Consider the following 144,179-nt stretch of genomic DNA (forward strand, 5'->3'; position numbering starts at 1 on the left):
ACAAGTAATTTTAGAGCATCTCCTGTGCACACAGAGTTAGAGATCTCTGTTGGTGGGGTCCCCTTCACAGGCTCTAAGTCCCCATGGGGAGAGCACCTCCTCCGGCTTCTGTGGCACCCACTGCACTGTGGCCCTGAGTGGACCCAGAGTGTGGGAGGCACACAGATGTCAGCCCCCAGCCAGGGCCCTGAGGAAAGATCACACAGGTGCACCATCATGACTAAATCTTCAGGCTGGGCGGAAGTCCCCCCTACTGGCGGGGTGGCACCAGAGGAAGCCGACTTCCGAAGCCCCAGAGAAACAGAGCACAGAGGGGCTGCGAAGCTTCTCCAGAGAGACGTCTTGAGCAGAGAGCACTTTTATTGGGATGGTTTTGTTCTAAGAAAAGGGAAAGGGACAAGGCCAAGAGACAGACTGCTAACCGATACCTGGAGGTGGCTGGACGTTTCTGCCCCATGCTGTGCAGAGCGGGGGGGGGGGGGGGGGGGACCCCCGCCCGCATGCCCATGCCACTCACTCCCCGAGACCGAGGTCTGCCCCAGCTTCAGTGCACCTTCTTGAAGACTTGCTTGCAGACCACACCCTCCACTCTCATCTCCTGAAACAGAAACAGATGCTTGTCATTGGCCAGACGAAGGCCACACGAGGGGTCAGTACTTCTAGGGCCAGCAACTTAGGAAATACTCAGTGGCTGCTGTTCTTCCCAAGAGTTGGGTTGAACTAACCAGTTCCTTGGAGAGTTGGTTGAACTGAATCAGTGCAGATGCGGCTACAGTCTGTGAAGAGAGCTGGTCGAGAAACTGATGTGGCTCAGAGCTGACCAACAAGACCGACCCTCTGATGCTCCCACTGCCTCCCTAATGGGCCCAAAGACTCTCCGAACCTCAGGCCTAAAACCAGGACAGAGTCTGTGCCCAGCCTTGGAAGAAATCAGGTCCAGACACAAGACTCAACCCCTCAAAGGGCTCAATAAGTTGCCACAGACTCGGGTGGCAAACTAGCATGCTGCTTCCAAGCTTCACTGGCATGCTGGAGTTAGCTGGGGAGCTTGAAAAATGCCTGGGCCCAGGCTAGGCCAGTTCTATCAGCATCTCAGTGGGTGGGGTACTGAAATTGCTATTATTAAACACTCCCAGGTAGTACTAAAACATGGCCAAGAAAGCCCTGCCCTGCCTGCAGGCAGCCCTGCTGATTGCTGCTGGGGGGAATGGCAGCACAGTGTTGCCACCCCTTCCAAGGGTTTTTTTTTGTTTTTTTTTGAAGGCTAGAAATCAAAATATTCATGTGACATTTCCTGTTAAATTGTTAGCTGAAGAAGTTTGAAGCCCATTGATGGCCAAATAAAAGAGGCCTGTGGCCCCCAGTTTGCACCCTCTGTCACGGAGCCACAGAACCATTGAGCGGAAAGGCCGGTGGAGATCACACAGCTACCCTCTCTCGTGCAGCTGAGGAAGGAAGGCCCAGGGAGGAGATGCACTGCAGCCTGGCTCTCTGTATCGTCCTAAGCCGCCTTCGAAAATACTGCCCTCATGTCTCTTCGCCCGTACACGTCCCAAAGCTCTTGCAGGCCCTGATCTTTGCAGAACCCCTATGTGGTAGGAGGGCATTTTGCAGATGAGGCTGAAGGAAGGAAGGTACCTACTCAAAGGCACCCAGTGAGTCAGGACTAGAACCCAGGTCACCCGGACCAGGCTCCTTTCTTAGAAGGAAGATGGTAGGGAAGTCCAAGGGCACAGAAGTGATGAGAGGTCTCCTCTCCGAGGAGATGTTTAGCCCTCCGGATGCTAAGGTCCCTTCTCTGGATTTGTGGGTGCTTTTTCCAGGCAACACATGGGGCAGAAGTGGCTTTGACCAGAGGTCCCAGGCTGGAGGGCAGGGTGAGTGGGGCCCACAGCTGAGCTGAGAAAGGCTTTGCCTCCCCGACCTGGATTGTTGAGATCATGTCTTGCTTAGAGAATTGTCCTGGGTACTTGCCTGCCACAGTTGGCATGGTGAAAAGAGACATTACTTGGGAGTAAATTTAGTTCTGCCACTTTCTAGCTGTGTGACTTGGATGTGAGTCTCTATGCCCTCATCTTGAAAATAGGAACCACTGCAGGACCGGTCCCACCCTCGCCCCAGGAACCTACCAGGTGCAGCTCGTCACCCTCAATCCACTGGGTCCAGCCGCGTCCTTCCTTCTCACCCTTCTGCACACACTGGAGCTTGTCCCCGTCCCAGCTCACTGTGGTCTGCCAAGCAAAAAACCAGTTTATGTCAGTCTTGAGCTAGCACCCACCCTGAGGGCTGGAGGAAGGGCAGCCCCAATTGATCATTCAGTCAATTTCACAGAAAGTTTGCAGCCTAATACTCCCCGTCCATCGCGTGCTCTTACGAAAATATACAAATCAGCCCTAGCCAGTCTGGTTCAGTGGATAGAGCACTGGCCTGAGGACTGAGGGGTCTTGGGTTTGATTTCCAGTCAAGGACAGGTACCTCAGTTGCAGACTTGATCTCTGGCTCCTGGTCTGGGCGTGTGCAGGAGGCAACAGATTGATGTGTCTCTCTCACATTGATGTTTCTCTCTCTGTGTCTCTCCCCGTCCCTTCCACTCTCTCTAAAAATCAATGGAAAAATAACCTTGGGTAAGAATTAACAACAACAACAAATTAAATTAAAATATGCAAATCAGTTTAAAAATTACATCAACCTTAACAAATTTCATTTAAAAGGGTAATTAGGAGAGAAATGTCATTGAGTTGGGGCAGCTGAGAATGGGGCTGGAAGGGAGGAGGGGCTTCCAGGGCTGAGTGCACACTGGGTGTGTGTGGGGGGCTGGGGGGACGGTGAGGGCGGCTGTCCTGCATCTTGCTGGTGAAAAGCAGACTTCACAGACTTCTCTGCCCATCCCCAGAATTCACTCATTCATTCATTCATTCACTTGGGACACCAATAAGACCACACCCCTACCCTCAAAGAGCTGTTCATCTTCCGGAGAACAGCCCAGATACAAATGCCAACTACAGGTAGGAGTGGCAGCTCCTGCACGCACTCCCCGTGCGTCTCTAGATCCTCCTGACTGTCCATGTGGAACACAGATTAGCATCTCCGTTTTACAGATCCGGCTCAGAGACTTGCCAAGTTCATCCAGATGGTCAGTGGTAGTGCCAGGTTGGAACACAGACCTGCGGGGCCCTGAAGTCCTCCTCCGCACTGACCTTCACAGCTTCCCTAGTGGCCCAGGGTCACCAGTTACAGACCAAGGCGGCGGGAATCCAGATGAGAGTCAGGGAAGGTGAGGCTCTGGGAGGGGGAGGCACCAGGGCTGGGCCTTGAGCGACAGAAGAATGGAGCTGAAGCAGAGGAAGGGAGAGTGGGGAGCAGGCTGTTGAGAGACCACCATGAGACGAAGGCCCAGAGACGAGACCTCGCAGACGTGCTCAGGAAGCTCCTCGGGATGGTGGGGAGAGAGAAGGAGGTCCCCTGTCCTGTCGGTGCTCGCTACCCATCCGCACCCACCACCTTGAGCCCTCACATCTTCTCTGGGTGCCCTGCCAGGCGCTGGGTGTGCGGAAGGGAAGACAGATCGCAAGAGGCCCAGCCTGTGCCGATGGGAGACATCACGGTCTTACTGGAGCGGCAAAGGGCCCGCCCAGAAATACGGGGCTCAGAGTGTTTGAATTTAGAGGTGAGACAATCCAGGAGCTCGTGGTCTAGGCTGGGGCCTGTGCACAGGTGCAGTGGGCATCTCTCCTACCTGCAGCCACCTGCCTCCCGCTGAACAGCCCTTCTACATGGGGCCTGCTTCCTCACTAAAGCAGTTAGAACTCCTCTGCCCCTGGTTCCCTGTGTGACTCTGAGCAAGTCCCTTCTCTGGGCCCCAGTGTTCCATCTGTCATGCCAGGGGGCCAGAGGCCCCGCCTTACAGAGGAAAGGTTCTAGGGTTCTTGTGCTCCTGCCCTGGCTCCGCTGAGTCAGGACACTCACCAACAGCCTGATAAGCATTCAGGAGACAAGGAGAAGTCTGGGAATGGGTGTGGGGTGAGTGTGGCCACTCCCTATAGGAGGACCCCGTGCTCCTGGCTGGTAACCCATCTCTTTCCTGGGCTTGCTGATCACTACTGCCCTCTGCTGTTGGGATGATGCCACAAGGAGACACATGCACAAGGGTGACAGGTGGAGCTAGCTGTTCCCCCACCTTTGTTTGCACAGGAATAAATCAGACTTCTGCCCCTGGAGCATGTCCCCTGGAGGTGATGGGGCACAGGAGGACTTGGGGTGGGGGTGGTTCTTCCCCTGCAGAGTTCACTCGGGGCACATGGCCAGCCCTAAGCCTGAGAGAAGATCCCACCTCCAAGTCAGAACATAATGAAGTTCATGTCTGATGAGGGTTGACATGGGCCATGACCATTAATGACCTCAAGTCACAAGACAAGATGCCCATTCACTGGCCGCCTTGTCCATCCCCGGCCTGTGAAGGGGAGAGGGGACTGAGAAATCAGGCAGCTCTGGACTTCAAGGAGCTGCTAAGAATACCTGAACAGCTACTCTTCTCGTGCTAATCCAGAGTCTACTCTGCATACTGAGGGCTCCAGACTCATCAGAGGCCAAGAGAGACTCACTGGGTCTCGGCTACGATATACATACTTCTGCCTCTACCGGAAACAGGAGCGTCAATGAGCATATTCATACCCTCTGGACTGGAAAACACAAGAAATGCTCTAAAAAGAACATAGTCATGCAAAGAATGTGTGGGATCTTGCTTCTTCAGAGATAATTACCGTAACATCTAGACTTCTGTCTAGTCTGATTTTCTATTGATACACATATACATATTTCTGTTTTTTAAAAATTAGGGCTGGCATATGAGGCAGAGCTCAGATATGAATGGGATTTGCTTGCTGAAGTTGGACAATAACTAGTCTTTCGTGAAGACCGATGGGCATGCTATTTGTCACGACTAAATGTTTCAGAAGCTCCTTCCCTTCCCAGAGACGTGGCTCCAACAGGAGGCCCTGCCGCCTGCTGAGCTGGGTGCCAAGGAGCACGGCTATGTCCGCTTGCTGTAAAATTGAATGAGTCTTTGTTTAGGCAGAAGATGTGTTTGGAGCTTTCCCACAGATAGCTGTGATGAGTCCAAAAGCATGACTTAGTTCTCTTGCCTCTACTCCACAGTCACTTGTGGTGGGAGGGAGTTCCTTTTAAGCTTTGTTTCCTGTGGGAATAAACTATCCATTGCCTAGAGGATCAGATTTATCCTAAGAACAGAAAAGCAGGGGGGGTGGGGGGGGGGGGGAGCCAGGGAAGAGATGATCACCTACAAACAATGGAAAGGAAAGAAGGCTATGTTGCAAGGGGAGTGGGTAACAGACAATGGTCCCTTGTTCCCTTATGACACAAAAGAGATCTTCTGATAACCACCTTCCCGGGACCCAGGAAGAGGCCATTCTGTGGCCACCTTTGCTAGACCCGGAGCAGTGAGGTCTGGGACAGGGGCTCAGCTTGGCCTGGGCTCAGCTTGTCCCAGATCTCATTCAGTCTAGTTTGGACCCTCACCCTGCAGAGTCCATTTAATCGGGGTCTCATGGGGGAAATTTCAGCCAAAAGGATGTTCCTAATGCTTCTCAAGCGGCAGATGCTCTGGGGCAAGCATGTCAAGCTCGCGGCCTGCGGGTCGCATGTGACCTACAATGAATATTTTTGTGGCCCAGCCAATTTAACATATGTAAGAAATGTTTTAATAAAAATTTCATAACTTAATTTTTACAATATCCTGTTATACATAATTATTAATAATGAACTACAATGTTCGCTAATTGACTGATTACTATAATCCTGTTGCATTCATTTCCCTTATGCGCCTTATGCGCAGGTGCACCGTTTCTCTTCACTAATACTAGCAGCGAATATTTTAGCAGCCAATTGCTACATCATTAGTCTTGGACTGACTTGTTTGGTGTGCATAACAGGAAATATTTCGCTTTCGGAGAACAAGAAAAACAGGTTTATTTGCGTTACACTTATTAATTTGTGCAGTTATTCAGAGTCTGGTAAGGTAATGTTCAAGAAAAAATATTAATTTTTATTAAAATGTTCTATTATTTGATGTTAATGATTACTCATTTATTTCAGCCCTTTGTATTCAGCATGTCTCTATCGAAATAAACCCACGTAAGTTTCTATGAAAATTGAAGCTTTCGTTTTTTTGTGGCCCACATAAACTCAAACCTTGCTTATTTGGCTCGTGTTAGCCTTTGTGTTTGACATGTTTGCTCTGGGGGCTGAGGTGGACATGGTACAAAACATGGGCAAACAAATCCAAGGACAAGGGGGGGGAAGTATGGCTACTCTCAGCTCCCCTTTCAACAGTAATTCTCATCGCATAGTCCACCTAAAAGTCGGCCAATGGGCTGGAGCCCAGAGCAGCTGGTTGTAAAGCAAAGCCAGTCTAACTTTTCTATTAAAAATGAATAACCTCCAATACTTTGGCCTTGTCAGCAGCTTTCCCAAAAAGACATGCACCAACAGATGAATGCAGACAGCTTTGCATCACTCTGACAAGGGACTGTCACCTTAAAAGCCATTGTCTAGCTCCCCTGACCACTTAGCAAGCCCCGCTGGCACAGCTGCACGGGGGACAGTGACAGAAAACCTGACTCCTGCAGGCGGCCCGAGGAAGGATGTCCCAGGGAAGTCTCGAGCCTCCTGGCCCCATGCAAGTGACCTGTACTAGCAGTGACAGGCCATTCCCATTAAATGGATTCATCTGTGGTAGTGACCTGGCATGAACCACCACTAGTGGGATTCAAGTTGGCCGCCAAGAATTTGTGACATTCGTTACGGTTCCCACATGTCCAAACTCCCACTCCTGCGAGCGGGGCAGGGGGACGATCAATCACTCATCCCTTCACTCTCACCCGCCCAGCTCCAGGAGGCCCTCTGCTTACGGACCTCCCAGAGGCTGGGAGTGGATCTTGTTTTCTGTGGTTGTAGATAAAAACACAGCTTAGTTAAGTCACCAGCCCAAGCCACCTCGGGGTTAGGAGTCCAGCCATCACTGAAACCCACTTCTCTCTGGCTGAGGAGTGCCCTCGCTGCCGTGAGGCCCGGCTGCTGCTGAGTGGCTGGGCTGGCTCCACTCCCTCTGATCCACTCCTAGGGGGCTGGCAATTATCTAAAATCAGCACATGCGATGGGAAAGCCAATTCGCTCTAAAAGCAGATTAAAACTAAATTAATAAGGCCTTAAAATGTGAACAAGTAATTAGGGACATAAACGCTGTTAAAAGCAACTACTACAAACCAATGAAGCCACAAAAAGGCCTTTGTGGGCATGAAGAATGCAATTCCAATACCACAAAGAAGCTTATAGCAAATGATAACTAATTCTCAGGACAAACACAATGATAAAATGTTAAGACTCTGTTGTCTCCACTCAAAAAAATAAAAACCAAACAACAACAACAAAAACCACCAAAAAATGTTAAGACTCTTCTTGACATGTTATTTTTAAAACCTCCTTAAACATGTAAGAAAGTACCCAGAGTCAATTTTAAACAAAAAACTGTCAGAGATCCAGAGGCCCCAGGAGGCCACGGCTCTGGGTGGGGAGGAGGGCTATGGGGCTGGAGATGGTCCTGTAGAACTGCACGCAGTCCTAGGGGACCAGCACTGAGGGAGGCCCTGAGGCTGGGCTCAGCCTGCAGGGAAGGCAGACGTGTACACGTCTGGGATGGTGGGAAGGCTTCCTGGTGGAAGAGGGTCACTGTCACCATCATCATCCTAACAACACACACTGGACACTCACTACGTGCTGGGCAGGACATTAAACAGAACATGGGTCGCAGCAAGTTGATTCCTTAAACCACCTGGAGCAATTATGCTTCTCCCCATTTTACAGATGTGGAGACTGAGGCTTCCAGGTCATGCACCCAGGAAGTGGGCAGATGAGATTGCCCTCTAGTAGCACTCTTGGCTACTGTGCTCTGTCGTGCCCTGATCTGACCCTTGAATGAGCAGTAGGCTTTTGCAGCGCGGTTCTGTGCAAGGAAACAACATTTAGCCATTGTGGGTTCCACGCCTGCACACCAGCGTCAGGTGCAGGAAATAGAGGCAGGTCACACACTACTGGAAAAGAAGACAAGCAGACAGAGGATTCCAGCAGAACGGGAAGTGCTGGTTAAAGGCAGGTGCCGGCATGTAGCTATGCAAGGGGGAAGCCTCCTCATCAGCCTCTGATGTGGGGACAGAGGTCCAGCAGGGAAGGGTTCCTGGAAGAGGTAATATTGGAGGTCATGCTGGAATTGACACCAAAAACTTCATAAAGTCTGGGTTATAAAGTAAAAATTGAAAAAGGAGCCCAAGAGACTCCCAGACAGAGGGCACAGCCTGGACAGATGCAGGCTGTGCAGGGGCGACATGAGGGGCATTGCCTTGCTGGACTCTCTTGGCATAACCCTCCCATGGAGCCTGAGCCTGCACCTCCCACCCCTGAATTTACTGGGGAGACCACTCACGGCCTCTCTTCTTCCTCAGCCTCACATCTCTGTGGCTCCACCAACCAAGCCTGGTGCAGTGGAGAATCCAGATGTTTGCTTCTCGGGCAGGCAGAGCCGGCTCTGCTACTCTGCCACTGCAAGGATTATCAGGTCCATTGGAAGTGGGAGGGGCATAAAGGGACGCCGTCCTGCCAAAAAGGCTCAGAAGGGCTCTGAAAGGCAGAGTCCACCTCTATTTTTTTTAATCTTTCAAGGAGAACAGAAACAAACAGCTCCCAGAAGATAAGAGATGCCGGCTCGGTGACTGGGGAAGAGGGAGCAGGTCATGGGTCTGGATCCTTTTAGTCCCAGAAGGATGTCAGCTCCCACCTTAGAATCTCTGGCAGAGAAAAGGCACATCACCATTGCTGAATGAATAGGGATACTCCAGTTATTTTTCAGGCCATGAACACCCATTTTTAAAAGGCAAGATAGCCCAGGCAATGTGGCTATTCATTCTTCCTTAGGTCAGCCTTATAAAATGGGGTTAGCCCAGCCGTGGGCAAATACGGCCCGCGGGCCGGATCCGGCCCGTTTGAAATGAATAAAACTAAAAAAAAAAGACCATACCCTTTTATGTAATGATGTTTACTTTGAATTTATATTAGTTCACACAAACACTCCATCCATGTTTTTGTTCTGGCCCTCCGGTCCAGTTTAAGAACCCATTGTGGCCCTCGAGTCAAAAAGTTTGCCCACCCCTGGGTTAGCCCCTGGTGTGACAGGGCCCCGACTTTCTCAGGCCCGGAGCACTTGGTCATCATGCAGGGCCACACAGCCAGCGAGAGCATCAGCCATGGTGTAACCCCCTTCTGCCCAACTCTGAACATGCGCTGCCCCCTGTGCCCACAGGACTATCGTGCTGCCATGGATGCCGTCACCGGGAAATAGCACCTACTGCAGGCTGTGGGCCTGAGTCTGGGCCAGCCACCAGACAGCAGTTCTCCTGCTGGAGCTGGGCACTCAGGAGAGACCCAATGAGAGCCTTGGGTAGGACAGAGGCAGGCCTGAGCTCCAACCCATGCCCACCTCCTTCTAGCTGGGTGACCTCGAGCCATTTACTCCACATTGGAGCCTCCATTTCTTCATCTGCAAAATGGGTTTGCCACGGAACGGAGCCACAGGAGGAAATAAAACAAGGGGCTGCAAGGACCAGTTTCAGTGCCGGGCACATACAATACTTGGTAAGCAGTGGTTCCCCTCTGCCCTTGCCCAGCCTGTGTCTGTGGGCCTACCTCTGCTCATGGGACCCTGTTAGCTTTTCTCTGGACAGCCAGGTGTCCCTTCACACATTACAGGCCCCAGAATTTGTCTTTTGATGGACATGGTTTACAAGGTTCGAGAATTAATAACTCATATCATTAGGGCAGTTGCGTGCAGGCTTTCCTGCATCTACTCCTCCCCAGGGAGTAGGTATCCCTCACTGTATAATTATCCCCACTTCACGGACAAGTAAAGGCACAGAGAGGCGAAGTAACTTGCTTAAGGGCAATAGGTTATAAGTGGCAGAGATGAGATTTCTAAGATGACAGTCTGGCTCCAGAGCTAAACTGGTTACAAATCAGCCAGACTGTCTCAGAGGGAGCTGGGCTGTGGACAAGCAAGAGCTTGAAGGAGGGCCAGGAGCAGCTGCCCTCAGCCCTTGAAGATGGGTTGTTGGCCTGCAAAGTAGCCTCCACTATCGGGGATGGTAAAGCAGACGTCACTCCTCTGCACCCGACGAGTCCATTCCCTGATACGACCGCTTAGCAGAGGGACACCGCATTTCAGATTTCAAGAGCTTCACAGAGGGATTAATCCAGAGCTTTGACCCCCTTAGCATAACAACGATGTCATCTCTCTCTAGTGACAATCTAGAATCAGACCAGCAGGAGCCAAGCCCTGCTCTGCCAGCTACCTGATCTCAGAAAAGACACCTGTTCTGCCTTTCATTTTCTCCATGGATAATACAGGAAGAATTCTGGCATTTTCATCAGGGAATTGTGAGGATTAAAGAACGAATGCGTGGAAAGTGCTTAGAATTCCTAGCACGTGGGAAATACGGACACGCTTTAGCTATTATTAAATGGCAAGTGGATCTTGCAGTGATAGGATCGATGGCTACCATTTATATTGTTTGAGGGCCTGCTATTTGTACTTAACACTCATTTGACAAACACATTGGAGCCCCTTGTGCTAGGCACTGGGGATACAAAGGAGTAGGCTCCACTGTCTGGAATCTCAGATGCATTAAGAGGTGTCACAATTACCTGGGTAGCAGCACCTGCAGAGAGAAGCAGTAAGGAGAAGGCAAGAATGAGGATGGAGAGTCAGGACAAGACTGATGGAGCAGTTAAGCCTGGGCTGGTCTTGACCAATGAGAACTTATCTTCCTGGAGGAGGAGATGGGGGCCTTATCCCAGGGAAGTGAGCAGAGAAATGCAAAAAGGGGATGGCAAGTGAAGGCTCCTGCAAAGGGTGAGGAGGGGGAGAGGGGCAAAGTATATGGTGTGAGGTAGGGAATGGGGCTAAAGAGGCAGGTGTGGCCTGGCTTTGCCTGTCAGCCCTGGGGAGCCTCTGGCAGTGTTGAGTTTCGAGTAGCATGATCAGATTCCCTTTTTAGAATGGGAAGGTTGGGCTGCAGTGTTGAAGGCAGCGGGAGGAGGACCAATGCAGTCATTAAATAAAACAATCTACGGAACACAGCCTGGCACACAGTAAGCACAAGAGATGTTGCTATCATTACTACAGGCAAGAAGTCGGCAGAACTGTGGGGATGGGGAACGGGGAAAGAGACGCTAAGCTGCAGAATCTGTGGAACTTGTTGACTGATTGCCCATAAACGCTTTTCATTTATCTTCACGGGGATCATTTACATGGCTACGCGGTGCTCTATGGAATTAAAATGCCAGTCACTCTAACCACGGTGGTCACCTGGCACCTAGAAACACCAGCAGGAGGCAGCCTGTTCTGTAAACCACACAAAGCAGGAGTCTCCGAGATCTGAAGGCGAGACACCAGTAGTGTGATGGGGGCAGGCCCCTCAGGTCTGTCTGTGAAATGGGAGAGCAGCATTCCCTCTAGGATCGCTGGAGGCAGGGCCTGGCACGGAGTAGGAGTAGGAGCCCTCACATGGGGTGGGTCGTTGAGGATTATTACCACACAGCTACAGAAACCTTCCTACCAATAGTTTGTTTTTTTCTTTTGAATGATTTTCCTGGACTATAATCTCATAAGGAGGATCTCTAAGGTGACTCTTCTGACTCTTTGCACATTGTAAGATGGGGTTTCTCCCCTCGTTTTCTGAGGGCGGAGCCAGTCTGTTGCAAGGCTGACAAAGGTGGGTGCTGCAGCCTGGGCTCCCCTGCACCCTTACCCCCTGCCTTCAGGCCCATCTTCTTTATACAGTTCTTCCCCAGAGTGCTCCCATCTGACCTAGGATCCTCAGCCAGGAAAGAAGGGGGAAGGCAGGCAGGAAGGAGAGCATTGACACCCAGGTATTAGAGCAGCGGTTCTCAACCTGTGGGTCGTGAACCTTTTGGGGGTCGAACGACCCTTTCACAGGGGTCGCCTAAGACCATCAGAAAAAAACATATATGATTACATATTGTTTTTGTGATTAATCACTATGCTTTAATTATGTTCAATTTGTAACAATGAAAATACATCCTGCATATCAGATATTTACATTACGATTCATAACAGTAGCAAAATTACAGTTATGAAGTAGCAACGAAAATAATTTTTGGTTGGGGGTCACCACAACATGAGGAACTGTATTCAAGGGTCGCGGCATTAGGAAGGTTGAGAACCACTATATTAGAGGCAGCTAGCTAGCACTCTGAGGTATTTACATATTAAAGGAACACAGAAAGAAGTCTTTTGATAGTTAACCAAAATTAATGTGCTCTGATGGAGGCATTTCAGGCAGCAGGACAGGGACCTGGGGTTCCCCTTTGGAGGACAAGGGTGTGTGTGTGTGTGTGTGTGTGTGTATGCATGCACGCGCTCTAGTACAGCTCAATTTATATAACAGAGACAGCAACAAAAATAACAAAAATGCTTCCCAGGGAGGAAGCTATTGTGAACCAGGCATGGTCCTTGCTCTCTGAGATTCCCATCAGCTCCAAGTCAAATATGAATAAATCCCAATCACATGTGAAATGTCTGCAATAGGACCCGGGCTGGAGGGGTTGGTTTCCAGAGACTTCCATGGGGGAAATGGGGCCCTAAGGGCAGTGATCAAGTTACAGACTCCGGATGCCTGCAGGGGAGAGTGGAGGGGTCTCTTGACCCACCCACCTCTCTGCTTCCAGGCCACCTGGAGCCAGGGCCTGGGTTGACTGTGAGGGGCTGGATATCCTCAGAGACTGGGGTGGTAAACCTTCAGTCTAGGGCATCAGAGGCCTCTGGCCCTATGTTGCACACAGCATTGTGGCTTCACAAGGCACAGTCCCCTGAACTATCTCTATGGTCCTCAGAAAGTGCCTTGTAAGCAGTGGTCATGATGCCCATTTTGCAGATGTGAAAACAGAGGCATTGTGTGAATCCTTTAAGGTCACTCTTCTCCACATCGTCACGCCTTGTCAATACTGACTACCTCCAGGTTGTGATGGGGCTCACAGTAAGTGCCAGCCCTCAGCAGAGCTCCATGGGAGGCTTTGTAACAGAGACTATCTAGTTAGAATCCCTCCTCGGCCACCAGCTGGTTCTTAACCTCTGTCAGCCTCAGATTCTCATCTGTAAAGTGGGTATAATGATACTTTCAGAATAGCAGTTGTGAGGACCAAAAGAGGAAAATTGCTAAAATCATTTGGTACAGGCATGGCACTTAGTAAGAACTGAGTACATGCTAGTTTCCTTTGTTGCAGCCTAACAAAAAACAAAACCTAACAAACCAGTGGGATTTTTGAAAGCTACTTTGTGAATTTTATTTGGGTTGCTTTAATTCTCCCTTTAGTAATCCTCAAAAGCATGCTGCTGACACGATTTCAAAGGTCGGAGAACTTCAGCTAAGAATGAAAGAAACCCCGTGTTCCCACCTGGGAAAGGCACCAGCCGAATGCTGGGGGCCTGATCAGGGCAGAGGAGGCTCCCACAGGCTGCCAAATCCGACGGCATTCTCAGCTCTGCAGCCCAGGGAGTTACTTCTGCCATTGGCATTGTGTTTAAAAAAAATAAGAACCAAAAAAATCTCTTTAATCATTAAAGCAGTGGTTCTCAACCTTCCTAATGCTGCAACCCTTTAATACAGTTCCTCATGTTATGGTGACCCCCAACCATAAAATGATTTTCGTTGCTACTTCATAACTGTAATGTTGCTACTGTTATGAATCGTAACGTAAATATCTGATATTCAGGATGTATTTTCATTGTTACAAATTGAACATAATTAAAGCATAGTGATCAATCATAAAAACAATATGTAATTATATATGTGTTTTCCGATGGTCTTAGGTGACCCCTGTGAAAGGGTCATTCGACCCCCAAAGGGGTCGAGACCCACAGGCTGAGAACCGCTGCTTTAATGAGTCAAGAAGAGGATCAGAAAGCTGGCAACAGTTTATACCCAAGTGTTAACAGCAGTTTGGTGGATTTCATGTATACCACATATAAGTAGATGGACGGATGAATGGATGATGGACAGATGGAAGCAAGAAAGTCAGGGAGGGAAGGGAAGGAAACATAGATGGTTAAAAGGGACAGAATTCAGAAAATCTGTAAGTGGTAATATAGAAAGATGCCTAGGAAATATCACTGAGTGAAAAACCAATATACAGCACTGGCCAGTAGCTCAGTTGGCTAGAGCAGCAGTCGCCAACCGGTGGTCTGTGGACCACTGGTGGTCTGTGAGGTCCGAAAGGTTGGCAACCACTGGGCTAGAGCATTTTCTTGATACAACCAAAGTTGTCAGTTCAATCCCCGGTCAGAGCACATACAAGAATCAAGCAATGAGCACATAAATAAGTGGAACAACAAATCGATGTTTCTCTTTCACCAATTAAAAAAACACCACCAATATTTGAAGTGGGCCTTTCTTCCTTCCTTTTTGGCTTTAGAGATATTGACTAATTAACTGATTAATAGATGGAGGAAGATTTCCAGACAGACCCACCAGAAACAGGAACAGGAATAACCTCTGGGAGTGGGAATCAGGCCAAGAGAGGGAAGGGGTCCTTTCCATTTCAGTCGACTGACTCTCTACTCTGCTATTTGAATTTTTTTCCTTTTACAATCAAAACAAAGGACTGCACAGGAGGGCGGAGGCTGGAAGTGGAAGGCAGGCTCTGTGGAAGGGGTCATCCTGAGTTCAGAGCTGAATATGAAGGCGAGGCCTCAGCTAAAGGAACAGGCGCCAGGCTCCTGCGTGAACAAAGCCACCCCCTCCGGGGAAAACCTGACCCGGTGTCCATGGTGGGATGACAAACGGCCCTTCTGCCACCACCACGCAGAGCAGGCTGGCTGTGGTTCCTGGGAACCAGCTGCTCGTGCTAGCGGGGGCTGGGAACAAAGAACCCCGTCATCCCTCATTCCCAGGGGTTCCCTGGCCCCAGAGTGGGGGACACTATTTGAAGTTGAGGAGCACCTTCCTTTTTCAAGGTCCCCCACCCTGCCACAGCCTACAACTGCTCGATTCAATAAATGATAATGGTTCAATAAATGATAATGGTTTCAAACTGGGCTGGAGATTTCATCCAGATGGATAAAGGCGTGCAGGAGGCAGGGGAGAAAATTTGGGTCTCGTCTATACATTTTCACCAAAATGACAGCCTCTGCTGCTTGCGGGGCGTGTCAGAGCTGAACAGAACAGACTGAAAACGTTGTGAGTGACTCTGGCTACACGGATCTGAATCCCTGCATGCCTCAGCCTAGGGAGAGACCGTGAGCCATGTCTGTGACTCTGGGCATGGATGGCAATATCTACAGGGGTCAGATGATGGACAAAACCGGCCAGCGGCACATGGCTCCCTACACCTGGTTTAGAGAGGTGCAGGCACAAAGGTGTTTCTTTACTCCAAAGCAGTGGATCAAAAGCTTTAGCTGCATCAGAACCACCTGGTGGGCACAATGAAACCCAGATTGCAGTTTCTGATTCGCAGGCCAGGGGCATGGCTGGAGAACCTGTTTCTAACATTGTTGTGATGCTGCTGCTGCTGCTGCTGCTGCTGGCTTGCCCTTAGGGAGCCATCGCTTAGCGAGCTGCTCAGGAACCCAAGGCACAGCGATGAGGATGGGCCAGCTGATCCTTGAGTTCAGGGAACAGGGTGGGGTGAGCGGACTTCGTAAACTGGAGACTGTTCCATCTAAGGGGGCAGCTGTGACAGTGTCTCAGGGAGCCACATGGCACAGACATAATCAGGCACCCAGTGTTTTTAGCATCTTGATTTTTTTTTTTTTTTGGTAAGAACAGCTAGAAATATGGATTTTTTTCTATGAAATATTACAATCTTTGGCAATTATTGGCAACTGGCTTTGAAATTTTTCAAACATTGCACAGGCCAAACAAAACATATCTGCAGGCCAGATTTCACCCTCTGGCTAGGAAAATTATCTTGTTCCCATGGAAGAGAGGCAGGGTCAGAGATCTCTGAGCCAGGGAACCTCGGAGAGGAATGTCAGCCTGACCTCTCCCAGCAGGCTGACCACGCCTCTTCCAGCAGGCTGACCACGCCTCTCCCAGCAGGCTGACCACGCCTCTTCCAGCAGGATGGCCACGCCTCTCCCAGCAGGATGGCCACGCCTCTCCCAGCAGGCTGACCACGCCTCTTCCAGCAGGATGGCCACGCCTCTCCCAGCAGGCTGACCACGCCTCTTCCAGCAGGATGGCCACGCCTCTTCCAGCAGGCTGACCACGCCTCTTCCAGCAGGCTGACCACGCCTCTCCCAGCAGGCTGACCACGCCTCTTCCAGCGGCCTGACCACGCCTCTTCCAGCAGTCTAACCACGCCTCTCCCAGCAGGCTGACCACGCCTCTTCCAGCAGCCTGACCACGCCTCTTCCAGCAGTCTAACCACGCCTCTCCCAGCAGCCTGACCACGCCTCTTCCAGCAGTCTAACCACGCCTCTCCCAGCAGCCTGACCACGCCTCTTCCAGCAGCCTGACCACGCCTCTTCCAGCAGTCTAACCACGCCTCTCCCAGCAGCCTGACCACGCCTCTTCCAGCAGTCTAACCACGCCTCTCCCAGCAGCCTGACCACGCCTCTTCCAGCAGTCTAACCACGCCTCTCCCAGCAGGCTGACCACGCCTCTCCCAGCAGTCTAACCACTCCTCTCCCAGCAGGCTGACCACGCCTCTCCCAGCAGTCTAACCACTCCTCTCCCAGCAGGCTGACCATGCCTCTTCCAGCAGGCTGACCACGCCTTTCCCAGCAGCCTGACCACTACTCTCCCAGCAGCCTGACCACACCCCTCCAGCAGGTTTACGACTCCTCTCCCAGCAGGTTGACCATACCTCTCCCAGCTGGCTGACCACTCCTCTCTCAGCAAGCTGACCACTCTCTCTCAGCAAGGGCTCCCTGAGGCTGTGGGCTCCTTAAGTCCTCATCACTCTTCTCTCCTTTGGCCACATTTTGCACGCCAGCCACACTGAAGTCTTCCAGACTGCACCTCTCTCACCTGAAACCTCCTCCCAACCAGGCCTTTTCTGACCTCTGGGCCTTTGTGCATATGGTTCCCTCTGCCTGGAATGCTTTATCCTTTCTCCAAGACAGCCCTAATTCTTACTTGTCCTTCAAGGCCTCACTCAGTTGTGACCTCCTCCAGGGAGCCTTCCATGACCACTGCCCCCCAAACCCCAGTTCTATGCTCCTCAGCCCACTGTGCTTCCATCTCAACACTGGGCTACAATGGCCTGAAGATGCATCTGTCTCCTCCACTGGCCTGGGGGCTCCAGGAGGCAGTGCTACCTCCGTGACCCCACACTGAGTCCAGGACCTGGTGTGGGATAGGTCCGAAATAGCACTTACCAAGTGCTGCTCTCTTGGCCTTGGCCTTCCTCTCATCCTCTTCCTGTTTGCCTGGCGACTTCCTGTCTATCCTTCAAGCCACAGCTTAGACTCCACTTCCTTGGGAACTTCTCCTGACCTCCCAGAGCCAGGAGGAGGTACTTCTCTGCCTCTCCTCCCTGCATGGCACACATCACAGTATGACTGGCTGCTGTGGCCTGTCTCCCCCACTGCCCTGAACTCCGTGAGGACAGGACTCTCATATGATTCATCTCAGTAACAAAGGGCTACAAAGACAGAGCCAGCACCTCGAAATACTTGTAGGACAGAGAGAGCAATGAACACACCTGAATGAATGATCCCAGGTGAGAAATGACAGCTTTGTAATGTGCTGGGAAGAACACGTTAGAATGAAGCCACCTGATGCTGAGAACAAACTGGCTTCCTCCCAGCTGCTGGACTGGCTGGTGGGTGCAGAGCATGTGGAGCAGAAAGGGCCACCACCTTGCTCAGGCCCCTGAGGGCCCAGAGACCGCAGCCAGCATGGCATCTTGGCATGCAGCTCCCCTCCATTCACAAGCCTCAGGCTGGCAGTTCCTGTAATTCAGTTCTAACCCTCCCACAGCACGCTCTTCACTATGGCCCGCCACTCAGCTGGGCAGTCAGGAGAGAAAGGCGAGGCGGGGGCCAAGGGCAGGCCTGGGCAGAGGGGCCTTCCCTCCCCAAAGGGCAACAGCAAAGTAAAGAGTGGCCATCTAGTGAGTCCTGGGACAGCAGAAGGGACCATGAATCTTGCCCGATGTCATCCGGTTTGCCCAGCCGCTGGGCTCCCTGATCTGCTCACCTACCACTGTCCTACTGCTGGGTTAAGAAAAGAAGGTGGCCATGTGTCCCTTCCCTTGTGTCCAAAACCCTCCCTTCCTCCTCTTCTTTTATAATCAAGTACAGAAGTGCCCCTCTCCAGAACGCTCTGGATCCCTCCTCTGCGTGCTTCCCTTTGTCACCACTGATCTCACAGCGTACGGGACTGTGTGTCTCCGCCACAAAGACTATGAGTTCCCGCACATCAGGGATTGTGCGTGCTGGGCTATGTCCCGGCCCCTGGAGCAGTGACTACTAGCACGTCAGGAAAGCGTTGGGTACAGTGCAATGGTTAAGGGCAGGCACTCTGGTGCTGACGGACCAAATTCAAATCCTCCCTCTGCCATTTACTTTGCTTCCCAGAGACCACACAACAAGCCCTGCCTCGGTCTTCTTATCTGTAAAAATGTTGTGAAGACCGAATTAAAATAAAATGTGAACAGGTACACAGTAAGCCCTTGAGTATTAGCTAGTATTCCTGGGTGATCAATGGATGTTTTCCGCATTCATGGAGGCAATAAAAGAGCAAAGATAATTAGCCAGGTTCAAGCCAACACATTCCAGAGGTTGTGGGTGACCCAAAATAAACAGATGTTTTTTGCGCTCTGTGAGTTCCCCAGGAGTGAGCTGGGGACGACTGTTCTTACAGTGCAATTCCATGCAGGGGGCGGATCATGGGCAGAGGTCTGAAAGGCAGGGCAGGGCCCCCACCTCACCATGGCAGACCTTTCCCACAGGGCCTCTGGGCAGATTAGAGGCCTTGGGTCTTTACAGACACAATAGTGTTTTCTCCCACTACTGGCCTCTCCAAGGACACTCCAGGGCGGCTACCCCCTCTTCCGCTATCATTCGGAACAGCAGGCTCACACTCACTCCTGACTGCCTTCAGATGAATCAACAACAGAGGAGAGTCCTCCAGGCCTGGGGCTCCTCAATCCGACACCAGCACTCCTCAACCACTGTCCTAAGGAGTCTCAGCCGTCTGGTTTCTGCACAGGCTACCAGTAGAGAGGAACCTGGCCGAGAGCCGGAGCGTGGGCTTCAAAGTCCAAAGACCTAGGCTTCAGATCCCAACTCTCACCAGTCCCTTCTCCTGGGGAGCCTGCTATTGCATAATATGGGGGACTAACCCCTCCCTCACTGGGCTGTGCGCAGTGCAGGGCAAACAGCAGACCCCCGTAATAACGGAAGGGGGCGGGGGAGGACAAGAGGGTGGGCCTCATCGATAAGCAGAAACCAGCTCTGGACCCAAGACTGTGAAAGGGAGACCCGAGTACCCTGACCTCCCAGTGACCAGAGAATGTTGATGGAGGCCTGGGGCTGCCCTTCCGGAGTTTGCTGTGGCAGCACTAATTGGGGTCTCCTGGTCACCAGCTTCCCCCGCTTGGGGGCGGGTCTCCACCTCCTCCCCCCATTGCTGCAGCCTCTGGCTGGAGCTGCAGAGGAGCTGACCTTTCCAGTAGGTGTTGGCTGCAAGGTTCAAAGGAAGCTCCTCTGCGCAGAGTGGAAGACAGGTGGGGACGGGGATGGATCACAGAGCAGAAGACAGGTGGGGACGGGGATGGATGGTCAGGAGCCAAATCCCAGTTTGGGGACAGAAAGGGGCAGGTCAGAAGGCTTCTGGCAAGGATCACGGTGGCCCCTGCTTCCTAGAGTGGCTTCGTGCTCGGTCATATGGGAAGTTTACACTTCAAGAGGGTTTCCTGTGTTTCTTCTTTATTTCCTCCCTTCCTGCTCTCTCTCCTTCCTCCACCACCCAGAGTGCAGCCAGAGAACAGTCAACAGACATGCCTGGAATTCCAGCCCACCCCTCCCTCACGGTGCTGCTCCAGGCATGTTACTTCATCTCTTGGAGACAGTTTTCTCATCTGTTAAATGGGTGTACTCATACCTCCCTCAAAGGTTGTTGGGAGGATTAGGCGGAGTTAAGTGTAGAAAGCACATGTCGGGACACAGAAGAAACTAAAGAAGCTGAAATGTTTATAACTATAACCATCCGGTTTGCACGGAGGAGGATGCTGGATGAGGGTGCTGCCTGCTTGGGGCACCAGGCCAAGATCCCTGGTCCCTAAGAATACAAGGGCCCTTGCTCCCCTCTCAAATGAATGAGCCCAGCCCTTGGTTAGCCCCCGCTTGGGCAGGAGATCCTCACCATGCACTTGCGGTCATCTATGCCCGTCAGATCCTCCTCAAACTCCTTCCCAACCTGGAAGTCCATGATGTAGTTTCTAAAAGTGCTCAGCGTGCGGATGATCATATGGTCGCCGTCCTGCACGATCTCTTTGTCTGGCTTCAGCAAGTTGGCGATTTTGCGCAAGGCCACATTGACATCTGCAGGGGGCCGGGCAGAGAGGGGCAGAGAGTGGGCCGGAAAACTCAGAGAACTGCTCCTAAGGCAGAGGGGCCCGAGGAGCCCGCTCCCCGGGAGAACAGCTGGGGTTCCCTCTCGCTTGCACTCCGTGCGCAGCCCATTTGCGCCTTTTTCTTTATTTTGTTCTTTGCAACAAAGTTTTCCTTCCTTATGCTAATCCTTAAAAAACAACAACTAGGAAACCAAGCCCAGCATTCCTAGTAAAATTAGCCACGTCTAGGGCCAACTCTCAGATATTTACCACCAATGAACCCTGACCACCCCCACCCTCCAGTTCAAGCCTGCTGGCCACCCCGCGGGCCGGCGGCCGCCCTTTCGCGCAGGCTCTAGGGAGGAGCGCCTCGGAGGGGCTCGCGGGGCGCCCGGGCCAAGCTCGGCGAGCAGTGGCTTACCGAGCGCGCGCAGGTACTCCTCGAAATTCTCGTTGGCCAGCATCTTCCAGTACCCGGTGAAGTCGACGGGCATTGCGGGAGGCGATTGGGGCCGGACGGCCGCGGAGCGGGCGGGGGCGGCTCTTGGCTCTGCCGGAGCAGCGGCTACCGAAGCGACCCGGCCGGTGGGCAGCCCGGAAATGTGCGCCCTCAAGTGGGGCGGTGACAGCTGGATTCCAAGCTCGCACAAAGCCCGCGGGAGGATCCATTGTAGCCGTCGCTCCTCCTTCCTTAGCGGGGGCGGGGGCGGGGGCGGGAGGTTGGAGGGCTAGGTTTGTCCCTGGCCCGCGGCCACCTTCCATCAGACCTTCAGTTCGATCATCTATGAGGGAAGAAACGGGGGCGCGGGCGGGGGTCATGTTGCTTCATTGGCCCCAACTCTTCGGTTCCTGCAGGATTCCTTCAAAAACCACGAACGTCTCACATTCGGCGGCCATTGACGGTTGGGAAACAGTCCCTCTCTCTGGGTTGCTGGAGCCATTAAGGAAAGAGGCCACTTTATAGGCCTTTGTCTAAAGCGCTGCGCCGGTGGCCAGGCCGGTGGGCGCCCAGTCAGGGTCGGGAAAGCTGGGCAGTTCTACTCTGGGAGAGAAAAGCGGGCCACTCTCCACCTTCCCTCCCGGCCCCCTCTTCCCCCCCTGAAAGGAAGGTTGGTGTTGTTTGAAGCGTAGCTAAAAAGGCCCTCTGGGAGGTTCCGATGCACAAGTTTGAGACCCACTGCTTTATGCAAATGTAAGCAATTATTAATACACTGCTGGTCTTATTCCTCCCCTGCCACCCAATGGCAGCGCAGCACACCAGAGTTCTGCACGCTTTTTTATATTCTGCTTTATATATTCTGGAGACATTTCCATATCTGTACATACAGTGTCCTCCTTCTTCTGCAGGATAGTCCACTGTATCCAGCTTGTCCCCATCCATGGGCATTTATGTTGTTTCTCATCCTTTGCAATGAAGATCTTTGATCACACCTCATTTCCCACCTGGAGTGCTTGGCACAGTGCTTCCAAGCCTCTCTCTTTGCCAACAAGGAGGTGACATCATCATGTGGGCTGACTTTTTGACCCTCTATTAAAGACTAAATATCTCTTTGAAATTGCTTTGTGCACAAATCATAGCCTAGGTGACAGCAGATACATTCTCTTTTCCTGACAGTGGCTCCCTCCCAACTGCCTACACCCCCCCGCCCCCCACACACACACCATTTAGTCTCCACATGCATCAGGCTGCATTAGGAAAGGATGCCTCCTCTTGAGGGCAGGGTCACTTCATCCGAGGGAGCAGCCTGGAGTTCAGCCCCTTTCCCGCCTTATTCTGCATCAGGGTGTCAACCTTGGCACTGTTGCCATCTTGGGCCACATCATTCTTTCTTGGGGCGGGGGTTGTATTGGGGGATGTTTAGCAGCATCCCTAGCTAGATCCCAGTGGCACCTCCCACAAAGATGTCTCCTGACAGTGTGAAATGCCCCCGGGGGGAGGGGGGTGCGGGGGTGTGTGTGTGCAGGGCGGGGGGTGGGGGGTGGGTAGAGATCACCCCTGGTTGAGACCCACTGTTCTGACAGCTGTACCCTCCTCAGGCCAGTCTCCCCCTCCTCAGGCCAGTCTCCCCTCTCTTCTCACCTGGCTCTGGGATGCTCAGGCCACCAGTGGTTCCCACAGGCCCTGGCTCCATATCCTTCCCTAGCCAGCCCAGAGCTCATCTCTGGGGGACAGCCAGGTGATGGGACAGCCAATCCTGGCCCTGCCCAGCCTAAATGTGCAAGAAGAAACCCCTTCAGCTCAGGGAGGTGGTTGGGTGGGTCCTGGCTTGGCCTAGGTTCTATAGGGCCTCTAACCAGGGCTAGCTGGGCTTCCCTGTTGGCTTGACTCACTGGGATGGAGGTGCAGCCAAAGGCTTAAACAGTGAACTGGTCATTCCTTAGTCACCTCCAACTAGTCCAAACTCCTTTCCCTGTTCCCCTGTACCATCCACTCAGCCGACTGGACTCCTCCCCCTCTCCCTCCCCAACCTTCTCCCTTTGTGCTGAGTCTCCTGAAATGGTTCATGCCAAATGCCCAGCACAGTGCCTGGCACACAGCGGGGCTCTGCCAGTGCCAGCCCTCTGCCATGCCCAGAGCAGTCCCTTCATGCTCTAGGCTGAAGCCTGCCTCTCCTCACCATCCCCATCCTCCCAGGTCCATCCCAAAGAACCAAGATCTGGCCGCTCTTCCCTCCTCTGGCCGGTTGGGACCTCTCCTACTCACCTGACCTCACTGTGCCCAACTGGCCAGCTGGCACATGGCACTTAATCAGGGGGGTTTTGCCCGTTCCTGTCTGCCTTTGTTTAGTCCCCCGAAAGGTCAGTATACTCCTGACATTCACGTCTCCTCCCAGGAAGGCTCTCTTGGGTGCTGGCTGTGCTGCTTCTTGCAGCTGGGGCTGGTTGTGAGGGTAGGCATTAGAGGCAGGATGCTTGGTTGGAAGTTGTTTGTCACTGTCTACCTGAGTGACCCTGGGTAAGTTGGTTATCCCTCTGTGCCTCAGTTCCCCCATCTGTAAAATGGGGACACTCCGAGAAGCAAAGGAGAAAGGGATATAAAGGGCATGGCACAGAGTCCTGCTCCAGAAGCAGTGCTATTTGAGGAGCCTTAGAAGTGAGGGAAGAGGCAAGGAGAGAAAGGTACTGGCCTGTGCCCCCTTCTGGGGCCTTGAGATCGTTCCAATGAATTGAAATGGGAGTGCCCTGCGGAAGGGTGGAAGCGTTAGGTATCACTATTGTTATCCTTGCTCAGCCACTCCGTCATGCTCAGGTTAATCCATTAAGCAGTAGTTTTTGGAGCTGCTTTCTGTCTGGGTGATCACCTGGGATGTGTTAAGTAAAGAGAGCAACCGAGGACAGTGTGTAAAGAGGAGAGAGGGGATCTGTGTGGGGTGGCAATTAGTGAGGCGGTGAGCACAGCCAGGATCAGAGAAGTCAGGAGGGAGGACAGGTCAGGGGAGGGGAGAGATAGGTGAACAAAGCAATACAGAGGTGGGGGCAGAGCTGTTAATGATTGGGGGGGGGGGAGAGAGAGAGAGAGAAGAAGAGAGAGAATAGAGAGAGAAGAGAAGAGAAGAGAGAAAGAGAGAGAGAGATATCCTAGGACAGTGGTCAGCAAACCGCGGCTTGCGAGCCACATGCGGCTCTTTGGCCCCTTGAGTGTGGCTCTTCCACAAAATACCACGTGCAGGCACACACGTACAGTGAGATTGAAACTTCGTGGCCCATGCGCAGAAGTCGGTTTTTGGCCTGGGCGAGTCTATTTTGAAGAAGTAGCGTTAGAAGAAGCGGGGGGGGGGGGGGGGGGGGGGGGGGGTGTCGGTTGGTAGGGCTACGGGAGACGCTGCGCAGGCGGGCCGCGGGATACGCAGCGCGATTCATGCACAGAGTTGAGGATGGGAGAGTTGGAAGGGGTTGACCTCAGCGAACGTACCTCAATCAGATTGAGGACGTTTTTAGCAAAGGCCAGCTTAGGAGTGCCCTAATTAAGTTAATAACAATGTACCTACCTATATAGTTTAAGTTTAAAAAATTTGGCTCTCAAAAGAAATTTCAATCGTTGTACTGTTGATATTTGGCTCTGTTGACTAATGAGTTTGCCAACCACTGTTCTAGGACATCCTAATGGGCTCTTTCCTTTAAAAAGAGCAGCAGAGATATGAGATCCAGGATTAGTACCAAGGCCCTACCAAGACCACAAGGAAGGGATCCAGCCAGTGGGAACCTACCCTGGGGGTGCTGAGAGGCACAAAGAACAATTCTGGGTTGTGGGGAGGGAAGGCAGGACAAAGCCAAGGACCCCCAGGGGGCTTCTGGGGGACAACTCAGAGGAGCAGGGAGGCAATGTGCTGGCTCTTTATTTAGCAGATCCATGGGGATAAATTAGAGCTGAGGGGACCACCTCCATGAAATCCCAAGATTGGATTGGCCCTGATCTTACAGGCTCCTTGTGAGGTGGGTGGTCCTACCTACATTGTTGAGAGGTTGAGCAGCTTGTCCAGGGTCCCAGCGGCTGGGCCTGCAGGAACTTCCCCAGGCCAATGGGGCTGCAACAGAGAACCCAGAGGCAGACCCTGAGGCTCCAACCTCCCCAACCCCTGCAACCCCCTCCCCCTCAAAAATGCTCCTCACAAAATGCTGGGGCAGGAGTCTCATCCCCGCCCTCTTTGTTGGCCTCCCACACCCAGAGACCCCTAGCAGGAGACAGGTGGCCTTGTGCTCTTGGTTTGTGCTTATGAAGAAAACCTTCATCTGGTACCACATCCTTGCTTCTCTTCTCAAGGGCTCATTTATTTTGGAGACCTGTAAAATCTCCTTTCCTGTGTGCAAACATGACTCTGGGGAGCGGCCCTGCTCCAGTCCCCGAGTTGTCACGGCGCCACCTGTGAGGTTAATGACTAAAAGGACACGTGTGACCCAACAAGCTTCCTTACTGTGTCCGCCATGTCAGGGAGGGGGAGGGCTGGTCAACAGACCACAGGGAATGAGGGGCACCAAGGTCTACTGAGGACACTCGCCTTTGATGATGCAAATGTGCAAATGACACACTATGTCCACAAGCCCCAGAATCTTAAATCCACTTTGGTGTGTGTGTGTGTGGGGGGGGGGGGGGGGGCAGGGAGGAGTGGGGGGTTGGATGTGGCCTGGGGATTTTTTCTGTCTAGAAAATGTACCTCAGTCACCTGCCATCCATACATGGCAATTGTTTCTACAAATTGTGGCACACTGCTTGGGAAGGGTTTCCTTTTTATTCTTTTCTTTCCTTCCCTCCTATCCTTTCTTCTCTCACTTTTTTTTTTAAAGATTTTAAACAATTGATTTTTAGAGAGATGGGAGAGGAAGAGAGAGAGAAACATTGATGTGAGAGTGAGACATCAATTGTCGGCTGCCTCCTGCACACCGCCTCGCTCACTCTTTTTTGCTTCCTTAACTATTTCATTATGGAAAAATTTAAACCTATGTAAACAGAATTATACATTGAAGTTCCATGGCTTCATCACCAGCTTCAACAATTATTAATCCATGGCCAATCTTGTTTCCTCTATTTTCCCATCCGTTCCCATTTCCAAAATTATTGTGAGGCAAATACCAGACATTGTATCATTTCATCTGGAAACATTTCAAGAAGTATCTCTAAAAGATAAAGGCTCATTAAAAAAATTATCCAACACCACCATTATCAATTTTGTGTTTTCACTTCGATGAGACTCTTGAAATATATTTTTGGCCAGTAATAATAAATTTAAAAATATGAATTATATATATTCACAACTTTCCCACATTTCAAGGAAGATTGTGGTCCAGCCAGTGTGGCTCTGTGGTTGAGTGTCGACCTATGAACCAGGAGGCCACTGTTCAATTCCTGATCAGGGCATATGCCTGGGTTGTGGGCTTGATCCCCAGTGTGGGATGTGCAGAAGGCAGACGATCAATGATTTTCTCTCATCATTGGTGTTTCTATCTCTCTCTTCCTTTCTCTCTGAAACGAATAAAAATATATGTTTTTTAAAAAAGATTGTGTCTCCTGTACGTTATCCTAGGACGACTTGGCTAATCAGAAGTGCTGGGAGGCAGGGAGGTTTGGAGGTGGCCCTGAACACTGACTTAGTGGACAGGGAGAGAGCAGGCAGCTACCCTCAGGAGAGGAGGGAGAGTGGAAAAGGCTGAGGGATGAAGGAGCGCAGTGAGGAGGCAAGAGCCTGAGCATAGAGTTAAGAACTTTTCAGAAGTAATGTTTTGACCACATATGAGCTTTGTGCTGATTATAGAATCTTGGGTAAGATATGATTCCGTAGGGTCTTCATCTTCGGAAAAGAATGTGGTTTAAAGAGGTCACATAGATGGAGTGTGCCGGGCTGGGGACTGAATTTGTGTCTGGCTCTGTCTGACCCTAAAGTCCAAGGTCTTAACCACCAGTTGTCTCCTGAAGAAGGCAAAGATCTATGGGGATCTTGCATGCTGGATCTGATAAATAAGCCCACAGAAGAAAATCCCAGAGAGAAAATAAGTCTCCTAAGTCATCATCAATATGGAAGCAGAGCTCGAATCCCCAGGTGAAAAGAAAGCATAGGGCATATATTCTAAGCAGAAAAATCTATAAACAGTTAAAGATTAATGTACCTTAGTGAGGCTCCAGCCAGCTTTAAAAAGAACAAATCTTGCCCGAGCAATGTTTTGGCATTCTTGGGGCAGAACTACACAATGAAGAGATGAAAGGGAAGCAGCTGGTCAAACACATTGATTTCCAGGAAGCACGTGGCCCAGCCCTCTGAGGACTTCCTGAGACCTGAGAGTGAATGCAGATCAGGGCTCATGTTGTCCCCTGAGGAGGGGAGGTGGCCTCAGAGGGAGGATTGCAGGGGTAGGGTGGGCCAAGAGCCCCTGTGCAGGCCTGGCCTCAAGGCTTCAGTCCATGTCTCCTTAGAAGCAGTCCAGAGTGAACATGCTTTTGCGGGGGCGGGGAGGGGGGGGGTGGGGGGGGGTGGGGGGGTGGGGGGGGGGGAGGTTGTGCTTCCAAAAAGGGAGAAAATAGGCCAGGAGCTCATGGATTCATTGACAGAGAACACACTCCAACTAGCATTAGAATCATCTTTGTAAAGACCTTATTCATCTGTGACCTTCCTTCCTCCTCCTCCCTACCCTCTGGATTGATAGAGCCCAGTGATTTACACACAGCTGGGTTACAGAGTCAGACTGGTTTTGAACCTCAGGCCTACCATCTCCTGGCTGTGTGATTTGGAGTAAGTCACTTAATGTCTCTAAGCCATCATCTCGTAGGGTAGTTTCAAGGGGTCTGGCACACACATCCTTAATAAATTCTAGTTTCTTTCTCTTCCTTGTCATTTGAGGCCCTTGACCATCTGATCTCAACATCTGTTCCCAGCTCTATGCTCCTTTCCCTTTCAGTCACCCTCCCATGCTGGTGGCTTGGTCTTCTATGCCCTCTTAGCCAAGCTCTTGTAGATACGGGGCCCAGGTATCCTGCCCCTTCTCCTCTTCACCCATCACAGCCTCATGTTCCATCTTCACCATGATCTCTGCTGAGTTCCGAGAGCCATGAACTCCCCAATCATGCTGTGTTGCTCACACCACGTGGGGTGTACTGAGCTCTTTCTGGGTATGTGTGCTCGTGCATGCCTGCTTCCCCCCCTCAACAAGACTGTGGATGCTTTGTGGCCAGTGACTGTGCTTTAGATTCCTTCCATATTTCTCACGGCCCCTGCTCATGAGCTGGACACACAGTAATAAGAGCTCCATGGACACTCACCAAGAGAACTGGGGGAAATGTCAAAGCTGTGAGTTTACGGCTCCTTTCAGCAAACAGTAAGCACCTTGTAGGGTGGTGGTTGGAGCTGGGCTTGATGCTGAGGGTACTGCCATGAGTGAGACAGATCCTCAGGAAGTTAAGTCTAGTGGGAGACAGAAGTGTAGCAAGTGGAGGTTTGTGCTTCAAGGACAAGGTGGTGGTTGAGCACAGGGACAAGGTTTAGAAGGATGAGTAGGCGCTCGCCTGGCTGAGGGTGGAGGGGGTGCTCCCAAGAGGGAATAGCACAAGCAAGAGCAGGGAGGAGTAGGAAAGGCTGTGGGATAATCAGGGAAAGTAGGATAATCCAATGAGGCTATAGCATTGGATTATCTGAGGGGACCAGTGGGGGGCAGGGACCAGGAAGGATGGCATGTTCTGACACAGTGGGAGAAAATGTTGGGGAGATGAGTGTGTCCAGGCCATGGGCAGCCTGATATGCTATAACTAGCTGCCTGGACTCTATCCTGTCGGAAATGAGGGACTGCTGAAAGGTTGAAGTACAGGAGTGTCACCAAAGGAGGGAAGGAGAGACATGCAGTCCTGTCTTGGGGATGAGCGTCTGTGCAAGAGCCCAGAGGGACAGAGCCTAGCGTGGGGGTGCAGTGGGCAGCAAGGTGGCTCATTCCGCTGCCAGCAGATTGCAAGGGCTGTACGATGATGAGCACAACTGTCTTGTTCTTATGCCACCACAGCCCTGGGCTCTAGCGACGAGAGGAGGATGTGAAAGTTATCTGCCCACCCATTCACAAATCCACCTCCATCTAAACGATCTCCTTGTATCCACCTATCTAACGCATCGTCACAGAATGCACCCTACCGCCTACCCATCACCCATCTGCCCACTCTCATGCACAGCACTGCCCACCCAACCAGCCATCCTTCGGATCATCCTTCCAACCATCCAGCCATCTTTATTTTAAACAAGTTTTCACTTCAAGGCATAACTAGGAACAGAGGGATGCAGAGAAATTCCTGAGGCCTGTGGCAGACGGCCAAAGTGGCTATCTCATCATCATGAGACGGGGATATTTGCCACCCCCAAGACTGCGGGCTGGCCTCATGACTTGCTCTGACAAGCATAATTTGTGGTGGAAGTAATGTTGCACCAGTTCTGAGCGAGGCCTCCAGAAGCCTTTGCAGCTTTTGCTCTTTGTGCTCTTGGGACCCTGCCACCTACACCAAGTGAGTAAGTGTGGGCTGGTCTAATGAATAAAAGATACATGGCCCAGTCACACCTGTGGCCCCAGCCAAGAACCAACAGTCAGCCACCAGACATGAAATGCACCCAGCTGAGATCAGCCCATACTGGCCCAGAAGCTTCTCGCTAATTGCTAGACCAGTGGTTCTCAACCTTCTGGCCCTTTAAATATAGTTCCTCATGTTGTGTCCCAACCATAAAATTATTTTCGTTGCTACTTCATAACTATAATGTTGCTACTGTTATGAATCGTAATGTAAATATCTGATATGCAGGATGGTCTTAGGCGACCCCTGTGAAAGGGTCGTTTGACCGCCAAAGGGGTCGCGACCCACAGGTTGAGAACCGCTGTGCTAGACTCATGAGGACACATACATGGTTCTTGTTTTAAGGCACAAAGGTTTGGGGGTGATTTGTTTCACAGCAAAAGTTAACAGATACAAGTCCTCAAAGTCCTGCCTGTCTCCACGTGGGCTCCAGGGCCCAAGGCCCCTGCCTTTATTTTCTTTGGCAGACAGGTAAGTGGATGTGGAGTGGCCGCAGACAAGACGCGGTAGAGTTAGAACAGGTAGGAGAACAACACCCAGCCTGATGAAGATGATGATGAAGACGATCCCAGCCATTGTTTGAGTGTTCATTGGACAAACATGTTGAATACATTATCTAATTTAACCTTTAAACCACATTGTGGGGTAGTGTTCTTATCACTTTTTAATGGATAAAAACAATGAAGTTTGGAGAGATTAAGTAACTGGCTCAAGGTCACATAGTTTTAAGTTAAAAAACCCATGATTCTAAACCCATTCAGGGAGACAGCCATGGAAACAGGGCAACCAGGGGGGCTGGGCTGTGGTAGGACACGCTGGGCTGTGGGAGCACAGAGGAGAGGCTGTCCCCAGCTCTGACTGCAGGGGTGGGTGAAGGTTAGGAAAGAGACACCTTGAGATGAGAGGGAAATCCACATCTTACAAACATGCATTTGTACAAACTTGCCATCCTTCTCCCGAGAAACCAGGTGAGTTTTGGCCAAGTTAGGGCTCCCAGAGAGGTTGTGAGTCGAGGCAAAGCTGTGGAGGATTGGGACCCCACGCCTGGCTCAACACCCCATGTCCTGTGCTTGATGTAGCTTCCCGGAAGGAAGACCCTGGCTTCTCTGCAGGTTCAGGCTGAGAGTGACCAGCTCACCAGTCCAGCTGCAGTCCATTCACTCTGCCTCCTCCATGCAGTCAGGCTCCCCCAGACCCATGCTCACTTAAGCACATGCCTGTAACGTTGTAACGTTGCCTGTGGGCCCAGCCTTCCCTGGGCCCAGGCCTGTCTGCCCACAGTGGAGGGAGGAACAGAGAAGGAGGTGCCATCCTGCCCATCTGTCCCTTTCTCCCTCTAAGGGCATGCTTTTCCCATCACTGTACCACCTCCTACACAAAACAGGAGCAGGAGCGGTAGACACACTGCTGGGTTGCTCCTGGTTTTGTGGGCACTTGCTAGAGCAGTGATGGTGAACTCATTTTTTTGGTTGATTTTTCTTTGTTAAATGGCATTTAAATATATAAAATAAATATCAAAAATATAAGTCTTTGTTTTACTATGGTTGCAAATATCAAAAAATTTCTATATGTGACACAGCACCAGAGTTAAGTTAGGGTTTTTCAAAATGCTGACATGCGGAGCTCAAAAGGTTCGCCATCACTGTGCTAGGGCAAGCATGTCAAACTTGCAGCCCGCGGGCCGCATGCGGCCCACAATGAGTATTTTTGTGGCCCAGCCAATATAACGGTATGTAAGAAAACATTAATTTTATCATTGCTCTTGTTCTATTTTACACTATACTTTTCGAAATAAACCTACGTTTCTATGAAAATTGAAGCTTGTGTTTTTTTGTGGCCCAAATAAACTTAAACCTTGTTTATTTGGCCCGTGTTAGCCTTTGAGTTTGACATGCTTGTGCTACAGTATTGTTAGTGCCCATCACATCCTTCCTGTCTGCCCTTGCAGACATGTTGCTACCACATGGACCAGGGCGTGGGTCTCTCCCTGGGAATCTGGAACTGTGACACTGCAATAGGGGGTGTGGTGGGAGGTCACAGGGGCACTAGATGATGAGCAGTGGCGAAGGAGCATAGAAGCCAGTCCGGGGACAGGGGGCAGGGAGGGTGGGAGAGAGAGGGAGAGAGGAAAAAGAGGAGGACGAGGATGAAGAGGAGAGAGAGGGGAAGGGGGAGGGAATTCAGTCTTTTTTCTTTCCAGCTTCTTGTGAACCCTGTAAATGTGTCCTGTCCTTGGGCCCTTCCCATTGCTGACATCCTGGGACACCTGGTGCCCCCATCTCTCTTAGTTAGGCTAGTTTGAGGAGCTCCTGTTTATCAAAATGAGAAAGAAAAAAAGGCCTTGAAGGTGGCCAGCAAACATCAGGAAAAATGTTTGCTTACAAATTGCTATGTCTCTCTATGGCAAGAGAAATTCATCACAAATTATCTACTAAAATAAAGAGATCGTTTTGGCTTGCATGAAAGATAATGAAAGTGACATTCTGAAAAAGAATAGGAAATGAGAATTTCAGCACCTCTATGAGATTCCCCTACTTTTTTTTCCCCCCCACACACAAAAAAAATCAATTTACTTAAAAAAAAAAATCTAGAGGCTACAATCTGGTAACATCATTTAGAATGAAAAATACACATACCATTTGACCCAGCAATGCACTCCTGGGAGTCTTCCCCACAAAAGCACTGGTTTGTTAGGGCTGATGTTTAAGGGTGTTTATTGTAGCATTGTTTGTAGCAGCAAAAAAGGAAAATCTTTAGATGAGAACTTCCTAAACTCTCTTGAGTACTGTGTTCCACATATTATTAAGTGTATGCGTATAAAAAGGATTCTGTGTATAAACAGACCGTATTTTTCTGTGTATTAGACACTATTTTTTTCTAAATCATTAGACTTAAAATCGAGAGGTGTCGTATACACGGAAGTCAGCCGAGGAGGGAGCCACGCAGGTGCGTCACTGCCCATACTTTGTCACACAGGCTTCCTCCAATCACAAGCCTTATTGTTATGACGTCAGCTGATGCCGTAATTGCAGGTAGAGGTGGAGAGTACGTAGATGCGACAGGGACCTGAGCGTTCTGAGCCCATAAAGATGTTAAAAAATAAAAAGATAAATACCGGTAGGTGATTGTCTTACTCTGCAAATTCAAACAATGCAATCAGCTATGCAAAAGAGCATGGAAATAGAGCTGCAGAAAGACAATTTGGACCTCTTCCCACTGAGTGTATGATCAGGCAGTGGGGAAAACAGGAAGAACAACTCCTTAAGGTGCCAAAAAAGAAGAAGGCCTTAAGAGGAAAACCAGCAAAATGTTTAAAATATTGATTTCTTAATTTTGGGTTGGAAAAGTGGGGGGCGTCTTATACATGGGGGCATCTTATACACGGAAAAAGTGAAGCAGGCGCGTTTATCATGGGCTTCTCAGCACTATTAAGATGCTTATTCAGATATTATTTCATGAAGTATTTATTGAGCTAGAAATTGTATTGGGGGAAGAGAACAATGATCAAGACGAATTCTTGCTTTCAGGGAACTTTGAATCACCGCTGAATCAATAATTTCAAGAGTGATGAAATTCCCTTCCAAGAGAAGGGCAGGGAGCTAGGAGAGGCGTGGGCAGGTCTGACTTACTCAGGACTCCCACAGGGCTTCCGGGGCGCAGGGGGCGGAGGGGGGGGAGCGACTTGAGGTGGAAAATTGAAGAAGCTGTGGGAATAAGCCCAAAGAAGGGAGAGAACCATATGCAAAAGTGCCAATGAGAAAGAGAAGGTTGAATGTGAGAAACGGATAAAAGCAGGTGTGGCTGGAGCAGAGAGAGCAAGAGCTGTGCGGGTGGGAGGGTGGAGGGGGGTAGGCTCGAGGGTGGGAGGATTGGGGGTGTGTGGAGCAGGCCACCCCAGGAGGAGTCAAGTCTTCACTCCAAGGGCAAGCAAAGGAAGCGCCAGAGGATTTCACACACACACACACACACACACACACACACACACACACCCCCCTCTGTTGAGGTATAATTAAATACCACATCATTTATCTATTTTTGTTCATAGTTTGATGAGCTTCAGCAAATGTATACAGTCGTGCAACCATCAGCACAATCTAGTCAGAACATTCCTGTCACCTCTGCAAGGTCCCTGTGCCCACTTGCAGTCAATCCTCACTCCCACCCCAGCCACCACCGGCCTGCTTTCGGCCTCTATAGTTTTGCCTTGTCTAGAAATTTCATATAAGTGGAATGATACACTATGCCGTCTTGTATGTCTGGCTTCTTTCACTCCGCATATTTTTGAGATCCACTCATATTGGGGCAGGTGCCTATTGCTAGGTTCCTCTTTTAGTATTCCATTGTGCGGATGAATCTGTTTTTCCATTTACCCGTTGATGGACATCTGCATGGCCCCAGGTTCTGGCTACAGTGAATAATGATGCTATAAACACTCACACACATGTCTGAGTGGACATTTTTGCATCTCTTTTGGGTGGGTACCAAGAAGCAGAATTGCTGGGTTGCTTTTAACCATTCCAGTGGGTCCGAAGTAGCGTCTCACTGTGGTTCTCTCAAGACTGACAGTGGCGAGCATCGCTTCGTGTGCTTCTGTCCTTCATGTATCTTCTTTGGTGAAGTGTCTGGCTTCTGGGATTTCACATTTGATCACTCACTTGAAGGGCTCAGAAGCAATTATTTATGCCTATGGTAATGGGTTATCACAGCAAAAGGATACACAGCAGGACTAGCCTGGGGAGAAGACATGGCAGATGGAGTCTGGAGGAGCCCAGGCCAAGGCTTCCCAAGTTCTCCCTCCTGGGGTGGGGGCCACACAGAGCACACTTTCCCGTCCAGCACTGAAATGTAGCATCAGCATGATTGTTTCTGCCTAGGGTTCGATTCCTGGTCAAGGACATGTACCTGGGTTGCAGGTTTGATCTCTGGCCCGTCAGGGCACATGTGGGAGACATCCAATCAATGTGTCTCTCTTCTCTTCCTCTTCCTCTTCCTCTTCCTCTTCCTCTTTCTCTTTCTCTTTCTCTTTCTCTCCTCTCCTCTCCTCTCCTCTCCTCTCCTCTCCTCTCCTCTCCTCTCCTCTCCTCTTCTCTCTCTCTCTCTCTCTCTCTCCATCCCTTCCACACTCTCTCTAAAAATTAATGGAAAAAATATTCTCAAGCAAGGATGAACAACAACAAAAAAACAAAACAATAAAACAAAACAAAAACTCTAACAATTCCCCCCTGAAAGAAGACTAAAACCCAATTACGAATGATCCAAATATTTGCCTGGACCTGTGCGGGGTTTTTATCATGGGTTGGTGATGAGGGCACTTTGCCTGCACGACCAGCCATGACCACCAAAATTCCGGGCTCCTAGAAGGAAAGCAGGTGTTCATTATAAATCACGTTTGCACAGTCGAGGCAAGCTGGTACAGGATTCAGTGCCCTGGGCAGGTTTCTTATCACTCAGACATGTAGGCAGTGCTCCAAAAGCCAGTTTCTCCGGTGCCAGCCAAGGGTCACCCCATGAGCGGGTCCTCCCAAAGAGCAACACCGGGCCTGCTGCACACGCCCAGTCAAATCTTTGGATCATTATTAAATTAGATTTTAGTCTTCCTTTTTTTGGGAAATTTTTAGAGTTCTATTCTTGTTGTTGTTAATCCTTACTTGAGGATTTTTTTTTCCATTGATTTTTAGAGAGAGTGGAAGGGAGGGAGGGGGAGAGAAAGAGAGGTGGAGGGAGAGAGAGAGGCAAACATCGATGTGAGAGGCACACATAGATTGGATGCCTCCCACATGGGCCCTGACAGGAGGAAGCGATGGCTCCCCCAACTTATCCACAGAACACAATATTGTCATTGTTTCTCATAGTGAAACTCCCATGACTTTGTGGGATTTTAGAATTTTGATCATTTGGGGAAGTTGGGACCAGATGAATTCCCTTCTGGTTTCAGGTCTATGGTGCCATGAACCTGTCCCTTTGGGGTTATTTGAATAATTCTAAAAATTTTTCTGGGGTGTGCCTAGGTGCATTATTACAGATTGTTTATTAGTTACACACGTGTGTCTATAATGCTGAGTTCTGGCCCAAGAAAATAACTTCATGACTGAAATGGAACGCAGTCTATGCAGGGAGACCTTTGCAAAAAGTGAAGGCAGAAACACTCAGCATAGGAAGTGCGAGGATGGGGATAAGGACATTCATAGTCATGTATTAACCCAATTACCAAACGCACCTTGCAAATCCGGCGCGCTGTCCGTTTAAAATGGAATTTCACATCCTTCTGTCCCAAATGACACAGAAAGCATTATAAATGAAAATGTCTTTCCTGAGGCTGAGACACAGCTCCTCTCCCTCGGCAGCACACGCTATCACAGGAGAACCTTTATTTAAGGCTGGAAATTCTATTTACCCAGGAGCCCAAGCCACTGTTTTTCTATTCGTGCAAAATAAACAAAACCAGATGCAAACCAGATGCAAACCAGATGCAAAGAAGGCCCGAGGGAATGGAAAGGAATGTGAAATCAGGTGTGCTGGTCAGAGTCCAGGCAGCAATCAGGAGCTCAGCGGTGATACACATTTTCTCTCCTCTGATACTAACAAAGGCGGGGGGGGGGGGGGGGGTATGGACATCAGTGGGACAAAGTGAGAGTAGAGAAATATATATGTGAGTGTGGGTATGTGGGTTTGTATGTGTGTTGTTTTATTTTATTTTTTGATTAAATATATTTTTATTGATTTCAGAGGGGAGGGGAGAGGGAGATAGAAACATCAGTGATGAGAATCATTGATCAGGTGCCTCCTGTACGCCCCCTACTGGGGATCGAGCCCGCAACCCAGGCATGTGCCCTTGATGGGACTCAAACCTGGGACCCTTCAGTCTGCAGGCCGACGCTCTATCCACTGAGCCAAACCAGCTAGGGCTGTTGTTTCGTTTTAGAAGAGGACAATGTAAAGGCTCAGAAGTGAATGTTTTGCTTGGTGGGAGTCCCATGATACAATCATGAATCAGAGAGATGGAGGCATCTCCTCCCAGTCTTGTTGGGCCTGGTGCTCTGAGCCTGTAGAAAGGCTGGACAGGGAGATGGTGGCATGTGAGGATACCGCTCTCGGGTGCATACTGTAATAATAAACCCCTTCTGAAGGGGGTGATAATAAATCAAGCTCATCATGCTGCTTGTTTTGCCCTTTCCTGCCTCAGGGCCTTTGCACATGAGGCTCATTCTGAAAGCCAGTGGTCTTGACCCGTCCCCCAAGTCTTGTGAATTCATCTTTCAGGTTTCAAATCCATCTTCTCTTCCCTGCCATGGGGGGTGAATCCCTGATGTTTTTTTAGGGTCTAAACTCTGTATAGTTTTGAAGGCCCCTTTTCAGAATAAGAATAAAAATTATGATGTGAAAGTCACACCCCTCCAAGGGTGTTGGAAAGTGAAAGGCTAGCACTTATGCTTCTCGGTGAACCTGCTGCCTCTTGGTGTCAGAGCACACAGTGTATTTACTCTCAGAGCCCTCATCACAGTTCATAACCATGTCTAGTCCTGTGGGTATTTGATTCCTGTCCACCTCCCCAGTGGACCACAAGCTTTTAGCGGGGAGAGACTGTGTCTGTTTTGCTCATTCTTGTACCCCTGGGGTTTAGTCCAGTGCCTGGCACATGAGAGGTCCTCAATAAATAGGATTTGAATAAATCAATCCTGACTTTTGAATCATAATAATCAAAATCATACAACTACTAACTTCCACCCATTGACAGTCACCTCTTGCCAGGCCCTGGATGGAAGTTCTGAAGGTACAGGTACGTTGGAAGCCTCAACCAGTGAAAACGGGACCCACAAGGGCCCTGGGAAGTGAAGGGAGACTGAAACCGAGGTGCCCCTGATTCCTACTGTCAAGGGCATCGTGACCCCCAGAATAAACACGACTTCATGAGTGGTAGGGACTGCTCCCCAACTGTTTTTTTGTTTTGTTTTAAGAGGAGACTCTTCTGAAGCTGCTTCTTCCTGATTTTCCCTCTTGGGAAACAGAACCCCTCCTCCTATACATACCCCTGCAGCCACGTTCTTAAGCCAGTGGGTCTCAGCTAGGATGATTATATTGCACCCCAGGAGGAATATGGTAATGTCCGGGGGCATTTTTGTTGTTACAGCAGGACGTGGGGGGATGTTACTATCAGCATCTAACGGATGGAGGCCAGGGATGCTGCTAAGCATCCTGCAATGCACAGGGCAGCCCCTCACAGCAAAGAATGATCTCAATATAGCCCAAGCTGAGAAACCCTGCTTCCAACCCAAAGGCTCCCTCTCCACCCCTTTTCCTGAACAGCACAGCTGTTTGCAGGGTGTGTGTGTGTGTGCGTGTGTGTGTGTGTGTGTGTGTGTGCGTGTATGTTTTCTTCCTTTGCCTTCTATACTCCACACAGAACAGTGGGGCAACACTGCTCAGAGAGCAAGGAGGAAGATATTCAGCAGAGTAAATGTGATGTAATTTCAGTTATACATTCAGCTTGTTAAAAGAAAACTAACATTATTGTAACAGGCCCTATCCTAGGCCAGTACATCGGGTGGCCTGGGAATCTTGTAAAAATGCAGATTCAGAATCAGGAGCCTGAGAGCATGCATTGCTAACCAGGCCCCCGGGGATGTCTGTGCTGGGGCCCGGCACCACACTTGGAGCAGCAGGTTTCTAGGTACGTAGGACAGATCAACAAACAAAACCAAGACCCCCCTGCCCTTGGAGAGCTCCTAGTCGGGCTAGAAATATATTGGACCCAAAGAAAGGTCAGAGGCACTCGGAGACGTAGAAAATCAGAGCTGGAAGAGAACTTAGAAGATGTCTGTTCCTATTTTAGAGGCTGGGAAACTGACGCTCACAGTGGGAAGGGAGCTAGTCAAAGTCACATCCTTTGCTGTGGCAGCTTTTGGACAAGGCTGTTGGTTTCCTATTCCCTTGCATTATCAGGGTCCTTAGGGACCCCTTTAGGGTAGCAGTCAATCATGGTGGTGGGGCGGGGGAGGAATGGTCAGCAGCTTCAGAGGTTGCAGGAGTACAGATCTGGGGGACCCCCACAGGAGGCCCCCACTGCTCTGGACCCAGGAAATCAATTTCAGTCATCCCCCTAATGACATATGCCACACTGGGATATACTTTGGGAGATTTTAGGTTTCTTCGACTGACCCTCTGTTTTTCTGCATGACTAAATTGTAGCAAGGATGAGCCAGGAGAAAAGGATGGAGAAGTAACCTGAATGCATTCAGGCATTTGGTTGGCAAGTGTAAAGAGTAAACTCAAAGCAGAATTAGGCCAATCAAAACCTCTTCCTATTAGGAATGGAAGGATAAATCCTGAACCCACGCCAGGCTCCTGTTCCCATCTTCCAGGGCCCAGATGAACAAGGCCACCTACCCAGAGTTTCAGATTGGAGAACCGTTCGCATGGTGTTGAAAAGCAACTGCCTCCTCCACTGCTAGGAACATAAACTTTTAAATTCAGGCCAGTTGTAGCAAATTTCATGGAGTAGCTAAAAAGAAGAGCAACATCTGGCACACTGGGCATTAATAATACAACAAAGGAAGAAAAAGAGAAACTTTTCATTAGTAGTTTTTGATGTCAATTTATTATTTATCCCTTTGTCAATATTCAAACAGGCAGGCCATCATTAAACATTCAGAAAGATCCTCTAACAGAGTCGAGGCATCTGTCTTACCTCAGTTTCTTCTTAGAAACCTGGACATCAAGAGCTCAGGCATTTATAGAATAGCTGTGTTAAAAATATCTGCTGTATCAAAATTGTTTGAGGATCACTACTTAGAAATATTTTAGTTGAAATTTTATCAATGGCCAGTAAGCAGGCAGATCCTGGTTCTTAAAGGAAGATCTGGTGTAAATCAGCAAAAGTGTGGCTTCTAAACTTTTAAGTCCTCAGTTGGTATTATTTTGTTTGAAACCTGGTGTTGACAAAGCCCACTGTTTGTTAATTAGCATCCTGTCAAATCTCTCCAATCAAGACCACGCTGCACCTGGTCCTAGTTAAAAAGTGCATTGTGGGCAATTCTGATGTGACCCACAGGGGACCCTGCCATGCGCAGAACCACCTTCAAAGTGCATGTCACAAGTACCCCTTACGAAATGAGAAGGCCTCTTCACCCAAAGGTGCTGAGAGCTTTGCCTACTCCTAATGGCCTGTCACGCCATGTTAACTTCTTTGATAAATGTTCATCCTCGAGACACCTGCTCTTCCCGAAAGAAGGTATCCCTTCCTGGGACAGAAGACTCCTCAGAAGTAAAATCATTCTTGAAAGAAAACAAATGAAAAATGGAAAAAAAGAAAAAGAAAAACAAAGATGAATGCTCTTTCCTCAGGAGGAGCTCAGTGAAGAAGAGGCTGGCTTCCCTAGCTTGTCTCTCCTTCGCTGTTCTGGGTGCTGTTGCCTTTCCAAGAACTGCCCGTGGAATAGAGGTTGTGGTCCTTGATGTAGGCGATGACGGCGTCCGGGAGCAGGTACTTCACGCTCTGCCCGTGGCCCAAGGCCCTCCTGATGTAAGTGGCGCTGATGTCGTTCTGCACTGGCTCCCTGACCAGGAGGATGTTGTGCTGGCACCTCTGCAGGATGGGAGAGTCCGAGATGTACCCCTTCAGGTCGTGGCCAGCCCGGCCCACGCATACCAAGCCGAACTTCTCCACTATTTCCTGGATGTGCTCGTCTTTCCAGAGGTTGGGGGTCTGGAAGGTCTTCAGGATGTCTGCCCCGCAGAGCAGCTTCAGCTCAGGCACGGCTGGAAAGACAAGGGCAGATCCCAGCAAAGTTACAGGAAGGGTCACGGCCGGGAAAGATAACGTATTCCATTTGCAATGTACATAAACGCTCCTTGGAATGTATTGGAAACTCAATGTCTCCATGCTCATGACTTAAAAAGAAAAAGCATGAATCTGAAGCCACTTCAGGGACACACAGTTACAGGTAATAATTCAATCAATAAATCTTTGTTTGCTATTGGTGAAGTGCCAAGTGACACAAAATAGTTTTTATTTTTAGTGGTTGCTGGATCCCACGCAGAGTGGTCCAAAGGTGGCTGTGCTGTACCCAGAACCCCATCTTCTGACAGAGGAATCCTTCTTTAAGCCTGAGGACTAACAAGCTGTGGGTCTCAGACAAGTTACTGCCCTTCTCAAAACCCATTTCAGCTCTAACACGTGTGCTTCTCTAAGTAAGCCCTCATCATAAAGGTTAATTGTAAAGGATAACCAAAAGGTCTCTAAGGCCCCAGCTGATGACCTTGTCATCTGTGTTCAATGAAACAAGCTCTAGTCTAGAACAACTGATCAATGTGGATAATCCTTTGACATTTGTTCTAACAGAATGGTGATAGTGCTGATAAAAGAGTACTTAACATTTATCGGGTGCTTACTATGAGCACTACTGGTTGCTAAGCGCCTTTTGTGTATAATCTCATTTGAGCCTCAGAACAACTTTATGAGGCAGGTATTACTGTTGCGCCCATTTTGCAGAGGGAGAAAGGAAGGCACAGAGAGGCAAGTGACTTGCCTGAGGTCACTCCCTCATCCAGGCAGTTAGTATTCAAACTTGACAGCCAGCCGCTAGGTGGGGCATTTGTAACTGGTAGGCTCTGCTGCCGCCTGCTGGCAGGAATTGTACATGCATCAGAACCGAGAAGCCCTTCCCGGATTGTACAGGAAAAATCAAGTCCATGGGAGAAGCAACTGGCAGGATCTCTGGCCCTTCTGGAAGGGGATTCTAGCTTTGGTAAACAGCACAGCGCTGGCATCTCTCAGTCACCAGGAAACCTCAGTTGGGAGGGGCTTCAGGGATACCATCTGCTGGGGAAAACCTGATGTAAGTGCTCAGTATAGCCTCCTCTACTGTGGAACCTTGAAAGGAATCTGGACCTGGACCAGAGAAAGGAAGTAAAAGAGGAGCACTAGGCCAGCTGTGGAATGGAAAGTGAGAAACCGAGTGTCACAGGAAGGTCTGAGTTCCAGCCCCAGTTGGGCACAGGCTTCTGTGGGGCTAGAGCAAAGTCCTCCCTTCTCTGGGCCTCGGTTTCCCACCTATGAAATGGTGGGCACTGGACTTGTTTACTCAGAAGATGTAATTAGAGAAACACACTTTTCAAACACACTAGCAGGATAATATTGGTATAAGGGAATGACATTTAAACATATATTAATCCATGATGCACGAATTCTCCATGGTTAAGAACAGGATTCTAGACACCTTAGATTCTAATCCTGTCATTTAACAGTGTGACCTCAACTTTAAAATGAGGATATTAATAGTACTTATCAACTAGGATTATTTTAGAATCAAACCAGCTTATAAATGTAAAGTACTTAGAATAGTAATTGGAACAGAATAAGTGTGGTATGTGTTACCTGCATCCATCAGTCCGTCTGTCCATCCATCCACCCACTTATCCACCAATTCATTCATTGACACATCCATTGAACACTTACGGGGTATCCCATGGCCTTTTATAATCAATGAAACTGCATTTAAAATTTTTCCAATAACTCACACTTTTCACTAATTTGGGCTGGTCCCATTGCTCCAACTTATGTGTGGGTTTGAATTATTCTGCACCTGTGAGGTTTTTACTCATTTCTTATTTATTCAATCATTGTACTACAGCCTAACACCAGAGTTTGTCCTTTCAAACAGTTGGGTGGTTTTTATATGGCCTTCCTCTGGGGGAGGTTAAGTGATGTACATTTAATTCCAGGGTCTCTGGAGGCCTAGGGCACACACCCCTGTTCCTATAGGTCAGAGAACAAAGACACTCCCTTCTCCTCCCAGTAGATATTTGTGGAATGATTTCCACATATCGGCTTCAATATTAGATGCCGCTTGACTCATTAACAATGACAGTAGGAGCATGATTCACTCTGAGCCCCTGCTCACCCTTTCTCTGGTCCTCAAGTCAAAGTTATGTCTTCTTCTGGCAACAGGTGCTCAGACCCCAACTCTGGGCAGTCCTGTCATCAGGCCTCACAGAAGTGTTCCCATATCCCTTTCAAATCCACTCACATCACTGCTACACAATCTTCAGATCAAGTGGGTCTCACCATCCTAGTCCACAGTACATAGTCTGAGGTGTTGAGTAAAGGCTACCATTGGACTTGTCTCAACAGTGATGCAGTGACACAAACAGGAGGTGCGCTGGCATTTTCAGGCAGGGTGCTCTCTCTGAATTGCCACCTGCTTTGAAAAGCAGAGATTCACATGGAATGTGAGGGAAGTGCCCCCAGGACCTTTTCCTTTGAATGTCCAGCTGCCTTAACGCCTTTTAAAATGTTTTTAATTGATTTTGAGAGAGAGAGGAGAGGGAGAGAGAGAGAAACATTGGTGAGAGAGAAACATCATCGATCGATTCCTTCCTGCATGCCCCCTACTGGAGAATCAAGCCTACAACCCAGGCATGTGCCCTGATTGGAAGTTGAACCAATGACTGTGCGAGCTGCCCTCTTTGACATTAAAGGGCACCAACCCTGAGGTCAGTCAGCCCTGGGTTCGAATTTCAGACCTGCTGGGACTCTGGGACAGTTGTAGCAGACAAGCCTGCTTCCTCAGTTGTAAAATGGGGATGATAAAACCTCCTGTGGAAGTTATGGAAATCGAGTGAGGGAGGGAATGCTATGTGCATGTCCTGCCTAGTGCAGGATATGCACACGGCCACGTGGGCCGCAGGGACACACACAGGAGCGTGGGACTTCTGGGCCTACACAGGAGGACACCAAAGATGAAGCCAGATACTGGCGTCTGTAGGGCAGCACCCAGCTAACCAGACAAGTCAGTGTGAAATGGAATCAGATGAAGTGCCTGCTCGGGTTATACGGAAAGGGAGTCCTCTGAAGGTCACTGGGCTGTGCTCAGCCCCATCAGCCCAGGATGGGGACCAACTTCACAAAAGACAGACACAGTTGGCTGTTAAAGGACCCAGGTATCCTCCATCCCAGCGTGACACCCATGTAGCCCAGGACGCAGCAAGCAATCCACATGACTGGTGAGGCCAAGGAGGACTGCAAATCACAGGAGTGATGGGCAAAGCAGGGTTCTGGCAGCCAGAAAATGCTGAGCTCAGCCTATAATTTGCAATCCCAGAGTAGAACAGCACACAATAAAATACACAGCACACAAACAGTCCTTTAGAAATATGTCACTAGTAACATACAAGCCACCTCATCAAAAGCCAGACTTATGCTGAGAAAAACTCCATCTTTCTCTTTTAATTGCTCTACAGTTTTTTTTCCTGATTACAAACATAACTGTGTCAATTATGGAATATATAGAAGATATGTGTTAAAAGCAGGAAATAATAATAATCCTATATAATACAAGCCTAATATGCTAAGTGTCTAGTCGTCTGTTCAACCAATCAAAGCGTTAATATGCTAATGCCGCTCAACCGCTTCCTATGTTGTGCACTGACCACCAGGCGGAAGACAGTTGACCAGTTGCTATGATGTGCACTGACCACCAGGAGGCAGACACTCCAATCGGTAGGTTAGCTTGCTGCTGGGGTCCGGCCGATTGGGACTGAGTGAGAGGGGCCGGACATGCCCTGGAGCCCTCCTGCAGTCCCTCCCCAGCTGGCCAACCTCTCGTGTCCCTCCCTGGCCCAGCAATCATGCACCGGTGGGGTCCCTCAGCCTGGCCTGCGCCCTCTCGCAATCCGGGACTGCTCGGGGGATGTTGGAGAGACCGTTTTGGCCCGATCCTGCTCAACACAGGAGCTGCTCCCTGGTGGTCAGTGCGCTCCCACAGGGAAGCAGGCCTAAGCCATCAGCCAGACATCCCCTGAGGGCTCCCGGACTGTGAGAGGGTGCAGGCCGGGCTGAGGGACGCCCCCACCCGAGTGCACGAATTTCGTGCACCAGGCCCCCCCCCCCCTCTCTCTCTCTCTCTCTCTCTATATATATATATATAAAAGCCTAAGTGACCGAACAACCAAATGACCAAACAATCAGTCGCTATGACACGCACTGATGACCAGGGGGCAGATGCTCAACACAGGAGCTGTCCCCTGGTGGTCAGTGCGCTCCCACAGTGGGAGCGCTGCTTAGCTGACTGACAGGCTCCAGATGCCGGGTTCATAGCTGGCAAGTGCAGCTGCAGCGGCAAGAGCTTCTCCCGCCTCTGCCTTAGTGCTACTGAGTGGTGGTGGTGGCAGGCGTAGGAGGGCTGGGAAGAGCGGGAGTGGCTCGGGCTCCTCCCTGGCCACTTGCTGCTTCGTGGGACTGCCGGTTAGGGCCTGATCCCTCGAGGGTTCCCGGATTGCGAGAGGGCGCAGGCCAGGCTGAAGGATCCCACCAGTGTAGGAATCTGTGCACCAGGCCTCTAGTAATAATAATAGTAATAATAATTCTGCTTTCTACAGATCATCAATAGTTTGGTATATTTTAAAATATTTATATTTTTCTATATGCTTAAGATTATATATATAGGACTGTATCCTGTTTTTTTCCCACTTACCTCATAAGCATTTTTCCAAACCAAGAAAACCTTTTGTGTAGATTCTTCATCCAGGTATACAGTATAATTTACTTATACATGCCCTTATATTTAAACACCGAGGTTGCTTTTATTTTCTGCCATTATAAAAACTGTGTGACAAACATCTTTCTGCATAAATCTTTGTCCTGATTTCTAATTATTTCCTCAGCTAGATTCCTGAGAAGGTGGGGTGGGAACTATATCAAGCAAGAGGCATGAACATTTTTCCCTCCTCCTTTTAAAAAAAAAATATTTTTATTGATTTTTAGAGTGTGTGGAAAAGGAGAGGGAGAAACATCGATGAGAGACAACATCGACCAGCTGTCTCCTGCATGTCCCATGAGCACCTGCAACCCAACTCAACCCCACCCAGGCATGTGCCCTGCGAGAATCAAACCAGTGGCTTCTTGGTGCACGGTCGACACTCAACCACTGAGCCACACTGGTCGGGGAGGGGCATGGACATTTTAAAGCCCCTGATACATTCTGCTCAACTGAAAGCCCACTTTTCATTCAATCTAAACTTCCTTTTTTTAATAGTTACTTTAAATGAGAACAAGATGAGTAGCATTTAGGGCAGTGATGGCGAACTTTTTGAGCTCGGCGTGTCAGCATTTTGAAAAACCCTAACTTAACTCTGGTGCCGTGTCACATATAGAAATTTTTTGATATTTTCAAGCATAGTATAAAAAAGATTTATATCTTTGATATTTATTTTATATATTTAAATGCCATTTAACAAAGAAAAATCAACCAAAAAATGAGTTTGCGTGCCACCTCTGACACGCGTGTCATAGGTTCGCCATCAATGATTTAGGGTTTGAACAGAAAGAAGGGGATACGAGACAAACCCCAATGTTACAGGGCCAAGCAGAATGGGCTAGGAACCCCTAGAAAAATAAATCCCAAAAGAGAGTGCTGTGAGCTTTGGCAGAGGGAGTGAGGAGTCCACCTCAATGAAAGCAAATGGGATTGTTTTCACGGGGAAGGTAAGTTCCAAACTGTGCCTCAAGGTCAGACAGGTTTCGACAGGGGAGCTGAGATGGGAAGGGGAGGAGGGGCAGGCCAGGTAAAGAGCCAAGACGGGGATTCTGGAAGCATGTGCAGAGGTGACGTGCGAGAAGATGGGAGCCTCAGGGGGGCATGCCTCCCATATCACGGGGGGCTCCCGGCCTCTCACTGGAGGCTCCAGCATTCCCCAGAGTCACGGAGTGCCCAGCACCTATGCTGTTTTCTGCCTTTGTGCCTTGCTCAGCTGCCCTTCTGCACAGAAATGCCCCCAACTCCAGATAACCTACTGATCCTATGAGTCTCGATGCAGGTGTCTCCTCTTCCAGGCAGCCTTCCTATTCCATGCCTGGACTCATCACCATTCACAGCCTGTCTCCAGCTCAGGTCTAGGGTGGGGGCAGGCTATCTTTGTTCTCAGCCCGAGCCCAGAGCCTGGTCCAGGGCAGTGCTGAGTGAACATCTCTAGACCCCTATTCGGAGTGACTGAGCCAGAGATGATTCAGAAAGGAGGCAAAGGCTGAGAATGATCACTCCTGTGCTCATGACTGGGGCAGGGGGAAGAGCCCATGCAGTCAGGGGGAGAGGCAGAGAGCAGAAGAATATAATAAACACTGTATAAGCTGGTTACACAGGACACTCTATAACTCCTTCCTTCTTAGATTCCTGCTCCAGTACACAGTTCCCCAAACAAGCCGTAAAGCCTGTCCCCAGAGTGACCGTGAAACACCCAGATTCCCAGGTGCTATTCCTACTTGGGCGGTCTGGGGTGTGGTCTGGGAATTTGTGTTTTTAACAAGCCTCACAGGTGATTCTGCTGCGAGGGATCCTTTGACCGGCATTTGGGGACTACCGCATGAAACCTTTGGGGCTGGTGGCATTTTCAAGTCCTTTTAGAAGGTTGTTTCCCAGTCTGTGTTCTGGGGAGCACTAGTTGTGAGAATTACTAACATGCACCAAAAAGAGTTCCATGACTAAAACATGACAATGGCTGCTATTTCCTTTCCTGTGGGGTCACAATGCTCATGAACATAATAAAGGCTCTGAAAAGGCCTGCAGTAAAGAAACCATTTTAGGTTTGTTAACCATGACATTCCCAAGCCCGACTGATCTGGAGATAGTGTCCCACCAACCAAAGTTGGGAGAGCTGCAGATGGGCTGCTGGAATTTCAGCCCAGTGGGAAAGTAATTAATTCGTCTTGTGTCAAGTCCTGCCCTCCCATCACCTGGTGTTCCTGTTTGTTTGCAAGAGGGGGCCCTGCATTTGACTCCCACCCCAGTACCATAGCTGCCATTAGAGAAAGAAGGTACTTTGAAATCATAGCTGACAAGGTTCGATCATACACCAAGAGGTGACAACAGGGTAGAAACCCAGGGTTACAAACTAAAAGGACAATCCAAATCAACTTTAAATTCCCTTAAGAACAGGTCTTCTTTCCTGAGTAAACCACTGAGTTACACTGTTGTATTCGTTTCTCAGTTTAAGGGTTATAATGGCACATTTTGTATTCAACAAGAAAAAAACAAACACGCACCCTAAAAAAAAAACAAAAAGAACAAAACAACAAAACAGAAAGGCTAAGGCTTTTAAAACAACCCCAGCACCACTCACCCATTTATCCCTGTGTAGCCCTGACTGTAATCCATGTCACAAGCATAAGTCACAGGGTAGGTAAATACCTCTGGGGCAGGAAATCCCAAGTTAGCATAATGATTTACAAGGGGTGGTGGCAGACTGATTAATCTGACCATTCAGCCTGGGAAGCATCACCCCAACCAGGCAGACCCCAGAGGTTCTCCCTCCCACAGAGGAGGGGGTCAGTACCCACCTGCGGGTGCTGGGGAGACAGCTCTGCCTTGGCCCCGACCTTCCTCCTGGGGCAGATATCTGAGTAGTTCGCTGTGATGATGCCTGTGTTGTAAACATAAGGCTCAGGGTGTGTCTATGCGGCCTACTGTCCCCCAAAGCCACCCAGGGGCTCCAGATGTTAAGTCTCAGCCTGCTTCTGTCCATTTTAGGTAGCACATTCCACAATTATTTGCTGAGGACCTACTATGTGCCAGGCCCTGTGCCAGGTGCTAGACAGAAAGCAGACACTGTAGGGTCGTCCAGAGAGGCCTATTCAAGACAGTTTGTGACCTTCTGTGAGCCCAGCATGAAAGGGGAGGAAATTAGCATATTCCTACTCTTTTCACATTTTCTTTCAATATCTCACTTTTTAAAAAGAATGAGTAGGGGTTAAGGACATGGCTATTAGAATCAGACAGATCTGAGTTCAAAACACAAATTTTCATTTGTAAAGCGGGTCTAAAAACACAAATTTTCATTTGTAAAGTGGGTCTAAAAACCCACTTTTTAGACCAGTGATGGCGAACCTATGACACGTGAACTCATTTTTTTGGTTGATTTTTCTTTGTTAAATTACATTTAAATATATAAAATAAATATCAAAAATATAAGTCTTTGTTTTACTATGGTTGCAAATATCAAAAAATTTGTATATGTGACACGGCACCAGAGTTAAGTTAGGGTTTTTCAAAATGCTGACACGCTGAGCTCAAAAGGTTCGCCATCACTGGTTTAGACTTTTGTGAAGGTAAATGAGCAGAAGGCACTGGCCCACAGCTCAATCCCAAAAAAGATGCTCACTCTTATCGTAAGTTACTTCCTTAGAACTAGAGAGAGTGATGGCTAAGAGTCTGGCTCCAAGCCAGGCTGCTTGGGTTGGATCCCAGTTCCCCACCAGGCCTGCTGTGAATCCCTGAGCGAGGGTTTCAGGTCTCTGTGTGAAGGTTCAGCATCTGCGTGATGAGGAATAATGACAGTGCCTGCCTCCAACGGGTGGTTATGGCCATTAAAAGAGCTGTACATGCAAAGTGCACTGAACAGTGTGCACACAGAGCAAATCTCGTTACACGTTAGCATTTCAAATATGGTTAGCCTCACCAATTTGGCATGTGTGGCTCTTTTAGCATTCTGTCTTCTGCAAATCAAGAGAGTTCTTTTTTTTTTTTAAAAAAAAAATCAGACACAGGTAATCACTATGTCATATCAATTTGATCTTCCATCTCCTACCTACTGTACTATGCATTAACTAGAGCTGTATTTGAGAGGGAGCAGTGCCTGGTGGTAAAAGCATATGCTTTGCAGCCAGGGCAGGTGGGTTCAAGGTTAGGTTCTCCTACATGTCTGATCCTGGAAGGGTAACTAACACCCTTGGAGCCTCACTGATCTTGTCTGTTAATTGGTCATGAAAGTTCATGCTGGCCTCATCTCCGCTGAGTATCCCAAGAACACGAAGTGCTGGGGAAGAGGCTCAATGCTGATGATTACTGGGGGTGGGCTCAGTGTAAAGATGAAGTTCTAGCATTAGACTGCCTGGGCTGGAACTCTGGCTCCAGCTTGTAGCTGTGCAATCTTGCTGGGTTTCTTATGCGATCTGCCTCCAGTTTCCTCATCTGTAGGATGGGGTATAATGACAGCCCCATCCCAGAGAGCTGCTGAGAGGATTAACTGAAGAGCTTAGCACCGGCCCATACACAGCAAGTGCCCAATAAATGTTAGGTGTTATTATTATTGTTGTCAGCCTATCTTCCCCATAAGATTGTGAACAGGGAGCGCATCTAATTCATCCTTATAGCTTAGTACTCAGGAATTGCTCACCCAGAGTCAGCTAAATTCAGGAATGATGGAAGGAGTGGATAAAGAATACATTTAATTCTGGTCCAAAGTCCTTCCTGATAATCTCAGAGACTCAGCTAAATTTTCTTAAGTCCTAGCTGTGCTCCCATATTGCCTTTCTGCTTTGGTTTTAGTAAGCTTCATCTCTACAGTTTCACTCCTGGCTTAGTCTGAAATCTCACATCAGATTGAAGTAGGTTTGGGTCTCACTTCCGCTTGCTTACTGCAGGACTTTGAGTATGTCCCTGACCCTTTCAGAACCTCCATTTCGTTATTGGTAAAATGGGGCTAAACCCACCTAGTTCTCAGAGTTGCTGAGCTGATTAAATGTTATATACATGCAAGCACCTAGTACACACAGTAGGTGATCAATAAAAGTACTGATTGTCATTTAGTTTACTTACCTTGAAGCTTCTAGTTCAAGTTAACCTATTTTGAGTATTAGCTAGATCTCTAGACTCTGGTGTGCAAATGATTACTTACAGTGTGAATGCCTCTTCCTCAGAGATCTCCACTCTGCCTCTGTGGGAAGTGGCCATCACTTCCTCTTGTTGCCTGCCTGAGTGGTACCCTGGTGTGCCTCGCCCTAAGCCTGAGGACTGACCCTAGGAGCACATTCTCTATGTCCTAAGAAGCCCCAATAGTCTCTGGGGACACCTGATCTAAGGGTCACTGTGGCAGGAGCAAAGTCAGCCACATGGTATTCCCACCTGCAGATCCCTGGTTTTGAAGATGGCCATGAGCCTGGCTTCAGAGTCCAACAGACTGGGGCTCCATCATTTGCCTCCTTGTTGTGTGACTATGATAAAGTTAGCTTCTCTAAACCTCAGTTTTTTCATCTGTAAAGTGAGGACAACAAAAGATCATGTTTGCGAAGGGGTACATGAGATGATGATGGACCACATCAAGTCACGTGACCAGGGTTCTCCTCCCACAACATGGGGAAAAGGTGAGTGAGATATAAGTTATCAGATGCCCTAAAAACATGAAAGCTGGCCTAGACTTAAAAATAAGCAACCTGATAAGGAGAAAAAGAATCCTCAATAAGCCCTACAGTGAGTTTACTTCACAGTGATATTTGTCACTGTTACTATGATGGAAATACACTGTTGACTCTATCAGGAAGATATTAAATGGAGCAAAGGATGGGGTAGATTTATCATGCCTTCTAGAAATCACCTAAATTTACAATTAACCAGATTTTCAACCTTAAAAAAAATGAGCTTCTGGTAGTTTTAGATAAACATTAGTAATCAAACAAATTTTCTAATGCAATGAATCAACGCGGAGATGAAGCTCACTCCAAATATTGAAAACATATCTGATAATCAGCTACCTAATAAAATGGTGTTGACTATCTGTATCAGGGACTTCTCAACCTTGACTGCACAAAATAAATCATTTGGGTAGCTTTTAAAAATTACCCGTCTGCCCTAACCGGTTTGGCTCAGTGGATAGAGCGTCAGCCTGTGGACTCAAGGGTCCCAGTTTCGATTCCGGTCAAGGGCATGTACCTTGGTTGCGGGCACATCCCCATTAGGGGGTGTGCAGGAGGCAGCTGATCGATGTTTCTCTCTTATCGATGTTTCTAACTCTCTATCCCTCTCCCTTCCTCTCTGTAAAAAAATCAATAAAAAATATATTTTAAAAAAAATTACCCGTGCCTATACCCCAACCCAGACGTATCATAATCGTGTGTGTGTGTGTGTGGGGGGGGGGGGGGGGGGGGGGGCGGTGCGGGGGGTGTTTAGAATTTTTTTAAAAAAGCTTCCCAGGTGATTCCTACAGCAGGGTTGAGACCACTGATTTGGACAGATCTCTATATTAATGAAAAGCCTGAAAAATCTGGCCACAGGTTAAGATCACCAGGGAACTCTTAAAAATCCTGGGGTAAGACTCAGGCACTGATACTTTCGAAAGCTCCTAGGTGATTCAATGTGCAGTCAAGGTCCTTAAAAAAATGTGTTTGGTAAAATTTAGCAAACACCTGCATTTTTCAGCAGAAGCACTAGTAATATGATGTAGTATTGTGGTCAGTTCCTATTTATCCAAGAATGGCTTCTCTGTTTTGAGGATAAATTACAGGCCAGTGTTAGGGATGCAGGGAAGGTAGCAAACATTAAGCATCTACCAGAAACTAATGTTTCTTCCTATACTATCTCATTTACTTCACACTGTACCCCAGTGAGGTAGGTGGTGTCACCCCCATATTATTAGGTGAGCAACTGAGGCTCAGAGAGGCTGACTCACTTCCATCAAGTCACTTAGCTAGTAAACTGGGCTCCAAAAGCTGGGCCCTAGGCCACACTCCACAGCATCTATCTGTTTCTGCTTACGTCTCAAGCTAAATGATCTGTTGGGTTGTCTATTGTTTTGTTTCCATTTCCTTGTTATCCTAGATGAATGAGAGCTGACTATAGGGCTAATTCTGAATGATGATCTAGGCGGAAATTCATTCCTTCTGTTAAAAAAAGAGAGCGCACATGTCCTAAAAATTATTTCATATTTGCTCTCCTTTTAACTTGGCAGCAGGTTCTGAAGCAGCACTGGAACTGCTGAATGCTTTAGCTGGTTCCTTCCCCCCTAGAAGGTAAATAATAAGCACCAGGGTATGTAGCTAAATGTTTACTCCAACTTTTTCTCCCAAGTGACTTTGAAAATAAGTAAAAAATGAAAAGCTTCCTGCTTCTCTAGCAAACTCTCAGTGACGTTTCCCAGACATAAGCCTAACCCATCATCCTAACGTGCAGGGCTTGCCAGGGCTTTTACACAACAAATTACTTACCCTGAATACTAACAGCAACTCCAAAGGAAAAAAAAAGTCATGTAACTAGTTCTAGATTCATAGGCCCTCTCACCCCGCCCCCCCCCGCCCCCCCCCCCATTCTAAAGTCTGGATTTATAGAACCCAGGACTTGTATAATTAGAAAAGATAGCTATTATGTACCCACAGTTTTCAACCTACTCAATGCTGACAATAATGAAAGGTCCCACTTACTGAATATTCTTATGTGGTTCTGGGTCAGAAAAGTTATTTCCATCTTTAAAATCCTAATTAGGATTTATTGTCCCCATTTTGCAAATGAGAAATGTGTCTCAGAGAAGTTAGGTCACGTGCCTAAAGTCACTGAGCCTAAAGCTACGCAGTGGTGGCACTGGAGCATGATGGTACATACAACCTGCTGAAACAAGACTGGGAGTTTCCAGAAAGCCCATCCCAAAGGGCAGTGGTTTGTGATTTTTCTCATTCAGGACCTCTCTGAGATCCTGGGCCTGTTGGTCTCTCTCTCCCTCTAGGGCAGCGGTTCTCAACTTGTGGGTCGCGACCCCTTTGGTGGTCGAACGACCCTTTCACAGGAGTCACCTAAGACCATCCTGCATATCAGATATTTACATTATGATTCATAACAGTAGCAACATTACAGTTATGAAGTAGCAACGAAAATAATTTTATGGTTGGGTCACAACATGAGGAACTGTATTTAAAGGGCCACAGGTTGAGAACCACTGCTCTAGGGTGAAGCACTTCTTGGATTTTGGCTGTGAAGGCCTGGCTGAAGCCCCACTCAACACTCCATCCCTACTTTTCACCCCCCGGGCCCTGCAGACATGTCCCATGGCCCCGGGTTATCTCAGGAAAGCATGCCCACTGTTACCTCAGCACCTTCACCGTCTCCGTCCACTGCGCCTGCTCACTCTCCCAGGGGTCCACCCGGATCCAGTCGGACGTCTGCAGGGCCAGCCGGACCATGGCCACTCGGTGGTGGGCAGCTGCAAGGTCTTTTTTCCTGTAGTTGTCACTGACAGGAGAGATGATACCCCCGATCACCTGGTACGTTCCTAGGCAAAGTAGAACAGTGGTGTTGCTCGCCACCTGCCTGAATTCAGGCAGGTGCTCAAAATCTCCGTGCCTCATCCTGGCATTCTCTCCTGAGTGGCCAGCTCCCTTAGGCATATTCTTATTTTAAGGATATGTTACTGCCTATGTATTTATTACTCTTACACACCTTTATGTGAATTGAGCATCTTTAACTCTAACAATACTTCTTGACTTAAAGTCGTTATGTCTGATATTAATGTAGCCTCAACAGCTTTATATATGCACTAGAGGCCCGTTGCATGAAGAGATGCGTGCAATAGGCCTTCCCTTCCCCTGGCTGCCGGCACTGGTTTTCCTCCGGCACCCGGGACCCAGGCCTTCGCTCCTCCAGCCGGAGCCTTCAGTCTTTGCTGCTCTGGCCCGAGCTTTCAGTCTTCACTCTGCCACTTCGCGCCTACTTATGCAAATTAGCCGCCATCTTTGTTGGGTTAATTTGCATACTCCCCTGATTGGCTGGTGAGCGTAGCGGAGGGATGGTCAATTTACATGCTTGTCTATTATTAGGTAAGATGGTATTTTTTAATAACCTTTCTCTTTCAACCTACCGATGCTTATGTTTCAAACATGTCTTTTGTAAATAGCTGAATTTAAAAATATTTTGGTCAAGTTTGACAATTACTGATTTGTTACTGGAACATTAAATTTACCAATATTTAATGTAAATGTTGACATATTTAAGTTTCAAGCTACCATCTTTTATGTCAAGTTTTTTTTTTTTTGTCACAAGCTTTATGTTTTTTTTCCTTTTCTGCCTGTCTTTGGACTTCATTTCATTTTTTTCCTCTCAGACTAAAACTTACATATGCAGTCTTATATCCAAAGTAAATTAAGACCTTTACCCTCTTACTCAACAACACAAGGACTTCAGAAGTCTGTAACTCCATTTAATATCTCCTTACATGTTATTGTTGTAGATATTTTAAGTCTATTTATCCCCCTAACCTTAATAGACCATATTATTGTTTTATACACCGATCACATTTAAATGAAAAAACCTTTTTATTTATTTTAGAGAGAAAAGGAGAGGGAGAGGAAGAAACATCAATGATGAGAGGGAATCATTGATTGGCTGCCTTCTGCACGCCCCACACTGGGGATCGAACCCACAACCCAGGCATGTGCCCTGGCCGGGAATCAAACTGTGACCTCCTGGTTCATAGGTCAACACTCAACCCTGAGCCATGCCAGCCAGGCTGTTTTTATTGATTTTAGAGAGAGAGGAAAGGAGAAAAAGAAGGAGAAATATCAATGTGAGAAACATTGATCAGTTGCCTCCTATATGCTCCCCACCTGGGGATGGAACCTGAAACCTGGGCATGTACCTTGACCAGAAATCAAACCCATGACCCTTTGTTGCCACAGACGATGTTCCAACTGAGCCACCCGGCCAGGGTGAAAGCATAACTTTTAAAATCTGTACATGACCAATGCCAATTTCAAAGTCTGTACAGGATGTTTTTGTGGCCTGTTGTTTCTTATTTATATTGTTTCATTTTTATTTATATTGTTTCATTTGTGCCTATTTTTGACTGCTTGCTGGTCAATGTCTCTAACTAGTTACTTGTAGAGGCTCCCCAGGCCCAAGATACATATATTTTCTTCCAAAAAGGCTTCATGTTTGCTTTTGACAGGCACCTGGAGTATAAGTCACAGATGACCTTAAATCAAGCTCTTGGTTTGAGCTTCTTTGGCCAAACCAGGCAAAAAGTTGCAAATCTGAGCAAAGGCTGATGTGTGACCATTTATTTCTGGCAATGTTTTATCCTTTTGTTTTCTTTTCTACTTGCCTTAGTACCGAGGCAACAAGGCTTCTGTTAAGTCCTCTAGGGTTGGGGAAAGGAGGTGGGTTAAGATGCAGTTCACCCTGGCTCCTTAGGGGTCCAGCTTAATGTGTGGGAAGTCACCCATAAGGCTCCCCAGCTTGGCAGGCTCCAGCCTTTGAACAGTTTCCCTCTTGGCCTCAATGGCCACTGAATCAATGCTAAGTGAGCAGTAGGGCACCTGTGGGAAGTGTCTGTAAGACACCAGTGGTTCTGGAGTTCTAGTAACCTACTGATCTCCATGGCTACAGGTGTTTTTCTCTCAGCTGGTCAAAGACATCCGCACTTTTCAGCTTTAAAAGTGAGGTTTGCAAATGTTCTATCCACCATTTATTGTTGTTTTAGTGGGAGATGATCCAAAGTGCAGCCTGCCCCTGGAAGCTGGAGGTTCTTTGAGGCATTTTCCCAGCCCTGGTAACCTGGTTGCCTAGGGCCCTCCTTCAAGAGGCTGCAGCAATTTGACCCTGTGATCCCACTTCTAGGAATATATCCCAAGAAACCAGAAACACCAATCAGAAAGGATATGTGCACCCATATGTTCAAAGCAGCACAATTCACCATAGCTAAGATCTGGAAACAGCCTAAGTGCCCATCAGTAGATGAATGGATTAGAAAACTGTGGTACATCTACACGATGGAATACTATGCTGCTGTAAAAAAGAAGGAACTCTTACCATTTGCAACAGCATGGATGGAACTGGAGAGCATTATGCTAAGTGAAATAAGCCAGCCAATGAAGGAAAAATACCACATGATCTCACTCACTCATGGATAATAAAGACCATTACAAACTTTTGAACAATAATAGATACAGAGGCAGAGCTGCCTCAAACTGATTGTCAAACTGCAGCGGGAAGGCCAGAGAGGGTTGGGGGGCAGAAGGGAGGGGAGTAAGAGATCAACCGAAGGACTTGTATGCATGCATATAAGCATAACTAATGGACATAAGACACTGGGGGGTAAGGGAGGGCAGGGGATTGTCAAGGGCGGGAGGTGGGGGAAGGACACATATGTAATACCCTTTGTAATACTTATATAATATATTTTTTAAAAGAATAAAAAAAAAAAAAAAGAGGCTGCAGCATTCACTGCTCCAGGGGGATGGCAGAACCAGGGGAGAATAGAAAGGGGACATCCAGCTTCTGAATTCCAGCACTGGCTGCTAAAACTCATGTTCAGAGGAACACTTGTGAAGGCTAAAGTTTTCATTTGTAAGAGTCAGACTTTGTTGAGAGAGAAATATTTAAGTTCCAAAAGTTACCCTTAAAAAAACAAACAAAAAAAACAAAACGAACAAAAAACAAGAACCAGAGCCCAGGGAGTCAGAGCACACAGTTTTACTAAAGTAGTAAAAGAAGGAGAGACTATGAAAATGGAAAAGAAAGGCCCTTTCTGGGCTGAGGATGGGGGAGTGAGCTGCAGGCATAGAGAAGAGCCTAGTAGAAAAGCTTGTGGTGACAGAGTTTAGACACAAGTGGAGGCCTGCTCCTTACACCCTCTTATCCTTCAGAGACAAAACCTGGTGCATGGTGGGTGGGGGAGGGCCTGGTTAAGAGGCCCAATTAGGTTGGGAACTGCAGATCTGGTGGCTTGTATTTTGCTTCCCACTTGGAATTGGAGGAGACCATCTTGCACTGCCCTGTGCCAATACAGCGCCAACACAGCAGCAATGGTGGTGTGGCACGCATGGGCAGAGAGGGCTTCAGAAAACGCCCCCTCCTCTGCCCTCCAAGTCCCTCTCAGCTGCAGCAGGGCATGGCAGAGATCCATAAAAACTCCCCAGGCTTCTTGAGAGGAGTAGTGAAGGAGGCTGAGGAGAGTCAGCAGGGTTACTTGCGGGGAGATAGGGTACAGGGCACCGAGTGTGCAGCAAAAGGCAGGAACCATGGTGTTGGGAGTACCAGGGAGGGCCCAGGCAGCAGCGGTAGTTAGTGCTGAGCCACGGGACGCTGAGGAGGCTTCCATTGTGGAGGCACAGAGGACAGAAGCCAGTGGCGAGGTTGAGGGCAGCCCCCTTGGCTAGAGGGCATTCAGGGCCAGATGCCCCTTTTGCCAGGATGATATGCTCCTATGAAGCTTAACTCAATCTTGGGGAAGTAGGCAGGAAGAGATTAACTTGATTAAACACTGACCTGTAAGAGTAAGCCTAATATCTGAAAATAGTTATCTTGAAGTAGCATTTTTTTTTTCTTACTATTCATGGAAATGGTGGCTTAAGAGCAAGTTGAGTGTTGTAGAAAGCAAAGAAAGTTATATTTCTACACATCTGAGTCCCATGTTATACATGGAACTGGTTAAGTTCTTTCTCTTTCCCTTTTAGAAGAGAACTAGATTCTGCTAGGTGCTAACTCTCTTGGGCAATTTACATACATTTAACCTTCACATTTGTCTTTGTTTTACTGAAGAAAACAGGGTGTGAGGCACCAGGGTCCCTCCCAGGTGGTTCTGCTAGGCACTTGGATACTCAGGTGCCACCTGTGATGGTTTAGCTCGTCTTGACAGGGCAGGTCGTATGCTGAGAAATCACTGCTGTGATACAGCACTCAGGGGAGGAGAGTCAATAAAAATAACAGTTTGGGCTAAAACTCCTCCTTGCCCTTTGAATGGTCATGAGTTCAAGCCTTTTTCCTCTTCCACAATCCCAGTTTTTCCTCTTTTGTGATCCCCCCTCTTCCAATTGTTAGATGCAGGTACTTCTCGGGTGACCCCACTGCTACCCAGACACACCTCCATTACGGCGCTTGTATGATAATGATCTGTTTGCCTTTGTCTTTCCCATGAGACTGATGGCTCCCTAAGGGCTCGTAATTGTCTTCATTATGGTAACATGCCCAGAACATTGCTTAGTATGAAGTTATACTGTCCTTACCTTGAGGTTACCATAGTAATACATGGCTGTGAGTTTAATAAGGTGGACAGAGCTCCTTGTTTATCTCCACCCCCTGTGGAAAATCTAATACAATAAAGGAATAAAGGAATAAAAGAAGTATGAAATCACAAGGGCAAAGTGAGTGAGAAAGGAGACAACAATGGATGGAAAGGTGAACAAAATTTTGGAAGCTAGAAAGCTGATGAATAATGGTGACAGCAAGCAGAGTCTGCAGGCAGGGAAGGTGGTAAGAGGGAAGGTGCCCTGCTAGGCAGAGCCCAGAGCAGCTCAGGAACTGCAGGAGCCAGCAACCTCTCTGGGTGGGGCGCCCGAGGGCTGGAACTAGTCGAGAGTTTGCCTAAGGAGCCCTTAGATCTAATCACCTACCTTTTTCTCCCATCCTGGCTGAAGGCCATAGGTCTGCTTTCTGCTGAGGTTGGACCAGAAAGATTCTTTTTTTTTATTGATTTCAGAGAGGAAGGGAGAGGGAGAGAAACATCAATGATGAGAGAGAATCATTGATTGGTTGCCCCTGCATGCCCCAAACTGGGGATGGAGCCTGCAATCCAGGCATGTGTCTGACTAGGAATTGAACCATGACCTTCTGGTTCATAGGTCGACACTCAACCACTGAGCCACATTGGCCGGGCCATAAAGACTCTTGACTCCCAGATACAGACACAGTTGAGAGGAGGACTAAGTTTGGCTCCCACTATAACAGACTGGAGATGTCTCTCTGGGAAATAGGTCTACCCAAGAGAAGACAGCTACAGATACTCACACTTGGGGGTCTTAGACCTAGGACCTGGTCCTATGGCCATGAGCCCCACCAGCTTCACCCAAACACTCAGAGCCTCCAGCCAGCATTTGCAGCCTGACCTGAAAATATGAGTGGAGAGCCTAAGAAGAGACACATTTTAGAAAGGTGCTGATCACGAGTGGCAGAGACCAAAACCACCACCAGGAGAAAAGGAACTCGGACACAAAAGCAATGCAGAGAGCAACAAGACATTTCAAAAAATCTCCAAATAATCTCAGAGAGATAAGAGATGACATCCCCATCCATGAAACAAGAATGGGATGCTTTATAAAGAAATAATCAGAAATATTATACTCACTGAAATATAGGAGGTAGGAAATCAAATAGATGTTTTTCTTCACATACTTAAGTGACTGTCCCATTTCCTTTTATTAAATAATCTGCCCCCCCCACTGACTTTGTTTTTCCCTTAGCATATATTCTTTTTTGAGAGATTTTATGTTTCATTATGCTGTCTAGAGTCAGAATCACATTCATTTAATCACTTAAAAAAATTACAAATTACATTTTAATGTCTGAGAGAGCTTTATGAGTACCTGGTTAGTTTTCCAGGAGAATCTTGGGATACTTGATCAAGTTAAATAAAGAAAAATAGCCAGGGGTATTTTCACTGGAAAGCCAATCGATAAACAACGGTGCCAGTGAGGAGCTGGTTATATTTCCACTTAGTCGGGTCTCTAAGCAGAGGAACAGAGCTGCTGCCCTCAGCGCCCTTCATGTTTCTGGCTGAGGTTAGCCCTGGGGACTTGTGTCCTTGGCTGTTTCTCTTGTGAATGGATCTTTTTTTCTCAGTTCTTATTATATATACACTAGAGGCCTGGTGCACAGATTTGTGCACTGGTGGGGTCCCTTGGCCTGGCCTGCGGCGATCGGGCCGAAACCAGCTCTCTGACATCCCCTGAGGGGTCCTGGATTTCGAGAGGGCACAGGCCAGACTGAGGGACTCCACCAGTGCATGATTGGGGCTGGAGAGGGACCACGGGAGGGCTCCAGGGCATGTCCGGCCTGTCTCACTCAGTTCCAATCGGCTAGGCCCCAACAGCAAGCTAACCTACCGGAGTATCTGCCCCCTTGTGGTCAGTGCGCGTCATAGTGACTGGTCGAAGGGTCAAACAAGTGGTGGGACACTTAGCAGGCTTTTATTATACAGGATATTTTTTCATCACATTATATTAAAACTGTTACTTAGAAAACTCTACCTTTTAAAAATTATAGTTGACATATCTATAATAATAAAAGCGTGATATGCTAATTAGACTGGATGTCCTTCCAGATGTTCTTCTGGGCGAAGCTGGGGCTGCAAGGGAAACCCGGGTCCTGGGTACCTGCCAGCGGCTGGAGGGAAGCCCGGGTCCTGGGTGCCAGAGGGAAGCCGGTACCAGCAGCTGGGGGAAGGAAGGCCTACTCTTGCCAGAATTTTGTGCATCGGGCCTCTAGTAATATATTAGATCAGGTATATAGCACAGTGATTCAACAGTTGTATTCCTTACGATGTGATCACTCTGTACTTTGGTTTGTTTAGTTTGAATCTGGGCCACCTTACTGAACTGATTAGTTCTAATAGGTTTTCAAACTCTTCTCTTGGATCTTTTTTTTTTTTTTTTTTTTTTTAGGAACACGGTAACATCACCTGAAAATAATAAAAACAGAGTATCCTTTCTATAACCATATTTCTTACTTTTGACTGATGCCGTGGAAAATAATAGTGGTGAGTAGGCATCCTTTTCATTTCCTTGCTTCTGTGGGAATGCTTCTGAAGTGTTAGGCCACTATTTATCATGCCAGATAAGCATCCTTATAGTTCTAATTTAAAAAGAGCTTAAAAAATACCACCCAAGCAGGTGTTGGGATTTTATTGAATGACTTTTAAGTGTGTATTGAGATGATGATTTAGGTTTCATAAAACTATACTGTCTTAGTAATGCGATATATTAATAGATATCTTTATGGTATACTGTCCTTGAATACCTAGGATAAATGCTACCTGGTCATACTGAATTATTCTTTCATTAGCAATTTCATAACCTACTATTTTATATGGGTGTTTTGCATCCAAGATTATACTGTTAAACACTAGCTATAATGTCACAATATCCTTATCCAATTTTCTTTGTTCTAGAAAATGGCTATGGTAGATTGAACTATTGGTCCTAATCCTCTGTCTGCCATGATGAGATTACACACCCACACCTCTGCCATGACCTCACGAGGCAGAGTCCCCACCCCTTGACTTTGTACTTGGCCATGAGACTTCCCTTGGCCATTGGGATATTAGCAGATGTGACACAAACAGAAACTTAATGACTTGCTTTCTTGTTGGCCATCCTGCGCTTGTGCCATCTGAGAGAATATATGAGGTAGCCACTACCCCGTCTATTCTCCTGGATCACAGCATTATTTAAATACTATACTTTAAACTAATGAGAATTAGATAACATATGGACAGCTGTGGCACTTAGCTGGTGCTCAGCAATTGTTCCTTCCTCCACTCCCCAGCCTGGTGAGTCAGCAGAGGAGAGAGCTGTGGTAGACTGCATTTCCAAAGATGGCCAGAACATTTACCTCCCAGCCTGCATGCTCCTCTAGAACCTGGCCACTCCTCCACCAAGAGGTGAAGTGTGTGCCCCTCTCCTTGGACCAGGGTGGGCACTGCTAAGTGCTTTACCCAGTGGCAGAAAGTGATACTGTGTCACTTCAGAGACTGTGTCATAAAAATGCATGTACTTCCACTTTGTGATGTGGGGAGACTTGGTCTCAGAGCCTGGCTACCAGACCGTGAAAGCCCAAACTAGCCTATGCTGAGAGACCCCACAGCGCAGTCACATGGACATGTTACGGTCAATGTTAACACCCCATCTGATACCCAGCATCAACTGCCAGAGTGAAGAAGTCTCCAGATGCTTCCTGCTCCCAGCCGAGTTCCCAAACATCCTGGAGCAGAGACAAGCCATCCCACTGTGCTCTGTCCAAATTCCTGATCCACTGAATCTCTGAGCGTAACAAAACGGTCAATTTACACCACTAAGTTTGGGGTGGTTGTTATGCAGTAATAATAACTGGAACAGGAATGGAGATTCAGAAAGGTTATGTGACTTTCCCATGGAAACACCACCAGAAAATGGCAGAGTTGGGATTTAAACCCAGGTCTGCCTGTACTTTCTCTATTGCCCTGTACTGATGACTGACCCTGAGGTTTTGAGAACCCTAGGTCAGCCAGGTCTAAGAAGGGTGCCACTAGGTATCTCCGCCTCTGTCTATGCAGAGCCCCACACCAGGTCACTGTGGTGCGTGACAGAGATTCCGCCCCCTCTAGAGCTGACCTGAACAATGAGACCATCTCCCCTTGCAAGACTGGGCTGCAATAAAATGTTACTGCTGCTTAAAATGCTAGCAGCCTCACAAACCATGAAGTAAGACTTAATAGCATTTCAAAGTGTAAAGACTTCATTATTTCCACAGAGAATGCTTCGGCACATTTATCAGCATTTTATTAAGAACGGGCATACATATTTCAAACAAAGCTACACTTGTCAAAACAACTGAGAAAAGTGTTGGGTAATGCTTGGCCTTGCCTGCCCTGTCCCACAAGTTCTGGGCTTTTGCTCAGAAAGCTCAGTGTCCCTGTGGGCACAGGCTCAGCCAGGCCTTACCCACTTCATGGACCCTTCTGTCCATTTTCTTCTTTCTGTGGTTGTGCTGGCTGGAAAACAAAGCCTTGAAATGCAAAATAACAATAATAATAATAAATAAATAAATAAAGGAAGAAAGAAAGAAAGAAAGAACGAACGAACTATCAGGAGCAGTCCAAGGAAAAGGAGCCAGAGTGATGATAAGCAGGTTGGGGAAAAAAAAAAGACCAGAACCCCAGTTACTAAATGGATCTGCATGCTTTTTAAAAAAAAGGTTATTTTGACTAAACTTGGCCTCCAAGCTAAGCCTGGAGAACATGACCTGGCTGAGGCTATTAAAGCTTTGCAGCCATTCTGGCACCCTTTTATTTTCTTCATCAGATTTCAAACTTATTTAACAAGTTTCTCTCTCTCTTTTTTTTTCTTGTTTTGTTTCTTCAGCCAGATTGCTCTTTGCTCTTTTGGCCCAAATGGACTTGAGACTGCCTCTTTATTGCTCTGCTCTGTGCGCTGCTGGCCAGAAGCACCCATCAGTGTCATAGGCCACGGTGTGCCTGGATCACAGACATCCGGAGGAGGGAAAAGAATACATCCAGGTATTCCCATCACCCCAAAGTAGACTGGTGGCCCTCTGGAACCACAGCTGGGACGGTGGTGGCCATTGCCGGAAGTGTAACCATCCTTCTCCCTCTTCAGTGCCCTCAGCGTGTGCAGCTGTCTGCCCTTCATTTCCCTCTTTCTGTGCCAAGGCTCTCTCAACCAGCAAACTCTTCCTGCGTGCGACCAAGCACTGGTCTCCAGATCTTTCAGTGCCTGAGCTTGTCAGTGTGAGGTTCTCTGCCTTTCACTTCCAAATGTCCTGCTTTCTTTGTGTGCAACTTCCTAAAAACTTGGCCAAGTAAACAACAAAGCAGCAATATTTCCTGGAGTTTAAACTTCCCTTCTTCATCTGGATAGAAAGGACTGCTTTGTTGTCTCTCTCTACTGCCCTGTTTGCTACAGTCATTTCTCTGAGTCTCAGGTACTTAGTGTTGGTCAGCTGGGAGTGCCTTCTGTTTACCTGAGTACTGACAAAGCCTCCCATGGGGTGGCTGGCGCCTTGGGGTCCTACGTGCTTTCAGGGTATTATAATGTTTTTCTTTTGCGTGTCTCTGTTTTCCATCATTTAATTTCTGGCTGTGTCTCTCTGTCTGCTGAATAGAATGAATGTCCTTGCAGAGTTGGTATGTTTTAAAAAGAACTCACCGGAACTCCAAAATGCGAAGGTATTGGCTCCTCAGAAACTTCTCTTTGGGGGCCTTAGATCTGGCAGGAACTCCACAAAGAAAGAAAGGCAGTGGGGGGCAGGTTGTAATCAGACAATTCTGGCTTGGTATAAAGTCCACTGAAGGAGTCATGGGAAAGCAGCTCGAAATACTGCCTTGGGCAACCTCTCTGTGTGGAAGCTATGCAAAGCAGCCTCATTTCCTATAAGGAACAAGGAGTCCCTGGCAATCTGTCATTTCAGTTGTCCTCTCAAGATAGGCTTTTTAGTGGCAGGAATGTGAAGGCAAGCAGACAGAGGCACATCTGAGCGAGAGAATCAGCCCTGCTGCTTATGAGCTGTGTGACTTGAGGCAAATTGCTTAACCTCTCTGTTCCACAATCTCTTCACTTGATTCAAATGAGCTAATAATATAGGAGACAGAGACCAGTTCAGGCAAACACCTGGTTGAAGGGCACACTAGAAACATCAGTTGAATATATCCCTGCCTCTCTTGTTTTCACCACAAACACCATTGCTCTTCTTAAGGCAAGAGGGGACCACATTCATTTACTTAGCATGTGTTTTAAGGCAGGCAGTGCGCCAGCATGTGAATTCTGAAATAAAGTGGGAGCCCTGCCCTCAAGGGGGTTTCAGTCTTGGGAGAGACAGACAATCACCATGAGGTGGTCAATGCAGGCAAAGGTACATGGGGAGCCCCAAAGAGGCTCTGAACAGGTGGAGCAGATTTTTTGGAGGAGGAGGGGGCATCTAAATTGAGTCACATTACAATGCAGAAGGCAGCGGGTGGCCTAAGAAAGGTGAAATCTTGTTAATCAAATCAATTCTTTCCACTTTAACTGTATTGAAAAGAGACTTTCTTTCTTTTTTTAAAATCTGCAGAACAACTGAAGCTTGATGACTCCTTGATTCTGCACTAATATCCTTGCCCATTTCTTGATACTTTTTCAATTTTCCTTCATGGTAATTTACACCCAAGGAAACTGTCCAAGATCTGCTAAGAGATTCAATAAAATAGGTCATGGAGTTAAATGCTGCGGTGAAACACAAGGCTTAATTTTATGGATAAAATTTAAACTGCTTAGCTGCCTTTTTGCATTATTCGTGTTAAGACTAATGATGACTCAGGAACGGGAAGGGATCACTGTAGGAATCAGGAAGCCATTTTCCTAATTCTATAAGCTCATCTGGGGGCGGGGGGGGGTGGGGGGGGGGGCGGGCGGGCTTGTGGTGTTTGCCCTTGAGGTTAACAGACATGGCATTTGGGGAAGAGACCTGACCAGCCCGCTAGCCCATTTCCACCACCAGGGCTGCTCCTGGCCCTGCTGCAGGAACAGGGAGCCTGAAACTGAAATTCTTCCTCAGATTGACATTGGGAGAAATGAGAAAGAGGAGGACAATGTTTCAATGTCAGTACTTCCTGGTATCTCTCCGAGTGAGGTCCACATTGATGTCATCGTTAACAATTCTTGGCAGTGAGGCCGTAAGAACTGTAATTTCCCCCAGCCATCCCAGGGCAATGGAATTCTTATGCATCAGTGGAGAACCATGGGTCAGCACTAACTCTGGAGGGACCACTTCCTTTCTATTATCCAAGGTTCTTTTATTAATCGAGCACTGGGCTGTAAACAAGACCTCTTTTCTATAATGACCACAGTACCAATTTTATGAGAATGGAATAAAAGAATATATCTCAGTCAAGTATCTCTCAGTAAAAATATTTTTAGAAAAAAAAGGATATGGGTTTCTTAGGTTGTAAATACTTTATGGAGTTTAATGCAATTTCATTTTTGTGGTTTGTTTCTAACAATACCTTAAATTTACATGTCTAATGTATTCAATGGTCAATTCTGATTATGTAAATGATAGATGATCTTTCCATTTGCAATATAAGATATAATTTAGAGTTGAAAACTACCTTAAAGCTAACCATTCTCCCCAAGCACTAAAAAAGTAGTCCAGGTGGGAACATTTTTCTTAAAAGTTTTTCTTTTTCTTTTAATTTCAAGTGTTGTTTAGATTAGTTTTTCTGTAGCTGTTCTGTGTAATAGTAAATGGGCACCTACCAGCCCCAACAAAGAAAAAGGGTTCTGTGATCCAATGGTAACATCTTGCATTATTATACTAGAGGCCTGGTGCATGAAATTCGTACACTCGGTGAGGGGCGGCGGTCCCTGAGCCCAGCCTGCACCCTCTTGCAGTCCAGGAGCCCTCGCAGTCAGACATCCTTAATGCTGAGCGGTGCTCCCCCTGTGGGAGCGCACTGACCACTAGGAGGCAGCTCCTGCGTTGAATGTCTGCCCCCTGGTGGTCAGTGCGTGTCATAGTGACCGGTCGTTCTGCAGTTGAGTCTATTTGCATATTAGCCTTTTATTATATAAGATCATACAACCAGGATACTGAGATTCATATAATCTACCAATCTTGTTCAGATTTCACCAGTTTTACATGCACTCATTTGCGTGTGTGTGTGTGTGTGTGTGTATGCGTGTGTGTGTATGTGTATTCATCCATCTGGAGGTTTCATGTATTCACACCACAATAGACATACCTAACAGTTCCCTTACCACAAAGACCCTCAGGTTGCCCTTTTATAACCATGCCCACTTCCCTCCTGTCCTCCTACCCCCAACCCTAACCCCTGGCAACCACTAATCTGTTCTCATTTATTTAATTTGATCTTTGCAAGAATGTTATATAGATGGAGTCATACAATATGGAAACTTTAGGACTGACTTTTTCACTCAGCATTACTTCCTGGAGACTCATCAAAGTTGTCACGTGTAGCTTCTTTTTATTACTGAGTCAGGTTCCACGGTATGGGAGAATCATAGTTTAACTACTCAGCCCTTGGAGGACATCTGGATTGTTTTCAGTTTTTAGTCATTATAACTGAAGCTGTAATGAACATTGTGTACAGGTTTCTGTGTGAACGTAAGTTTTCATTTCTCTGGGATAAATGCCCAGGAGTGCAATTGCTGGGTCGAAGGTAGTTTTGTTTTACATATTTACTTTTCCAAGGAACTGCCAACCTTTCCAGAGTGGTTGTGCCATTTTACGTTCCCACCAGCAATTCTGAGCAGCCCAGTTTCTCTGCATCCTTTCTAGCATCTAGTGTTGTCATTCGTTTTCATTGTAGTCATTTTAATAGGTATATAGTAATACCTTCTTGTGGTTTTAAAATTGCATTTCCCTAATGGCAAATGTTAAATGTCTTTTCATGTGCTTCTTTGCCATCTGTATATCCTCTTCAGTGAAATGTCTCTTGGTGTCTTCTTCCCATTTCCCAATTGGACTGTTTGTGTTTTAAGTTCTGAGACTGCTTTATATACTGTAGGTACTAGTTCTTGGTTGGATACATCGTTTGCAACTTCAACTCTTTTTGAGGAATAGCACAAAGTAGAACAAAATAATAAAAAAGTTAAATAAATAATTATTGATTTGTTTTCTTTTTATCTTCAGCTAGAGGGAAGGAGAAAAGGATGAGAAAACAGGGAAAGAGGTGGGAGGCATCTTATAGTTTCTGGGGACATGAGTAACGGTTCCCATTTTTTCATAGCATTGTATATATGAGCAGTAGTGTGTAGAATGAAAACCAGAATGCAGGATTCATTTGTCTGAGAGCCTCAATGTAAAGGTCACTCATCGGTTAAGTGCTGTTTACCTCTAACCTGGCGTAGTCAAGTCTAGTGCAAGAATAATGTCATAGAAACTGCCCCCTCAGAGACCTGTCTAGAGTCTACTTCATTTAAGCCACATCCCAAGGTAGACATATAAGGATAAGAAAAATGATAATTTGTTATTAAGAGCACCTTTTGAAAGGATTTGAATGTTAACACATGTGTAGCCACAAACCCTTGAAACCTCATAGGATAAGGAAAAACTTATTTTGGTCCAAACAATTGCTGGAATAATCCAACACCCCCAGAAAAAAAAAGTTTTATATTAGAAATGTGAAATGAACAATGTTTCAGACCAGGCTGGAGAACTGTGCATGAATATATATTAAAATCACTCTACTTCATTAATAAACATCATCTGTGAGCCCAAGATTAAAGTAACATGCTGGGATTATTGAAAATTTACTCAGGCTCTCATGGTATCTCCTAAAGCTCAGAAGACCCAGAACTGGAGCAGTCACTGCCTTAAATAGAATTATTACAGCTTAATTTCCCCCCTTATCTCAGATTATGCAGTACTACCTGATCATGATGCATTTAATTCTCTTTATACTCACTCTATATTAGAGAGTCAAAATTAAATCACAGGGGTAGCAACAGTCATGTGCAATACACTGGACACTGATCAAGTGTTTTTATTTAACACAGAAAACCGCTGATGATCAATAAATATGCTTCCATTTAAAATGCAAGTCACTGAGAGGAAAATCTGGGAGCCATAAAATATCTTACCCCTCCTCCAGGTTGTCCAAAAGGAGAAAAAGAACAAAGCTTTTGACTGGTTATCTTTACGATGCAGTTTAATCCGGGATGCCACGCACATGTGGGGCAAGATCATGAGGAAATAACATAAAGTATCAAGAAAGGGATAAAGGAAACAGGAGAAGCTGTGTTGTGGTTTCCTCACTTCCATGCATAGATGTGAGATTATTATGTGAACCTGTCCGCTCATGGTCATAGGAACAGGAGCCGCTTTAAGCCAGCTCTGGGCTGGGGCCTGAGCTGGATGTAGTGGAGAGGCCAAACATGTGTTGGATATATCACGCGGGCTGGATACTTTATGTACATCATCTCATTTAGGCCTTACAATAAATAATCTTGTAGGGTTAGGAGATTTTATCTCCATGTCGCAGCTGAGGAAACACAGTTTGGTGGGTGAAGGGCATTGCTCAAGATCATGAACTAGTGAGTGGGTTTAACAACCAGGTTAACTTCAAAACCAGTGCTCTTTCTGTGACCCCCATAGTCACAGGGAGGGGCGTTTGTCTCCTCTGTGGTTCACTATTCTGCAATCCTTTCTTTTATGGGTTGTGGCAACCAAGAGAGAGCAGAAATAGAGAATCCAAGACCCAAGAGCAACGAAGTCAGAGCTGAGTGGCTGGGTGGGGTCTGCGTGCTGGCAGGCTGCCAGACATAGGCCTCCTGGATCCTGCCTAGGCCGGAACAAAGATTTGACGGAGAGCAGATCTGTGGCCACTTTCTCTCCATGAGTCTAGAAAACCAGTGTTCTCTTTCTGGAGGAATCTGTTGAGCTGACTATAGAAAAAGCAAAAAGGATAAATTCTTGACTACAGTTTGAGACCCTGAATTCAAACCACAGCAAAATCAGGAACAGGGTCTGAAACTGATAATTTCTAAGCACTTAGAAAGAAAAAGTGATGACTGCTCAGAGCTAGCAAGAGTTCACAGAGAATAAGTCATTTCCCTATTTGGGAGAGTTTCCACATGAGCAGGCAAGTAACAGCAATGAAGGCAAAACCTTATCCAGGCATCAGACAAGATTTTACAAGATCACCTTAGCAATGAAGTGGGAAATGCATACTGGGCCAATTGCAGGCAAAAGCTGTCTGGGGCTGTGCACCTGCTCCGAAAGCTGTGTCCAGTTTGCTCTGGTGAAGGGGGCCTGAACCAAGCATGTCAAACTCAAAGGCTAACACGGGCCAAATAAACAAGGTTTAAGTTTATGTGGGCCGCAAAAAACCAAAAGCTTCAATTTTCACAGAAACATAGGTTTATTTCCATAGAGATCTGCTGAATACAAAAGGCAGAAATAAGTGAGTCATTGTTAACATAAAATAATAGAAAATTTTAATAAAAATTAGTATTTTTTCTTGACCATTAACTTACCAGACACTGAATAACTGCACAAATTAATAAGCATAACGCAAATAAACCTATTTTTCTTGTTCTTTGAAAGCAGAATATTTCCTGTTGTGCACACCAAACAAGTCAGTCCAAGACTAATGACGTGGCAACTGGCTGCTAAAATATTCGCTGCTAGTATTAATGGAGAGAAATGGTGTGCCTGCGTTTTTAAGGCATATAAGGGAAATGAATGCAACACGATTATGGTAATCAGTCATTAGCGAACGTTGTAGGTCATTATTAATAATTATGTATAACAGGATAATGTAAAAATTAAGTTACAAAATTTTTATTAAAACATTTCTTACATACCATTATATTGGCTGGGCTGCAAAAATATTCATTGTGGGGTGCATGCGGCCCAAGGGCCGTGAGTTTGACATGCTTGGCCTGAACTCTCAAGTCAGCAATCCAGGCGCTGGATGGGGATCTGGGCTATCCAGGTATAGGTTGCTAAGAGTATTCTAGCAATGGTTTTCCAGAGGTTCTCTGAAGATTCATGTGTCAAGATCTCACCTGGTGGCCACTTGGTTAAAGACTTCCATAGAGTCCCTTTCACCTAAAGTCCACATTCCTTACTTGGCATTTCAGACTCCAAGATCTAGCCTCCACCACTTCTCTGTGTTCTGCCAGTCCACCCCGACTCTCTGCCACACATCTGTCGTCTTTGGGACTTACACATTCAGAAGGCCTCACAGAAGCCTGCTGCTGCATCTCTGCAGGGGGGGCAGTGGGAAGAACACTGGCGTTTGGGTAACGGCCTGGGTTCACACCCAATTCCCCCATGATTAGCTGTTTAAGTGACAACCTCTTCAAGCCTGTTTCCCTATCAATAAAGGTAGGGAGAAAATGGTCTCCTGACCATTGAACACTTTCTTTTTTTGTTAATTCTCACCTGATGATATTTTTCTATTGATTTTTAGAGAGAATGAAAGGAAGGTACAGAGACACAGAGAGAGAAACATCTATGTGAGAGAGACACATCTTTTGGTTGGCTCCCGCACATGCCCCAATCAAGGCCAGGGATGGAGCCTGCAACTGAGGTAGGTGCTCTTGACTAGAATCAAACCTAGGACCCTTCAGTCCACAGGACTATGCTCTATCCACTGAGCCACACCAGCTAGGGCAACTGAACACTTTCTATGTTCTAGTCCTTGTACTTAAACAACCTTCTTTAACCATTATAGCTTATGTGGCATTCTCTTGCACATGGTTGTTATTCTTGTGCTTAAAGTATTCCTTCTCATCTCAGACTTTCCCCTTGTCCCATTTGATTCACAAGTTCTCAAGAGTAGGACTAGAAGTACCTTCATTTTTATAAAATCCTTCTATGCTTTGAGATTTGCACATTAGAAGGTTCTTATGTTCTACCCTTTGGTAACTTGCCCGAGGTCACACAGGGACCACTTTTGCTCCCCTATTATGCCTGCATGTTGCATAGTTCCCAGTTCAACAAGTAATTTGTTGAATAAATGGAGGAAGCATGGGTTGGTGGTTATGAGCACAGATTCTCTGGGGAAAACTGTCTCTACTAGGTGTGTGACCTTGGAAAACTTACTCAATCTCTCCGAGCCTCAGCTTCTCCATCTGAAAAATAGGGAGAGTAACAGTACCCACTTCGTAGGTTGCTATGAAAGTTAAATGAGTTCCTGTAATGCTGTTAGAACACTACCTGACAAACAGTAAGGACTATATGAGTTTGTTAGACACAAAACAACAGGTGCTACAAAGTCATTAATGACCAAGTATTAAACTCACAGAAAGTTTGATTTAAAAAAACAAAATACAAGTGGACTGTTGTTGAAATATAGGCCAATGCTCAAATTAAGTTGATTAGAAATAATAAACGTTGAAATAACAGAACACAGAATTCAAATTGAATTCAATCTCCTTTAGTAAATTTGTGACTACATGTTGGGAAAACAACTGCTTACAACTGGGAATACATCCAACATCTTAAGAGAAATTCAGTCTTGAATCCTTAATATATTCAAAGAAATGCTTTAGGTATGTCTGATGCTATTGACTAGTCCAGTGATGGCAAACCTTTTGAGCTCGGTGTGTCAGCATTTTGAAAAATCCTAACTTAACTCTGGTGCCGTGTCACATATAGAAATTTTTTGATATTTGCAACCATAGTAAAACAAAGACTTATATTTTTGATATTTATTTTATATATTTAGATGCCATTTAACAAAGAAAAATCAACCAAAAAAATGAGTTCGCGTGTCACCTCTGACACGTGTGTCAGAGGTTCGCCATCACTGGACTAGTCATATGTTGGGTTGAATCGTTTCTGTCAAAAATCAGCAAATGAACTTCTTCAAAACCACCCATACCTACTATACATCTTCATCCATCAAGCCTTTGAGAATCCTCTCTGTGAGTGTTGTACAGCATGCAGTGCAAGGCAAGGAAGTGCCTCTGGTTAAAGGACAGTACTACAAATACAGAAAATCCGGACACCACACATTCCTATAAGCCTGTATCTTATTCCCAAACAGTCTTTCAAGTAAAGGAGAGTAAAAAAATAGCTGGTTCAACATTTTATCCTGTATGACTTTGTTTTACTACTTTATTAATGAAAACCTACAGATACAAGTTTTCACAGGACTAAAGACAGTTAAAAGTTTTGATATGTTATAGGGCCTCTGTCAGTTTTTAAGGTTTCCTGTTGTTTCAGGAGGAAAAGGAAGCAGTAAACAAAGGAAGGAAAGGACAACTGCAGTTTGAAGAAAGGATGCTTATGAAAGGAGAAAAAGTTCAAAATTTGAGCTACTGCAGCAAACTAGGAAGACACTGTTAATTTCTATTTAAAGGTACTAAACAAATTGCTTTAGCTTGTTTAATTCAGTTTATATGCATGCAACAGCAAATGAAAATTGTGAGTTGTTTTAGTAAAAATACACCAACTGAAGGAAGATTTCGTTTTCAAGAAAAAAGAAGGTCATCTGTGGGGCCAGGTTTTCATCCACCCTTAGCCGTGAGCTGATTCTGATTGAGAGAAAGGCTCTGTTTAAATATTTGCTCCTGGAGAGGTAGTGGGTTGGATTATGCCTCCATGCACAGATGTGCTGGCTGGGGAGGCTGCAGTCAGTGGCTGGGACTGTGGGTCAGGGAAGATGATGCCCGACTATACAGCGAAGGGACATTCACACCATATACCCCTCATGGTGGCAAAAAGGTCCCCTTTTCATGATCTGGTCCTCCCTACCTTCAGCCTCGTCTCTCTCTCCCATGTGCTGGAATGCGGTCTTTTCCACCTCCATGTCTACCCATGCTGCTTTCTCTTCCCATAATGCCCCTAAACTGTGCCTGCCTAAGTCTTTCACATTCTGCAAGCTTTAGGTGTCACCTCCTTCAAGAAGCTTCACTCAACTGCCAGGCGGGAGACATCCCGCCTTTGCACCTAGTGCCACAATCACCTGCTACTGTGCACCTCTGGCCACCTACACCGTGCACTATTTGGGGCAGGGGAGAAAATTTAATCAACTGCATTTCCAACCACAGTGCCTGGCCTGGGGGACATGCAGTAAATACCTGTGGGATGTTGAAAGGTGTCAACTCGATGTATAACATTCAAAGACATGGGCAGGAGAATTCATTCTGGACTTAAAACTGATCAAGTTCTTCCATAGAGAAATGACTGAGAATAAAGGCAAAGAAGGTACTGGAGGTCATTTGTGACCAAGGATCCTTTACCTATTAGTACCCCAAGTGATAGAAATCATATATAATATAATGTGTCCATGCATTCTGTAATTACTGTGACTTTTGGGGACCAGGAATACTGTCTGACACTCACAGGGTCATGCCAGAGTCTTACCATGTGGCTAAAGCAGAGTCTGCAAGTACATTAAGTATCTGAAGTCCCCAATATAGCTGTCTGTGAAGCAGCACATTCTAGAAAACAGATTACAGGCCCTGCCCTGATAAACCTCACAGCAAAGATAATGGCCACAAAGCCAGGGGCATTTCTGATGAGTCAAAGTTGACAGGAAAAGCCACTCAGTGGCTAAGAGTCAAGCAGATATTTATAGCAAGCCAAGTAGAAGCTATATACCCTGAAAGAACATTATTCCACACACTATTTTAAAATATATAGGGAGTATATTCCTTCTTTCCCCAAAATAGAAATATTCTCCCCACCCCCAACATACTTGCTTTATAAGAAATTGTGGAAAGTGGAATTGCTGCACCAAGGGTATATACTTTTTTCCTAAGAGAAAAGGACACTTTTTTTTTTTAAATTTTAAAACAACAGCAATTATTGACCTTAAAATTTAAACAATAATTTTTTAACACCATCTAATATCTAGTCAGTGTTAAGATTTCCCCAACTCATGAATATCATTTTACAGTTGATTTGAATCAGGATTCAAATAAGGTCCATACATGATATTTGGTTTCTATGTCTTCAAACCTCCATTGAATCATAGTTTCCTATTCCTCTTTCTTGCATGCTGCTTATTTGTTAAACAAATTTGGTCACTTGTCCTACAGAATTTATCCCATTTAATATATGACCGAAGCAACCTTGTGGAGTCTTTTTTTTTTAAGTTTGATATTTCTGTTATCAAGGTATAATTTGCACTTATATGCTTATATACATAGCCCATGGACACAAACAATAGGGTGGTGAAGACCTGATTTGGTGGTGGGTAGGGGCTGAATGGAGAGGAGTAAAGAAGGGGGGATGAGAGACATCTGTAAATACTGTCAACAATTAAAATAAATAAATAAAATAAAAAAGGTATAATTGGCATACAGTAAGTCACATATATTTAAAAGATATAATTTGGCAAGTTTTGACATATGTATACACCTGTGAAATCAACACCACCATTGAGATAACGAATATATCCATCATCCCCCAAACTTGGGCCACTTTGTAGTCCTTCCCTCCTGCCCCAGGTTGCTCCCCAACCCCTCAACTACTAATCTGTTTGCCGTCACTGTAGTTTCCAATTTCTAGAAATTTATATAAATGAAACTCATATAGTATATACTCTCTTTTGGTCTGGCTTCTTCTATTCAGCATAATTGAGATTCATCTGTGTTTTTGGTTCATTCTTTTTTATTGCTGAGTACTACTCCGCTGTATGGATACAACACCATCTGTTTTATTTATTCACGTCTTGGTGTGCGCTTGCATTGTTGCCAGTTTGGTGTTATCATAATTAAAGCTGCTCTGAACATTCGTGCACAAGTCTGCATGAGCATATGCTTTCATTTTTTGGGGAGGGGGGTAAATAGGTATGGAGCAGCTGAATCTCATGGTAGGTAAATATTTAACTTGTAAGAAATTGCCAAGCTGTTTCCCACAGCCGTTGCACCATTCACTTTCCTACCAATAGTATATGAGAATTCCATACAGCTAAGTTTTGGGGGAGTCAGAAATTATGTGTGGATTTTTGACTGTGTTTATGTGTGTTTGTGGGGGGAGGATCAGAGTGCCACATAATCCCTTTATTGTTCAGTGGTCAACTGCAGAATGTTTGCTTACCCACTGAGGAATAGCAGAGGTTCTCAAGGGCACATGCTACCCCTTCATCTGGCTGTGTAGGTAAATGCTTTCTGGGAGCACCTGGAAGGGTGCCCTGTCGAAGACACAGGTTCTATAAAGTATTCGGTGTCTTTAGCATTTATGGGCAACATGAGATGGGCAGGGGTATTGGGGGACTCTGAGAAGGATTCCACTATATGGCCAGGGATATGTCACACGGCGAAGGAGTGTTAACCCTTGGAATATGATGGAAGAAATGTAAGCCACCAGCTATGCTGTGAATGAACAAACCAAGCAGTTTTAATAATGGTGATGATGACAGCAGCCAGCAAAGCCCCAGGAGGCCCAACCCACCAGTATTGGTGTAGGCCCCTGACTGACCTGTTTGGTGCAGGTGGTCTCTGGCCACCTCAAACAAGCGCAGGTGCATGTTGGTGATGGGGTTGAAGGAGCCACAGGCCAGGAGCACCACGGGTATCCGGCTCTTCATCTTGTCAGGCACATCCGCATCTGCTGCAGTGGCCACCCTGCCTAATGGGGACAAAAACTCATGTTAGGGAGTTCACGTGAAGATCAATCAGTCTCTAAACCACACACAGCACATTAGTTCTCACTTATTAGATGACTGAGGAGGCAATAACAATAATAATAACATTTATGGAGGACTCCCCATGGGCCAGGGACTGTGCTAAACACTACATCAAAGTATATCCCTCATCTCACCAAATCCTTTCAACAACCCCCAATGGTTACTCATATGGCACAGGAACCTGAGAAGCCACAGGGCCAGGACTGAAACCCAGAAAGACTGACCTCAGAGACCATGTTCTGCTCATAAGTTCCATACCCTCCCTGGCCTCTGATGGGTCTCCCTGTGGTCAAAAGGAGGTATGTAATGTCATCTTTGATAGTCCAAGTAGAACTCAGGTCCCAGAGTAGACCAGCACTTTTAAAAAAACGTATTTTAAAATAATTTCCAACTTACAAGAAAAGTTGCAAAACTTATGCAAAGAATTCCCATATACCCTTTACTAAGATTCCCCAAATATTAACATCTTACCACATTTGCTTTATCATTCATTCTCTCTTTCTACACACACACACACACACACACACACACACAGACATACACATATGCATACATATATCTACCTACAAAAAATTTTTTTCTGAAATGATGGAGAGTAAAGTCTAGACATAATACCTCTTTATTTCTAAATACTTTAACAGCACTTGCCAACTGGTGGTCTGCAGACCACTGGTGGTCCGTGAATTGCAAAAGGTTAGAGACCGCTGCTTTAGTATATGTTTTCTATGAACAAAGACATTTTCTTATATAACTACAGAGCAATGATTAAAATCAGAAAATGAATATTGTTGCAGGACTATGATTTATTTTACAGATTTTTTTCATTTTACCTATCATTCATCTAGGCCCAAGCATTTTGAGAGGGCCTAGCCCACCCTCTTGTCTCTGCATGCTATGGCTTTCAGCACTGGTGAGGTTAGAGGAAAGCAGAAAACAGCCTGGGCTCCAGGGCAGGCTGGCAGACGTGGCTCTCCTACCTCTGAGATGCTGCCTCCTGGAGAGACAGTGAAGAGCTCCACTGGGGTTAGCCTTGGTTTGACTCCTACTTCTACCTCTTACTGGCTGTGTGATGTAGGGTAAATCACAGTTCCTCTCTGAGCTTCAGTTTACTAAAATTCAAGATGGGGATAAAATTACTTACCTTTATATAGTGGTTGTGAGGATAAATGAACTATATATGTTATGTGTCTGGTACCTAAGAAGTGTTTAATAGATAATTACTGTGGCTGTGGTGATGATAATGACAATGACAAAACAGATGTTGCTGCATGACAGGGGGGAAGCGAAGGAGAAAGGAGGTGGCAGTGGGCTTGTGGGTGGCAGCTGCCAAATGGCTCCCAGTGATCCTCACCTGTCAGTGTTCACCTGTACTCCCCTCACCATGAGTGTGGGCTGGACTTGTAACTTGCTTTTTTTTAAAAAATATATTTTATTGATTTTTTACAGAGAGGAAGGGAGAGAGATAGAGGGCTAGAAACATCAATCCGCTGCCTCCTGCACATCTCCCACTGGGGATGTGCCCGCAACCCAGGTACATGCCCTTGACCGGAATCGAGCCTGGGACCTTTCAGTCCGCAGGCCAATGCTCTATCCACTGAGCCAAACTGGTTTTGGCATGTAACTTGCTTTTAATGAGCAGAATGCAGCAAAGGAGTGGAATTCTACTTCTGAAAGAAGTTACAAAGAACGCAGACTTCCCTCTTCTGCTTTTTCACTTGCTCACTTGATAAAGTCAGCTGTCCTGTTGTGAGTTGCCTCATGGAGAGACCCATGAGGCAAGCAGCTGAAGGAGACTTCTGATGCCAACAGCAGATAAGGAACTGAATCCTGCCAATAACCATGTGAGTGAATGTGCAAGTGGATCCTTCCCCAGCTGAGTCTTCAGATGAGACTGCAGCCCTGTGTCTTATAAGAGACTCTGAGTCAGAAGACAGAGTTAAGCCACATCTATATTTCTGACATATAGAAATGATGAGATCCTAAGTGTGTGTTGTTTTAACCTGCTAAGTTCTGGGGTAACTTGTTATGCAGCAACAGCTAACTAATACAGTGGCCAACAGGAGGAATGCATTCACTTCCTTTCTCACTCCTCTTGCTATGGTGGCCTTGGCTGTAATTCTGCAATTTCAGGGGTAACATGGACAGTTATGTCACTGGAGCCTGGGACCCTCTTTGTATCTAAGAACATTGTTTTAATCTGGCCCCTACTGTCTGCTTCTCCAGGCTTGCATCCAACCACCGCCTGCCTCTTTATATTCAAGGAACAATGAATTACTTGTGAGTGGTTCCTTTGTGAGCTCCTCATGGCTTCCTGCTTCAAGCTTCTGTTCATGCTATTTCAGTTTCCTCCAACTGAAATAACCCAGCACACCCCAATCTGTTAAGACTCAACTCAGGTGATCGATCACATTATTTATGGCTTTAATCACAATTTCTTGACTGCCTGCTAGGTGCCTGTTATCAGTTAGGAATGCATTTGGTTGCAAATTTTAGAAGCCTAACCTCAGTGGCTTAAACAAATAGAGGTTATTTGTTTCTCACATGATGAAAAATCTAGAAGTTGTCAGCTGCTGGCATTGGATCACTGGTTCTCCAATCCCTGCAATTCTCTCAGCTTTTCCTTCAGATTACAAGATGGCTGCTATAGCTACAGCATCATGGGTACAATCAAAGCAAGAAGAAGCCTCAAGGTGCTATACTAGTTTGATTGTCCCCCTTAGTGAAGAACACAAGAGCTTTTTCAGAACCTCCCTCCGCCACTATAGTTTTGCTTCTGTCTCACTGGCCAGAACTAGGCCACATGGCCACTCTATAAGGGAGGCTGGAAAAGCAAGTATTTAGCTTTGTAACCTCTCCAGTGAGAATCAGCAAGGTAAAGGGAGCTGGGAATAGGATGTCCACAGTGTCCGCCACAGAGTTGGAGATATAATTGTCAGGGAGCTCTCCTGACACTTAGCTTGGGCTAGCTACTCTCTACCTTCAGCAAATCATATACCACATCAATTGCAGAAACCTGCTCTGTGTCCTTCCTCCTCACTGGACAGTAAGCTCTGTAAGAGCAGGGGCCGTGTTTTCTCTACCTCAGAAGCTCAGTCAGCTTCAAGCACAGAGCTGGGCTCCCTGGAAACTGAAAAGGGCACTGGCCAGCTGGAGAGCAGACCTGCACCCTGGTGGTGGGAAGGCCCAATGCACCTCCTAGTGTACAGAAGCTGTTCTGGATGTATTCCGAGTTACCGCATGAAGATAAAAAAGTCTCAACTTAGGTGGGCTCCTTTTGAGGCAGCAGAAACACCCTCTACAGTATAAGAAAAAGGAGTCTGCAAGCTGCTGCTGCTAGCTCTTCACAGGGAGGTTGGATGATTTAATGAGATACTATTTGCAGAGAGTGCTGAACTATTCACAAGAGCAGCCTTGTGATGAGTGTTATCTGGAGAGGCTGGCTGTTTTTCACAACGACTATAAAGCCTTTCAAAATTCTATTTCATTTTGACAAAATATAATTTCCTAGGGCCATTAAAACATGTAACTGCCCCATTTCAGGTAACCTGGGGTTTGGATCCACTTTTCCAAAAGTTCCCAGAAACTGTAAATTAGGACATTTATTTGAATGGTGGCAATGAAGTGTGATGTTGGGAAAAAGAATAAATGATATTTAATAAGTGACTTTCTTTTCTCTCCTTGCTGTGAGCGCACTGAGCCACACTGCTGGAACAGTGACTTATGCTGCCTGGGCAGCACCTCAGGCAGGAGGCGGCAGTGAGCACACAGTCCCAGGCTCAGGAACGAGGTCAGTGCACCTGCGTCATTGTATGCTCTAACTTGCTTCAACTACACACCCTCCCAAACCCAAGCCTAGAGAAATACAATGGTAGGGTTGAAAGGAACTCACTCCTGCAGTCAACCAGGAGAATAAACCAGACTCCGATTTGAGTGTAAGTCTCATCAGACACAAGGCCAGAAGCATCCTATAAAAGTGACTTGTCTGCCCTATCATGTAATAATACCTTGGGAGATGAAGCAAGTGTGGGCGACTTGCTATTGGGAAAGGCTTATCATCAATGAGCATTTAATGGAAGTCCACACATGAGCAATAATTGCTGTGGAAGGATTTAACAAGTTGAGAAGGCAGCATGCAGCCTTCTTGGAATTCATCATTAAATAGGAGACAGGGCAAACAGATTCCACTTCTGGCCCCAGCCCCCTCTCCAGTGTACTGCTTCCCCCTCTACAGTCACCCAGACAGCATTTCATCTCGCTCGTCAAATACAACGTGCAGATTCCTTTCTCCTTGCTTCTGCAAGTGCTGTTCAAGCACCTGAACCACCATCCTCACTCCTGCCATCAAGGTTTCTCCTTGGAGCCCCTACCCAATACCCCTCTACCCCATCCCACCCCCATACCCGCACTGTGCTAATGTATTTGTTACACATTTGATCACTTCCTTCCTTCATCAATCACCGAACCATCATTGCTTTGTTTCCATGTCACTCTTCACCAAGTAGATGAATTCCTACTGGGTGGTTTCTTATTCATCTAGGTCCCCTCAACTCCTGCACTGTGCCTAGCACACGGGGGCGGCGGGGGAAGGCCCTCAGAAATGTGTGGAATGAATGAGAGAATGACTGACTATCTCCAACCATGCGTAGTCCCTTTCAGATGACCACCTTCCCTCTCTGGTTTTGTCACAATCACTAGACAGGGTCTTCCAGAGATATAATCTCACCTTTCTGGCTTCCTAGAGGAACTTAAGACCATGCTCCAAGACCCCACTCCACCAGACCAGACTGAAATCAAATAAAGCATTCCTGCCCTGTTGTGCCATCTTCAATGCCAGGATCCCACCAACAGGAACATGCCAGTCTCCTGCACATGGACACCAAGGTCATCCCTCTGTCCTGGACAACGGAGTGTTGCAACAGGCTGCCACTCTGCCAAGCAACGGGACTTTGCAGCTGTGATTAAAGTAAGCGTCTTGAAATGAGAGGTTATCCTGGATTAGCAAGGTGGCCCAATTTTATCAAGAGGGATGATGAGGGAGAGTTTGATAAAGACGTAAGGACCAGAAAGGAGAGAAGATGTTGTGCTGCTGGCTTTGAAGATGGAGGAGGGGCCCTGAACCAAGCAGTGCACGTGGCCTCTAGTTACTGGAACCGGCAAGGAAACGCTTTCTCCCCTAGAGCCTCAGCAGGAGCCCGGCCCTGCTGACACCTTCAGTGCAGACCTCTGAAAGCACAGAACTGTAAAACTGTGTTGTTTTAAGCCAACAATTGATGGCAATTTGCTACAGCAGCCATAGGAAAGTAACACCTCACCTACTTAGGGGCTGGTTCTCTGAAGTGGCCTCTGCGCTGGGGCAGGAAAGGATCAGGAGTTGAGCTGATAAGACGGATATTAAAGGGTGTGTTGGGCACAGGGACCAGCACTGCCAAAGTCCAGAAACCACTACCTAAGGTGGGTCATGAACTAAAAAAGCATGTCAATGTGGTCGTGTGTCGGTGTGAGCTCATGTGTGGGTGGCCCGAGATGAGGCTGCAGAGGGTGTAAGGATCATGCAGGCCCCCAAGGGTGCTGTGCAGGATTTTATCCTATAGACAATGAGAAGCCTCTGAAGGATTTTAAACAGAGGTGTGACTTACTCATATTTCTGCTTCTGAAGGAGATCTCAAGTACTCCCAGGATGGTGCATCAGGAGGCTCCAGGATGGCTAATCCCAGCACCCCTCACCGGGTGAAGGTCCCCGGCTTCCCAGAGAATGGCCTTCCCTGCTGCCCACATTTCACCTCAATCACCAGGTGATGCGATGCTGGCGGATGCCCCACATGTACTAAATTCTAACTAAGCATGTGCCCCTCGGCCCATTTGTCACAGGCCGTCGCAGAGACACCGTGAAGAAAGGCGAGCTGGGAAGGTTAAGTGCCCGTCGCTGCTGATGTAATGTGCTAATGCGCATCGCCTGGGAGGCAGTCAATTTACCTTTCCTCGCCATGAGTGCCTCTAACACGACCCAGACCGGGAGAGTGGCTGCAAACATCCTTGTTTATTATAGACATAAAGCAGATGGCTTCGGGCAGAATGGAAATGGATTCTATAAACATCTTTCATTACACGGACCTCTTGACCGAACTCCTCATCTTAAAGAAAACAAGAGACATGGTATGTGCAGGGTTGGGCAAAAGTAGGTTTACAGTTGTGAATACGCAAAAACAGTTTATTCTTGTATGATTGTTTATTAATTACAGTAATATTTTTCCATACAAACAACTGTAAACCTGCTTTCGCCCCATCCTGTATTTGTGGGGTCGATGAGCACATTTTTCAGGACCCAGTAAAACCATTTCCATCTGTGGGAGTGTGTCAACTTCTCCAGGGCAATCCACCTCCACATGAACTCTGGGCGCTTTTTCTTTTCAACTTTGTTGGATGCACTCGCTGTTGCTATGGGCACACAGTGCTGCTAAGAACAAAAGCAAAGCGGGCCTTCTTTGTCAGTGTGAGGATCCTCTGCCAGCCAACCCTTGGAGGAAACAAACATGCCAATTAAGCCCTCGTCCCAATTATGAGACTCCCAGGAAAGCAGGCAGCCTGGCTCTTCCGTTTTGAGAACTTTCAAAAGATTTGAAGGAGCCCAGGAATGGAACGAGGTCTCTTGCAACCCTATCCTCAGGAGTTGAGACTAATTTCGATAGCTGCAGGAAGGTGGAACTGAGTGACAGCTACCAGCTTTACTGAGTGACAGGCGGGGCACTGTGCTAAAAACTACACACATCAACGCTGATGCTTTCAACACACCCAGAGGGGAAGGGTTTGTGCTTGCATTCTGGTGAAGAGTCCCAGCCTCAGTGAGCCACATGGGAAACGGAGATAAATCCCCCGCATCCTAGGTCTATTATGGGGTGATTGAAACTGACCCATGTACCTGGCCCATAGGGGGTTCTCCAGAAATATTAGCTCCTTTATCTTTCCTTTCATTATGTTTAAAACAGAATTCACCATTCCCACATCTGCTGCTATATGCTGTTCACTTTGTTCAAAATAGGCCCCACACTTTTTATATTCACCCACAATCAAAACCTAGCAGCCCTTAGGAAGCGGTCAGCAACCCCCACTTTGTTAGGCAGCTCATTCAGACCAGCTGGGCCTGGGAGGTGGACCACAGAGGAGTGCTCCCGAGGAAGGCCACTTCCATCGCCCTGCTGTAGTCATCCGTCTAGCTCCAACCAAATGAACTCAGCTCTAAGCATCGCTGAGACTGAGTTAAGAGTCAATACTGAGGAACAGAGGAATGAGTATTTTGATGTCATTCTGGTAGAAATAACGTCTTCTGATAATGAAGAACAAAGATGCCCCACATCACAACGGACTTGCTAGCTTGGAACAAAGAAGGTATAGAAGAGCAGGTAGAAGGTGACAAGTGCCTGGGATCTGCTGTGAGGAGTGCAAACTAACAGATAATTAAAATAAAAGAACCACCAGACACTCTGCTAGTGCCTTAGGGACAGGGGCAAGGAAAACCTGGTGCCTGTCCTTAGGATTATAATTTAGCAGGAAGAACAAATATTTAGAACCTGTAGGGCAGAGGTTGCTGGTCACTTCCCAGTATCCATTTCCCCTTCCTTTTTAGGCACAGAGCCCCTGTCTTTAGCTGGCACATTGCTATATTCCCCATCTCTGCAGGAGGGTGAGGCCAGGTGCCTCAGGTTTGGCCAGTAATCTATAAACAGAAGTGTTGGGTGACACTTCCAGGAACTCTCTTCAAAAGAAAAAGGCATGACTTTCTCCTCTTCTCACCCCTGCTTTCTAGAATGTGATGGCTGGAGTGCGGCAGCTCTCTCGCATCCGGAGGAGGACTAACTGCAGGTTTGACAGAGAATAAGCCAAGAGAAAGGCAGGACCGTGAGGAACCTGACGCTGCCATACCAGGCCCAGACTACCTACCTCTGGATGTCCTTGACCCGCGAGGGAAACAATCTAAGCCACCATTATTTTCTATTTTCTGTTATAGCAGCTAAGCCTAATTTTAACTGATATACTGACACATAATGCATGTTCACTGAATTAGTATGTAAAGAAATAAAAAAGTGTGTAAATTTTTAGAAGTTTCTCTTGCCCCAGTTAGAAGTATTTTTTATATGCAGAAACTCAAATGGATATTGTTTGAAAGGGAAAATACACCTAAGGAAAAAAAATCTACCATAACTTAATTTTTCATATGAATTTTTCATGGGAGGAAAAATCCTTACTCAGGACTCTAGGAAGCTGAAATGTGCAGCAGCAAATCTGCTTTTCTGTAGATCACAAAAACCAGACTCTGTCCTATCTCCTTGCCCAAAAAAACAGATTCATTATGGCGCACTGTCGCACTCTGCTTCGAGTGGGCATTTGCCATATGGCTTGGCAGTTTAATGGTTTTCTGATACTTGACAAAAATAAAGCACAATCATTTTGCAAGGAGTTTGAGTTCCTAGATGGGTCTTTTCCAAATAACAGCTGTGCCTCAAAATTGAGTTACTCAATTTGCAATTTGTGGACACAATACTCAAACATTTACAAGTGAGCAAAACCGCAAATCACTTGGGCTATTTCCATCCTTCAGAGTTTATGAAGTTTTTAGCAATGTTATGAGTGTGCAGCTGTCAACAAGCTCAAGCCATTGTCTCTGAACCACCAGACCCAGCAGGCAGCAGTGATGTCCTACTTAGCAGCAGGCCATGTAGAGCCAACCACAAACCCTCCGGAGAAAAAGAATGTGAGGGAGAGAAATCAACTTCACTGCAAAGCCCACAGATTACATTCCTATGCCACTCTCTCCACTCCCTACCACATTTGTGTAGGTGACACCTAACTCTACAGCTCTAGTCCTGACCTTGCTTATGGGCCCCTACAAGTCCATGGGTGGCCACCTGGCACTAGCTTAATCATAAGCCAGACAGATGTGGATTCAAAGCCAACTGGCACTTCCTCAGCGATCCTGACTGAATATATCAGCCAGAAGAAGCCAGGCAAGGTGCATTCACAAATGACTCCCCAAATATCAGTAGCTTAAACCAATAAAGGTTTACTTAATGTTCTTGTTACACACACATTCTGTTCGGGGCTCTGCTCTATGTTACCTTTGTCCCATAATCCAGAACTCAAGCCGATGGTGCAGTAACTACTTATAATGACTAACTACAGTCAGTCACTGTAGCAATGAAAAAAGAGGGACCTCCCCCACCAGGAGTATCTGCTTGGCCTTAAACTGGCACATCTTACTTCCAACAACCCACCCAACCTCAGTGAGTTAGAAAAGACAATTATACTCTGGGTCCCAAAGGTGGAGAGCCAGAAATATTTGATGAATAGCCCTGAGCCCACTACAGTGAATTAATTGAGCCTCAGTGACCCACATGGAAAATGAAGATACATTAAGTCTTCACGTAACACTGTGGATAGGTTCTGCAACTTTAAGCTAAACTAGGCATAACGAAACCAATTTTACCATAGTCTAATTGACATAAATAAGAGTTAAGTCCCTATGGCATCTCATCAACATTACAACAAGATGACGTTATTCAAGGACCTGCTATAATTACACGTTTCTCCTGAGACTGTCATGAAGGGTATTGAAGTTGACCCACTTAGAACAGCAGCTGACCCATAGGAGGTTCTCCAAAAATATTAGCTCCTTTCCTTTCCTTGTGTTCAACACAGAATTCACCATCTCCCACACTTGCTTCCTGCTGCCCATATCCCTTTTCTGATAAAAATTCCACTTCTCCTAATCACCCGTCATCAAAACCTGCCAGTTATCTATGACATCTTTTCATCCTTCATCATATTCTCCCAATATAGTTAGCCTCCAAGTGTGGCCTATGTTCCCTACAGAAGGTCTTCACATTCTGCCACTAGTGAGACCCACCCCACTATAGCATTTCATCACCTTCTCGTATCAATTAGGGCTTTTAAAATTGTTGGAGAAAGGAGTTCTGGTTATCTTGGTGCTTCTCCACACCAAAGGCAAGGCAGTGAAGAAGCATGGGATTATCAGAAGGCTACCAGGCCATTACAGAGACTAAAGGAAGAGCTGAACATGAGAGATCTCAGGGCAGACAAGGGATAGGGCAAGTGCCCTGGTCTCAGCCTGGACAGGGTCCCATGGTACAGACATGGTCACCAGTGTCCAACGCTGTTCCCAGAGAAGGGAAATGGATGTGGGCTGGACAGCTCCCCACCCCATGCCTAGGGATGGCTTCCACAATGATAAGGAGAGAAACTCTAGAATCACCTCCCCGCACTGACCTGGCCCCAATCTGCTAAACTAGATCAACCAATTTGAAAGTGTGGATTCAGTCACTCAAACTAATGTGATAAACTACTGAGTGTTTACCATGCGCCAAGCACTGCATAAAATCTGGGCCTTTGTGCCAAGCCAATGACAAAGTTCTCAGTAATTTGTTCTCCACTGGCATTGATTTGCTAGGCCACGTCCTTCATCTGGCATCAGGGAGATTTTGGCCTCATTCTACCACTCCTAATTATCTCCTGACCACCCTCTCTTCCCTACATGTGCTCCATATCCTCACCAAGCGCAAACCATCTGCCATTCTGATGTGTCCTCTCCATCTTCCTGCTCCTTGGGCCTCCGTGTATGCCATTTCCAGGAGCTAGAATGGTCTCTTCCAGGACAACCCTTCATAGAGCTTCCCCTGGTGGCCCATCTGGAAGTCAGTGCCCCCTCCTCTGACCTCTTAGAGGTGACACTGTCTATATCGTTGCACCCCCACACCGAGGGCAGGGATCCCTATGGGATCCAATGCAGAGTGGAAGGTGAATAAGGAATAATCACCATATTCACTGGGGAACAAAGTAAAAGTGAAAATAAAGTAAGAGCCAGAGAGTACCGGCCACTGCCCAGTATGGTCTTGGCTGAGCCACTGGGGAGGAAATATTCCCCAAATCACAATGGCAGAGCCCCAGGTTTATCTACCATTCCATCCCCTTCTTCCAACACTTCCTGGTCTTCCCAGTTTGCTTACCCATCTAAGTTTCTAGCTCCCAATCTGGGGTGTCAGCTCCCTTTTGGACTAGAATTTTGCTCTTGCACCATAAATTGTGTCTGCTGCCTTGGCTAGACCTCATCCTGGGATCCTGATTTCTGATTCTCACCTCCGAGGCACCTTTTGACTCTTATGTCCTTTCCCTGTTTCTGTCCAAGCCTTATCCAGGGCCCATGCCCAGGGCCCCACTCCAGTTCAGCAGTGGGCAATGAGCCCCATTTAGTATTGGGAAGGCAGTCCCACACCCTCGACAGCTCCGTGGACTTCCCTGTATGGCAGCAAAATGCAGAACAGTTCATAATGATAACAGGGGATGGCACAATGACCCATCTAGTGCCCAAATCACAAAACTGGCAGCCATCTGGGCTCTTCCCTCTCCCTGGCCTTGACAGCCTGTCCGCTCCACCTCTGCAATATCTTTATTATCCATCTCTCTCCCTCTCAAACTCCACAGTCATTGCCTTGAACTGGGGCTCATTATTTCTCAATTGGACCTGAGTGCACTCTTCACCTGTCTCCTATCTCACCTCCTCTGATCCATCCTCTGCTCAGCTGCTCAAGGGGATCTTTAACATGCACATCTGATTCCTGCTTAGTCCCCTGCCACCCAATCACGTTCTGGATAATGTTGAAACTCAGCACGGCATCCACGGCCCCTTATAATCTGGTCCTGACCTGTTTCACAAGCCTCATCACTTACTTTCCAACCTCCTCCCTATGTCTGCTCCATCAAATTGCTTTCCATCTATTCTAATCTCCTTGGACTGAATTTTAGGACCAGCCCTAAAAGCAAATAAAAAATTCTAACAAAGAAGGCAATTTTGTTTAGCTTGCCTGTTCATTCTTCACTAAGAAAGAAAATGCGCTGCCACTGCCATCAAGCTCCTCAAGACAACGGGGGGGCGGGGGGGGGGGGGGCGGGTGACAGGAAGATCCCAAAATAACTGGAAAGGTGGGAAGCTGGCCAGGCTCTCCATGAAGGCAGAATAGACCAGTGGAGACCCAGGGAACCACAGCAGGGAAGAGGCAGGCAAGAGATTTGCTGCTCAAGGAGAGGTGTTCATTTGAGAATTTCACTGGGCACAACATAACCAAGTCTGGAGAAATCCTTTCCCACTTCATGTCATATAATTTCCTCCAGAAATTATAAGCCAAGCAGCCAATCTTCCCTTCTTTATTGAGCTATAAGAAGACTACCATGGTCATGAGCAGATAACTGCAAATCTGGGCAGTGATCTATGAATTCAGAGCAGACCTGAGCCAGGTTTGGGGCAATGATTAATTAAAATTTTTAACCAAGTTCATCTAACATATATTTCATGGTGTGTATAATTGCTATTGTGTTGGCCAGAAATTACATCCAAATCATGGGCAGTTTATAGAAACAATTGCAGTCTCTATGATTCTTAAAGAGACAAAACTTATTTTGTTTCTCCCCTCAGCTACTGCTTTAGAATCCACTTGTAGGACTGGCAGAATATCCCCCCCTAAACACATGCATAGGCTAACATTTCTCATGTGTGGAGGATACATGCACTCAAACAGTGGAGGGCAAGGGGGCACTTCTGACCTTGAACTGAGGTTGCCTGTGCTTGCACTTGGGGCACTTCTGTAATGGAAAAAGCTTGGCATTTACAAGCTCTATAACCTTGAGTAAGCCCTCTAGTCCTCCATAAAGTGAGGATAACGCGATACTCATTCATGGGGGTGCCATGAAGATAAACTAAAGAAACACATTAGGACTATACCTCCTACTTCAGTTTAAGAGGAAGAGGAAGCTTTTCATCACAGAGTTAGGAAATAGGATTCACGTGTGCCAACTTTGTGTTAAGATACCACTGTCCCTGACAGAGTCTACCCGTTCCTGAAAGAGCAGGTCAAATGAAGCCACTATTGGTCTGAGGGCATCCAGCCCTGCACAGTATAGATGAGGGATACAATGAGACAGTGTTCCAGCTCACTCGGGCCTGGGCTGGGGCAGTCCAGGAAGCCCAACATATCTACGAGCAGGTCATACACAACACTCCAGCTGACTATACCAGGCTACCCCCCCAGGACTTGTTGACTTTCTTTACTATGCATGAGTTTAAAAACCAGCAAAGAGGTTAATTTGCTTCTATGATTTCTGTAGAACTAATGTATTTACCTGTACACTTTGGCTGATGGCTCTTTTTACAGGCCATTAAAAATTATTTTTTAATCCTCGCCCAAAGATATGTTTTTATTGATTTGAGAAAGAGAAAGAGAGAGAGAGAGAGAGAGAGAGAGAGATAGGAGGAGAAAAGTGTGTGTGTGTGGGGGGGGGGAGAGAAACACCAATCAGTTGTCTCCTGTACTCGCTCTGACTAGGGATCAAACCCCACACACAACGTTGGCATGTACCTTGACCATGAATCAAACCCACCACTTTTTTGGTGTATGGGATGATGCTCCAACCAACTGATCCATACCGGCCAGGGCTACAGGCCATTTTAATACATGGTGGTTGGTGAGTGTGCATGTCACAAACACAGGGCTTCCAGGAGCTGGAGCAAGGAAGCCCTAACACATCAGCACACTCATCTCCAGTGAGTCCAGTGTGCAAAGTAGGTACTTTCTGCAGAGGCTCAGGCAAGGAGTGTCCTGGCTCCAGGGGAACAGGCAGATCCTGGGGCCTCAATAAGCAGAGCTAGAATCCAGTAAGGTCAGAAGAACTAAAGAGCAGCTCCTGCCCAGAGGTTGGGATAAAGACAGATGCAGACATCTGGAAGTATGAGTACCAAAATGAAGACAGTGAGACTTCATCCCATAGGCATCTAGCTCATGTGAATTCTCTCTCCTGCATGTACTGGCCTCACGAAATCAATAAAATAAAAATTTAAGTGTAAAAGAAAATGCAGCCAAAATGCAATTATTTAAGCTCACGGTCTTTCTCAAGTGATGGTCCAGGAGTGTGGCTGAGAATCTGCTGCTCTTTCCTGTGGCTCAGTGGTTCCCTTCTCCTTGCTAACAGACCCAGGTTTTGTTCAGCTTCATGAACAAGGGACCCAGATCCATCTAGGAACCATAGCACCACACCCCTTTGCCATGATTGGGCAGGGATAAGCATGTGACCCAGTGCTAGCCAATGAGATATAAGAGAAAGGGCCTGAAGGCCTCTGGGAAAGATTTTCCTACCTGATGAAAGAGCAATGATGAGAAGGTCCTTTTTTTTTGCCCTGGACACTGTGATGTATGGGTGTGACAGGAGCCCTCTGTCTCCATGAAGAGAAGGCCTAAAAACTGCAGAGATGAAGGGCAACCCAAAGGCTTGGTCTCATTAAGTCACTGCATTAACCTAATACTACCACTCTCTAGACTTTATTATGTGAGCTGTTAAAATATCTTTATTGCTATAGCTACTGCTGGTCAGGTATTCAGTTACTTTGGCCCAAAGTATCAAAACAGATATACCTCAGGAAGCCATGGTTCTTGCCTTCCCCCAACAGTGTGTGCACAAGTGAGTGTCCAGTGTGCAAAGTAGGTACTTTCTGCATAACGTGGTCCCTCAAGTCCAGGCATCTATTTTGTCTGGGTTGCACCTGAAGAGAGACTGTGCCTGGGATTGAGGAAATCCCACTGTGTGGGATCTGGGGAGGCTTGGTGTGTTGAATCCTAATGTGGAACTGTACTGGGAGTTTTGCAGGGACTATTTTGAATAAGCATGATTTTTGGTTGAGCTCAGAACCTAATCTCAGAGGAAGCTGCCTTTTGAGCCTCTTACAGACCCCACTCAACTGCATTCACTGTCCCCTTAGGCACCACAGGGACCTTTCTGAGGGCAGCTCTGTATTTGGTGGGATTGTCTTCACACCCTATGCTTCCCAGGAGACATCCTCCTTGCTCTAGCTCACCACAGGCAAGGACAGCTGTGCCTCTTCTGCTTCAGTGCTGACTGCTTGCCTATCTGTGCCTTTCGCCCAACACAGCCTCGTGACTCAAGGAAGCCCTAACACATCAGTACAATCATCTCCATGCCTTTGGCTCCCAATGGTTCCTTTGCTTAGAATGCCGTTTCTACCTATTTCTACCTATTAAACTTTGTTCCTCTAGCACTCAGAACATATTAGGCCAACATAAAAGGTCTTAACAACAAAAACAAATTACTCGATTAAAAAATAGACAAAGGACTTGAATGGACATTTCTCCAAAGAAGATATACAAATGGCCTAAGTACATGAAAAGAGGCTCAACATCACTAATCATTAGAGAAATGCAAATCAAAATGACCATAAGATGCCACTTCACACCCATTAGGATATCTACTATAAAAAATACAGGAAACAAGTGCTGGAGAAACTGGAGCCCTTGTGCACTGTTGGTGGGAATGTAAAATGGTACAGTAATTATGGAAAACAGTATGGCAGTTCCTTAAAAAATTAAAAATAGAATTATCATATGACCTAGCAATTCCACTTCTGGGTATATACCTAAAAGTACTGAAGGCAGGTCTTAAAGAGATATTTGTACACCTATGACCATAGTAGCATTATTCACAATAGCTAAAATGTAGAAGCAACCTAAGTACCCATTAATGGATGAATGGATAAACAAAATGTGGTATATACATACAGTGGACTATTATTTAACTCTCAAAAGGAAGGATATTCTGATACATACTACAACATGGATGAACCTTGAGGACATTATGCTAAGTGAAATAAGATAGTCAGAAAAAGGCAAATACTATATGATTCCACTTATATAAGGTACCTAAAACAATCAAGTTCAAAGAGACAGAAAGTTGAATGGTATTGCCAGGGGCTGGATGGAAGAGGAAATGGAGACTGGTTGTATAGTGGGTATAGTTTTGGTGTTGCAAGATGAAAGAGTTTTGGAGATGGTGTGTAACAATGTGAATGTACTTAACATTACTGATTTGTATACTAAAAAATGGTCGAAAGTAAATTTTATGTTATATGTATTTTACCACAATTAAAATCTATATCTACAAAAGCCTAAGCGACCGTTCAACCGGTAGCTATAACACGCACTGACCACTAGGGGGCAGACGTTTAATGTACAGGCATGGAAACATGGAACAGACTGATGAATCTCAGAGGGAAGGGGGAAGAGGGGAGAGTGGGAAGAGATTAACCAAAGATCTTATATGCATGCTAGAGGCCTAGTGCACAGATTCGTGCACTGATGGGGTCCCTCGGCCTGGCCTGCGGGGATTGTGCTGAAACCGGCAATCCAACATCCCTTGAGGGGTCCCGGATTGCGAGAGGCCGCAGGCCAGGCTGAGGGACCCCACTGGTGCACGAATCCATGCACCGGGCCTCTAGTTTGGTAAGCCTTCTCTGATGCTAGGCTCCAAATGCACTCTACTGCTCACCAACCTCTAATTTGACTTCTTAGTTTCTGTGCTTTCAGGATTGTTTTGAGACTTACGCAATTGTCCAAACCAAGAGAATCACAGAGAAATAGAATCAGAGCCCTGATTGAACTGTTCTCAAAGTCAATCCCACCTGGAACATTTCAATGACCATGAACCAATAAATCGCCTTTTTAACATTAAGCTAGTTTGAATTGGCATTCTCTTACTTGCAAACAAAATCAACCTAATTGATAATACACTTTATCTGAAATACTAGAACACTAAGAATAAAGAAAAGATGCTAAAGACTTCTAGGGAATAAGAAAAAGAAAGTTCATAGACAAAGGAATAAAACTAAGACTAGCATCTCACCTCTCATTTACAACATAGATGCAAGCCTAATTGATAATACACTTTATCTGAAATACTAGAACACTAAGAATAAAGAAAAGATGCTAAAGACTTCTAGGGAATAAGAAAAAGAAAGTTCATAGACAAAGGAATAAAACTAAGACTAGCATCTCACCTCTCATTTACAACATAGATGCAAGAGATAATGAGCAATGCCTGCAACATTTCCAAGAGAAGATGACTATGAATCTGGAATTCTCTATCTGGCTAGACCCATGGTCGGCAAACTGTGGCTCATGAGCCACATGCGGCTCTTTGGCCCCTTGAGTGTGGCTCTTCCACAAAATACCACGTGTGGGCGCGCACGTACAGTGCGATTGAAACTTCGTGGCCCATGTGCAGAAGTTGATATTTTGTGGAAGAGCCACACTCAAGGGGCCAAAGAGCCGCATGTGGCTCGCGAGCCACAGTTTGCCGACCACTGGGCGAGACTATCATTTAAGTATGGGGATAGAATATATTTTTAGATATAAATGGACTCAAAGTTTATCTCTCAGGCACTTTTCTTAAGAAGTTCTTTGAGGATGTGTTCCACCAAAACAAGGAAGAAAAAACAATAAAGTAGAAGACAAGAGATACAACCTAGGCTGAGATTTGCACAGGCTGCAGAGCAATAGCCCAGAGCAGAATAGGAAAAGGTGGGCCTCTTAGAAAAAGGTGAATGCTGAGAGGTTGGGTAAACTGAGGTTACAGTGAAAACTTCTCTTCAAACTCTAACCAAAGTGTGTGTGTATATATATATATATATATATACACACACACATACATACATATATATATATATTCTGATAAAAATATAAATTAAAATGTGACTTTATTTTAAGCCCTTGATGGAATAAGAGAAAAGAAAACTCATTTGACCTTGATATTAGGAATTTCCCTTTGGGTGGTCCAGGGCTACTTGACCCCAGAGTGAACATTTATGTGATAAAAATGATTTAAATGCTATTTAATGATATTAAACTTTTACAGTCAATCTAGTAAAAGGCATAGAATGCTTAACTGTGAAGACAGAATTTTAAAAAAAGGCAATTTAAGAATATAGCTACCAGAAAAGAAGTAGTTGGAAAAAGAATGAAGAGTCTAAATACTCATGAAGAGTCTAAATACTGATTCCAGTTTATGAACAGGAAAGAAATTTGATTATGATATATATGGGGAAAATAGTACATTAAAGATGGGGCATTAACTTTTCTCATATAAAATGAAGCTGGAAGGTAGGCAGCTCAGGGATAGTGCAGAAGCACTGATATAATCAATGCTGAAGAACCCCTCTAGATTTTTCTGTCATTCTTAGAATGTGCCTTTCACCTACCCTCAAGGTTCTCTCATGGTCACATGATGGCTGCGGCAGCTCCAGGCATTTTATCTGTGCTCCAGGTAAGAAGGTACAAGAGGGGAGAAGGGCAAGAGAGTCCTTCTTGCTGAATCAGCCCCTTTATAAAAGAGTCTTCCTGAAGCTCCACCCAACAACTTCTGCTTACATCTCATTGACCAGAACATGGTGACATGATTGTCTCTGTTGTAAGGAAAACTAAAAAGTGCAGTTTTTTTAGATGACACATTGCTGCTTCCAACAAAAGTGGGTTTGTTTGTAAGGAAGAAGGGGGAATGGATATTGAATACGCAATTCACCATTTGTGATTCAAGAAACAGAAGTGTATTATTTAAAGTAAAAAGGTAACCCATAAAAGAATAAAAAATAATAGAACCATCAAAAATGAGAGGAAGGAGGAAGGGTAGAGTGCAGAGTATAAATGAGTTAAACCAGTTTTTCATAATGGGACTCAATGGCTATCTTATCAGAATACAATTTAGAGTTGTGTATTTAACCTCCAAATTAGTAAAACTAAAGAGGCTACTTTTGGGAGGTAGGCAAAGGGGTAGGAATGGATCTGTAACTTTTTATTAAAAGCCCTCCTGAATTAGTTGAATTTTTAAAAACCATGTGCGCTCATTATTTTAATTACATAAGTAACAGTCTTGTCTATTATATTGGGAAGCAAAGCATCACTATTTCATTTACTCTTGGCAACTTTGCTAAGTGTTGGGTATGTTTTTAACTCCCCCCACTGGCTTAGGAAGTGACAAAAACCAGCCATAACCAGGGCTTTCTTTACTTTACTTCTTTCAAGTGGCTTTTTTTTTTTTTTTAACTCTAGCTATTCACATTCAAGACCCTTTATGAGAAGACAGACTGGCAGGCACATCACCTCTTCTGTTTCTGGTGGGTCAGGTCCCCCTATGCCTCACCCTTTGTCTTAAGGAGAAGCCAACCTCTCCTTGTGCTCATTACCCAGCTGCTCCCATCTGCCTTCTGTGCAGGGGAGTATGTCTCTACCTGGCTGGTCTGCACTCTCAAATCGCTGTCCTAATGTCTCTATAATATGTTAACAGGCAGTGGCCAAAGGGAGTTCTGCTGAAATAGTCAGTAGTTTAGGCCATTCTGGACTAAATCCTAGAATGCACACAATAGTGCTGAGCGATGCAGTTTAATTTATGAGCATGCAGGTCTGCTGTGAAATTGGGAAATGGAAGTAGAAGACATTAGCATTCACATGGCAAGGGCAGGGCCACGTCCAAAACTGTAATAGGCCTTTCACAGGGGGGACTCTCCTTCGGACACACTCTGCCAGTTAAATGTGTGCTCACGAACCTCATCCTTCTATTTTGATGCCGCCGACCACCTGCGAGGTAGGTAGGTGTTTCTCTTGTCCTTACGCCCTTAATGTTGCCCAACACCCTCCATTGTTTTTAACAGTAGAACAATTGTATCCACATCTAAAAAGAATTTCATGGTTTGGATGTGGTTTGATCTTCAGGAGGGAAGGTAGAACAGATGGCTTCTCAACTTCCTTCTAGCTAGGCATGCAAACGATTAAACAGCTAAGTATTTCCAAGTTAAAAAGGGAAGACAGACACGTTTGTAATTTAACTCATAGCAGTTGTACACGTGGTTCATGCCATGTAGTCTCCAGTTTAAGAAGTTCGTCAGCCAGAGATTTTTGTCTGACCCTGACCTTTGAGTCCATTTTTGATGCACAGAGTAAAAGAACATCTACTTCTGCCTTCCTTATGAATGAAAATACATTCTTCCAAAGAGTTCAATGCAAATATTAAGTGCGCCCCAGCAGTAAGTTAAAGTATATTGGAAAAGAGGTTGGAGAATAATGTTCCCCAAATATATCAGGTTCTAATTCCTGGAACTGTAGATGTTACCTTATATGGAAAAAGGATCTTCACAGATGTGACTCAGTTAAGAATCTTGAGATGAGATTATCCTGGATTACCAGAGGGCCGTAAAAGCAATCACGTGTATCCTTACAGGAGGAAGGGAAAGGAAGATTACACACACACACTCACACACATACACACACGAATGATGGAACAGAGAGAAATTTGGAAACACTGTCCTTAAAGATTGGGGTGATGTGGCCACAAACCAAGGAATGCCAGCAGCTACCAGAAGCTGGAGGAGGCAAAGAACAAATCCTTCCCAGAGCCTCCAAAGAGACTTTGGTTCAATGAGACTCATTTCAGTCTTTCGGCCTCGAGAATTCGAGAGAATACATTTCTGTTGTTTTAAATGACCACCAGGTTTGTGGTAATTTGTTATAACAGCCTGGGAAACTAGTACACCCACAGAGGTACTGGAGGGTAGGATTTGTTTGTACAAAATTCATCCCTAACAAACTAGAGTTCTTTTGATGGCATTTAGCAGAATTCAACTTTCTGCCTCCAGGAGGTGGGACACGAGAGGGTTGAACGCAGGACGGTCAGGCCCATGAAGCACAGGTTAAGAAAGGCAGGCTGCCGCACTCCTGGGTCCTTGGGAACAGCTCTGAGCAACAACCCCTCCTGAAGTGCATGAAGTAAAACATGGCTGGTTCTTAAAGCAAATATCTGAATAGATAAGAAACTTTGCATAAATTAACCTCATAGCTCAGATGGAGCTGAACAGGTTTGTGTGTGTGTTGGGAGAACACGTCTTTAAACAAATGCAGTGTAATTATTAATAAATATAGTCAGATGCCTGCAAGCATATGGTACCAGGCTGTTCTCTGAAGGTTTATCTATAATAGTGAAAAATTTAGAGACCCAAAATGTCTAGTGCCAACAGGGGAATGGTTAAATCCTATATAATACTATGCAGCTAATAAAAAGCTACGTATTGCTTCATGTACTGACATCAGAGATTATTAATGAGTGAATGTTAAGTGTCTCTCCTATAGGCGTGAGAGTTAAAAAAAGCAAGTTGCAGACAGTATTATAGTTATTATCTCATTTTGGTTAAAAATTCTATATATGTTGTCCTATAAAGAAATAATATATAACATATGCACCTATATACCATATGTGCATACATCTATTGGATGGGTACACATTGCACAGTCAGGCATTACCTCTAAGGAAAGGGGAGGGCTGTTGGGGGGACAGACTCGAACTTTTTACTTTATACAAATACATTTTTCCCCCTAAGTGTGGACTCTTTTTGTACAAAAGAGAATATGCAGTGAAGACACACTATCAGAACCTTGTCCAGTGAGGTGTCTGGTAAGCGGTGGAGACCCTCATCACTGTGTGCCTGACGAAGCTGTGCAGCAGGTGGTTACTTCAGAAAGTGGCTGTGGCCTCCTGAGCTTGCCTGGGAGCCAGCTCATGTCGCAGGGCTACAGGCAACAACCCTGGCTTTTACACCAACCTCCCTAATGGTGTTGCCATTTTTAAAAAAAATAAAATAAAAAGAAAGAGAAAAGCAGCCAGCAGACCAAAGTCCCAGGCAAGTGTGTCCTGTCTCTCCTATAGGCATGGGGCACCAACTCAGCGATTCACGTGGAAGCCAAGAGGAATCTTTCTTTTGAACGCTTTCTGCTGAGAAATTCTACATGAGAATGTTTATAAAAATTATCTGCCCCGTGGAAGGGTAGTTTTCTCACCAGATGAGAGACAGTTCCTGTGCTCAGGACTGAACACAGCCCTCCCTATGTTGGTGAGCTGCCCAGCAGGATGGGAGGCTCTGTGCCTTGGAAAAGGACCCTCCTAGGCTCCCTCTTTGGAGTACACCCCAAGTACACCCCAACTATGCTCCAGCACATATGAAAGCAGAGCTCTTGGATGAAAAGAGTCCCCCAGTTACTAGCCTAGTGGAAATGCTGTTTTGGATTCATGTACAGCCAGGCTGATCAATTGTCTACCAAAAAGGTGTTATTACAGCTGCGGAAATATGCATTGAACTCACACTGTTCAATTCAGAGGCGCTGAAAGATGAATGAGAGTGTGGCTCAGGACCCGAAAGCAAAGATGAGATTTCTGGACAAGAAACTACGAGCACAATTTCCTTTTGGATAAAAGCAGGGGTGTGCATCGCTCCCATCTCAAACACACGCTACATGAGTGCATTGCTCTGAAGGCGACAGGTCTCTCCAAACACTTCTTAAGTGATGGCTCTTAGTGAAATTACTGCTTTTTGCAGAATGAAAGGAACCAATTCTCTCTCTCACCTATATAATCTGAAGTGCTTCTTTTTAAAAGTACATTTCTCCAAGACTTGCTGCAAATCTTTAAAAGTCATGACATTTTATGATTCCTTAATACAAATTTCAGGAAAGACTTTCATCTCCTGTATTTTAAAGAAATTGTCACAAAAAACAAAGGTTGGGAGCTGGATTTTTCCTTAAGCTGGGACTGCTATATATAGAAGGCTTGTGTTTAATCAAAGCATTGAACCCTGCTGGTCTGCTGCTCTCATTTGCAGAATGTTCATATCTAGTCCAAATCCCCCATTCTACAGTTGAGGAAACTGAGAACCAGGGAGGTGAAGTTGGTTACCCAAGGTCACACAGGAAGGTACAGCTAGAATAAAAACTCAGACTGAGACTTCTATCACACCGTGACAACGCCTTAAAAACCAAGCTCTTTGGTTATGGAAGATTTTTAAGTTTTACCCAAGGAATGCATCATGACCCAACCCTTGTCCTCAGGCCTAATGAGACCGGCACAAATGCAGAAGACCCCTTTTGTGCAGGTAATAAATTCAGAGAAACATAAAGTTAGGAAGGACCTAGAGAGATTCTCTACTCCGCCTCCTTTCCTTGAGGCAGAAGTCACTGACATCATGCTATGGGAGGTGTAGTTATCTTATTTCTAAAACCCTGCAGGGAAGATTTCATAACTTCACTTACAAAAAGGAATGCCTGATTTCTTCTCAACAGTAGGATCCAAGAAATAACCATAAAAAACCATCGCATTGTCTTTCACCTAAAATCACAAGGTTTTCCTCATCCCAATACCTCAGAAGTGATTCCTTAAAATCACCTCCTAACTTAGTCCAACATAGACATTTCTACTGGAAAAGGAAAACATTTTGGAAAATAAGAGTATGAAGTTGTCATGAAAGCTTAATTATGATTTTTGTAAGAATCTGTTAAGAATGTGGAAGACTCATTCAGGCCTGTTTATATGAAGAACTTTGACAGAAATGATATTTCGAGACATAAAACATTTGTAAGATGAAAACTCCCAAGTTATAAACTATACAATGGCTCCTGCCGGATGGTTTTCATCTCTAAGTTTTATAAAAAGTCCTTTTTTTTTTTTTTTTTTGCAAAGCAGTTTTTGTAGTAGGTCTTAGCTAGAGAAACTACATTTCTAAGTAATCTAAAGGGGGAAATAAAAAAACAAAATAGATTAAAAACTCCACCCATGATTCCACACATATTCATGCCAAGTGATTCAAAGGCCAGAGGTAGTTCTGAGAGGAGGAAGTCTAACATCCGTGATATTAAGAGAGGGGAAGCTAATAACATGCAGCACTTTATCTGAAGATGATACTGCTGACCCACTGCCAATGGCTTGGAACTGCTTTTCCATCTCTGATGAGATTAAAGGCCCCTGAGAATCAAGGGCTGCTTCCCAGCGGCAGCCGCTAGAGTTGGGATGGCCCACATCTGTGGCACAGTGCAGGCTGCCTGTGTGAGGAGCTGACAGGTCTGAGGACAGGGTGGACACCAGAGTCTTGGCCTCAGGGTCCTTGGGCAAGGGTATAAAATGGCCTCTTTAATTTCGTCCCCCCCAACCCCCGCCCAACCCTCCATTTAAGAGCTTCTGCAGCCATGATTCAGTGCTTCTGTTCCAGCCATTTCTCCTCTGCTGTTCCAGGCAAGGGTTTCTCTGAATGCCCCCACCGCCTTCCCCCAATGTTCAGGAATCTTCCAAGCACTGACTGATGGTATATCTGGGGCCCACTCCTTGATCAGTGTCCAGCCTTCATCTTCAGGCCTGAAGGGAAAGGTCTATCTCAGTCCTCACCTAGAACCCAGAAAGCCCAGGCTGGAGGTGATGCTGGGAGGGCACTGTGTCCGGGAAGACTGTTGCACCCTGGGGTCTGCCCTGAGCCAGCTGTGATGAGGCCAGGTGTGGGTCCCAAAGGAGGTTCAGTAGCATCTCAGCCTGGAGACAGCTCACAGCTGGTGGGAGAGCCAGATGAGTCATAGCCATAATCCAATTTAGTGTGGGTACCCAGGAAATGCAAGGTGCCCAAAAATGAGGTCACATGGCTCTGAGCACAGGAGGCGAGGATAAGCGGTAGAGTTAGCATGTAAGAGGTATAATATCATTACTAACCATTTGTGAGACACTGCAGCTATTTCATATTATTTTGATTAGATGTTATTATTCCCCTTTTGCAAATGAAGACACTGGGGCTGAGAGAAGTGAACTAATTTGTTCAAGGTTACATAGGAGTGAGCTCAGTTTGACTCCACACTCCTGGCTTCCTCTCAAGCTGTCTCCCAACACTTGGGCATGAACAAGGCAACAACAGCGGTTCTCAGTTCTGCATGGACCTGTGAGCACGTGCTTGGGGGACTTTGCAGCCAGGTTTCCCAGGTCCCCAATAGAAAATTGTTTAAGTGGAACTGCAAAATTCTCAAAACTAAATTAAATTCACTTTAATTTTGAGAGCAAAGCAAACAGATGCCCTGCAGCTTTTTTCCTAAGAGAGGGGATAGAGATCCAATAAATTGCCTTCAATTCCCTCCCTTGAGAAAGGCTGGTGATCACTGTAGAACCAAATGCGGCTCTGTGCTCAGAGAGCAAACAGCTTTAGCTGAAACTTAAGAAGTTAAAAAGTAAATGCAAAAAAAAAAAAAAAAAGAAAAAGAAAAACCTGAGCTTGAACCAGGGAAATGCACATTCACTCAAGAGAGGATTTAAAAAACGCTTGAAATACAAAATGGGTTTCATGATAAGCATCTTACCCCTACTTTATTGAAACAATGGGAATTAAAATGTTAAGGGAACAAACAGATACAGGGAGAAAAAACTGCCAGACATTACAGTTTAAGGAATCAGTGCTTCATAAATGTCACCTTATTGCATCATTTTCTGTGTCTACTTAATTTTATAAATATACTTATACTTAGATAAAAAGGTTCCTAAGAGGTCATCCTGAAAATAAAATGAGGCTCAGAGATATTTTTTCTTTAATCCTCACCTAAGGATACATTGATTTTTTTTTTTTATGAGAGAGAGAGAGGGAGAGAGAGAAAAAAAACAACAACAACATATCGATCAGTTGCCTCCCTTATGCACCCTGACTATGGATTGAACCCACAACCTAGGTACATGCCCTGACCAGGAATCGAACTTACAACCCTTATGTGTATGGGACAATGGTCTAACCAACTGAGCTACACTGGCCAGGGCTCAGAGACTTTTTTGAAAATCCAATGCAAAAAACCTCACAATGTGTCATTGAATAACACCAATGATAAGTGATATTAAATCCTCATAATTTAAAAAATCTTTAATTAGAAAATAATAAACTATAAAATGCTCAAACTATAAAATGCTTTTTGAGTTGAAGCTATTATTTTCTGAGCAATCAAACAGATCATTTAGCAGTAGCTTCTCAGTTATTGTTTCTCTATGTTATAATCCTGTGTGCAGTAAGAAAAGCCTGCATTTGAGACCCCAAACCCTTTTTCCTTCCATGTCCACACCGCTGTGAGTCTTCCTTTTGGCCTGAACTCTCCCTCCACTCCCTTCCTGGCCCCCACTTCCTAAGGGGAGTTTCTGGCCTCTGTCTAGGGCCTAGCATGCTGGCCCCAACATGCTTATTCTTAGATTCCTGGCCCTCAACCTGGTCCACAGAAGGTGCTTAATAACGGCTTGCTAAATAAACGACGCAGGCATCTGGCCAGGAGCTACTTGCCTCCTTTCTTTCTTTGGGGTTCTTTTCTCCATGTGGAATGCCCCATTCCCCCAGTTTATTCATACCACCTGCTCCAATTTTTCATAAACGAGCAGCACCACAATCCAATCAGTGGTGTGGGAGTGATCTGGCCCCCTTTCTCCCCCCCTCCCCAATTCATCCATCACCGAATCCTGTAAACTCCACCTCCTAAGTCTCTCCTTGAACGCCCTTCCTCTCTACCCCCTCTTTAACACTGGCTTTCCTCACATCTCTGGGGCCACTGCTTGGCCTGCTCCCCACTCCCCTTCCAGCTTCTCCTGAACTCATTCCTCCCCTGTTCCTTTCTGTCTTCAGGCTGGAGCCAGCGTGTGGAAAAGGCAGACCGGTGGTCTGTGATATGGTTTTTGCTGGTTCCATAAGTCTCAGCTCTTAGCCGTCAGTCCCCGCCTACCCATGTAGTCACTGGGTACCCAGCAGCCGAAGAAGCCCTCTTACCCACCCTTGACTGGTTGCCAAAGCAGACTCAAATGGTTAAATCAGGGAATAACTAAAAAAAATGTCTTAGTGAATTCTAACTTTCAACTGAACCTACACAAAGAGGTGATTTGACGCAGGGCCAAGGCTTTGTTTTGGGAGCAGGGATTGAAGCTTTTACAAACCCCATCTGTCAGCAACATTCCCCTTTCCAGTTCCTTCTCAGTGGAAAGGGTATCTAGAGATGCACAAGAAGCCATGTGAGGTAAAGCACCTGTCCTGACTGTCTGACTTCCCATGCCTCTCCCCCTGCCAATCTTTCATAGCCTAGTTCCTTCACCAGCACCTCCTGGGGGCAGGGATGGTGGCAGCCATTCTCACTTTTTTTTTAGTCTTTTCAAAGCATTCCCTCATTCCTCAAAAAAAACCCTACTCTTTCCTTCTACCATACTCACAGTCTATTAGTTTATGGGATATTTAATAAAGTCATATGATTTATTAATAAGTACAGTTGGCATTAAACTGGAAACAAACACAACTGACTGTAGGTGTGGAGCACAGGAGCGGGGGCAGGAGAACTTGGGCAGAGAGCTCAGTCCAGGCCTGGGGGTGGGGAGCGGCAGGCAGATACCCCCAGGTTTTCCAGGGCCTGCATGTGACTATATGTATGGCCCATCTCCCCAACTCTACTATGAGCTCTGGACCAGAAGAGCCTGGCTCAGTTCACTGCCTTTATGGTCTTTGTGTCGGCATAGGACTGGGACATAATCTGTGTTTAGGAAATGCTGGCTGCATGGAGATAGGAGCCCCCCACCCCCACCCCAAGACCAGCCCCATGCCAATTCCAGCTACTCCTCTAGCAAATCCAGCTCCAAAGATACCCCGTCCTCCCTCTCCTGACTTGGAGTCAGTCACATAGTCAGCAACATATTCTAACTCAGATCCAGGGCATGATAGCATTTCAGGGCCAGATGCAAGGGACCAGACACTCTGCAGCCTCATGGCTTACAGATCAGGAAGATGGAGACAGGCTAAGAGATCCAGTCAGAGGCGCACAGCACCTTGTGACCAGAGTTCCCCCTACCCGTCTCCTAGCTCAGACTCCTGTCCTCTCTTGTCCCTGGGTCCCAGGAGCTGGTAGAGCACACAGAGCCCCATGATGGCACAGCCCCAGGTTAAGGACGGCTCTGGAGCAGCTCCACTCTATATGAGTGCATCACAGGTGAGACCCTTTGGGCAGGAATCCCACCTTCCTCCCCTCCCCCCAAAGCCTGGGACATGAGAAATACTAGATTAGCTGAAAAGTGAGCCTTCAGCAGATAAAAATAAAGTCAACTTCAAGCAAGGGGTATGATTTTAATGTAAACCTGGCACCCCAAATGACCCATGAGGAACCCAGTGACTGGCAGACGTGCCCACTCACCGGCAGACACAGAGAGCTGGCTACTGAGTTACAGAGTGAAGGAATAAACAGGGATAAACTTGCTTCCTGGGCTTGCAAACACTTCATTAATAACACTGACCTCCTTTTAATGCTGAAAGCATTGGTTCTACAATACTTCTGATAATATCACACAAATAAAGATGCAAAGCAGTAAATCCATTATTGTCCTGATTATGATAAAGACGCATGCAGAATTTACGTCAGAAGCAAAACCATGAAGTCTAGGCCAATTTTGCTTTTGAATAGAGAACTGGCCTACCTCACGATCCACCCCTTAGTTCATCACAAAAATGAACATGGATGCAGAGGATCCAAATAGCCCAGTTGGCTAAGGAATGTATTATGTGATTTATTTTATCAATGACTGTGATAATCATGCTTTTTAAAAGACAAACTTTAAAACTCCTTCACTGCCATTAATAATCCCTTCATTCAGCAAACATCAATCAACACCTATTAAGTGTCAGGCAGTAGTAGGCCAGGAACCACATTCCTGCTTACAGGGCTCACCTGTCTGAGATAGTGGAAAGCAGATGGCTAATCAATGTTCACAATCCAGTGTCGTTAAGAACTGGCATAAATGGAAACAGAGGGAGCCTGAGTACACAGAGGAGGAGGCCCCAGCCCAACGAGGCTGAGAGAGGGGTGTAAAAGGGGTATGAAAGGGTTCCTGCAGGAAGTAACATAAGTTTTGTGTTTTGAAGGATGAACAGGAGTTAGGCAGGTAAATGAGCTGGGAAGAGAAAATAGTGTTTGCAAAGCCTGGTAATGTGGAAGGCCAGGGGCATGTTGGGACCTCGAGAGGGTCAACAGAATAGCCAAGGTTATTGACAAGGGGATATTTGGGATAACAAGGTTTTCCAGGGCCTGGTTGCCAAGGGCCCTATGTTCTATGTTAAGGTTGAACTTGATCTTTTTAAAAAAATCTATATTTTATTGATTTCAGAGAGGAAGGGAGAGGGTGATAGAAACATCAATGATGAGAGAGTCATTGATCGGTTGCCTCCTGCACACCCCCTATTGGTGATCGAGTCCGGCACTTGGGAGTGTGCCCTTGACCGGAATTGGACCTGGGACCCTTCAGTTCGCAGGCTGGTGCTCTATCCACTGAGCCAAACTGGCTAGGGCTGAACTTGATCTTGATGGTGGTGGCTGGTGGGCCCCTGCATAGTTTTATGCAGGGGGGTGATCAATCCACAAGTGATTACCTGAGGGTCTCCTGAACAGCTGAGCAGCACCCAGGGACACCTTCCTTTATTCAGTGCTCCTGAGGCAACAGCAACTTAAAAGCCTCATTAGCAGGCTGGTCTCCAACGAACAACTAAGCCTGCCTTCCCTTCCATAATGCCCTCTCTTTGAGGCCACAGGTACTTTAATCGCATTCTAATTTTAAGAAGTGATAAACATATGCTATGTTTCCATTTATAAGTTTTTGACTATCAGCCAGGCATTGTAGTTGCAAATTACCCATTTCTATTATAATTATTTTCACTTCTCTAGATGAAGAAAGAAAAGAAGCACTTTTAAATTACTAAAGTGCTCGAGCCACAGAGGGAGGGAAGAATTAAACACTGCTGCATCTTCCACCAATGGCACTATAATAGCAAGAGTTTGCAAAATGAAATGCAAGCTTGTGGGCTGCGTTAGACCAGGCCTGAATAGGAGCCTTTGCTCACCGCCATCATAAAACATGGCCCAGACTGCAGCAAACCAGGGAAGAGCTCGGCTGGTGGCAGAATTGCTGCTGTGAGGGGTCTCACAAATGGCTCCTTAGAAACCAGCTGCTTTAGGTGACAGGCTTGTGCTCTTGGACTAACTTTTTTTTTCTGCTTCTAGGAGAAAATTTTAAAGATGTAATGGTCGCTAACTCAGATGCACCCAAGCATCTGAATGTCTGGTAATATTATGACTGGAACTCCGAAAGGATCCAGCCAAGCTAACTGGCGTCAAGGACCCCAAGACCCTGCACTTCCTGTTCTGGTAGGGGCTGGCTGGGATGAGGGTGAGGAGAGCCTTGGGAACGGATGGGAGGAGATGAATTCAGGCCTCTAACTGAAGTGAAGAGAAGGCTAGCATGCGGAGATGCGTGCTTATTGGCAGCTTCACGGTGGGGTGGACTGTGCAGTGAGGTGCCCTAGAGAGCCCACTACCAGGCCTGAGAAGGCCACTCTTGCCCACTGCACCTGCCTAATCCCCATGATGGTAAACTCATGCCTTCACACCCCCACTTTCTCCCCACCATGTCCCTGGACCCAGTGAGACATTGGGTGGCATGTTCTGATGGTTGGGGAGTCTGGGAAGCCCCCTCCATTCCTCACCCACTCACATCAGCCTTTGTGTGAGAGGGTCCAGGTGGTATTTGCAGGTCACATCTAACAGAGTCTCTTCACAGCTTCACCCAGGCTGGTTGCCAGGGCGACCCCACCATGGAACCTCCAGGACACAGCTCATGTGAAGGAAGGAGTGCCCGTGGCTATCGCCTCTGGCAGCAGGGCCAGCACAGGGCACCCACAGTCCTCTCTCCCAGGATAGCAGCCTCCCTTGAGAACCACCCCCTAATCCTATAAGGTACAGAACATCCCATCACCCCAAAAAGTTCCCTCATGTCCCTTGCTACTCCATCTCCCTGTCCCCTTCCCTCAAGCAACCACTGTTCTAAATTTTTCCACCACAGACTAGTTTTGCCTGTTTAGAACTTGAAATAGAATCATACAGTGTATAGTCTTCTGTGTTTGGCTTTCACTCAGCATAATGTCTGTGAGATTTGTCCAAGTGTTGTGTGCATTAGCGGTGTGTTCCTTTTCATTGCTGAGTAGTATTCCACTTTTTGGCAATACTACAGTTTATCTATTCTTCTTTTGATGAACCCCTCCCTTTTTTTTAAAGTGAAGATGATCACCTAACCGAGGTTATCTGCAATGAAGTCACTTTCACTTGTATTCCAAACTGTTTCTCTTGTGGGAAGAAGATCATCCTGCTCAGAGTTAGCAGAACCCTGCCTGTTCCACAGAGGGAATGAAGAACCAAAGTAGTATATTCCATAACCTTTGTGAAAAGAAAAAAAAAAGAAAGAAAAAAGAACACAATTCTAGAGTAGAGACTTCCAAAGTGTGATGAAATGCAAGATGAATCCAGGCTAGAACTTTAATATTTGTTTTATATGTGTGTCCCATATCTGGCCTGTGAAATTAGTTTTCCTCCATGAAGGAGATAGTTTGCTTTTAAAATAAATTCATATGAAAAGCTTTACTTAAAGAAATATTAAATATAGGGGGATAAAGATATGGGAAAAACCGTGAGACTTGTATGCAGATGACAAAGGACTGGAAAACATTACCTAGATGCACATTAGGTTCACCTGGGAGCTTTAGAAACACCCATGCCTGGGTCTCACCTCCAGAGCCTCTCACATAATTGGCCTGAGTGTTATCTAGGCATCAACAGGTTTAAAAAGCTCCCTGGGTGACTCTAACGTGCAGCTGGGATGAAGAGAATGGTCTGGAAAGCCATGGTTCTCTGAGTGTGGTCTCTCAGTTGGCTGTGTTAATATCACCTGGGCACTTGTTAGACAAGCAAATTCTCAGGCCCCACTGCAGACCCACTGAATCAGAGACTGGGGCTGGGGCCCAGCAATCTGAGTCTTCACAAAATCTCCAAGTGGGTCAGCTGGAGCTCAAGTTTGAGAACCACCGATCAAGGGGCAGGTGTGACAAGCCCTATAAGCAGCCTTCACCCAGACTGAGGTCTGCACTATAATGGTATCTGTCCAGGCAAGGTCAGCCCCTTCTGCCAGATCTAGCCCCCAAGAAGCCCTTCTATTCCCTGAGATAGAGAGGGTGGGTGGAGGCCAGGTGGTGAGCAGCTGCTGACCAATTACAAAGGCAATGACATCTTAGGGTCCACTGTGACTTAACCTCAATTAATCCACAAACCAGTTGGTCACCCCCAGAAAATCCAGTGTTCACTATAATTTTATTTTTGCCATGATTTGTGATTATCACTGACCTCCTTCCACTTCATTATCCTTGTTAATTGAGAATTGACTATGCAGTTAAAATGAATGTTTCTTCCACTAACAGAGCTATACCAGATTCATCTTAAAGTCCCTTGCAGCTCAAAAAATTTGATGAGTCTACGGATATATTGATCTGATACAATTCATTTCACCAAGAATTCATGAAATTACCACTCAGAGGTCACCTATTATGCGTTCACATGTCCAAAGGCTTATAGGAAAGAAATCGAATTTTAGATGAAGAATAACATTGTATTTAGAGAGCTAACCAGTGCTTGGCCAAGTCTGACCTCTTGGGTAGCAGTGATGTCTGCTTTAAAAGATGCTCAACACAGTCTACAGATTTGGCCAAGTCCTTGGAAATATTGAGATGATAAGGCAGGAACAAACACTCTGAGGGCTGCTCACCTCCATTGGCTGGCTATTTTGACAAGGAAAAAATGCAAAGAAAGAGGAGGCTAAAGGGAGATCAGGGAATCTGTTTATCTATTCCAACGCTAAGTCTGAAAAATAAGTGAAACCCAAAAGATTACAGGACTTGGCAAGGAAAATCTGCTAGCGAATCGGCAGTGACAAATGGCATTCCTATTGAGTATGTACCATGAGAAGATGTGTGATAAGACACCACAGTCCTTTTCTCATATCATAACACAGCAAAGGAATAATGCCACCACGAAGGATAATTCAGCCCACCTGGGGACGGACAGTCACACACTGCAGGAAATCTCTCAGTGATCAGGCATCAAAACAGACCCAGCTAGCTATCTCTTAGTTACTTGACTCAGGACTGACTATAAACAGCCAGACAAAAGCAAGAGTACACCTGGAGAGTCAGGCATGACTTTCTGCCCCGCTGAGGACTGTCCCACTTGGCTCCATCATGCCCCTCCACCTCTGCCCCCAAGGCCAGCCCCACCACTGTGGTCATTTATCTGTGGGTCTCTGAGTGTCTAATTCAGCCCAAGACCGAGCACCTCCTAAGGACTCAGTGATGACTTTAAAATAAGACAACTTTTTATTATAAAAAATTACAAAATAGCCCCCCAAATTAGAGAAAACAATATAGTGAACGGCTACAGAGAAGTCTCTAAGCAATCGTTAACAACTTTCCATGTTACTTCACTTCCCCATCCCCAACCCCCGGAAATAAAAGCAGATGTGGATGCCCCTACAAGGACCCCAGAAGCAAATGTGCCCCTACCCCATCTCACATGGGGGCTCCATCATTCCCAGAGGTGCAGGAGTGGGGGGCATTTCCTCTGAGAATTGGAGAACCTTGCTCCTACAGGCCCACCAAATGCAAACACAGCCCCAGGCCCTTCCAGGCAGCCTGTGGATGGGTCATGTCTCCCACTCAGTGACCAGTTTGGTGCAGGAGGCTGGATCTGGAGTCAGACAAACCTAGCTTGTAGTCCCAGTTCTGTCACTTGAGCAAGTTGCCTAACCTCCTGGAGTCTCTGTTTGCTCCTCTGTAATATGGAAAATAAGAGGGCTGTCGTGAATACTGGCTCTGTCATAGGGCACCAAGCATATTGTCTGGGCCATAGCAAGCTTAGTGAAGTTTAGCTGCTGACACTCAAGATTGGACTAATGATCTTTAAGACCATAAAGGCAGCCAAAGACATTAGGGTGAGTGAGGGCCAGGCAGAGAGAGGCCCGCCTTCTACCAGATCTCTGGCAGCCCTTCCCCTACTCCTGCTTCCTCCAGGTAGGATGGCGTTGACAGGTAAGTGCTGAAGAACAGGAAGAGGATAGTCCAGACAGAATGGTTCCCTTTGGCCACCAGGTGTCGCCTACTGGCCTCCTACTAGCCCTGAACCTCACCTCAGAGTCCCTGACCTTGATTCTTCAGGCATCTGCCATCAGCTATTCTCCCTTTACTCTGTGTTAATGATCACCACTCCCCCAACATTGTCCACCATCAACATTACTGTTTACTAAGCATCTATTATGTTTCAGGAGCTTTACTGGGTAATTTTCAGACATTATTTCCTGACTCCACACTCCAATATTTTGAGAAAGGGATGATTATCCTCTTTTAGTTTCCTGTTGCTGCTGTAACAAATGATTCCACTTAGTAGCTTAAAAATACACACACAATTTATTATCTTACTAGAGGCCCAGTGCAGGACATTTGTGCACTGGGGGGCAGAGGGGTCCCTCTCAGCCTGGCCTGCACCCTCTCGCAGTCCAGGACCCCTCGGGGACATCCTCCAAGGGGTCCTTAGTGCTGCCACGTAGCCATGAGCCCGCCTTCTGGCTGAGTGGCGCTCCCCCTGGGGGAGCGCACTGACCACCAGGGGGCGGCTCGTGCATTGAGTGTCTGCCCCCTGGTGGTCAGAGCACGTCATAGCGACCAGTTGTTCTGCTGCTCGGTTGATTTGCATATTAGCCTTTTAGTATATAGGATAGTTCTGATGGTCAGAAGTCCAAAAAGAGTTTCACTGGGCTAAAATAGAGGTGTTGGCAAGGCTATATTCCTTTCTGAGGCTCTAGGGGAGAATCCATTTCCTGCCTTTCCAGATTTCAGAGGCTGCCACATTCCTTGGCTCATGCCCCCATCCACCTTCCAAGGCGGTGCTTGTTCTGGCTCTTACACCAGCCACAGCTGGTCCAGTCTTACTCACACTGCGTCACTCTGACTTTCCTGCCTTCTTCTTTCACTTATAAGGACCCTTGTGATTACATTGATCGTATCTGTATGATTCAAGATATTTAAGGTCAGCTGATTAGCAACCTTAATTCCATCTGCAACCTAACAAAGTCACAAGAGGCACCATTCAGCGGGCTGCTGGATATTCCAGAGAGAGTGGGTAATGGAGATAAGGATGTAGGAGGTATTTATGTAAAGGTGAGAGTTAAAAACCAGGGACAGGGATGAAGTTATCCAGGCAGAATGTATAAGAGGAGAACTGAAGAATCCTAGGGATTCACCACTCAAAATGCTAGCAGAGGGAAGGCAGCAGATGGGGAAATCAAAGAAGAAACAATTAGGCTAGAAGGAGGAAAATCTAAGAAAGAAGGGTCAAGAGGTGGGCATGATTAGAGGTATCACATGCTGCACATGTGGCACAGAAGATATGGGAGATTTGGCAATGTGGAGGTCACAAGTGACCTACAACAGAGCAGTCTTCCTGAAGAGGTAGGAAAAAACCCCTCAATGTATTCCCATTAATACAAAGTACTTCAACCAAACTTTATGAGACCAGATAGCAAATAATTTTGGACTCCTTGCTTGATCTTCTGAGCAATATTTGAGGAAGAAAGGAAAAAACAAAATGCACATGATAGAAGGAGAAAAGGAAGGGAGACAAATGTTGACAAACTGATTAAATACCATCTGCATAACAGAGAGGTGACAAAAGGCACAAGGTGGTCATACCCACTGCTTCTTGAATTCATCTTTTTTTTTTTTTTTTTTTTGGTAGAGAGACTGGGAAGGATTCTTTTGTTGACCCTTCACAGCAATGACAAGACCAGGTAAGAAGGTGTGCGTGAGCACAAAGTACGCATAGGCTCCATCTGGTGAGCCAGTGATGATGGATTGTAGTGGCTGAACACTGCAATTGAAGATGCAGACTGAGGATGAGTGAGTGATGTCTGCCGTGTGCACAGGACACGGGACCAGGCCCGAACACCAGGAATTCACTCTCTTATTCTTTATGGAATGCGTGTTGAACCAAAGGGAAATGGCTTCATTGCTTTAAAACATCAGGATCATGAATCCTTTTTATACAAATTCTAAAATGCCCATATCTCAAAGCATATAAACTTTAGCCACTAAACTCTATTGAACTTGCTACGTGAACAATTTTAAATCATTCTCAGAGTAAGTCCTTCATTTGTAGTGACAAATATTCTAATAGACTTAATAATAATAAATACATGGAGAATGTTTCTAGACTCTGCATTATGCCCCCAAACTCTTGTCATTATTCCTCCTCTGTGTAGAAAAAAACAAGCATCTAAAATGGATTGGGACCCACAAAATTATAGAGTGAATTAAGTTGAAATGTCAGCACAACCATCTTGTACGCCTCAATTGTGAATAGATATTTTGATGAAGAGCTTACTAAATCTTTAATTGGAGATGGAGTGTTACTATATAAAGGCAATGACTACAAAGCATTTATCACATTGCCTAAAGCCATCACTACAGAAATTCTCTCCCATCCTCTGATATTAGTGTCAGTACGGTGAATCCAGTATTAATATTAAAACGTGGCACTGGATACAAATGAAGTTAAATGTTTTCTCCCAATGAATTTTTCTTTCAAGACCATCTTTAATGTGCTTGAGAAATTAACAGAAAAAAACTAAATTACAACAACGGGAGAAACATTGCCCCAATACAGATAAATCTTATTATACACTCAGGCCCTCTTTTAAAATGCTGGGTCTCAAACTGCACAGCTGAAGAACACTAGCATTCTGCCACTTCAAATGTTGGTAGTACATCCCAATTCATAGGAAAAAGATATGGTATTATTTTTCTAATTTAAAGGTTTCTTCCCATAATTTTCATAAGCTTTTGGGGTTGGTTAGTTCTTAATACAGTCTTTGATTTGGTATAAATGGACCTCTGATTCAGCATTTGGTTATTTTCAGTTTATAACGTTCATGGTGTTTAGGGAAGAATGTCACAGCGGACATTGTCAGTGCTATGCCCTGACACTTGGGCCTCACCACTTTAGAGAAGCCGGCTTGACTTCCACGTGCCAGCATCTGCATCCCTTTGCCCTGGTGCTTCACCTAGTGACTGGAAGCTGCCACCATCCTGGAGAATTCATCTCCCCGCAGGAGCAGTGCTCAGCCAATGAGGGACATCAATGATGTGTACATAACCAGCTCCAGAAAAGGCTAACTCTGAAAGGGTGTTCTACACTGGCTGCCGGGGACCCAAGCAGGTGTAAATTCCAGTGGTCCACAGTGGTGACCTGCTTGGTGGTGAACTCCTCTGGCTTACTTCTCTACTTCTTGCTAGAACTTCCTGGAACTTCCTCCCAAATAAGCCATGCGGACTTAAATCCTTGTCTCTAATAAAGACATATGCCATGATTTCTCAATGTTTGGCCAAATGAATAAGTTTGAGAACTGCTGTTTTAGGACATGCCCTTGGTGACACTCTAGGCAGCAGAGGATGATGGGTACAAGGGCTGACACAGGGAGAGTTGGCATTAAGAATATACAAAGCAGGCCCAGCTGGTGTGGCTCAGTGGTTGAGCATCAACCTATGAACCAGGAGATCACCGTTCGATTCCTGGGCAGGGCACACACCTGGGTTGTGGGCTCGATCCCTAGTAGGCAGCATGCAGGAGCAGCTGATCAATGATTCTCATCATTGATGTGTCTCTCTCTCCCCTTTCCCATCTTCTCTGAAATCAATAAAAATTATATATATATATATATATATATATATATATATGAATATATAAAGCAGACCCTGAGTTACTGAGTACCAAGGCCTGAGCAGGACAAGAAGCTGAGTAATATGGGGCTGCCAATTTGCTGGCAGTGTGTGTATGTGTGTGCGCGCATGCGCACACGTTGGGGGCAGAGGTTGTTAAACTTCACCAATGAGGCCCCAAAGGGAGCAAGGAGGAGAAAGGTTGGCAGAGGGATATGAGTTTGTAGGGCAGGAAAAGGGCAGTTGCCTTCTTCATCTTAAAAACCCTGAGATTATGAGTCTACAGGGCCAGAGTGAGCACATCTGCAGGCCATTCAGCCAGTGGACCCAGAGTACAGGCCTCTACCAGAGACATGGATGCAGGCAGGCAAGCCCAGCTTTAGAAACTGTTGATTAAAAGACTTACTCAGATTAAGGTCACAAATGCCATGCCCTTGATACTGCAAATAGAAGAACTATCATTAACTTGGCTCATTTGAGGGTCTTTTAAAAAAAAGTTTTGGGAGTAATAAAACAAAATAGCAAGTTTGAAATATGTAAAAAAAGTTATGCATAGTTCTACTGTTCAAATGCAACTATTGTCCCCTTTGAGGCTTCCCTCACAGAACACATCTTAATGTAATGGCATTCTGTTTACTGAGCATGTAACAACTTCCCACATTACTAATCTTCACATTTTTTAAATACTGCACAATATTCCATCAACCTGGTGTTCTGTACTTGGACTATCTTCCTATACTGTATATTCAGGTCACGTCTAAGTTTTCACTATTATAAAAAATAATGCATCTTTATACAGTAGCTCCATTCACTTTTCAAATTATTTTTTAAAGACAGAATTCCTTACGAAGCCAAAGGAAGCCCATTTCCCTGAAACAGGCAGCCCTCCTCCTTTTATCATCTGTGGTCCTTTGATTACTCATAAAATATAAAGTGGGTAACAAACACTGGCATCATTTTTTTCACAAAAACATGAAGGCAATAATGACCAAAAGCATTATAAAAGTTACATAAAAGAAGGCCTGATGCGAGAATTAAAAAGCAAAGCAGTCTTTGATACTAAATCTCTGATAGGATTCATGCCATAAACACCTATTTCTGATCTTTAAAATGAACATTTGAAAGTCAATAATTTAAAGTTAGACTCCTATATAATTCATGTAACAGGCATTCTGTCCTAATGATCACCTGCTCATAGAGAAACATCTAGCCTTTTCAAGTTTGCTCTTTACCTGGCCTGGTGTGATTACTTTACTGACACTGACCTTCAATCCCTCCAATATGGAACTTATTGGACCCAAATTGGGGTTTGTTTACATCACTTGTTTTCATCATTTTCCCCCCACCAAGTGCAAACCCATTTCAGCGAGCAGATTGGTTGCCAACAGGGCTCTGATGGCTGTGGTTAGTATGCAATTAGGCTGACAGGGTTGGTCAGTCTTGCTCCATACTCCCCTCTTCTGAACATTGTGACTAGGTGGGAAGGACTGGAATCAAGGTATTAAACCCCCACGCATCTGCCTTTAATATGTTCCAACACTCCCACCTGGCTGTGTCCTGCCTAGACAGTTCCTTTTATAAGAGGAAGCAAGGGAGGGAGTGCTGATGGGAGAGGAAAGGCAGGAAGAAAGATTGGCTCTAATTTAAAACCATCTTAGGAGCTCTGAAAAGTTCCAGGTTGACGATGGACACACTTACTCCTCAGAACCCATAGGCCTTCTGGATTTCTGCACAGTGATGCCAGTCCCCTTCCTTTGCTTCAGGGAAGACGGCAGCTCATCTCTCGTAATGAGGTCTACATCTGAGACTGGTGGGGATCAAAGATGCGCTTTGTCAACAGCTCTGGCCGAACAAAATCACTCTCTAATAATATTCGGTCATGGAAAGAGAATGTTTCTTGGATCACATCCTATTTAAAACCAGCCTTTTAGTGTTATTTTCTCCTTGTTCTCAGTGGAACTGAATGGGCTTGCAGGCAGGTGTGGTGCCCCTCTGGAGGCTGCAGGTTGCTCATGAGGGATGGTGCTGGAATGGCACAGCTCTGCATGCAGACAGGTGTCCCCGCCCTCTGGACAGCAGCAGTCAGTTTTGCCCTTCTCTCCTCTCAAATGGCAGGTCACTAGCTACAACATAATAAAACCTGTGCTGACCCCGTGTGCCCAGAGGTATCAAAGAAGGAGAAAATAAACAGGTTCTCAGGTGGACCCTTGTCACCCAGGAGAGGGCTCCAGCACCCACTGCACCAGAGCCACCCCCAGAGGAGGTAATTCCAGGGCAACTGGAGACGGCATGCCTGGCAAGGCGCCCACTGGGACTATAGGAAGGCAGCAGCTCCAGGGATTCCGGCTGTAGGGGCAACTCTGGCCAGAGGCAGGGATAGCAGGGAGGCAGACATGCAAATCAGATTTTCACTGGGCAGGTGGCCAGACGCAAAAAAGGGCACTCCTGGGTAATAAGAGCAGACAGCTCTCACTTCCGGAAGACACTGCCAACCTCATTGCAGGCCCTTTCACCCAAAAACCCATCATTGAGAAACTCAGATTTCCCTGTAGCTGATTTCTCCAGATCCGTACTCGCAGCAGAATGCCTTCCCATTCCTAGTTCCCCGATTGGCACTGTGGGTCTGCATGTGAGAGACAATGATGAGAGAACCACGAGTCCACTGTGGGTTGTTAAACACCAGCACGCAGTACTGCACTGCTAAAACTCTGGGGCTGGAGCTGCCGTCCTGAGGCCTGCCCTGCAAAATGGAACCTGTCTGTCTTCACCAGGGAACTATGATAAACGAGCCAAGACAGACACTGGTCAGGACAAGCCACTTTATTCAAGAGCTTCGACAGCCTAAAGTGGTTTAACATAGATGCATGAAAGATTTATCCGGATGATAAAATATCTAAACTTGAAAGGCACATAAGTTATAATTTTGTGGGGTTTTTTTTCCTTTTAAGATTTCACAGAGTCAAGCGCTTTAGGTAATGAATGAAATGCACATAAAGTTGACTTCATTTCACACAACCTGTCTGGTTAGTGTCTGCCGAGAGCCTTTCCTTCCCGATGGGATGGAGTTCAGAATCAAGACCACCCATCGGTTTCTGTGGCCTCCCATCCCCGTGGAGAGCACTGGGAGGATTAATAAATATAACAGCGGCTATTACTGACTGAGCACCTACTATACCATGTGCTGTGCATTCAGACTAGCACTTCATATACTTATGATATGAGCATTACTCAATACTCATAAAAGCCCTATGAGATAGGTACAGTGATTCTCATTGTACAAATGTCCAAAGTGAGCTTCAGAGAGCTTCTGTGACACACATGAGGTCACACGGGTAATTTTATCTGACTCCAAAGCTGTGGTGTTCACCAGTAAGCTGCAACATAAATGAAAATGCTTGGCCCTTAGCAAGGGCTCAAAAAACACTGGTTATCTTTCTCTATCTTTTAATAGCACACTTTCTCTTAATAGCACACTTAGATGGTTACCTTGCAGGTTTTTGTCCATTCATTCATTCATTATGGGCTCAGTACCCTCCTGGATTTAGCTCCTAGCAATTAACACATGAAGGTGTGGGTCAGCATGGGGGTGGGCGTCAGGGGCAGCCCCTCACAGGAGACCCACACCCAGCTGTCGATTAGAGACACAACCAGAATAAGACAATTTTAGATCTTTTTCAACCCTAGTTTTCCCCCATGACTTCTGCTGTTTTCTTTGGCCTGAGCTTTGAGGCCTGCTGACAGTGTGACTGCCTAGGAGGCCCTTTATCATGCAGAACACCCCTCTTCTCCACACAGGGCTGATGCTTTCTGGTAAAACCACTGCAACAGATAACCCAACTCCCCTGCTAATCACCATGCACAGTCCCTCAGAGCCACTCCCTAACCCCCACATCTTGCCCTCTGCCTGCCTCATTTCACCAGTTTTTGCCCAGAATAAAGAGTGATAATAATAGCAGTCCTAGTAACTTCCTACATATTGGGCACTGCTGTATGTATTTTAGATACATTAACTCAGTAGATCCCATAATAACCCTCTGAAGTAGGTACTATTATTATTCCTATTTTAGTTCATTTAGGGGAAGAGGGTAGAAGTTAATATTTCTTTAGGGCAAACTATATGCCAAGCACTGTGTTCAGCTTGCACAATGATACCATAAGTGACCTGCGCAGGGTCATTCGCAGAGCTGGGAAGTAACGAACATGAATTTGAACCCACGTCTGTGACTGCCAAGCCTAGAGCTCCCTTTCTTCTCTCCCAGTCTGGCACTGACATGGTCTGAGAGGGAAAACAAAGATTACCCTCCCTCCCTCTCCCTACAGCACCCTTCTGCTAATATCTGCTCTGGTTTGTTGTTGTTGTTAACCCCCACCTACAAACGGCACCAGGCTCCTCTAAACTGTGCTCCCCCACCCTCTGAGCCTCCCAGCCACTTTTCATGGAGCAAATCCAGAGTCTATACCAACAGTGTGCCAGAGTCAAAGAAGGAATTGGGATCATTCAAGCGAATAAAACACACCAAACAGCTGGCAGGTGTTTCCTGAAGCCCAAATCTCTCTCCTAAATCCCTGGAGTTTTAAGATCTCAGGGGTCCTCAGCGAGGAGATTTTTGGACAGTTTTAAGGGGTGACACTACCAATAAAAGTAAGGAAGTAACTGATGCTCAGTGGAGGAGTGTGAGCCTTATGTGCGTGTGTGGGGGGTGGGGGCTGGGGGGCGGGTGGGACTCATGCAGCTGGCAGTAACAGGTGAGTCTTTCTGGGAAATGGGCACCTGGCTGGAAGCAGAGGGGCTTTCCCGGGCAAGGCCAGGGGGTCAGACCCCCTCCTCTGGGCTCCTAGGGACCCAGCGCTGCAGGCTGGAACTGTCTACCTCACCTGGCCCACCCCAGCTGAGCTCCAGGCGGGCAGGGCCCTGTCTGATTACTCCTTTCAATCCTGAGAGCCCGTGTACCGTGCGCACCAGTTGCATGTTTCCAGAACGAACGACCAAACCAGTCATCATTTTAGAGAACAGGCTGTTGGATGTGAGGGCGATCTGGCTGCGACATCCGTCATCATTTTAGAGAACAGGCTGTTTGAGAGCCTCAGACAAGGAAACAGGACTCAAGGAAGGGAGGGGGGGGGGGAGGGGGCGTGAGGCACTCACTATTTAAAGCGTGTCCCAAAATTCACGCAAGAAGTGATTTTGATAGAAAACACAGGTTTATAATTAAAAATTGTAAATTTTTTATTGATTCATAAAGTATACAGTATAGGGTTATGTATGAAATAGCATATCAGGTAAATGGCTTCCACAGCTTTGTTGGCACATACTCACTCTTTTGTTGAAATTTTCCGTTTTGCATAAATGTGGCTGAATTTCGATGAGGCTCATTTTCATCTTGATGGCTTGGTTAATCGACAAAATTGTCGCATTTGGGGTTCAGAAAATCCACGAGTGATTGTTGAGAAACAAATGCCTCCACGTGTCACTGTTTGGTGCGGATTTTTGGGCTGGGGGCATCATTGGACCATTCTTCTTCGAAAATGCGGCTGCTCAGGCAATAACAAAAGAGTGCGTATGTGCCAGCAAAGCCGTGGAGGCCATTTACCCGATATGCTATTCCATACCTAACCCTATACTCTATACTTTATGAATCAATAAAAAAATTTACAATTTTTAATTATAAACCTGTGTTTAATATCAAAATTACTTCTTGCGTGAATTTTGGGACACCCTTTATTAGGATCAACACCCTATCCAGAAAGGCCTCCACGTGCCTTCACTCCCTGCACACCTGGAACACCGCCAGGTCACTTCCGGTCGCCCTCCACCTTCAGGGAGTGCGAAGACGCCCATTTTACAGAGGAACCCCCTGTCCCCCCAGTTCTGTGCAGACCAGCCCCACACGGACTTTCCTCCTCACTCAACTGGGTCACATTCTTTCCCGACGAGATGTGTCTGCTCCGCGGCCCTCCACCCTGGAGTCCTTGGCTTCCTATAGAAGCTGGAACCCAGCGCCCCCTGCAGACGGGAACCACCTGTTGAATGCTCGCCCCGCGCCCTAGGGAGCGCTTCTGTCTTCAGGGCGCGGGTCTTTCCCACCAGCCTGTGCGCTCCCCGCGGCGCGCACCACGCTCCTTCGCCCCCAGCGGTGTCCCCGCCCGACGCGTGGGCCAGCGGCGGGCCCTCGAGGCGCGCGGTAAGGCAGCAGCGGGCCCTTCTGTGTAGCGGCCAAGAGCACCAGCGCCGGAGGGGGGATTCGAACTCACGTCGGCCAACCTCGGGTCAAAACTACCGGAGTAACGGGGGGCGGTGGACGGGGCGGCCCAGGCGAGAACGCGCTGCGAGGCTCTGCACCCCGCCGCCACCTGTCGCCCCGGCGTCCAGGTCCGGGCGGGCGCCCGCGAGGGCACAGGCGGGCTGACAGGGCGGCCGGGTGCGCTTACCTGCGTCCCGCGGCTCCTCAGGGGAACTTCCGGGACCGGGACTTCGGAGGCCGAACCGGGGCTGTGCCCGCGCGGCCCGCACCCACGCCCCCGGGAGGGGAGAGCCTGGGCGCGGAGTGCCAAGCCCCCTTCAGCGGGGCCACCCCCGGACGCGCCCGGTACGACCCCGCGCCGGGGGCCTGTCTCCAGCGGTCTTGACCCCGCGCTCCGCGGGCTCCCCCCTGTGGGCGGAGTCACAGGAAACTTAGCTCTTCGCCCCGCCCCCTCCCTGGGGTCGGCCCCAGGAGACCGGGTTCAGTGCCCGCCCAAGCCCCGCCCACTCGCCCCTCCCCCTTCCCTGCCCCCACTCCCTGACAGTTCTGTGCGTGTTTATTTGCTTTTTATTTTCCTGTTTTGTATTGCGTTTTATTTCTTAAGTCATTTAATTTTACTTTAATTTTTAAAGATCAAATTAAAAATATATATCAAAGTAATGCAAGAGCAGCACTTTTTACACAATAAAATGGTCTAAATGTTCCCGAAATGAAAGCAACAGGCCCCGCTCTCCTGCTCCCCACACACAGCCCTTTATATCAGTTCCTCCATTTAGTTCTTCTGGTGGTCACCCCTTGTCGCTACAAAAATAAGCTTACATAGCGATATTTTGATTTATCTATTGACTTTCTGCCATGTTAGATGAGGATTTACTCTCTTACTGTGCCCTTGCCTCCCTTCTCCTGACAAATTTACACCTTCATTCCCAAGTCCCGCCCGGGTGAGCTCTGAGACCTCAAACCAGTAGTGGATGAAGGTTTTTGGGACATGAAGCTTATAGAACTGCAGGGGAAGGTAGGAAGAAAGGCTGTTTTAGAAAGCCCTACAGAATTGAGGCTAAGAAAAGCAATCACAACAAAATCCTGGGGTCTTGAAGATTCGAGTCCCTATCCTCTGAGATCTTCTTAGGTAATTTATTTCCTGAATTTGTCTCTCCAATGTGGCCTGGCTTCCTCTGCCCACCCAGGACCCTCCATAAATCCAAATCCTCTCAGGGGTGGTAGGGTAAAGGTCCAGATTCATCAGTTTCTGCCAAAAGAATTTCCTAATGGAGTGAATTGGAGTGTGCAAAAAACAGACATCAAGGGTGATGTCAAGGTTTTGTGATTGCTGCACACATAATACCCAGCTTTTCCTAGTATTGGTGACAAATTGTTAGTATAGAGAGTGTTTTTATAAAACTAGCTCTGGCCCCTGCCTGGTCAGCGGGTCCTCACAGTGCGTCCATGAGGTTGGCTGGACAGGCATACTGTCCATGTGCCTTGACAAGGTAACCTTAGGCAAAGTCACTTTACCTCTCTAAGCCTCATTGTCCTTCTCTGAAATTGGAGGTAACAACCTTTACCTCTTGGGGAAGATTAAGTGGCTTAGTATCTATATGTACAAGGTTAGTTATTGGTTTTGTGTGTGTGTGTTTTTTTTTTTTCATTTTAAAAACTATTTTTAACAACTCAAAAATTTTAAATATTGGTCAAATTTCTTGTTCTTTTCCTTTTATTGCCTCTGGATTATGTACCATACTTAGGCCATCCCCACTCTGAGATTTAACAAAATTCAAGGATAATTATCTTTGGATGTTCTCTTATTGATATATCAGTTTGTCTCCCAGTAGAGTTGAGGCTCATGAGAATTAGGGACTTCTAAGAATCTCTGTGTAGCATGTTGGTTTCACAGGTTGAATTAAAGTCAAGGGCTAATTCATTCTGAGTCTGGGCCCTGACCTAGGGAAGGAGAGGCTGGACACAGAGAGTGAGACAGACTTCCTCCTGCAAGGGGTGCTTCTTTCCCTGGGTAGTGAAGACTAACTAAAGCTTGGTCAAGGAGGGAAGCTGGCTTCCTCGGCACAAAGTAGTGTCTCTTAATGGTGGGAGGCAAGAATAATGGCCACGCTGTACCTAGTCTAAGTGGGGAGGGGCAAGAAGCAGTAGTTGAGAAATCCATTCTGGACAGGCAACTAGCTCCTAATATTTTTAGAAGAGGAAATGTCTAGATAAGAATTATGCCCTGCCCTAGCCGGTTTGGCTCAGTGGACAGAGTAAATTGGATAGAGTAGAATAAAAATAATTTTTTAAAAGATAATTATGCCCTTTTCTTGAGGGCACAAGGGGCTACTGGATCATGGGTATAATTGGAATAATATATTTGTATCTCTCCTTTATTTTTTTATTTTTTAAAGAGAATACTTTTTTTTTATTTCCTTTTTATTGATTTCAGAGAGGAAGGGAGAGGGAGAGAGAGATAGAAACATCAATGATGAGAGAGAACCATTGATTGGCTGCCTCCTGCATGCCCCCCACTGGGGATTGAGCCCGCACCCCGGGCATGTGTCCTTGGCTGGAATTGAACCCAGGACCCTTCAGTCCGCAGTCCGACACGCTATCCACTGAGCCAAACCAGGTAGGGCTGTATCTCTCCTTTATTGGAAAGCTTTATTTCTCCTGAACCCTATCTGCCCTTATGGCTCAAGTAAGTGGGCAGGTAATGCTCCCTAAGTGAGAGGAGGATTTTACATAGAGGATGCTTGAGTTTGGCTCCCTCAGAAACAGATCTCGAGACAAGGGTCCAAATAATTTATTTGGGAGTCCAGTAAAGGATGCATTGTTCAGCCAGCTATAACAGGTGACTGGAGCTTAAGCTGTGGAAAAACTAGAAAGCAGTGTAAAGAACATGCCTCAAAATTGTCCACTAAAGAAACAGGATGTTGGAGGGAGATCTCTAAAGGGAAAAACTTGAACCGCTATGTTAGCTCATTTTTTTAACATTTGACAAATTATTTCTAGGCATAAAAGTGTGTTACCAAATGAGATCAAACTATAACATTATTGTGCAGTTTTCTTCTATGACTTAATGTTGTGCCAATGAAGCTTTAATAGGAGCACTTTAAGCAAACTGTCTCTGGCCTAGAGGTGTATCCCAAACACATTCTGGAAAACTTGCTCTTGGGCAGATAATGATGGGACTGAGAACTGGGTCAGCCCTGTGTTGGAATGGGCCCTTGGCTTTTGAGTGCTCAGAAAGGAGACTGGTAGACTTTTTAAATGATCAAAGAGGGCAAACTTGTCAAGCACTCCAGGTACTGCACAGGTGGGTGTTTTCTTACCACCAATAAACAGAGAGTGCCAATGCAACTCTTTCTTATATGGCCATTGAAGCAAGCCTTCTCTAGAAAGCCACCATTGGCCATACTTACTATTAAGTGAAAGTGATCCCTTTAAAATATGAATCAGTTCACAATACTTCCCCTCTCATAAGCCCTCAGTGGCTTCTACTACAAATAAGATAAAATACCCAGTCCTCCCTGATGGCCTCCAGGGCCCTGACAAGCTCTCCCTGACATGGTCTCCTGACAGTGACCATTCCTCGTCTCTAGTCTCCCTGGCTTTGTTGCTGTCCCTTGAACACACTGGGCCTGCTTGTCCCCCAGAGCCACTGAAATGGTACACTTTCTCACTCCCAAGGTAACTTGCCCAACTCATTAGCTTTCTTATAGACCATCCTACCTATAAAACCAACAACAGACCCTCCCATAGCACTTCATTCATAGCACTCATTATTTGTCATTGACATATATCTTTATTCATTATTTGTCTCCCTCACTTAAGTATAAGGTCCAAAAAGGGCTGAGTTTTAAAATATTTTGTTCTGTTTTGTTCCTTGATATGTCCCCACACTTAGAACAGTGACTGGCCCCTACTAAATGTTCAATAAATATTTGTTGAATGAATGAATAAATTGAGCCAATGAAAGCTAAACAAAATCAGTAAATATATAGTTAAAAAATGTTCTAGAATGCAGACTTTAATTCAGATTGGATTCCTCTTAAATTGGGGAGAATTGTCATAGTAGAGAGAGAAAAATAAAATAAAATAAAATGAAGTGGCTGAGACTCATTATATAATCTGATTCATAATTACAGGTGAGTATTAGATTGAGAACTTTTACTACTGTATATTTGACCCAATGTCTGTGTTAAATATTTAAGCAAAGGTTAGCTCAGAAGGCTACATACTCATTTAAAAGTAGTAAGAAGAAAAAAGTTTCCCCCTAGTCATTTTAATAATTCAGAATGGTGTTCTGTAGTGTCTGTTGGCATTTGGGGGCCCAAGATGGTAACTGCTTACCTGAAAATAGAGGCCTTGATGAAATATTTATGATCTCACTCATTTTCATTTTCTACATATTTTTTATTCCTGCTTCACACATTCTTTTTTTTTTACCCATTCTTCAGCTGCACAATTCACACACTAAAGTTAATAGAAATTGTTTCATGGATTATTAAATGCAGCTAAGCAATGAGCTTTTGGTAGAACATAAGGCCAAACTGGGGCCATTTTGCTGTTCTAACAAAGTCATGTTTCCTTAAAGGTGCAGACTCCGAATTTACAGAGGCCTCTGCTCTGTATTGTGACGTTTCCTTAGACAGATGCATGTCTGCTGCAGAAGAGGCTTTAACGTGGGAAACAGAGCCTCCCTGAAAACAGGGTTTACCCTGGTTCAGGTAAGCAGCCTTATAATCAAGAACAGTTGGAATCATGGGATTGATAAGTGGACCTTTGAAATTATGGCAAGACGACATCAAATCGTGACAATTTGCTAATAAAAACATTGCCCTCTGGTGCCAGCAGCAGTAGAGTGCATTTTGGTTAGCTTCTACCTGGGCTCAATTGTCTAAGGAATGTTCCAGTGGCAGCACTCCAATGCTGTAAATTATCTTCCTTAATGGAGCTTTTATATTCTGCTCCTGTTGCTAAAACTGTAATCTGGGCTTTGATGTCCATCTGGGTCCACTTGGTACAAAGAGGAGGTCAGAGTCATGATACATTGTTCACAGTGGAAAGCACTTTAGGACGAACCCATCATTGTTCCATGAGAAGAGAGTACCCAAAGAGGTTCGATGATTTTCTCAAGACCACACACAGCTGGTCAGGGTTGGGGTTGGAGTATCAGTCAGGATCTTTGTTGTAGCTGTTTTGTTGCTGCTGTTACAAAACAACTGAAATAGTCTCTGCTAATGGAGTAGTCGTGAGTTTATTGTAGGATTGGAAGGTTGGAGATCCAGGCTTAGGAAGGGGTGGGAAGAAAGCAGTTCTGGAAAGTTAGGAAGTGAAATCCCTAGGAATGATCTCTGAGCAGAAATGGTCTAAACCAGTAGTTGCCAACTGGCGATCTGCGGACAACTGGTGGTCCGTGAGGTCTGAAAGGTTGGTGACCGCTGGTCTAGACAGAATGCCACTGCAGGGGTAGATGATTAAATTCTAGCCATTTCTTCTGTATTATTTCACTTATTCATGAGTCAAAGTCCTGGGAGAAACTCTCTGATTGGCCAAGATTAGGACATGCTCCCTTGGCTGTCCTGGGGAAGGTGTTGGCTAACCTTTTTGACTTTGGATGTCGGAGGGAAGGTCCCTGAATCTAATCCCTCATTAAGACTCTCATAACAAATCCCCAAAGGGACCCCCGAAAATATGCTGTTAGGGAAAGTCAGAGATACAGGGAAGCCAAGGTACAGTGAAGCCCACGTTTAATTTAGAGCAGGGGTCCTCAAACTTTTTAAATAGGGGGCCAGTTCACTGTCCCTCAGACCGTTGGAGGGCAGGACTATAGTTTAAAAAAAAAAACTATGAACAAATTCCTATGCACACTGCACATATCTTATTTTGAAGTAAAAAAACAAAACGGGAACAAATACAATATTTGTATTTGCATGTGGCCCACGGGCCGTAGTTTGAGGACCCCTGGTTTAGAGTGGTAGACTCCTGTGCAGCTAGAAGTGGCCATGAGAAGCAAACAGGAGTTTGCTTGGAATTACTAAGGAGGCTTTGTTTTCCAAACACAGGAGCTCCCAGTCCCTCTCCTTCCTTCTTCTGTCTTAGAACGTGGATATGATCCTGGAGGCCAAGCAGCCATCTTGAGTCTATGAGGTGACAAGCATGAACTACAAAGTTACTTGCTACAAATGGTTAAGTGGATAATTAGACGGAGTCTGATAGACTAAATACATCATAGAGCTGCTGGGTTAGTTCTAAATCGCCTGCCTACAGACTTCTTATTGTGTAAGAAAATCAAAAAGTTATTTGGCCAGGCCAGTTGGCTATGAGTAACATGCAGCCTCACATAATATGATAACACCTATTGGTCCTAAAATTCTGGTTTCTTGATTCCCCAGGCAACACCATTTCTGTTCCACTTACAAAGATGTGATTTCATACTTTCAAGGAGCTTCTGGCTGAATGGAGCTTAAAATAACAACAAGGGCACAGATAGAGTTCAAAGGCCAGTCCTTCTGCCTAGGCCCTTGCCCCATCCTCCTGCCTCGGACCTTGGGCTGTCACAACCATTCTCTTCCGTATCTTCACCTTCACCTTTTCCCTGGTCCTTCCTCTGAGCTTATAAAGAGGCTCAAGTCTAAAAGAATCCTCTCTTTACCCCTGAGCTTTCTAACAACCAATCTCTTGCCTTTTCTTCTTATTCAAACTTCTCAAAGAAGTGGCCTGTCCACACCTCTCCTCCCATTTAATCCTCTACCCAGAGCATCTAGCTTCTGTCCCTGCCTCCACACTGACACTGCTCTATGGGGAAATCTGTGTCCTCATTTCACTGGCCTATAGGCCACCTTTGATAATGTTGGCCACTGCCCTTGTAGAAACCTCTTCCTCCTTGTCTCTGGGACTTCACATTCTTCTTTTTCTCTTCTTATCTCTTGGAGTATGCATACTGTCTTGCTGGGCCTCTTATCAAGGCATCAGGCCATACCCTAACTAATGGGAGGACACTACCTCTGCCCAGAACCTGAATTGTGAGCAGAGAAACTCAGAGACTAAAAATGGCGGTGCCCTGGCAGGATTGTTGAGGAGCTCCTGGCACATAGGGCCCCAGAACTTCCAGGTTTCTGTCTGCCCCCTGCTTGGCTCTTCAGCTCCCTTGTGGCCTCCCTGCAAATCTTTTCTTTTATATTAGCCAGAGTCAGTTTCTGTTGCTGAGGGATACTTTGGGATAGGCTCAAATCTCTAAAACACATGTCTGCAGAGCAGGCCCTGGGCCCTGGTGTGTACCTGCATTCCCAGGGAACTCATTCTTCAAGGCTCAGATCAAATATCACCTCCTCCATGAAGCCCTCCATGATGCATGTCCTTGCAGTCGAACATGTTGGTGTTTCTACTTGACTGCCTAAGCAAAGCCCTGACCTCCAATGGTTCCTTAGGGTCTGCAGCACTCAGGGGTCCCTTCTGAGTCACTTCTAATGCTCACAGAGTAGTCTGTCCAACTGGTCGGTTGGAACATAGGGCTATGTCCTGGTCTTCTCCACTAACTCAGTATCTTCTAAATGATGCTGTCCTGCCTCAGGTGAGAACTTTAGAAAAAGATGACAGGATCCTTTCAGCAAAATCATCCTTGGACTTTGATCTGTCCTCTGAGAAGGAGCTGACAAGAAACTGCCCCATCTCAGGGCCTGAAGAGCCCGTTCACTTTTTCCTCCCTTCCATGTCCCCTCATGCCCTTCTGTGCCTGATTGGGTCTCCATGAAGCAGCCGCTGAGATGGAAGTAAAGGTACAAAAGGTTTACGGGAGAGAGAAGGGGCAGAAGCAGGAATGGACTGGGGCAGCTGACAGACCATGATGCTGACTGACAGTCTTTGTCATCCCGTGGCACTCCGGAGCTTAGATTATCCACTAGAGAAGCCCTGTGTTGGATGGAAATGGCCAGGCCCCTGAGCCCCACTTTGCTTAGTCATTGGCTGGGGTCTGGCCTGAGAATTGCTTGACTTTGCCTTAAAAACTGGGGCAGACCTTGCAGAAATTAGCAGCTGGAGGCTGTCAGGAAGCCATGCCCCTCCCACTTGGGAAGCAAGCCTTTTCAGGAGATGGATCTGTACAGTGTACATCCACGTCTGCCACACCTCCTACCAAACAGTATTTGTCCACAGGAGCTCATGGAGTGGCCCAGGTTCCCACATGGCTCCTGTCTCTGTGCCTGTGATGTAATGGTTAGGGCTATACCTGTGGCAAGGGAGAGGTTTTGTGCTGGGATGTTTCTCAGCAGCTAGAAGGGTTCAGGAATCTGGAGAAGGGCTACAAGTAAATGAATAAAGAGACTAGACATGAAATATACATTTGGAAGGCATTCCTGGGGGGAACCAGAGGAGACCTAGCTTCAGTAACCAAGTTCTCCGAATCTCTGGACCCCTAGCTTTTTATGAACACAAATTACCCTAAAGCAAAGCAGATATACATATCAAAGGTAAGGTTTGGTATACAGTAGGCATTGTCAGGTTGGGGGAACTGCCTTCGGCTGTCAGGCAGCAGGCAATAATATATGCAATTCTTTAGGTTTGGGGAAATGCTTTCAGCTATTCCAGCAGGCAATAACATGTATCTTCAGTCCTGCTGAAGCCTCAAGATCCACCAACCTTTTGAGGAACTTCTTGCATTTATGACCTGCTGGAATTAGCCCCCAGCAGTTTTGCCCATATCCCAGATCCTAAAATAATAGCCAGGACTACAAACTTTACCACTGAGTTTTTTTGTACTCGAGTAGCAAAAGCTCAGCTGTGAATCATGGTTGTGTCCTTCCCTCTCCCGCTGGCTCTGCCTGCCCTCTTGCCCACACCTCCTCTGTATGCTGCCAGTAGTTGGAACAGTACTGTGCTCAGAGGTCTCACTGGCTGAATGAGTGAAGGGATGAATGAATGAATTACAAAATGAGTGAAGGAAAGAATGATGGCCCGGATGAAAGAATGCAAGAATGATGAAATGGTCTGAGAAAAGAACAAATTGAATAAAGATACTTCAGCAACAGAACTACCAGCTGAGTCACTTAGCAAGGAGATGACCAGGTCCACCCTCCAGGGATTCTTTGAAAGATCGCTTGACTGCTTTATCCAGTAGCAGAAGCAATGTCTGCTTTCTCTCCTGCCCATTTCCCAGTGATAACAGCTATTCATTTCACTCTGAGCCTTCAGCTTTTTGGTGAAGTTGCCATTCTTCCCTCCAAGGCAGCTTTGCTAAAGGCATGTAGAGCACAGACTGTCTGTGAAGGCTGGTGGCTCTATGGAGCTCAGACCAAAGGTGGTAATTGCCTGCATCGCCCCAGCCTTCCTTTCATTGGTCTTTATTGCTTCATGCTTTGCTCAAATGGCATCTTAGCCTCCAGTTGTGGCTGCAGTTGGTCAGAGCCCAGTGCCCCTGGGGGAGGAGAGAAGGCTGAGCGCTCCCTTTCACATGGTCCTCTGATGACTGACAGCCATGCACTAATTGGCCTGTCTCTCCTTGGACAGTTCCAGAGCCTGTAATTGGGACTGATTCTGACAGCCTGCCCTATCGGGAGAGTGTGCTACAGAAATGCATCCTAGAGGAGGGCATAATTTTCCCAAGATCATTTTCAGAAAGGACAAATGGCCCTGCTGGTGTGGCTCAGTGGTTGAGCATGAACTTATGAACCAGGAGGTCATGGTTCGATTCTTGGTCAGGCACATGCCCAGGTTGGGGGGCTAGAGGGGGGGCATGCAGGATTCTCTCTCATTATTGATGTTTCTATCTCTCTTTTTCTCTCTCTTTCTCTCTGAAATCAATAAAAATACATTTTTTACAAGAAAGGACACATGGAACTTCACACTAATGCTTTAGTCAAGACTCCCTCTATTTTGTCTTCCAAGAGAAGGGAGTATAAAACAAATTAGTAACTGCTTATGCATTTGCAGTTTTGCATATATTGAGTTAGTCAACTTAGGCTAAGTTCTGCTGTGGTAACAAACAACCCCCATAGCTATATCGCCGACAAAAGCAAAGATCTATTTTTCACTTGAGCCATATGTCCATCATGGGTCAACTATAGCTCTGCTCTACTCCATGTTTACATAGTGACCATCTCGGGGACATTGCTTTGTGGCAGAGGGGAGCGTGACATGGAAAACCATAAGTTGGCTTTTATCACTTATATGCAGAGATGACATATCCTTTCATTCATGGCTTATTAACCTAAGGAAATCATATGCCAATTCCAAGTTCACAGGCTCAGGATGTATAGTCCTCCCACAGGTTACAGACCTGATGTTAGTGAGATGGGAGAGCAGGGTTCTCCCCCAGAGAAGGCTAATATTGCAAATCATATTGAACAGAACCCCTTGCATTTACAGTGAGGAGCCCATCGGGACAGTTTGGAGAGTCTAGTAAGCTCTCAGGTGTGTGAAGGGCTCTGTATTTACAGGTGAAGTAGAGGCTGGGCCTCTACAAGCAGCATGATTTAGTGGCCGAGGTGTCCTTTAAATTTCATCTCTGCTTGTGTGACTTTGAGCAAACTGCCTAACCTTTCTGAACCTCTAAATGGGCATATTAGTATCTACCCATTAAGGCTATTGCAAAGATTACATCAGAGATCTGGCAGGCCCATAATACTTTGGAGATTTTTACTCTGATAAAATAGTTCATGCTTGCCTTGGACAATGGAAAATTCAGAAAAATAGGAAAAAAAAATAATAACATCAAAGCATTTCTTGCCACCCAAAGACAGCCAGTGTTAAAATTTTGGCACGTTTCCGTCAAAAGATGAAAGCATGCTATTTTTAAAGCTGCAGCTGTTTCTGCATTTGGGCTGAAGGACAAGGGAGGCGTTTGCTGGGGAAGACACCTTAATGGGCTTATTAGCTGCCCTCCCTTGTCCTCTTTGGCGAGTCTGGGTGGGAAACACGGAAAGTTCTGTGAGTTCTCTGCATACTACTAATCAAACAGAAGTCTTTTAGTCCTCTGCTGGGAGCCAGAGGAAGGGAGGTTCCATGGCTGGAGCTCTGGCAATCAGAAAATAAACGATGTGAACACAGTGGGAAGCTTATGCGGTTATCTGAGACAGAAACACACAGAGGGAGAAAATGAGGGATTCCCAGGGAGAGATAGACAGGAGGGATGGAATGGAGAGCAGGGGACACAGAAAGACACAGAGGGGGACCCGAACTTGGGAGCCAGAGAGGAACAGGAGCACTCACAGGCAGAATGCGAAGCTCGGTGACACTAGCATCAGCCTGCCTCTTTGGTGAGGAGAAGCCAGACCAAGTTTGCTTGGGGCGCAGATGGCCAGCGACCCTGAGAGACGGAAGCCGGATTTCTAGCTCTCAACACATTCCTGCTCTCTGCTGCAGCCCACCCCCTGACTCTCCGCAAACCTTTAGGATAAAGGTCTGTTTCACAAAACGGCCTGATGTTGCTGGTGCTTGGGGAATGCAGGAGGGTCTTTGTCCTGAGAGGGATAGAGCGGCTTAGGGAGAGGAGCAGGTACAGTGGGACTGGGCTGAGGTCTCTTGAGGGGATTGATAACTGAGCCGAAAAGAGAGTTTGGTATAAGAGATGAGGGGCAATCCCTAGAAAAACAAAATCCCCTTTTCTAGGGGAATCCTGGAAATCTCAAGGAAGAGGCTTTGGATTCCTGCATTTCTGTAAGCTTCAGGCTTGAGTTATATTTGGGTCTCAGAAAATCTGTTCCTGGATATGTATTATATCTCAAATATAGTCAAATATCATAATGATGGCTGTATATCGAGATATATCTATTTAACGTGGTTGGACTCAGCCTGTCCACATGTTGTATACCCCGCTTTCTCCCCCGAGCATTATATTTTGAACGTTCTCCCACATCATTAAAAACTCTCCGTAAACATCATTTTAGGGCGTGTACTTTTTAACAGCCATTGTGTTACCCTCCTTCTGCTCCCCCTCCCCCGGCCTCCTCCTGCCCCTGCCACCCACTGGCTTTGTTTTATGAATTCCTCTTGGCTGAGCTAGAGGAGGGGCCTCTGACAAGGTCCTGGGTGGATCAATTATGGAAAACATGGCCTGAGTCACAAGATGAGTGATGGCCGTGTCTCTCCCACCCGTTCCGGGAGCCATCGCAGAGCTACTTCCAGAGTTCTTCAGTTCTTTGCCATTGTGGTTAATGAAAAGGTGAAATCGGAGCCTATGAGCACAACATGTAGGCAGCACCACAATTAGCCCTTTGGAAGGTAAAGGATCCACTTTAAAATAAAAGAAAATAGTTTTACTCCCACCATGAAATGGCTGCAATTTTCTAGCTTATGCAGAACCTGCAGTATTTCTGTAATTATGTCCCCTAGGTCTTCTATTCACTGTAATTTCCTCCTTTCCTTTTCTCTCTTTTGCCTCTTTCTTTCTTTTTTTTTTACTCCTAAGTAAATTCCCTTTGGTACAAAGAAGGCTAAATAACATTATTTGCAAACAGGAGAAAAAGGCTTTTACATGATGAATGCATTTTGCTTGGAACAGTAGAAAATGAAAGGCCAGATAATTAAGTTCTCATCGTAGTTGAGCTGGGCTGTCTAACATTCAGCCCAAGCTATGCAGGTGGGACTTGGTCTTCCTCCCTCAGGAAAGGGCAGGTGCCCTGATGGTTTCCTGGGAGGTGACTGACAGCTGTGGCAAATCACAGGCGGGATGAGGCAGCAAGGGGACGGGGTCAGACCAGGCCTCAAGATTATTGAGATTATCGTCTCACCTCTCTGTGCCTCCGTTTCCTCACCTGAAAAATGCATAAAACTCCCTGCCTTGCAGGCCTGTCTTGAGCATGTGAAAGTGGCTGGCGCAGTGCCTGAGTCAGGTCAGGGCTCACCAGTGCTCATTCTTCCTTTGACCCGGTGGCCAGTGAATGAAGGAACATTTAGCACAGACAGGGAGAGCCGAGCTGACCATGACTCACTGCCTTCAGGAGGCTTATGGCTCCAGGAGCCCTGAAGGTGGCCAAAGTGAGAATCTCTGAATTTTCTCAAAGCAGCACTTTGAGGGGTTTCGCCGCAGACAATCTTGCAAGACAGGTGCTGTTATCCCGTTGTATACTTGAGGAGTCGGAGACTCAGCAACTCGCCCAAGGCCACACATCTTGTAAGTGGCAGGGCCAAAACTTACATCCACTCTGACTCCAGAGCTTATGCTCATTTCTCTGCACCTTTGCTCAGATCCTGTCCTGGTTCTACTGTGCACTACTTTTTCATCTGCCAAAATGGGTCAAACTGGTCAAGGGCTGGCCTTTGTTATCACACAGACATGGATTCAAGCTCCCGACCTCCCATCTCCTAGCTGTGTGACTTTAGGCAAGGAACTTAACATCCCTGAGCCCCAGCTGTAAAGTAGAACCCAGATAGAGGCTGCCTCATAGATGCTGTGGACATAAATGAGAATGTTTGGAAAGCAAGTGTGTGCGGTACCTGGCATCTGATAAGCATCCAGTTAAATCATAGCTTTCATGACCTCTCCTATGTTGTTGCTGTGAAGATTCATTGATGTGAAAGTCTTTAGAACTAGACCTACATTGGCCCTTTCTGCAAATTATCTTTCGCTGACTTCTATACCCTTCCTGGTAATAATGCCCGTGGGACCCTTGTCACCCAGCGTGAGAAACCTACCCCTATACCTCTTAATACTCTGCACTGTCCCCTGAACTGAGGGGACAGTTACCATATGAAACTGTTTGCAGGAGGCTCAGCAGCCAGTGCAGAGGCTTAAGCATCAATCCCCCTTCCTGATTAGTTCCCCTGCAGATCCTAGTCAAACAGAGTCCCCAGTCCCTTAGCATAGGCAGCGCTGAGCCGTGTCAGGGGCAGGGGGAGGGAGAGTGGCTGGTCTGTGATTAAAAGATTCACCGCCATCACCAGCCAACAAATCATGCCCTTTGGGAAGACTAAAAATTGACTGCAGTGTCAATTTACTGTCGACGCCTGGGAATCTGTGCCCTGTTCGGGGATAGAGAAATCAGTGTCTTCGTCAGATCTCAGAGTCAGGTGGTGGTGGGAGGTCAGACCAGGTCAGGCTGGAAGGGGGGTGTATGGTAGGCTTGTGGGGGCCAGGATTCCCACCCCTCTCTCTCTCCTTCCTTCCCTCCCTCCCTTCCTTCTTTCCTACAAATAATTCTTGAATCCCAAATGAGAATGAATCTGACCCAGCTCTGGCCTCAAGGGGTCCAGAGAAATAAAGGACAATGACATTCATTGATCAGCCATGATAGAGGTAAGCACAGGTACCCTGGGAGTTCAGAGAAGAGCTCAGCTTGGTGATAGTGTGGGAGGGAGGAGGGCATGTCTAGGGAAGCCTTCTAGAAGAAGTGGCATTTGAGCTCAAATTTGAGGAATGTTGGACACACAGGGGTGTGAGATGAGAAGAGCCTAGGTCATGGTCCGGGGACACCTGGGGGATACAAACAATTTGGCACGGGTTGGGAGTGCAGTGGCAGAACAGGGAAAGCAAAAAAGGAAAAGGGAGGCCAGGGAGGCAGGCTGGGGCAGAGGCCAGGCAGAAGCATCCTGCAAGCCAGGCTGCAGTGAGAAGAGTGAGTCAGGCCCAGAGCGTGTCCGATGGCCTCACATCCCAGTTCTGCCATTTAGCAGCTGTGTAGCTCTGGGCCAGTTTCTGTGAAGTAGGAATTCTCAGACCTACCGCACAGGGGTAAACCTCCGAGCCAGTGTCTGGCCAGTAACCCTTTCCTCTCTGGTCGAATCATCTACTACCAAACCCTTTCAAACTCATACTGTAGCTGGAACCAAAGAATCTGTAGCCCCTCACTGGTCTCCAACTAAGGGGAGTGGCTTTTGTTGGAAAGTCTCAAAAAAAGATGGAGGGGGAAGTTGCATCACACATCTTATCTAACTTTTCTAAATATTTTCTTTAAAAAATTTCTTCACCGACTGTCTCCCCCCGACCCCCTTGCACACTCTTTCTCTAAATCTCCACTCTACAGATTCCTTTTTTCCTACCCCAGGGACACCACGTTGCACAGCTCCGGGGGCCACCCTTCACATGTGTCTGGTGTCCCCTGTTCCCTGCGAGGCTATAGTTGGCCGCCCTGCTACACCCTCCTCAACAACCCAACACAGCACACGGTCCCAGTAGGCCAAAGCTATGTCAGAACACATTTCTCGCCCCAAACCTGGGCCCTCCATCATCCCACCACAGCCACTTCTCGAAAGTGACCCCTCACTGCAGTGACTGTTCACCCGCGGAGCACAGCCCTCTGCAAAGGAACGGAAGCTGTGAGCCAGCGCTTATCTCCATTTTGCATGTGGGCAAACTAAGGCTCCGAGAGGTGAGTTCAACCGCAAGTCACACAGCTGCCAAGAGACAATCCCTCTCCTGTAAGCCCGCTCTCTGCACCATTGTGCAATATTCACCTTTCTATCTTATTTGGGTTACGGAGAGGAAAGACTGTGCTCTGTATGCATATTCCTTTAAGATGTATCACAATGCTGTGCACATATTAGAGACTGAAGGAAGAAATTCATGGCAAAAAAATTAAAAGCCTTTAGATCATTAGGGACACAATCACATGTTGCGCTCCTACTCCATCTGAGGCAGTTAATGCGACGATTTTATGGTAGTTCACAGACTGTGGCACCAGGCAGCCTGGTGTTCCAAGTCCAGTTCCATCACTGGTTGCGAGAACGTGAGCAAGTTTTTAACCTGCCCGTGCCTCAGTTTCCCTATCTGTCATGTTGAGGTAGTTTTTGTGACTATTGTCATTCAATAATTTCACAGGTTTGAACATTTAGAACAGAGCCTGTGTGTTAGTGAGTGCCATAGAAGTTTAGGTTGCTTTTATGGCTAATAATTTTGGGTGCTCACACTTCCGCTGGACTATTCTGGAGAAGGGTCATAAAAGGAATCGTAGCTAGATCCTGTCCATTCAAGAGGTTTTGAGGCCTGGGCCAAGGTGTTGAGGGCATTTTAATAACTTTGCTGATTCGTGAAGAAAAGAATTGATCAGCAGGCCAAACTTTTCCAATCTTGGCCCAAGTACAGATTCAATCACTGTGGTTTAAATCATAAGCTCTGGCTGCCCCAGGAAACACAGGTGTCCTCAGTGCCTGGCCCCTGGGCCCATGCTAATTTGTAGGTTTGCATTCAAATCAACAAAATAGAGCAAGTAAAAGCAATGAGCAAGGCAGAGAAAATCAGGACATTTTTTCCCTCCACTGTGTCTAACGGAAGAATAGAGTCCACTCATGGAATAAGTGAATTTAGTCATCATTGCTTTAGGAGAACCACTAACATTAGAAAATAGATCCCACATCCCAGAGCCAGGAAAATTCCATTGACAAACTCAAGCTACATCAGGAAGGCAGTCTTGACATCTAAAGCAGTGGCTGGAATTTTTAAATAAATGGATATTTTTATGAAACAATACATTAGCCATCAAACCCTATGCTCAGCTTCTACAAAAGACTGAAAGAGACATCTCCCCTGTCTCCCCATTTGCCCCTTTCTAGAATGCAATTCCATGGCTGGGTAGAGGCCACCGGACCCCTTCTCTTGCTGGTGGGCACCTCTACTCCAGCCAGCCCCCTACTTCCAGTACAAACACAGCCAAAATAATTGCAATGGGTAAGAACAGTTTTCCCCATCGCCCCCCCCCCCTTTTCTTTTTTTAAAATAATTCTTTATCCCCCTCCCCTCTTAAAGTCTGTGTCAATTATGTCATGCCAACCCTGCTCAGCGTCTGAGACCACAAGCAGAGCCTGTCCTTCCCAGGAGAGCAGCCTGCAGGACGGTGTGCCCAGTTCATCACAAAATTATGCACCGTTTGTGCTGTTTTGTGGTGCTTCTCAACTTCATACATCCAAACCAACGAAGGCAAGGCGGGAATTCTATAGGAGGGAGCAGGGATTTTCCTTCCACAGAGAAGTCAAGACATAAGCATTTGCTAATACCTGCTTCCCCAGCCAACACACCTCAGCAGACTTCCAACTGGGGAGCTCCAGGGCCTTAATGGGCTGTGAGAGCGTTCATTTTTGTTAATTTCGTAGCTGACAGTTTCTCCTCTGGTTTAAGCGGGCCTGCGGCCGGTGATTTGTTAGTTCTCATTGGAAGGGAAAAGGTGTAGCCCTGCACTCCGCGGCTTCCATAAATCACATTTTCAGGTGGCTTTAGCATGCCAGAACATTTCTGAGCGCAGGGCCTGACATGAATAATCCCCAGGATGGGGCCCTGTGTCGGCAGCAGCACTTGAAGCACTTGTACGATCCCATCTGTGATTCACCGAACATTCGTGCTGAGGCTCAGACAAAGGTGAATTAGTTCCAGACAAAAATGCATCACTGCTCTATTGAATAGTCAATTATTAAACACATAATGGAATCTGTGGTTAGCAAGGCATGCTGAAGATGTGCCAGGCTTGCACAATTTCTAAAAGGAAAGGAAGATTGGCAGCTTTCGAAAAATGAAACGATTCTGTGATATTTCAGGTAAACTTGGAAACGCACATCTTTCCTTAGAGAAGTAAGCATAGGATTTCTGTTCATCTTTCACATCTTCTTCCATTTCTTCCTTTGGTGAGACCTTGTGGCGGTCCGCTCTTGAAACTCAACAGTCAGGAATTGTGGAGGGAACGATTAGGGGTGGATTGTCCAAAGTGGTACACCATCTAAGTCTTTATATTTGGGGGATGCTTTGGCCTTTATCCAACTGATGTGCAAATAGGGATGTGTGTGTTTTGAAATTCATAGGGCTTCAAGCAAAATAGTACATCCATAGTTTGCCTTCCTACCTGGTATCCTGGTCTCAAATTATCATTGGGTGCAAAGCCCAGAGGGTAACAAATGCCCAGATCTCCATGGCTTAGCACAAGACGTTAGATACAGTCTGACATGGGGCAGCAAGGGCTAGCCTCCACCTTATGACTCAGGGCCCAACCTCCCTCCATCTGGGGATGCTACCATGTTCACATGTTCTCCGAGGTCTCCCTGGCCGAGGAAGAGAGGGACGGAGCGGATCCCTTCATGAGCCCGCCTTGGGTGCCCCGGGCTTTAATCTCTATAATGAATGCTGCTTTCTTCACAGGCACTCTAGACATTTGTCATGTGCAAGGAATACTTCTATCTCCACGATAGATGATTGTAATGCACGCTAATGTTACAATGAGTTAGAACCGGACTCGCCTGAGCCTCTCTAGATCTGGTAATGGCACTGTGCATTTATATAGCCCTTTTATTTTCTAAGAGCATTCAGATTTATAATCTCATTTCACTCCTTCAACATCTTTCTGAAAGGTGAAAGCCCTCGGCCTCCCTGCACTGTCCAGTTGGAGAAACCATGTTCAGCAGGGCTTTATGCTTTACTTATGCCCCACAGGGGTGGCTGGCCCATCCATGTTCCAATGGCAGTGACGTTAGGGTGACAACAGGTGGAAGGGCTCTCCTTGTGGGCCCCCCCTCTCCTTCCACTCTCCCACCTCCTGTCCAGGCTGCCCCGAGGTGTCCCCTTTACCACCTGTCTAGAATCTGTCCTTCTGCACTTACTGCCACCACCTCAGATCTTGCAGAGACCTAAGTATCCAACTGAATACCATAGTAATAATTCAGCCAACTCCCACGGATTACTTCATGATTGGATCTTAAGCAGAGCATACAGAGTTTGAAGTCAGGTGAATGCATCCTTTCTTAAAATTCCCAGAAGTCTTTAAGGCTCTTGAAAATATGTTAGAACTGTCAAAACTAAGAGGTTTGGCATTTTAAATTGTGAAATGCAAATCCCAGCTCTGTTTGGTATTAAATAATATAAAATTGCAATTTTTGAAAAAAGGGAGACATAAAATTAGAGACTTAGAATTAAATAAGGTCATCTGTAAACATACATTTATCCCTACTCCCTCCTGAGATATCAATAAAGTGTCAAGAAAAAGGAATAAAAATGTTATAAATCTGCCAAGACAAAGACAACAGGACCAAAGATGACAGTGAGAGAGATCAACATATTTAGGAAGATGGGGTGTGGACGGTGGAGGCAGCTGAAGTGAAGGCAGTGGATGCCATGAGTGCTGGTGATTCACACTCAGAGCCAGAAGTTTCAGGGATGGGAAGTCGAGGTATCTCTGAAGACAAGGATACGACTAGAGACAGGTAGATAGATTACAAGTCTGTGTAGGGAGCAGCTAGACCCCCACAACTCCTCTTCTTGGCTGGCTGTGGGAGATGGCTCTGAAGAAATTCTCCAGGGAGGTCCTGAACTCAGGACACCCAACCCAGAGCAGAGGGGGGTGGAGTCGGGGGGTCTGGGGATGATGTTGAAAAAAGGAATCAAGTCCAAGTTCATAATTGATTGGGGAGAGCCCAGCCCCTTTCCTTTGCTCAGCTCCCACAGGAATGCTGATTGTCTAGCTTATAACCGCCATTCAGAAGTCAGGAAAATATTCCAGAATGGAGAACAAAAAAAGGTTGAAATAGGACCCCCCCCCCCCCCGCAAAAAAAATAAAAACAAACAAAAACCACACAACAACACACACAAAGAAACAAAAACAATCTTGCAAAGAAAAGAAAGAAAAAGAAAATTATGGACTCAATCTACAAGGTCTAAATCTAACTGATAGGAGTTCCAGAAAGAGAGGACAGAAAAGATTGGTGGGAGGAAATTTTCAAAGAAGTAATAAAAATACATTTCCCAGACCGAAGGGCTTGAGTTTCAGATAGAAAGGGCCTGTCACATGTCCCACACAGTGCGCACAGTGGATGAAAAATGACCCACTCCAAGGCCAGAGTACCAGAGATGGAGCAAAGATCCTACAAACGCAAAGAAAGAGCGAGGGAGGGAGAGAGAGAAGGAAGGAGAGAGAGAGAGAGAGAGAGAGAGAAAGAGAGAGAGAGAGAGAGAATGAATTATATAAAAATAAGTGGAAATAGCATCAGACTTCTTAACAGCAACCCGGGATGCTGGCGGATAAGGAGCAATGCTTCAACATCCTTAGGGGAAATGCTTTCCAGTCTAAAATTCTCTGCATGGCCAAACTGTCAAGGACAAAACAATGACTTCTCAGGCACCCATTTTTTAAGAATGGTGTGCTCCACAGAAATGAAGGAGTCAAAGAAAAACCACTGCAAAACAAAGAGCAAACACTATGGGGTTCAGGAGATGGAGGAGCCAACGCAGAGAGAGGTGAAGGGGGTTTGCAAGCTGATGACAAAGGTGTCCTTGGTGGCAGCTATGCAGCAGCTCTAAGAAACACCTTTTTCAGATGAGAGCAGGGGGCTGGAGGGATCTACAGGGTGGGGGGGGGGGGGGGGGGAAAGGAACGGAGATTGTCTCATATATTTGACTGCAATGAGAATTGTTTTACAGCTGGGTCAATGTTTAGCATGAATTAATGACTGGTGCCCAGAAAAATAAGCAAATGTAAAGGTAAGGCAATGTCAACTTCAGGAAAAATGAAAACGTGTACAAGAAAAATAGATGTAATTATAATACACTATCTATCTCAGTTGTGGTTCTAGAAATGTGCACACTAGAGTAATTCATCCAAAAGTTGTGATGTGATTCTATTGGGGGGGATTGGGCGGAAAGATAGTGGGATGGCTGGGGGAGCCAGGAGGAGGGAGAGAGAACTCAAGTCTCACCTTTATAACAGCAGTTGACCGATTCTGCCTAAAACACCAAGGGCTGGCCCTACAAGTGTCCTGCTTAGAGGGATAAAGATGCCCACCAGAAAAGACATCAGAGACTTGGAAGTTTTTCCCTCTGAGGAGCAGGAGACGGGTAGAAGGGACAGTGAGAAAGTCAGACAGGAACAGACCCAGGTTTGGTGGTGCCCGGAACTTATACAACTGGGGGCCCTCTAAGAAAATGACAAATGCAAAATTAAGAACAAAGGTTTAGGAGGGGCTTGTCCAAATGAGGGGCTCTGAAGATTGAGCGTCAATCATTTCCTGATGCAGCCACTTCTGAAGTCAGGAGACGCTGCTTTTCATGGTAAACTTCACGGCATTATTGATTGCTTAATGCCATGGATGGAGTATTATTTTATGTATATTTTAAAAAAGAAAAGCAATGAGCACATTGCTAAAATCCAACTGACTGTCACTTGAATTCCACCATTTCTGCTTGGGACCAAACCAATCTGTGCAAATTGACGCTTGCTCACCTCTTTGCATTGCTTGGTGCATGAATTGCTTCCTCTTCTGTTTGCAAAGGATAAAAGTGAATTTTCTCATAAAGCTTTGGGCCTGCTTGGCTAAGCGCCCTAACACTAATATGTTAAAAAAAATCTGCCCCCCTCTGGGGGGATGGGGGGACAATGGGGGGGATAAGGACACATTTGTAATACTTTAATCAATAAAGAAAAAAAAAACTGCCCCTTCTCTTACCTGCCCCTGTGCCCAAGGCTCCTTGTCACAAAGACAACTCTCCTTAGCTATTGGGTGAGCTCCTCTAAGGAGCAGAAACCCTTAATTTAGGGGAACCTCAATTGGTACCTTAGATGCTCCATATTAGGTGACAAAACTCAGACCAGAACTCAGGGTAGGGGGTAAGAAGGGGGCATCAGATGGCTGTAATTTTGGTGGGATAGAACCTCTCACAGAACACTCTTGCCAGCCCATTTCCAGCTCCCCCAAAGTCATCTAACAAGAAGGCCATCATGCTGTCCAAATGGTTCAGTTGTATTTGGCCATTCTAATGGTTTTAGCCGCATTCAATAGCCGTGTGTTGAGCATCAACTGTGCACAGGGCACCGTGCAAGTCTCTGTGCTGCCCGGACCCCAGATGAGTGGCACCTGGCCCTGCCCATAAAGAGTCCTCACCTCGGTCTCAGGCTCGCCTCGTGCAGCTCAGCCTTGAGACTGCCCTCCACCTTCCGATGATAATCAGACCCTTTGTGTGGCCCGACTCTGCTGTCAGAAAAGATGCAGTTCCTGGAGGTCACTGTCTTGCCAGGGGCCATGGAAGTCAGAAGAGAGCGCTAAGTTGTCCCTCCTGAGAAAGCGACCGTCCAGCTTTCACACCTGTTTCAATCTGGAGCTGGTGGAAGGGAATTCAGAGGTGGAGAAAGTGCCTGTAATTGGAAAATGTCTTATAGATCCGGGTTTTGTCCCTTTTTGACCAAGATTTAGTAAATTTATAAACAAATATAGAAAAGTATCCAAAGTCCAGATGTTCACCTATTACTGATCAAATAAACTTGCACTGGCAATCACTGCAATTTTCCCGCTTCCTGGGGTAGGTACTGGCTGTGTCCTGAGCCAGGGATGCCTGAATAACTCCTATTACATCATTAAGAGCCAGACTGGGGTTCCTCTTCCAGGAAGCCTTCCAGGACATCCAGGTGGAGCCAAGCCCTCCCACTGTGCTCCTAAACCTCCTGCGAGACTCTCTTTATGAAGTGCAGATCACCTGGGACAGAAACTGCCTGTCTTCCCACCAAATGGTGATAAACTGAGGTCAGGAAATGGTTTGCTGCATACTGCAGTGCCCAATCCAGACCCTGACAGCTGGTCGATGCTCAGAGGATGCTTCTTACACTGAATGAGGCGGTCTGTCATCTCCTGCTATGTGAACTCATACGTAACTGACCCCCTTCAGGCTGGCTGGGGGACTGTGTGGACGTGAAGGAATAGGTGGATGAATGGGTGGAGGAATGGAGGGATCACAGACGCTCCCCTGAGGTATGAGTCATTTCCAAATTTGGTGCCTCTAGGTCATGTTGGGCCTCTGCCCCAGAGGTGGACGCTGTGCCATTTCTCCTCGCTCTCAGGCCAACCCCCACTCTGCTGGCCTGGCTGTAAGAGGATGCCAGCACTGGTCTGCCTCGCGTGGCCAGTGCAGGCCTGTCAGGTGAGCAACAGGTGTTCAAACACTCCGGTTTGTAGGCTTCCACCTGTCCTCCTGACCGTTCATGTCTGTCCCTCTGAATGCCTGGTGAGCTGTTTCTTAACTTTGGAACGTTATGCGAAAAACTGGATACAATGTAGGGCATGAGAGACAGAAACATTTTAAAATGAGTATTTCTAGATTGGACTGGGTTGAAATACTTACAAATCCTAACATAATTGAAAGTCAATCCATTTGGAAAGGGCTAAGATCCAAGCAGGCAAATAACCTAATTTTAAAATAGGCAAAGAAACCTAAATAGACAGTTTTTCCAAAGAGCATATACAAATGGCCCATAAGCACAGGAAAAAATGTTCAACATAATTAGTCATTAGGAAAATGCAAATCAAAACCATGATGAGATAATACTTTGTACCCACAAAGATGGCTATAATAAAAAAGATAGTAAGTCTTGGCAAGGATGTGGAGAAATCGGAACCTTCATATATTGCTGGTGAGAATATAAAATGATACAACCCCTTTGGGAACAGTCTGGTAGTTACTCAAAATGTTAAACATCGAGTTACCATATGACCCAGCAATACATACTAACTTCTAGGTATATTTCCAAGAGAAATGAAAACATGTCCACAGAAAAAATTGTCCTCAGATGTTCAAAGCAGCGTTATTCATAATAGCCCAAAAGTGGAAAAACCCAAATGTTTATCAACTGATGAATAGATAAACAAAATGTGGTCTATCTGTACAACGGAATATTATTCGGTCATAAAAAGGAATGAAGTAGTAGAAATGCTATAACATGGAACATTATGCTAAGTAAAATTTTATGCTAAGTGAAAGAAGCCAGTCACAAAAGACCACACATCGTATGATTTCATTTATTTGAAACATCGAAAACAGACAAATGTATGCATACAGAAATTAGATTAGTGGTTGTTCAGTGCGGGGGGAAGGGTAATACTGAGTGGCTGCTGGTGGGTACAGGGTTTCCTTCTGAAGTTATGAAAATGTTAGAAAGTTGATCATGGTGTTGTTTGTACAACTCTGTGGATATGCTTAAACCCATTGAATTATATGCTTTAAGTGGGTGAATTGTATGGTATATGAATTATATCTCAATAAAACTGTCATTAAAAAATTTCGAACAGGGCACCTCTCTGCAACCTGCCCTGACACCTGGCCTCTCTCACCACTGGGGGCCTTCTCCCAACCAGGGCTCATCCTTGTTCCTGGGTCTCATGTTAGGTGTAGGCCAGTATCTCCCACCTGGATTGCGCGTTCTTTGAGGGTCAGCTTGACACCTTCTGCCTCTTTGATTCTCTCATTGAAGTAAGCACAGTGCTGAGCACCAGGAAGTTCACTTTTATTTGATTGGCAACTATTGATAAATTAATAAATGTCCTTTAAAATGCAAAGAGAGGAGAGAGAAACAATCCCCACATATACTATTATCAACAGGTGGTGTGTGTGTGTGTGTGTGTGTGTGTGTGTACATACAGGTGGAGAGAGAGAGAGAGAAAGAGAGAGAGAGAGAGAGAGAGAGAGAGAATGGGAATATGCTTGGGTGTCTGAGTGGAAGTTGTTGATACCTCTCCAGTCCTCCTAAAGCAGATAGGCAGGCGAGTGAGGAGAGAAAAGGCAGCAAGGAGTGAAGGAACCAGCATTTTAATTCCAGTTCAGCTGATACCTGGCCCATGGCTTGGGTTCTGGGACTCAGCAACTCACCTGTGGAAGAAGGGACTGGAGATTAAGTCTCAAAG

At 46.4% G+C, this 144,179-nt stretch overlaps 1 protein-coding gene across 1 annotated transcript; it reads right to left on the reverse strand.

Annotated features, from left to right (window-relative positions):
• Window positions 1–342: 342 nt before the first annotated feature.
• LOC139022394 (uncharacterized) lies at window positions 343–120,022 on the reverse strand. Its single transcript, XM_070433506.1, is given in 9 exon segments — window positions 343–598; window positions 2,130–2,231; window positions 20,454–20,632; window positions 21,065–21,167; window positions 21,169–21,425; window positions 48,003–48,085; window positions 53,512–53,695; window positions 75,850–75,999; window positions 119,808–120,022. Coding segments are annotated over 8 exon segments (1,071 nt in total). The 5' UTR covers window positions 75,959–75,999; window positions 119,808–120,022; the 3' UTR covers window positions 343–544.
• Between the last annotated feature and the right edge of the window lie 24,157 nt (window positions 120,023–144,179).

This window comes from Myotis yumanensis, unplaced genomic scaffold (genome assembly GCF_028538775.1).
Source record: "Myotis yumanensis isolate MYYU_CA2020_CCGP unplaced genomic scaffold, mMyoYum1.0.hap1 SCAF_14, whole genome shotgun sequence".
Classification (NCBI taxonomy): domain Eukaryota; kingdom Metazoa; phylum Chordata; class Mammalia; order Chiroptera; family Vespertilionidae; genus Myotis; species Myotis yumanensis.